Raw genomic sequence first — 125,348 nt, 5'->3', positions numbered from 1 at the left:
GGCATGGAGAGAGGGAGGGAAGAAATGAATGGAAGTAATAGCTAATATAACCAAGCATAAGGATATTTATTTTAGATTCCCATCAAACTCCCATTCAATAGGAAAAAAACTGATTAAATACCCAAACTTCCTTTTCATTATCTATAGAATTGCACACCTTTTACGTTGTTTTGAATATTAAGAAAATATTGTAGGAAAGCTCTTACCATCAAAACTCCTGTGATGGAAATTAATTGGGGATCAATGTAGTTAAAAATTGAAATATCTCTACTTTTATCAGAAAATCTTATAAGGTAAAAAGAAAAAAAACCCACTAGTTTGGTTGCCAAGCCATCAGCTGGAGCCATGTAACATCAGGATTGTGGTAGAGAAACTGCCCACTGCCATTATGGAGAAATGCCACCAGGGGATGGTTCTCACCATAAGTTTAGTGCTTTTACTAAGGAACAAGCAAGTAGCCAATGATTTGAAAGCCTTAAGGAAAGCCTTCAAAATGGAATAGCTTGGGAAACATTCACACAAAGCATAACTTGGAATAAAAATGTAAATAAAATATTTTAAAAATCTACTGAGATTATAATTAATATTCTCAAAATGATATCACCATAAAGCAACAAAATGGAATAAAATAATGTGCATGCAAATATATTTGTATTAATTAAGAACAACACAGGTAAAATATCTAAAATATATACTATAGAAAGACAAATGTATGGCAGAAAATAAAAATATCTACAAATAATCCACAAAACATAAAAATGTTTAAAATAGTCTAGAAATAAAAGAATTTATAAACTAGTGGAAAAGCATACTGTGGTTTTAGAAGTATAAACATAGGAGACTATCAGCAAATAATGGAGTGTGAGAAAGAGGAAGCAGAATGGACATGATGAGGAAACAATTATAAGAAATGTTGAAGACTCAAGAACATGTTTCTTCAACATAAAAAGGTCAAGTAAATCATTTTAAAAATCAACATTAGATTATACTAAAGGGAATTTTTTAAACACTGGGGATTAGTATAGACTTAGATCATTGCAGAAAAAAATCTTTAAAATCTGCTCTCAAGGTTATGAAGCAATGCAAAGAATGCAATCAAGTTTTTGAGCAAAATATTTTCACCCTAAAATTCTACACTCAAGTTTTTTTCTGTCAAAAATAATAATGTAATAACCAATTTTAACGTAAATTCAGGTTTCCTGATTTATTTATAACTGTAATTGCATTTGTTCATCAGATTTCATTTAGTTATAGTTGTGATAGAATATAGTCTTGCTAGTTTACTGAAACTATTTGTCAGCAGCATTTGTCTTGAAACATGATAATATAAAACAAAACTGGTGATTCCAAAGTCTAGATATTTCTCAGAACCTCAGCTACTCTAAGACTCATCAAACACAAGCACGTGTGTGTGTGTGTGTGTGTGTGTGTGTGTGTGTGTGTGTGTATGATCCCAGTGTGAGAACCTGAGTTGTCAGAAACAATCTAGGAAAGATTATGGCAAACGAGTTTTCTGGAAATGGCCCATCATTTTACATGGATGTGATGGGTACACTCTAGAGGCAAAGTCCACAGAGACTTCATCCTAGAATTTCTTCTCCCAGCTGATATACCTTTGCTGTCACTATTATATAACCTAATGATTCTTGGGCATCAGTCTACCATATTGGGCAGATTTCCTGCAGAAATGCTATGACAATGTACTTTTATGTAGTAATGCTGTGTAGACAAATGAATGATTTTATGATTCTTGATAATGATTTTATAGAACTCCTAAATTGATACAAGTAATCTCATACCCCCTATATAATAAAAGCTGCAAATAGACCTCTGGAAACTTTTATGTCTTACAGGCTAATTGCTAAGAAAGAGAGAGAGAGAGAGAGAGAGAGAGAGAGAGAGAGAGAGAGAGAGAGAGAAAGAAAGAAAGAAAGAAAGAAAGAAAGAAAGAAAGAAAGAAAGAAAGAAAGAAAGAAAGAAAGAAAGAAAGAAAAGGGAGGAGATTTGGAATACTTTTACAATCTAGAAAAATATTCCTTCTAGGTTAGTAATGAGGCCACTATCTGGTAACTAAAGGTCATAAACTGGGAATGGGCAATTTATTGTAGATGCAAGGACAGAAAATGAAGGATGAACTAGTCTATCTATAAAAGATATCCATGTAATAAGACACAAGGCAGATATTTGGGTCTTGACAAAAAAAATGCTAACTTAGGAGAGAAAAACTATTGCTTTACACTTATAATGAACTTATGGAGTTAGAAAAAAAGATAATGAATTTTTGTCTGGTAATTGCTTTGCTGGAAAGACATGTAAGCAAGTCTGCTGTAAGCCTTATAGATCTATGACCTGAACTAGTAGTTTAAACTTCCTATGAATTACGGAATGTGAAATTGCTTAGAAAACCATGTGGCCAATTATCCTGAGAAGGTATAAAAACTAAGAACAACAATAAAGTTGCAGTGCAGCCCTTTTCTGCTTCAACCAGTATATATGTCCATGTGCTTGACTTTCTTACTTTTCTGTTCTCTCTGACTCACAAAGAGTTAATGAACTCTGATGTTCTCATCTGATCAGTCCTTATCAGCAAGGGACCCAAGAGTCAAAGAAAAAAGAGTCCACTTAACTAAGCATGCATATATCTATATCTATATCTATATCTATATCTATATCTATATCTATATCTATATCTATATCTATCTACATGTAGATGTAGATAGATATCCTATATAAACTATCTTTATTTTCATACTGCAGCTAGTTGTGATTTACATATATTCATGACAGTATTAGAGTATTCTGAGTTTGACTATATTCTTAAATGTATAGTGATATGTATATTTCTGTATGCTTTTGGTTGTTTTTTTTCATTTCTCTCCTGATTGCATATTTTATCCGCTCGTACACCAAATGCCAACCCCCCTTCCTGCCCTTCCCCTGCCCCGTGCAAACCCTCTACCCCGCCTCTACAAGGACACCCAAACAAACCTGCTCATTCCTGTCCCACTGCTCTAGCATCCCTCCACACTAGATCATCAAGCTATAGGACCAAGGACCTCCCCTCCCATCCCATCGATGCCAGACAAGGCTCTGTTAGCTCCTTCAGGCCTTCCCTCAACCCCTCCACTGGGGACCCTGTGCCCAGTCTGACTGCTGGTTTCAGTTGCTCAGTAGCCCTGTGTGCAGCATATCTTCCATGGTGCCTTCAAGCTGTGGTGTCAGTTGCCCTGTGTGCAGTGGATCTCCTGGGATGTTTCAGGCTGTGGTGTCAGATGCCCTGAGTGCAGCAGCTCTCTTAAGATGCATCAGCATATGGTGTCTTCAGGGGAGCAGACTAGCTAGAAATCTGCCCCAGAAGAAAGGGCAGGCCAGAAGGAGAGTGGAATTCTGTGGGAGAAGGTTTTGAGGGGTGATGGGTCCTGAGTTCACTGGCCTCCCAGCCGCAACTCTGGGACTTCAGGAGGGTTCTTAATAAATGGCCTGAGTGCAACGGATCTCCTGGGATGCCTCAGGATATGGTGTCTTCAGGGGAACAGATTACCTAGCAGTTCTAGAACTAGCACTAGCTAGAACAGTAAGACAACAAACAGAGATCAAGGGGATACAAATTGGCAAAGAAGAAATAAAGTATCAATATTTGCAGATGATATAATAGTATACATAGCCACCCCAGGAATTCTACCAGAGAACTTCTCTGGCTGATAAACAACTTCAGCAAAGTGGCTGCATATAAAATTAACTCAATTAAATCAGTGACTTTCCTTTATAAAAATGATAAACAGGTTGAGAAAGAAATTAGGGAAAAAATCCCTTCATAATAGCAACAAATAATATAAGATATCTTAAGGGTAACTCTAACCAAACAACTGAAAGATTTGTATGTCAATAACTTCCAGCCTCGCAAGAATGAAATCGAAGATCTCAGTAAAATGAAGAGATCTCTCATGCTCATGGATTGGCAGAACCAACATAGTAAAAGTGGCCATCCTGCCAAGGGCAATCTACAGATTCACTGCAGTACCCATCAAAATCCCAACACAGTTCTTCAGAGACATGGAAAGAGCAATTCTCAAATTCATCTGGAAAGGCAAAAAGCCCAGAATAGCTAAAAACAGTTCTTAACAATGCCAAGAATTTGGCATTTACTCATGAGATCTGGTACAACTGGATTGAAATTTGAGGAAAAAGTAGGTTACCACCTGTCATTTAAGCAGTGCTGCATTTTCTATATTTAGGTTTTAATATGTTTCATTTTGTTTTATCATTTATTTTTAGCACATTTGATGCTCCCAGTTCTCCCCTCGTTCTTTCTTTGAATCTTAGGTCTTCAATTTAGAAATTGCCATTAATGTACTGTTTTATAAATCGACTATGATGCATCCTGTTGAAACCTACTGCCATCTTTTCTTTACCAAGGATTTGAATACTCTAGTCATTTTTATTTTTCATTTTCAAAATTTTTATTATTGATTATTTTTTATTGACTAATCAAAAGTATATAGACCTATGGGTTTCAATGTGATGCTTTGATAGACACACGTATAAGTCCATACATACATATGTAGATTACATTTAGACAATAAAGGCAATTATCATCTCATTTAACTATTATATATTATGTTGAATTATTTGAAAGTTATAATCATAGTTTGAAATATGTGTTATGGCTGACTTTAATTATTATGTTTATTATGTTATACAAAACACCTCAAAGTCTATTCCTCCCATCTACTAGAAGATTTTAAATTATGTTCATTTTATTATTAAGATTTTGTCTTTTTAAAAATCATTTATTTATTTATTTATTTATTTACACTCCAGATTTTAGTCTTCTCCCTTTCCATCCTCAGACTGTTCCACATTCTATAACTCCTCCCTGCCCCCCTGTCTCCACGAGGATGTCCCCACCTCCCACCTCCATTCCACCAGACATTTTGGCTTTTCGAGACAGGGTTTCTCTGTATAGCCCTGGCTGTCCTGGAACTCACTTTGTAGACCAGGCTGGCCTTGAACTCAGAAATCTTCCTGCCTCTGCCTCCCGAGTGCTGGGATTAAAGGCGTGTGCCAGCACGCCCGGCTTCCCACCAGACTTTTAAACACCCTGGGGTTAGGTGCATCTCCTCCAACTGAAACCAGACCCAGAGTCATCTGCTATGTATGTGATGGGGGCCTCATATCAGCTGGTGTATGCTGCCTGGTTGGTGGTCCATTTTTAGAGATCTCAAGGGCCCTGGTTAATTGAGACTGCAGGTCCTGCTACAGGGTCACCTTCCTCCTCAGCTTCTAACAACTTTTTCCTAGTTCACCACAGGTTTCAGCAGCTTCTGACCATTGATTGGTTGGGTGCAAATATCTGCATCTGATTCTGTCAGCTCCTAGTCGGGTCTTTCAGAGGGCAGTCATGATAGGTCCCTTTTTTGTGAGCACCCCAAAGCCTCAGTAATAGTGTCAGGCCTTGGGGCCTCCCCTTGAGCTGGATCCCAATTTGGGCCTGCCACTGGATCTTCTTTTCCTCAGGCTCCTCTCCATTTCCATTCCTGCAGTTCTTTCAGACAGGAATAATTATGGGTTAGTTTTGACTGTGGGATGCCAACCTCATCCCTCACTTGATACCTTTCTGCTGGAGGTGGGCTCTATAAGTTCTCTCTCCCCACTCTAGGACATTTCATCTAAAGTCCCTCCCTTTGAGTCTCTCATCTCTCAGATCTCTGGTACATTGTGGAGGGGGCGGGAAACCTAATCTGGTATTGAGTGAGGGAAAGGACTAAAGTCCTGAGGGCCAGCATAAAGAATGTAAACAGGCAACCTCAGGAAATAGGAGGTTGGGGAGGGGAATCCCAGAATGCACCAGACACCTGGGAGGTGAGAAACTCCAAGGATTCAAAGGGAGGGAATTACTTGAAATGCCTGACAGTAGGGAGAGGGAACTTACAGAGCCCACCTCAAGCGGGAAGACAGGACATCAAGTGAGGGGTGGGGTTGCCACCCCACAGTCACATCTCTCACCCATAATTGTTCCTATCTGAAAGAATTACAGGGATAGAAATGGAGAGAAGAAAAGAAGGTCCAGCGATAGGCCCAAAGTGGGAGGGCCCAAAGTGGGAGGGCCCAAAGGAGAGGGCCCAAAGGGGAGGCCCCAAGGCCTGACACTATTACTGAGGCTTTGGAGTGCTCACAAAAAAAAAGGGACCTATCATGACTGCCCTCAGAAAGACCCAGCAAGCAGTTGAGTCAGATGCAGATATTTGCACCCAACCAATCAACAGAAGCAGCTGATACCTGTTGTTGAATTAGGGAAGGCTGAAAGAAGCTGAGGAGAGGGGTGTACTGTAGGTGGACCAAAGTCTCTATCTGGACCCCTGAGATCTCTCAAACACTGGACCATCAAACAGATAGCATACACCACTTGATATGAGGCCCCCAACACACATAAAGTAGAGGACTTCCAGGTCTTTGTTCATTCAGAGATGATCCACCTAACTCTCAAGAGACTGGAGGCCCCAGGGAGTTTAGAAGTCAGGTGTGGTGGGGAGTGAGAGGGGCTGGGGGTGGAGGCATGCACACAGAGACAGGGTAGGGTGGGGAGGAGTTGTGCAATGTGGAGCAGCCAGAGGGTGGATGGCGGGGGCAGAAAACAGAATATAGAGTGTAAAATTAAATTAAAATTAAAATTAAATTTTTAAAATTAGGTAATTAAAAAATTAGGTAATTAACCTATTAGATCCTTTCTGTAAAACATAAGTACAAACTCCTGGTTACATGCCTTCTTGACATATATGTATGCTGTGCCTACACAATAAATTTTGGTGATATTGGACTGACTTGAAGGTTATACATATGTGTAAGGGTATATAATTTACTACTAGGACATCTCAAATTAATACAAGACACCAAATACCTCTCTTCATTTTCCTCTTGGTTGTGGACAGATATATGTGCATGCTTGAGTGAGACATTGAAACCAATAAGCTCAAGTTTTTCTAAGTCAGGGGGAGAAACCTACCTATCTCAGGTAAACTTCAGTGATGTTAACTTCAAATTCAAATGATCAGTAAGACTATAAAATATTACATCATTATTTGGGTTATTCAAGAAAAAAGCAGGTAAATATTATCAGGGGAGTTTCCAAAAGATATGTATTTCTTCAACTTTTTCTCAAAGGACACTAGTGTAACAATGTAACAAGAGTTGTTGCTGTTGTTCTTACAATTCTGATGGTGTTTCAAATTTTTAGTAATTATTAAGTGTTTATCAGTATTTTTCTGTGTATTTATGTGCATAATCACAATATACAAAACAGGCTTATTTTCTAATTTCATTTATTTTACTGTTTATGGAGAATAAAGACAAAACTGTAACTGTAAAATAAGTTAAATAACAATGAATTGTATGAATAAACCTGATGAAAAAAGAGGAAAATAGGCAATTGGCAAGAGTAATCTTAAAACACATGGCTTGGATAGCTCTATTTAATGTATCACTTCTAAAACTGAGTTTCAATGAGAATTGGTGAAGAATAATACTGGCAGAGAAAAGAGCACATTTAGTGCTCAGGGGAGAACATTTATACTGTTGTTAACTTAAGGTGTGCTACAAATTGGGCAGATAAAACCAAGAAATTGCTACTGCTCCTTCAAATGCAAAGACTAAATGGAACCACCAACACTTTCGGAGAATTTCAATGGAAAGGCACAATTTGACATCCTTAACATTTTTGAGCATCCTTAACATCTTAAGATTTTTGATCAACTTTCTGATGATCTCCATTGTAAAGATATAAAAATATTGATGCTGTTAAACTAAGTTACATTGAAAATATCAAGGCCTAATTTATGTAAGGCCTTTTTGTGATATATAATCCTGGTTGTAAATTTGATTAGATTGAGAAATGGCTAAGAGATTAGAAAGCACTCCTTGTTCGGTATCTGTGAAAGTTTCCAGGGACAGATTAAATGATAGGGGAATACCTGATCTTAATGTTGGTGTCACATTCTATAGGCTGGGCGCCTGTGTGAAAAGGAAAAGCTGAGAAAGCCAGCTACTGACAGGCTTTCTCTGTTTCTGCTTACAAGCCACTGTGATGTGTGATGCTCTGCTCCACCAAGCTGCCTCTACCACAACAGACTGTAATATCTGAAACCATCAGCAAATATTTTCCCCTCTAATTTGTACTCTTCACATATTTATCCTGGTAAATACTAAGAGCCCTAGAGTCTACACCTTCATAATCAAGATTATTTAGACAGTGATGAAAAGGCTCAATCTTTCATTACACAGTAGACAATGTAAGTCTACAAAGGCCTTTTGCTCCAACATAGTTTTTCCTTTCAGACTTGTTTTGAGTTCCTGCCCTGAACTCCTTCAAATATAGACTATGATATGGAATCATAAGCTAAATCAACCCCTTTCTCTTCAATGCTTTTAGTCACAGTGTTTCATCACAGTAACTAACAGTAACTAAGACAGGAATTCTTACCAGGGAAGAGGGGTATTGTTGGGACAGCCCTGACTGTTTTGAGGATTGTGCACATACCTTGGAACTTTGGACTAGAAAAGCCATTGAGTGTTGAGAGCTCAGTTGAATGTTCTGTAGGAGCTTGAAAGATAAGAATGTTCAAAGCAATGGAGATGATAAAGGCCAGGCTTGTAAAATTTGAGAGGGCAGCAAAGACTCTACAGAGCCATTTGGTTGGCAAATCTGTGGTATCTTAATTAAGAGGACTTAAGAGGCAGCTGTGATTAGCAAGAGACCAGCACCATCAAAGTGAAACCTTTTGAAGTCAATGTTCTTTGAAGTGTAGTGAAGTTGCTCGGACAATTGATGGTGCCTGGCTGAAGCTGAGAAATTGGCAGTGATTAAGAAGAGACCAGCAGTTCCTTGGGTACTTTCTACAGCTCTGTGTTCCATTAACTAGATGACTGTGAGCATCCACTTCTGTATTTGCCAGGCATTGGCATACTCTCACAAGAGGGTTATATCAGGGTCATGTCAGCAAAATCTTGCTGGCATCTAAAATAGTGTCTATGTTTGGTGATTATTTATAGGATGTATCCCCAGGTGGGGCACTCTCTGAATTGTCATTCCTTTAGTCTCTGTTCCAAACTTTGTCTCTGTAACTCCTTCCATGCGTATTTTGTTCCCAGTTCTAAGGAGGAACGAAGTATCCACACTTTGGTCTTCCTTCTTCTTGAGTTTCAGGATTTTGCAAATTGTATCTTGGGTATTCTAAATTTCTGGGCTAATATCCACTTATCAGTGAGGGCATATCATGTGAATTCTTTTATTATTGGGCTACCTCACTCAGGATGATATCCTCCAGATACATCCATTTGCCTAAGTATTTCATAAATTTATTGTTTTTTAATAGCTGAGTAGTACTCCATTGTGTAAATGTACCACATTTTCTGTATCCATTTCTCTGTTGAGGGACATCTAGGGTTTTTCCAGCTTCTGGCTATTATAAATAAGGCTGCTATGAACATAGTGGAGCATGTGTCCTTATTACAAGTTGGAACATCTTCTGGGTATATGCCCAAGAGAGGTATTGCTGGATCCTCTGGTAGTACTATGTCCAATTTTCTGAGGAACCATCAGACTGATTTCCAGAGTGGTTGTACCAGCTTGCAGTCCCATCAGCAAGTACCCAAGGAGCTGAAGGGGTCTGCAACCCTATAGGGGGAACAACAATGTGAACTAACCAGTAACCCCAGAGCTCTTTTCTTTAGCTGCATATGTAGCAGAAGATGGCCGCTTCAGCCATTATTGGGAGGAAAGGCCCTTGGTCTTTCGAAGATTGTATGTCCCAGTACAAGGTGAGTGGGTGGGTTGGGGACCAGGGCAGGGGGAGGGTATAGGGGACTTTCGGGATAGCATTTGTAATGTAAATAAAGAAAATATCTAATGAAGAAGGAGAAGGAGAAGGAGGAGGAGGAGGAGAAGAAGGAGAAGGAGAAGGAGAAGGAGAAGGAGAAGGAGAAGGAGAAGGAGAAGGAGGAAGAAGAAGGAGGAGGAGAAGGAGGAAGAGGAGGAGGAGGAGGAGGAGGAGGAGGAGGAGGAGGAGGAGGAGGAGGAGGAGGAGGAGGAGACCAGCAGGCTTCTACCTTTATGTAAAGCCCACTCAGCAGCCCCAAACTGCAACCTTCCACTGGGCTCCATAAACTGGCCTAAAACTCTGATTCCTTTTCTGGAGGGCTGCCAGGAAAAACAACACACCTAAAAGCTTTAGTTTAAAAATGAGCAAACACACTATGTTTGGTGTGATTCTTTACAGAGGAGTAGATAGCAAGAAATACTCAAACTCAGAGCTGAAATAAATCAATTAGTAACAAAGAAAACAATACAAAGACTCAATGAAAGAGTTGGTTCTTTGAGATCATCAACAAGAAATCCTTATCCAATCAAACTAAAAGGCAGAGGCAATATCCAAATTGGCAAAATCGGAAATCAAAAGGGGGCTAAAAACAACAGACAATGAGGAAATCTAAAGATTCGTTAGGTCTTACTTCAAAAACCTGTACTCCACAAAATTGTAAATTCTAAATAAAATGGACAATTTTCTTGACAGATACCGTTTGCCAAAGATAAAGCAAGATTGAATAAACAATTTAAAGATGTATTCTTAGGATAAACAGAAAAGGAAAGACTATGTCTTAACAATGCTATGCTTGTGTGTCAATTTACATAGGGATCAATTATCCCAGCTAGTTTTACCTGAACTTGACAAAGGCTACATTCATCTGAAAGTTGGGAACGTCAATTAAGAAAATCTGTCTATAAGATAAAACTGCAGAGCATGTTCTTAACTAGGGATTGATGTGAGAAGGCCCATTCCATTGTGGACAGTGCTATTGAATGGCTGGTGGTACTCAGTTCTATAAGGAAGCAGGTTGCAGGCCATAAAGAACAAGAGGATAGGCAGCACTCCTCCGCGCATCTGCATTTTCTCCTGCCTCCAGGTAACTCCCCCGTTAGAATTCCTATCCTGATTACCTTCAGTAATATGGAAGTATAAGCCGAGTAAATCCTTTTTTTCTCCAATTTGTTTTTTATTGTAGTGTTTTATCGTAGCTATAGAAGCCCTACCTTAGACAAGGCCTCTACAGAGAGCCTCTTAGAGATTGCTCCTGACACAAGTGTGCATGCAAAATGACAGACTAAGAAGACAAAAGTATCATCTACAACAGTTGGTTCAAGTGTCTCATGTATTCTTCAATAAGACTGTGCCCATCCTAAGTTAAATACCAAACGAGGAAGAGAGAATGAACTCAAAACAGGACTCTAGTGCTTTCCTAAAAATGGCCTCATCACTGTGCATAAATGTAGAACAAATTATTTAGACTCTAATCATTGTTTCAATAAAGCAAGCATCTTTGGAGAGGAGAGGCTGCTCAGATTTACATTAAATGTGGTGCAGAAAGGAGAGAGTTAGGTTAAAATCAGGTGAGCTCATCTACAGTAGCAAGTTCTCTCTCTCTCTCTCTCTCTCTCTCTCTCTCTCTCTCTCTCTCTCTCTTTGCTTCATCTTCATTTTTCTCTTTTGACTAGTCAAAATGATTAAGTTTTAAGCCAGTGACATATAGTATAAATGACCCTAGATTATGATGAAAGTTTTAATTATTGCTTGCTAAGTTTTTTTTGTATAGACATAACTTCTTCCAAAATGACACGGCATTCCCTCTTATTGTTTATTCTGTAAAGAAGAAATGGATTAATAGGCCAGGTGTAGTAGTGTATAGATCAAACAAAATGTAAGATTTGTTGTTTTATTTTCCAAGTTCTTTCTAAACCAGAAACTTGTTTGCTGCCTTTTGAGAAGTATGTTCAAGTAGTCATTGAGACCTGTGCCAAGAACCAGCCCAAGCTGATGGCTGTGGTTAGTGGAAATCTTATTTGTTTTGTGAATCAGATCCAGTGGGGAGAAAAAAAAGGCAACTTTTGAACAAAATTGTAAAAAGAAACAGGTCTAAAAAAAATTGAAATATTTAATCCAAAGAAAATAATAATGATTAAGTGGAAAATAATGTTCATACCCTCTTATTTTGACTTCACACACTGGAAGCTTTTTTATGGTCCTATAGTGCTGCTGTCACTGTGGAGAGTTGTGCTCCATCAGCAGTAGTTTACTGATGATATTTCTCTCAGTCTTGGGTTAAATAGTGGCACGAAAAAGTAGTTGGTAAATTTCATTGATAACTATTTTGAGTGAAAATTTGTCAACTAATACAGGGCTTTATCTAGAAGAGCACTCCTAGTAAGTCTTTAGCTGGACAGCTCTAGCAGGGCATGGCTAGTTTCTAAGCATAGAGTTGAACTTGGCTCAAGAGGTCTCTCCTCCAGGTGCTGACATGACCTTCTTTCTGAATAAATTAGCTTCAGTTTTGGAGGAAATATCAGCATAGATACTTATCCAATCACAATCCATGTCCAAAAGTACCATATTAATTCCTACTTGGCAAATTAATGTAGAAAATAACCTAGAAAAAATAGTCTTTTTAACTAACTGCCCTTGGTGAGCACTGAGTTTATTGTTCTCCTACTTTAACAGCATCTTCTTTCCCCTAAAGGACAACCACTTCATTGTATATTTTTAAATTGAATTTCAACTTTTTATGTATAGTCCTCTCAGTGAAAACTTTTTAGAATTGTTTTATTTTCTGTCATGATAAAAAAACAATGTAGGCCATAAAAAAAGTTTCACCTGTTTGGCAAGGTTAATGGTAGTTTGCCATAGTTGGTATTAAAATGTTATGGTCATCAAGAGTCATCAAGCCTCTACAAGACCAAGCTTATCCCCTCCCATTGAGGGCAGACAAGGCCATGTATGCTCCTCAGTAGGTGGCTTAGTCTCTGGGAGCCCTGAGGGGTCTGATGAGTGGATATTGTTTATCTTCCTTTGGGGTTACAATCTTCTTCTGCTCCTTCAGTCCTTTCCCTAACTCTTCCAAAGGGGTCTCTGATCTCTGTCCAATGATTGTCTGTATCTGAATCTGTCTCAGTCAGTTGTCAGTAGAGCCTCTCAGAGGACAGCCATGTCAGACTCCTGTCTGCAAGCACAACATGGCATCAGCAATAATGTCGGAGTTTGGTGCCTGAGCATGGAATGGATCCCATGTTGGGCTGTCTTTAAATGGCCTTTTCTTCAGTCTCTGCTCCATTATTTTCTCTGCATTTCCTTTAGACAGGAACAATTCTGAGTCAAAATCTTTGAGATGAGTAGATGGCCCCAGTTATGATGAATGTTATTTAACTTCTGTTTAATGTTCTTTCAACTCGAGGTGTTCTTTGAATAATGTCAAGCATCCCATTAATATTTTGAAATAGTAAGATAGCACTTACCCACAATTCTATAGCCATCTAAATTTTACTCTAAATAGAATTAATGTGTACATAAATTACACATTAATTCTATTTTTATTTTCATGATAAAGTTTGGTTACTTTTTGCATCTAAAATTGTTATTGGGAAACTATGTTTTCCATCATAGAGCTTTAGAAACAAAAGGGATGTTTCAAACAGCTAAAACAAATATCTTGTCCTGTCTAAAAGAACTACAGAGATAAAAATGGAGCAGGGACTGAAGGAATGGCCAACGAACAACAAGCCCATCCCCTAGGCAAAGACCAGTTCCTGACACAATGATACTCTGTTCTTCTTGCAGATTGGAGCCTAGAATAGTTGTCTTCTGAGAGGCTCTACCCAGCAGCTGATGAAACCAAATGCTGATACCCACAGTCAAACATTAAAAGGAGGTCGGGGACTCTTGTGGAGGAGTTATGGGAAGGATTGAAGGCCTGAAGGAGATAGGAACTCTAAAAGTCCAACAGAGTCTAGACCTTTGGGACCTTTCAGAGATTGAGCCACCAACCAAAGAGCTAACAGGAACTGGACCTAGGCCCCTGGCACATATGTAGCAGATGTGCAACTTAGTCTCCATATGGGTCCCCCAAAACCTGGAGTGGGATCTGTCCATAAAGCTGTTGCCTGACTGTAGAATCTGTTTTCCCCAACAGGGCTGCCTTATCTGGCCTCAGTAGGAGAGAATTTGCCAAAGTCAGCAGAGACTTGATAGTACCATGGTTGGAGGATACCCAGGGAGGGTAGGTACCTTCTCAGAGGAAAAGGAAATCAATCAAGAAAGGGGGATGGACTCTGTCAAGGGGGGACCTGAAGGAGGAGTAGTTTGGGAAATGTAAGTAGAATATGAATGAATTAATAAATAGATAAATAGATAAATAAATATATCTTATACATTTTAGGACTTATCATAAAGATTTTTAAATGTATACATAAAGAGATGAATTCCCTTTATCACCTTAAAATGCATATTAGATCATTTCTCTCAAACATCTATCCACACGAGCTCAAACTACTTGACCTAAAATTCATTTATACTTTATGGGTAATGAAAATAATATTTTAAATATGATAAAATCTTTAAAACAAAATTTTTAGAGTTAATAACTACCATTTCAAGAAAGAATAGAGACAAACCAGTAAAATAAATTTAAGTTACAAATATAAATTTTGATTTAGAAAAGTCAAACTATAAGAAAACTTTATTATAACATTTATAAAATTGTTTCAGAAAACTGAATTACCCAGAACCAAACTCCAAATTTCAAGGAAGAATCAAGACCATACTCTTGCACTTGATGTCCAGGACAATTGGACAGACACACCTGCTGAGAGTCTAGAGGAGCCCATTCGTCTCAGGAACAATCAGCCTCCAACCCCTGCTACGTGAATTATACTCCCCTTCTGGTGGTGCCTTCTCCCATGGCAGAGTACCAGCTTGTCTGCTCCTCAGAACACACCACAGTCTCAAGGCCTCCCAGGAGATCTGTTGCATCCAGGGCCCCACTGCCTGAAGGCCTCATAGGAGGTGTGCTACAGCCAGGGCCACAGGCCTACCAGGAAACTAGCATAAACCCAAGGACATAAAATGTAGGAACCAGACAGAGACACCTAAACTAGCTAACACTAGGGGGAACCAGATTGCAAGAGGCAAGTACAAGATCATAAGCAACAGAAGCCAATATACTTTGGCATCATCAGAACCAGGTTCTCCCACCACAGCAAGCCCTAGATACACCAACACACCTGAAGATACAGAATATGACCGAAAATTCTATCTCTGAAGATAATAGGGTCCCTAAAAATAAAAGAATATTTTATTTACATTTCAAATGTTATCCCCTTTCTCTATTTCCACCCAGAAATCCCCTAGCCACCCCCCTCCTCCTGCTTCTATGAGGGTGTGCCCCAACCACCCAACAACTCCCACGTCCTTGCCCTCGAATTACTCTACATTGGAGCAGCAAGCCTTCACAGGTCCAAGGGCCTCTTCTCCCACTGATGCCTGACAAGGCCATCCTTTGCTACATATGCAGCTGGAGCCCTGGATGTGAACTCCTTGGTTGGTGGTTTAGATCCTGGGATCTCTGGTTGGTTGATATTGCTGTTCTTCCTCTGGGGTTGCAAACCCCTTAAGCTACTTCAGTCCTTTCTCTAATTCCTCCATTGGGGACCCCATGATCAGTCCAATGGTTGACTTCAAGCATCAGCCTCTGTATATGTCAGGCACTGGCAAAGCCTCTTCTGTCAGCATGCATTTCTTGGCATCCACAATACTGGCTGTGTTAATTGGTGACTGTATATGATAGATCCCAAGGTTGGACAGTCTGTGGATGGCCTTTCCTTCAGTCTCTACTCTACATTTTGTCTCCATATTTGCTCCAATGAGTATTTTGTTATCCCTTCTAAGAAGGACCAAAGCACATGCACTTTAGTCTTCCTACTTCTTGAGCTTCATGTGGTCTGTGAATTTTATCTTGGGTATTCCAAGCTTTTGGTCTAATATCCACTTACCAGAGGGTGCATACCATGTGTGTTCTTTTGTTATTGGGTTAACTCACTCATGATGATATTTTCTAGTTCCATTCATTTGCCTAAGAATTTCATGAATTCATTGTTTTTAAAAGCTGAGTAGTACTCCATTGTGTAAATTTATCACATTTTCTGATTCCATTCCTCTGTTGAGGGACATCTGGGTTCTTTCCACCTTCTGGCTATTATAAATAAGGCTACTATGAACACAGTGGAGCATGTATCCTTGTTATATGTTGGAGCATCTTTTGGGTATATGCCCAGGAGTGGTATAGCTGAGTCCTCAGGTGTGGGGAATTGCAGGCTAGTATCCAGTCGAGCTGAGGTCTGAACCCCGATGGTTATAATTCACCTACATGATATGGTAGGCATTCTCTCATGCTCCAGAAACTCTGGCCCCTGCCTAAGTTACCATCTCCCACAGCTCCCATAAGAAAAGCATGGTCAGTATTCAGGAAAGCAATGGCCCAAGCTTCTGACCTTCAGGCTAAACTTCCTCCCCAGTTACCTAGCAACAGTAAAGACCATAAAAGGGGCTGTTAAGCCCCCTCCTTGCTCTCTCACTCCTTTGTTCCTTTACCTCTCACTTCTCTCTTCTCTTTCCTTTCTCTTTGTCTTCTTCTTTCCTCTCCTCTCTCTCTCTTTCTCTTTAACCTTTCTCCTCTCTCTCTCTCTCTCTCTCTCTCTCTCTCTCTCTCTCTCTCTCTCTGTCTCTCTCTCTCTCTCTCTCTCCCTTTTCTCTTTCCCTGCCTTTCTATAATAAAGTTCTTAAACCATAGAGAGTCTTGGCTCCATCAAGTTCCGCTGCGCACTCTGGTCAGTGTCGGGAACACCTTCCCTTCTCCCTCTCTTCTATAACCCTGGTGGCTTTAGCAAAGTAGCTCTGGGGTCCCCTGTTTGAGGCTGCTCTTTCTCTACCCCCCACTGTGTGGATCAGAGGCTTAGATGTCCACCGGGGCCATGTGGAAAGCACCTGGCAGTCTCACCGAGTTGGCCTGCCCAGAGCAGAGGAACTCTGGTCGGTGGTGGCATATTTTTCCTCCCCACTTTTCCCCAGGGCTCCCAGGGCCCCGCTTTATTTTGTTCTCACACTGAGGTAATATTATGTCCAATTTTCTGAGTAACTGCCATACTGATTTCCAGAGTGGTTATACTAGCTTGCAATCCCACGGAGGAGTGTTCCTCTTTCTCCACATCCTCGCCAGCATCTGCTGTCACCTGAGTTCTTTATCCTAGCCATTCTGACTGGTATTAGGTGGAGTCTCATGGTTGTTTTGATTTGCATATCCCTAATGACTAAGGGTTTTAAACATTTCTTTAGGCTCTTCTCAACCATTCGAGTTTCCTCAATTGAGAATTATTTGTTTAGCTCTATACCCCATTTTTAATAGGGTTATTTGATTATCTGGAGCCTAATTTCTGAAGTTCTTTGTATATATTGGATATTACCCCTCTATCAGATGTAGGATATGTAAATGTATGAAAATCTAATAAAGCACCATTTTGTACAATTTCTATGGACTCATTTAAAAACAAGGCTAATCATGACAGTTTATCTGCTCATAACAAATCCATCAAGATAAATATGAATTAATTAAGTGTCCATGATAGCATAGCTGTTTTTACAAGTAGGATTAAGATTATTATCCTATTTTTATTATTTGAGAATGCCATACATGTATATAATGCATTTGATCAACTTCAACCTCAATTTCCTCCCCTCTAGTTTCTACCTATTCTACTATGACTTTTTCTCCAAAGCTCATATATTCTAAGAAATTAAATCCACTGAGTTTACTTAGTTCTGCCCATATGTGCATGCATCTATTGCAACATGGATATCCCATGTCTGAAGAAAATAATGACTATCCCTCTCCCAGAAGCCATCAGTTGCCAGTAGCTCCTCAGCTAACTCCATAGATGAAACTCATGCCTGGTACCATTAATTAGACCAAGAACCAACAGCAGGGCCTTCGGAGAATTTAGAACTATTATTCAGCTAAATGTACATGATATTAATCTTTCCCCAAGCACTTATTTTCATTCCTGTAGATTAGCACATCCCTATAAATACTTATCAGAGTCTTATGATGGTTGAAATTGACATTTATTTAATTATTCACCTACTTCATTGGAGCTGATTAGATTATTATTACTGTTTCAACACAATAATGTGTCAGAAAGTTGGTTGTCATGGGAAAGATAATATTTGTCTACTAGGTATTTTTAGTCTTAGCTTGTACCTTTGCTTGTAAATTATTTTACATTTTAGTTTTTAATCCTATGAATCACTAAGTACAGTTATGTGGGAAAATTCTAAAAGGGCACAGACTAGAGAGAGCAGCAGTCTTGGACCACTTACTGGTCCCCAGATGCTCCACCTCCAATTCCTGTATTGGTCATTTCACTTAAGGAGGAAATGAGAGTAACCACTGTCAATCAACTATTCTATATGTTTGTAATTTCATTAAGTACATTTAGATTACATCCATCCTCTGCTCCCAAGTTTCAACTCCTCCCAGCTTTCCTATTAGTCCCCCTTTTGCCTTGTGTGTTTATTTCTCATTAGTGCATTGTGGGGCTGTGAAAGGCAGTCTGGTTTCTGATTGAAACCCCAGTGACCCCGCAGATGACTCCACAAGTGATAACCCTGCAAGGGACAGTAGGTGTTTTGTCATGCTCTTGGACACCAGACTCCTTACAAGAGGCCTCAACTCTCCATAATTTTGTGGCCATCAGTCACATAAGGGCAATGCCCCAAGCCCCTCCATAGGTAGAAAACATGACCACAGGTCATGTAGCCTCAAGACAGAACTCTATTTTAATGAGGCATCTAAAGGTCTGAAGGGCTTAGCCAATAAACTCTCCTTCCTAGACACCCTTTTCTGCAAAAAGTATTTAACCTCAGGCTCACCCTGAGAAAGTGGGGTATGGTTTTACTCATCAAAACTCTCTGCCATGACAATAAATGTCTAAAAACCATGGACTGTCACTTTTCATCATCGGCATCCACCATGGGGAGCAATGGAGCAGGCCTTTGTCTAAAGAGTTGCTTTTAATCTTCTTCAGGAGGCCTCTGTGCTCCCAGTCATGGCCTCCATCAAGCCAAGTCACCCACTAAGAAATACAAGGACTCTCCTCCCTGCAGGACCCAGCTGGAGCTCCCCTCTTTTCCTCTACAGCCCTGATCTAGATCCAGCCCGTGAGGCCCCTGACTCTGTTCTCAGCACTTCTTCAGCTCCCAGCAGTACCCCTGTGCAGGCCCGGGGACCCCCAAGGCTTCAGCAATCCCCAGGAACCTCAGACTGCACTCCCCACACCCAAAGCAGGGTCTTGGGGCTTCCCATAGCCCAACACCCAGGAATTGCAGTCAAAACTTTCCATATCCCTCCTCCACAAGTGGCCCAATCCCTGGGGTGGATACAGGACCCCAATAACCCCACAGTGCATGTGGCAAGTCTCTCACTGTGTAGAAACAATTGAAAGCATTTATCACCCCCACACATAACAAATCTTCATTTCAGAAACTTTCTCCATCTACAAAACTAGAAGTATAACGTATTGTTTATATCAATTGGCCAAGTCTGTAAGGATAAGATTTGCAAACACAGAAACCAATCAATTAATTAATATATCAGTATTAATTAATTAAAAACAAATCAACTAACATATCCCTTTAGCCTGTGTTGGTGGAAAGAACTTCCCAGAGGTATTGGTTGGAGACTGGAGACTTGAAATAAGAGTAAGAGATGAGACAAAGGGTGCCTAGCAAGAGGAAGAGAGTTAAAAAATGAGCTATGGGGCTGGGTGGGAGACCCTCTCTGAAATGACTTAGGGAGGCTTTTTCATAAGCTAAAACACCAAGAATAAATTTAGCTAATTTCTGGGTTATTTTGTGTTTCGTTGGGATTGCCTATGAGATCTGTCAACTCCTCAGAGGTGTGACACCCTGATAATCCCAAGCCAGTGACTACCCAGAAGGTTCCTGTGCCCAGGATTGCCCGCGGCACGCTTTGGAGCCTCTGTAAGGCTAAACATAAAGATAGCTTAGGTATCTGTTATAATTTCTCACATACAGAAAATCTTGATACATCGTTCTAAAAATGTTATTTTCTATGTATGTTTTACTTTTCTGAAAATAAGGGGAAATTTTGAGAAAATAAGGGGAAGGCTAAGTAAGGAGATAAATGAGAACGAAGAAAACCAGTTACTGTAATTTACTGATGTGCTAACATTGCATTCGTTGATGCTTTAGAAATGGGAATAATTTCTTCTCAAAGTTATATCATCTGCTTCTTAGAATATCAGAAAAAACACTCAGATCTCAAAATCAAAATAATGAATAATATTTTATTGAAGGAAAAATAACACAGTCAGGTTTAAAAGCTACATTTGCTATGGTCTGCAAGTACAGAGGTTAAAAATCCATACATTCATAACACTGTATCACTACATAAAGGAGCACCTGTTCACCAATGCAACTCTACAGAATGAATTGCAGCCAGCCGTCATATTTATGCTTACAATTTCTGAAGTGATACATTCAATTTTAGGACTATATAAATACTTGAAAGATGAACATATTTTTAAAAAGCATACTCTTCATATATGCACCATACTTAATTCATTATCCAGCTTAAAAGTAAAATTAAAAAAAAAAAACACAAATGCTGTAATAAGCAGCCAGGGACAAAATGAGCCCAGTGTTTGATTCCCTTCAAAACTAGTAGATTGCCAGCACAGTCAGAGTGAAAGTAGTTATGTAAAAGAACTCCAGAAATACTTTAGGCTTTCAAATTTTGTTCTTTCTGTAACTGATTGTTTCAGGAAAAATCCGGGTAATTAACTAACTTAGCAGAATGTCGTTTAGTGTAATGAAATTCTACAGCCCAAAGAATAAAGTTTCCGGGCACTAGGTTTGAAAAGAATAGGTCCATATTTTGAAGCTTTGTGTGTGGTTTAGATCCTAGAAGAGCTTCCCATTCTTAAACAAGTTTGAAAATAACCTGAGGTTATCTGATGCTTTAAGACAGTTTATGAAATCTATCATCACATGAGTGTCATAAGTTAAACTGTTATTGGAATAATAGCAAGTTAGTGTTACTTCTGTAGTATGAAGCATAACACACAAATGATAGATATGCAATCAGCATAGATGGCTCCGTGGTATATGTAACTAGTTACTATTTTATATGGTCTCCTATTACGATATGTCCTGAGCTAAGTAAAACAACAACTCTTAAAAATGAGATGCAATGATAAATCATTTCCAATAAAATAAAATACAATAAAACTGAAACTAAGTACCTTAGAGTGGACATTACATTTTTTTTTTTAAAGTGAATGAAGTACTGTCTGGGTTCTTTACTCTTAAGAAGGCATGTCAATAGACTCAAGCTTGTCTTGTGGTTTTAATCCTGGGAGATCCAGGGTGAAAAATTCTGGGACAGTGCAAAACAAATTTTCACTAAGCACAAATAGCTTTTATCAAATATACAAATTTGTCTTTTGAAACACCAGAGGGCGCCACGGCCTGCAGCATGGTTAACACGGGTAATTTTACCTTTCAGGCCATACATCTCTCTCTCTCTCTCTCTCTCTCTCTCTCACACACACACACACACACACACACACACACACACACACACACACACACACACAAACACACACACACAAAGAAAAACCAATATCCACTTGAAGAATGGTCACTTCTAAAGAAATATATTTACATGTAATGATATTGTATTGTTAAATAAAGAGAAAGCAGATTCAACTGTCATATATTGGTAAAGATTAGAAAGTTTTGCTATTACTTCTGAATCAAGAATAGATTTTAAAAGGAAGTGATTTTAAAACTGTTGACACTAACAATTCATTTAGCACCATATATTTAGCAGCAGAATAGGCAACTATTGCTCATTCATATCTAATAGTAACAACTGTAGTTTCAAAAAAACCTCAAAAATTGTAACAATATGGTAATTGTATTTTTTTCAGCACCACTAACCATTGACTTGTTTAACTTTCTATTTTAATCAGCATTTTACAATTCCAAGTTGAGCCATGCCACAACTTTTAAAAGGCCTTGCCATAGGTTTGAATATCTTCACACACACACACACACACACACACACACACACACACACACAAATACAAAACCCCTGTAAAAAAAAAAAAAAACAATATTAACTACTACTAGAAATATAATTTTATCCCCTAAATACTTGAGTAGGTAAATCTTTCTATCTATAAGATTCACATTCCATGCATGATATTGTGAAATCTAAATACCAAGGGGAAAAATAGTACTGGTTTTAGTACTGCCTTCCTTTAGGAAAACTTTCATCTCATCCATTTATTTTTGCATTATTTACCAAGCAAGGAGTGAACCTTTAAGTGAAATACTTAAAGTAGTATAAATATGCACTGGATTCATAGTGTAAACTTTATGGGTTTGTTTAATTCAAAAATATGAGAAATATATTATTTTTGATTAAAATATTCAGAGTATACTGTATCAAGACTGTATAAAAATTAGAAATAAAATTTTCATGAACATCTCAAGTGCAGATAACAGCAGAGCTAGATAAAAGTTCTAGAGAAGCTTTGATGGGTTAAAAGCAAAAATAATAGTGCTAATCATCTTGGCTTCTGTGTTATTAAATCAAGCTTGTCTGTCATTACAAGAATGCTAAGACCACACCTGCACAGTTTACACACATTTCTAGTAAGTAGTGCAGCAATTTCATATTTATTTTTTCCCTTATGTGAAGGTTAAAAAATGATATTGTAGCAACATGTTACTTTTCCCCTAAATAAATATTATTGGGAGAAATCAATACTGTTAGTCATATTTTTGATGAAACCTTTCAAAATAATATCTTTAATGCTGATGACTTAAAGTTGCCTGTGTGACACAGTTTATAGCCAGGCCTGTTCCATCTCTGAGAATTACAGTGCAAATCCAAAAACCTAGCACCCCCATGCAAATGTAAGACACTATATTGATACAAGCAAAGTATCATTTGCAATGGCCCAGGAAAGAGAATATTTCACATGGCATTTTACATACCAATGTTAAAAAGTACAGACAGAATAACAAATATATCCGTTGTGGTTTTGGCTTACTTGTAAAGTTATAAATAAGCTACTGGTTCTAGCTGTAGTTTTGAAAGAGTTGTTTTGCATGCTTGAAGACCCCAAGTTCAGTACCATGCCATGCATGACGTTTTTTGGACATTTGTTATATTCAAACTTTTATGTTTTAGAGAATTTTTAGTCTTTAAACGTTTTGAAAAGGCAAGCTCACTTTAGCTTTTACAATTTTAGACTTTTAAACTAATTCTGAAAAATCTACTGAATTAAACATTTATTATAGTACATCCAGTAGGTAACATGCTGTAATATATGCAATTAATTACAAGAGTCCATGCCAAGAAGAAGCTCTATGAGTGATTGTTTTAATATTCATAAATTTCTGATAATATGGTAGATTGACTTTTCTGGGCAAGTCTGGGACCTACATAATAAATACCATTATTATTTCTTTGAACTGAGAAACCTTCCTACACATATAAACTGGAAAGTAACCTGGAAATGAGGATTGTAAACTACTGTTTATATGGCTCTACTTCAGTAACCTTAAGGAAAAAAATTCTTAAGTAAGTCAAGCAGATGTCATCAAAACAAAATTCCTACCTTTAGCTACGTGGTACAAATCTATAAAGCCAGCATTTAAGAGTTAGAGGCAAGAGAATCAGGAATCAGGTTATCCTTGACTATACAGTGAATTTAGGGTTAACCTGGATTATGTGAGACTGTCTCAAAGGAAATAAAAGAAGGAAAAGGAAATTAGATCAACTCTAAATTATGTAATATTTCTTTTCTCTATTGTATTTCTAAAATACTTAAATACTTATTTAAATAAGGTCCATATATGTTTCCACAAAGGCAGGGTCGCTTATTAACAAAACATTTAGTCCCAATATTCAGTGTTTAAAAGTTTTTAGACCATTTGTTTGTCTTTAAGAAGGCCCAGTATCCAGATTGTGGATATATCTCCTATTGAATTGAACGAAATTAACTGTCATCCTTCAATGTATCCACCTAAGGAACTGCAGCTGTGTATGGAGTTTAAATATGTAGCTTTCTTCTCCTGTTTGCCCTCTGAAAGGACCAGGCTTACTTACTTTCTAAGTCTATGCTTATGCTCACACATGAATGCACTCACATATGCACACGTATTTTAAATATAATTTGTTTTGTGTCTTGACCCAGGTGTTATATTGTCCTCTCTTAAAAATTTTTTTTTAAATTAAGACATATATTTCCAAATGGTTGATTTAAATGTTTTAAAAGCCAAGGACAAGCCCAGTCTCACTCACTCTGCCTCCTGCCTGTAAATAAGCTCTCAACTATGGCTCCAGTGCCTTGCTTCCTGCCTGAACAGCTCCAACTCTCCACCATGATGATCATGGACTAGCCTTCTGAAAGTGTAGGGAAGTCTCCAATTTTAAGTGTTTTTTTTTTAAAGCAACATTGGTCATGATATCACTTCACAAAAATATAATTAAGACACCTTACATCTCTCATTTGTATATTGAAGCTGGAGTCTCTTGGGAAACAGGCACTTTAATGTGAGACAGTAGAGTTTACCAATTATCCTATCTGTATGTGGTTACTATGTGTGTTCCCTCAAAACACATAAAAAATGATTTGCTAAAAATAATTTTACAACCCACTCACAAAAGAACACACATGGTATGCACTCACTGATAAGTGGATATTAGCCCAGAAGCTCAGTATACCCAAGATACAATTCACAGAACACATGAAGCTCAAGAAGAAGGGAGACCAAAGTGTGCATACTTTGGTCCTTCTTATAAGGGGAAACAAAATACCTATGGAAGGACAAAGTTTGGAGCAGAGACTGAAGAAACGGCCACTCAGAGACTTCCCCACTTGGGTATTCATCCCATATACAGTTACCAAACCCAGATACTATTGTGAATGCCAACAAGTGCTTGCTGACAGAAGCCTGATATAGCTATTTCCTGAGAGGCTCTGCCAGTGTCTGACAAATAGAGAGGTGGATGCTCTCAACCAACCATTGGACTGAGCACAGGGTCCCCAATGGAGGAGCTAGAGAAAGGACCCAGGAGCTGAGGGGTTTTCAGCCTCATAGGAGGAACAACAATATGAACCAACTAATACTTCCAGAGATCACAGGGACTAAATCACCAACCAAAGAGTACACATGGAGGGACCCATGGCTCCAGCTGCATATGTAGCAGAGGATGGCCTTGTCAGATATCAATGGGAGGAGAGGCCCTTGATCCTGTGAAGGCTCAATGCCCCAGTGTAGGGGAATGCCAGAACAGGGAACTGGGAGTGGGTAGGTTAGTGAGCAGGGGGAGGGAAGATGTTATACGGGGTTTTCAGGGGGGCAAACAAGAAAAGGGGATAACATTTGAAATGTGAAAAAAAGAAAATATCTAATAAAAATAATTTTATAGCAAAATTATTATTTTAGGGACATCTGATAGCTTCTCAAAGGCAAGAATTAAATGTAATTATCAGACCATAACCAGCAAAGTAAATTAGTCACAGTAAACACTAAACATGCTTACTAATTCAAAACCAAAATGAAACCAAGCAAAAGGTGTGTTATGGAAACTTACATAAATTGAACATTCACTTTGTAGACCCAAATAAAGTATCTCCAGAATGAATTCAACAATTGCTTAATTAAGTTATTTCCAAATATCACTGAGTTGCAAATTATACATTCATGGGAATTATAGAAGTTGTCCTGAAAATGTCTCATGACCTCAAGTATATTTTTAATTTTCCCCTGTTAACGACCACATCATATTATTACCTATGTGTCATATCACACATCATATATGTGAGCATATCTTTATATATGTATACATAGGAGTACACATATATTATAGCTTGAACATACATCCCACTCTTTAGGGTCATAATAACATAATTTCTCTGAATTGCAGGTCTTAGAATTGGATGCAACAACTGTGGGTACATAGCTACATATGTGTATGCTACAAATACAGTAATTTAAACTTAAGTTCAAAAGTAGAAAATGATGTTTTGTTTGTATCTAAGACTTAACACTCTAGATAAACACTAGTAAATTGGCAATTAAAATGAAAACAGGATTACAATAAAGTAAATATAAGATGTTCAAACTTCACAATATATATATATATATATATATATATATATATATATGCTTATTAGTCCAGAAACCATTGTATCCCCTTGAAAGGAAAAAGCTTATTTAAACCAGTACAGGTAGTTTGTGGTTACCCCTGGAAAGCACAGATTGTCAGTACAGGCTCCACCATAACTTGGAGGACACGATGAACATGGCACTCCAACTTTGTATGGTGCTTCTCCTATCCAGTTACCCCTAGGATGGAAAAGGCAAAGATGTATTAGTGCTACTCACTTACCTCAAGGACAGATTCCTTTTACATGTACACACTATTGACACAGGATGATATTTTTAAAGAACATACTTTTATAAGACACTGAAAATAGAATTTTTTTTCCCAAAGCAGCCTATTGCTATTAAAATCGCCACTCCCACTCTGACTAAGTTAACAGAAGCTTAACTGACAGGTAAGTAATGAAGTCCTATGTACAATGTCTGGTAGTATTATAAGTTGTGGACATTAGGCTTATTCTATAACATTTGTCTTCTGCTCTAGTAGTGTTCTAGAGCACAAGGTTAGGCCACAGTTATACACACATAATGCTTCTCATTTTGGGCTGACTGCTTCTCAGTGCTACTTTAAAATAGCTAGGGTTTTAACTAACTCACACAGAATCTGCACAAACCTAGATCTGCTCACATTCTGCCATAGATGGAAGAGGTGCCCTTGAGGCTCCATTCCTCCCTGAGAAGCTAATTGGTTGGTTACTGAAGGAGAAAAACATTTTCTTCAGTGCTGTAGAAAAAATATTTGGTTTCAAAAGCTCATAATGTTTATTTTTAAAGGCATGAAAATTTTAGTAGTCTAATATTTATAAAATAAGAATCAAGGGAAACTACTCTTATAGTGAGAGAACACTGGCTCAGAGGAGCTAAAGTGATTCACAAAGCTTTTTCCATATAGAAAGTCAAATCTACTTGGTTTTAGTTTTGCTTTTTCATGACCATAAGCAATGATACCACGATTTTAATAATGAAGCAAGTTCACTATTTACAATAGCTGAGCAAGTCTATGATGCTTCTGCAGTTTTGCTCTTTACATTATAATAAAAGATGACAATAAATTTACTTTCAGTATTAGACTATTAATACAGATAGCAAAGTAAAGGAAATTAAATGAAAAAAGAAGATCGGCTATGAGTGCTAAAGTCAGGGTTGAGCATAGGATCACAAAAGACCCTAATATGCATTCAACCTCAATAAGGCACAAAGCAGGCTATGAAGCACACATACAGGATATGAAATTATCTAGCAAACTCATCAGTTAAAACTCAGGCAATTTCAACTTGAGAAAGTGTACATATTAAACATTTATTAATTAACTATTCGTATTACAAACTGAAATGAAGTTTTAGGACTTCCTACTTCCACTTAATGAATTCTCCTGTTTGCCTAGAGGATAAGATTCCTAGAGGGTCATTTTGGTGGCATCACATGATAATCTAGAAGCACTCCAAGCCTGTTTCCTATCATGTGACCCATGTGTTCTCATCTTCTCTTGACTCCTCCTACCCTGTAATAAAAATATTATCTATTACTACATATTTATTCAAAGCTATATGAGAATAATGTGCAGAATCCGCCTATGTTATATAATTTCATATTTTCTACTTATTTTTAATTTTTTAAAACTATCAGGAACTTAGTTTGGGAAATAAAGCACAGAACTAGAGTTTATTACAAGTGGATGGGGGAGGGGCCATGGGGACGGACAGGGAAGATAGAGGGGGCTGTGATTGGGATGGAAAGTGGATAAGTAAATGAATGAATAACTAAGTAAATAAATAAATAAGTTTTAAAAGTTTATTATATGTAATATTATCTTATGCTACCAAATTTTATAAAAAAATCATACTCATTGAATAGATAATGTATAGAATACAGCAGTAAAGCAGTCATTTAATATATTATCCATTCCTTCATTTTTGTTCTAATTCATTTATTTATATGTTCTTTCTCTTTTCTCTGTTTATTTTCTCACTTTCTCTTTTTTCCCACTAAAAGCACTAGCCTAAAGAAAACTTCATGCTAAAGTTGGAAGAATAATATTTACCTCCCAGTCTATATTTTAAAAGTATTAGTCATCTATGATCCAAAGCATATATTTCTATCACTACATTAATGTTAATGTAATGACTTATTTGGGAAGCTTATAAATTGATCAATACTATTAAGAAATTCTATTATTTTCCCAAAAACCAAATACCCAAATGAATTTTTAAAATCTGTCTTTGATCATCTCATTGCAACCCAGCCAAGTTATGATGGATGAAGGGTAAAGTGCTTAAGAAGATAATACAAGGCATGAAAGTAAAAATATCAAGCAAATGCAGGGCTTAGATTAATTTTGAAAATTACATTTTTTCAGACTATTATCATTACAATAGTTCTGAATTTTACAATTTTTCAGGATTGGCCCAGTCATATCAATGGGTCATGATCACATTGGCACTCATAACATATTGTCCACTCCCTCCTTGTGCTGGACACGCTGGAGAAAATTTTTGTTTCAGTCTCACTTTAGAAGACACCAGGAGTGGCATAAATTTTTTGCAAATTTGGTACTTATTCTAAATGGGAAGATAACTCTGTGTAAATATTGGAGCACTTTATCTTCCTCAGTTACTATTATCAAGAAGGCATTTTATCATATATTAGCAAATGTTTATTGTTATTTATAAAGAATATTCAAACATGACTAGGTTTTTAATCTTTGATCAATTCATAATATATTTGTATAGGTTATAAGATGATGAGACTGAGTATATTTTTATTGAAAAAAAGTGTGTGCATATGGGGAGATTCTTTCCCAATATGATGTTTTCCTAATAAAACAAGTAGGACAGCATTCAATTACTGATAATTCAGAATAATAGGGTGCTGATTCCTTCTATAGAGGATGTCTTCTAATTCCATTGATACACTTTTTAGTGCTTGAGGATACTTTTGATGCCTTTGATACAGGTGCAACTGCTTATGAATCACAGAGCTTACGCATACCATGAACAAGCAGTGAAAGTAAGGAGAACTTAGCTAGTTCAGGTGTCATAACATGTGTTCCTTACTATTTAACCCAGAGACCTTCTACCCTCACTTTTTTTTTCCAGGACCATGGGCATAGTGATGAGGCTGGAGATGAAGAACAGGAGAGGATGAAGAAGTTCAGTAGAGTGCTTTGACTTCTACAACTATCAAAAATGCCCATCTGACTGTTTATCTCTCACTCCAGTTAATGACTCAGGAAATGGAACTCAACTTGGTACTTACTTTGGAGCATAGTTGCACACCAAGTACACTGCTCTTCGCCACACAGATCCCCAGACGTTCATGTTTTGGCAAGTGTGAATTGCACATCCTATTCGATTAGAAGTGGCCCAAACCATCTGTAAAAATAAACCAGTATCTTCTAATATTGCTTAAAAATTCCAACAGTCATCCAAATAAGAAAAGCATTTTTAAATATGCGAAACAAAATAAAGAGAGCAGTTGAAATGACCTGTGTATAATGAGTGCACATGGGCCCAAAGCATCGCATGGGACACCGAGGGTTGCAGTCCTGAGGGTAAGGAAAGGCATAATCTTTGACTTCATCATACCATGGCTTGACCAACTGGAGGATAGAGCGATATCTAGATGTCAAAAGAAAGAGCAAAAGAGAACTCAGTACTCAGAGTAGACTCGATTTACACCATAAATAAGTTTTGGAAGATTGTTCATTACAACTCAAGCTCATGTCCATGCCTGACAATTACAATCACACTCTATAAAGATCTTGATTTCTCTGGAAGAGAAAAGAAAAAAAAATGTCCAAGGAGCCTTCATTGTCCAAGTCCATGTCAGGATACCCCAAAATAGAAAAACGCAAATAATTTGGGAAAAATAAAATCCTACTTAATTTACACATAAAATTTACTCAATGGAAATTTATAATTGATTTAATTTGGCAAATAAAAATAGTTAAAATAATTTAACTCTAATTAAAGTACCAATAAAAGTGAGGTTAAATAATATTGGCCATGATGTTTTTCAGTAGAAAAAAAAAATCCTGTCAATGACAACAGCTATCTCATAGTTACATGTACATACATGCTTGTGTTCATACATATGTGAATGCAGATTTTTCTATCTTACCAATTTGACTGTTTACTAATTTCATTGTTATATGTACATGTACACAATAAGGAAAATTCTGTACACAAACATACATAGATGGCTTCTACAAGATCATAGACTTTGGGTGTGTGGGTTTGGAAAGCAGGACACAGCATACACAATCAATCCTAGGATTCGGTATGGTCAATGGCAAATACAGGTAAAGGTAGCATGTTTCAAAAGTAAATAAGAAAGAGAGATGGTCTTATTAGGTCTTATGAAATAGTTGTATGAGTGTTTTGAAAAAATATTGTTTATTCATAAGTCAAACATCTTTTGTCTTGCAGAAATCAGTAGAAGTTTTCTTTTTTTCTTTTTTAATATTTTAATTAGGTATTTTCCTCATTTACATTTCCAATGCTATCCCAAAAGTCCCCCATACCCTCCCCCCCACTCCTATACCCACCCACTCCCACTTTTTGGCCCTCACGTTCCCCTGTACTGAGGCATATAAAGTTTGCAAGACCAATGGGCCTCTCTTTCCAGTGATGGCAGACTAGGCCATCTTCTGATACATATGCAGCTAGAGACACGAGCTCTGGGGGGTACTGGGTAGTTCATATTGTTGTTCCACCTATAGGGTTGCAAATCCCTTTAGCTCCTTGGGTACTTTCTCTAGCTCCTCCATTGGGGGCCCTGTGATCCAGCAAATAGCTGACTGTGAGCATCCACTTCTGTATTTGCTAGGCCCCGGCATAGTCTCACAAGAGACAACTATATCAGGGTCCTTTCAGCAAAATCTTGCTAGTGTATGCAATGGTGTCAGCGTTTGGAGGCTGATTATGGGATGGATCCCTGGATATGGCAGTCTCTAGATGGTCCATCCTTTTGTCTCAGCTCCAAACTTAGTCTCAGTAACTCCTTCCATGGGTGTTTTGTTCCCAATTCTATGAAGGGGCATCTGATTCGACTTAAAATTGTTACCATTCTCTGTAGGGAGTATAATCACTGAGGCACATGGATAACTGCTTCCTACCTTCCAGTTCGTACAGACAAATTCTGACCCAAAAATCTCAGCAAATAAGAAGGTCCATGGTCCCAAATGCAAGTTGCTGCCCATGCCTCAGCCGATTTTGCAAGATTTTCATCCCAGACCTGTAGAAATAAAATAGTTCTTCAGTTTTGCTGAATTTGCTATGCTAAACAAAAACAAAAAAGGAAAGAAATGGTGCTCCTACTTCCAGTCTTTTCAACCCTGGGTCCTTAAATTATTTTATCTAAAACAAAGCAAATTCAGAACAATTCACTTGAAGTTAATGCAATAGGGATATCAGTTTTGGGGAAGGATAGAAAAAAATGACATCTAATTGTAACATGGGGGCATTACAAAATGACCTGTGAAATCAGAATGTATTAAAATAAATTGGTTTCACAAAATCCTTTTTACAGAAACAAGGAACTTTACCAACCATGTTTTCTCACATAATTAGAACAATTTTATTCAAACTAATTTGCCCAAATCAACAATGCCAATATACTGTAACTTTCAAAGGCCAGATTATGCATTTCAAAATCATGAAATCAACGAAATATGCTAGTACAGCATGGTACAAAGCACTGATCTGAAACAGAGTGATTTTATGTTCATCCTTAATTTTGGTACTGAGACCATCAATAACTGGGGCTTGTCCTTTATCTTATCATTTGCCTACTAGGTTACTAATCTATAAAACAAAAAGATAATTTGTAGCTTTCCTTTAGATTCACTGAATCATGAATTGGATATACTTGAGTAGCCCCAAAAATCAGGGCCACTGAAAACATGCACTCTATACAGAATAATTCAAAATATTTAACATGTGTTCTCTTCATCATATAAGTGTGTGTGTGTGTGTGTGTGTGTGTGTGTGTGTGTATGGGTGGGTGGGTGTGTGTTTGTGTGTGTGTATTACATATATGTTCATTTGTATATAGGGGTTGGGCATGCACATGTGGAGTCCAGAGATTCACATCAGTTGTCTTTCTTAGTTACGCTTTATTTATTTATTTAGTCATTCATTCATTCATTTATACAAGGTATCTCTCTAAACCTGGCCTATTAGCAAGAGTGGATGGCTAGCAAGCCCTAGGGATTCTCCTTTTCCACTTTCAGAGCTCTGAGTTACAAGCATGTATCAATACACCTGACATTTTTTATGGGAGTTCTGGGAGATTAACTAAGATTAAAATCTTCATGCTTGTATGTATCTCTCTAGATTATTTCCATCCTCTGGTTGAGAAAGAGAGAGAAAAAAGAGAGAGAATATGACATATCTTAAATATATTTTTAAAAATCTTTAGGAATTGAGCAATGTTAATAATATATAATACTGTCTTTATGCTCATAATGTGCATACCAAATATTGGATATAGCAATAACATAAACCAAGCAGTCCACATATACTTGAAAAAATATATTTTAAGCATATCCTTTGTTGACTATTATAAGGGATTTTAATATGAAGAAAGTGTATTTAGCATTACTGTGGACCAAACACTTATATATTTACATGTAAAATTATAATCAGCAGTAGTATAAAGAAGAAAATTACAGGTCAAGTGAGTATAACTGTTTTCTTTTTCTCTCAAAGTGTGATCTTAAAAAACTGATATGACAGATTCTTCCTTCTCCTTGTCCCTGAAAGAAGAGATTGGAAGGCAAATTTCCTCACACCCAGAGGAGATTTCCCTCCATGTAGGAGATATGATTGACTGTCCCTCTAATACCTTCTGGAGGGTGGAACAAATGGTTTGTGCTGTCTCCCTGTCTCCAAGCCTGTCCCACAACCATCTCTCGAAAAGGCAAAGGGTAACTTTGCATCAGGAGTTCTAAAATTAGAGACTATAACACATTCTGATAATGTTGATCTACATACTTGCTATCTCTCCATTGGCTACAATTCCTCCCAAGTGGATATATAATTGATGAATTTAATGTCTCCTAATAAATGTATGAATATTATGAGGTTTGTTGAACCTTAAAAAATTGTAACTTCATTTTTAAAAAATAATGAAATTTTAACAAAATTTTATTACCTTTAAGGCAATATATGATCTTTCTTCCAATATGGACATTCTGTGTTGGAATGAATGGTGCCAGGTTAACCTCAGGAAGAACTTAATAACTTACAGAAGTTCTAAGAAAAGGGTTGTAAATTGCATAGGCATGTGGTTTAAGATTGTGGACTGGCAATATAGTATTTCTGATATATATTTTAGTATATAATGCCAGAATTATATTTTGACCTGCTATATGATATAATATATATGAAATTATATATATATTTCAATATTGTGCCCCATTGATGTATCAACAGAAGAAACAAATGCAAGCACAGATGTGCCCTTGTTTCCACTACATGAGTATCAATATGCCAGATAGCATAATCTTTTATTAGAATAACTTTTTTCAAATATTCTGACAATCTGATAAGACACTGTGACAGTTAAGCTACTTCTGAACCCTTCAATATTTCTTAATGATTGAAATAAAAATTAAAGGCATTGTGAATGAATATGCGAAACAGTTATAGAAAACTAGAAATAGAAATTATGCTATTAATTAGATCATTTATAAACTTAAAGTAGATTACAATGGAGTAAAGTTGTATACTCTTGTAGGTCTGCCCTATGGTTACAAATGTTATTTTTTGTTTGTTTTTTGTTTTTGCTTTTTTTTTTCTAGTCTAGTTAAGAGCTACTGAGTTAACCATAAATAGACTAATTAGCTTCATTTTAAAATAGTTACCATGGATTTTCTCTTTATTAATAAATTTAGTGATAGCTTGAGCTAAGCAGAGTATTCACTGTAAATCACACGAAACTGAAACATTTAGCCTAAGACACACAACAGATTCAGACTGATGTCATCTTATCTGACCGTTGTGACCCTGAAAGATAAGAGGAAAATGAGAAGAATGCAGGATCCTCATCAAGTTCAGAAATCTTTTGAGTCTAACTCAGAGACAAAACTGAAGTCAAAAAATGTTGCTTCATGGGAGAAAATTTCCAGATAATATTAATGTAATACAAATAAGAATCTGTCATACCAAGGGTCCTGTTTTGAGATCTTCAGTGTGCTAACAGACATAATCATGGGAGATAATGGTACATATGACTGTCTACTTATGTCCCAGCCAGGGCTTCTGGCTAGTAAGAAACAATGGAATTTGGGAAGGTAACTCTAAACTTGAGATTATAATTACAGACTTATTTGAAAATATTTTCTTTAAAACTTCAAAGAATAAAGTATGGAAGTGTGCAAAAGGACGATTTTGAAGAATGAAAAAGTTCAGGTAAAAACCATGTGCTTACAGCCTTTTGCTATTGTTTGCAATAATTAGAAGATTGTGACTTCTCACAAGAGCACATGGTCTTATATTTCAATGTAAAACATGCAGATAAGGCATTACTGTCAATTGTAATTTTAAGTTGAAAATAATAAAAGTCTGGTAAATTTTAAAAAGTGATGTGAAATTTGGTTTTGTTTCTTTAACATTTGTTTCTTTTATTTTTATAGTATTGTAAGATTTAAGAGGATATTAAATCTGTACTTCTTGACTTATATGAGTTTCTTAAAAATATAGGAAGGATAATTATCAAGCCAAGTGAAACACTTAAACAAAAAATAAATGTATTACATTTAGAAATAGAGCTTAAACATTTAATTTTCAAGAGGAAGACATTAAATAAATATGCCCTTTCAAAATATGCTACTTTCATAAAAAGACCTCACTGTAAAAAAAAAGCAATAAATTAAAGTGAAAATTAAGGGAGAAATAAGAATAGTTTAGAACACCATAGTCAACTGTGGAAAAGCTCTATGTACATTGTGATCATCTTAAATGACCAAGTGCAGAAACAAACCTACCACATTAACATTTTAGAGGTAGATTTATGAGCTGGATATCGACATGTGTACCATCATAGCAATAATATGGAAGACAAGCATGGAATATTTTGTAGATCTTTATTTTCTTGGATATTTACATGGGCATTTCACACATATTCGGATTTTTTGACATTTCATACAGGAGATGTTTTACTAACTAGATGTTTTTAATAACTAGCGTGATGCTTTCTTTTACATTAGGGTAAGATGATTTTCAGAAGTCATAAACAAATTAAGGGATGACAAAATAACTGCCTTGGAGAGTAGCGAAAGCATCAACACACTTCATGGGCATTATCAAAGACATTTCTGTCTTAAAATTGTGTTAAAATAGGCATGGTTATGAAATGGTCATTGAAGGACACTGAAATAAACAAGTAAGAAGCATTGCTAAACTATCCAGGAGATCGGCAATGAGCCCTGGTTAGGCTGCGGAGGAGAGAGTAGAAGACAGGTCCGCAGAGGGATGATTCAGGTAATTCACTAGATGAATTCAATAATATTCAAATGATGCTATTTGTAAAAACAGAAGGAGGCAAGTAAAAGAAATGGACTGCAACAGCATCCCCAATCCTAACAAAAGCATCACCACACATTGTATGTAAAAATATTTAGGGAGACAAAACTGTAAGTACATGAAGACAATGGGAATTGGTGGACACTGACTTGTGTATATTGCTTTATTTCTTGAGGCAGGATCTCACTATGGATCTCAGGATGGACTTTTCTGCCACCACCTCCTGTGCACTGATTTACAAGTGTGCTCCATCACAACGGGATTTGCACTTAGAGGATGGGAACCTGACCAGTACCAGCATGCATGATTCACAAAATCCACTGTTATCATTTCTATTATGTTAACACAGATGTATTTTTCTTTATATTTATTTCAAATTCTTAAAGATAATAAATTTAAAATTTGTGAGAGTCTGTTTTCATCAACCATTTATTTAAAACACATAATTGATCTTCATTCAACTCCAATTAAGAAAATTTGAATCAAGCCGGGCAGTGGTGGCGTGCGCCTTTAATCCCAGCACTTGGGAGGCAGAGGCAGGCGGATTTCTGAGTTCAAGGCCAGCCTGGTCTACAAAGTGAGTTCCAGGACAGCCAGGGCTACACAGAGAAACCCTGTCTCAAAAAACCAAAAAAAAAAAAAAAAAATGTGAATCAGCAGAATCTGTCTATAAAATCTGCCAATCATACTAAGGGTCATGGACAGTGATATGACACCGTTATTTTTCATTAGTTAAGCAAGCATCTCACAACACAAGGCACCCTTTTGGAACCTAATCTAACAGAAGACAAACAAGAAGCAGCATTTTTTCTACACAGTTTCAAGTTCTCAAGATGACCCAATAACTCTACTCTTGTGGACACTTGTGTCTTGGCAAGGAGTGAACCTTGATTTTGAATTTCCTGAATAACATACTTGGTTTTCCAGGTTTTTAAAGAAACCAAATATCTTAGTGGAACCTTCTTTCACAGCCTGTGTTGGCAACTGTGGAATGGGGAACAAATTTATGCATCCATATATCATTTAAAGGACTCATAGTTAAGAAAGCTTGATATCTGGGAGTCCAAGATCAATGCCATAGTTATCTTAGCAGATATTCAAAGATGTTTAACAGTATCATAAGACATGTTGCATTATATTATTTTCCAAGCATCGAGAGTAAAATAATAATTTTATTGACAATTTTTAATTTTTTTATATTCTCTTATAGTCTCAGATGAAGAGCATGTAGAGAAATTTGCTCTGCAAATGAGCCCAGAAACAGTAGAGATGAACAAAGGGAAACATACCGTACCACACTGTAGTGTATTGTGCTGTACTGCACTGATGTTTGAAAGATATTTTTGCTGCCAAATAGATAATTTGGATCAACATATTCAAAGACTCAGAGAATTTATGCTTTTCATCCTTTAAGTTCCATCCTCTAATGAAGAAATCTGGCCCCATCTCCTAAGGCTATGATGAGTAAACACTGATGTGGAGACTGAAGGATATTTTCACAGTTTTAAGATGGCTAGAGTGCAGTAAATAACACCTGTTACTGTTGTATGGATTTTTAAAATGATAGTAAGTTTAGGGGTTTGGGGAGACACATGGAATGGGAATTAGTTTGAGAACCTTTCATGAATATATCAACTATTAATCTCTACTATACTGACAATCTGATAAGAAACAGATAAATCCTAAAGCCACTGAAAAATCAGGAATAGAAAAACAAGGCACTTCTCTGGGAAAATAACATTAGACAAAAGGAGATACCATTAAAGAATTTTAGAAGTTTTAGAAAAGTTTTTTTTCCTTCCTTCAAACATTGTTTTACATATGCTTTTTATGTTAAAGTTTGAAAATAATTGTTAGTGGATTCTAGCAATGATCCCCTTCTTCGGGGGTAGGGGGTGGACAACAGTTGCTATCTGACAGTGACATTTGGGTTGTCAAGGAATTTTCATGAATGGTCACTTTTCTTCACACTATATGTCACAATATACTAAAATGGATTTCTTGATTGTGAAGCTATTCTGAAATATGAATGCAAACCTACATCTTATATTGCCTACTCCTTAGAACATAGCTATCTATCTGTTTGGCTACCTGCTGCCTTCTGTAAATAGACTTCCAAAGGATGTACATAAACATAGTTGGTGAAATGTTCATGTTTAACTAAATTATGGAGTATGACTTTTTAGTGGAAAATACTGTGTTCTTAAGTAAAATCTTTGATGGCATTGATTATTATGGAATTTAAGAGGCTTTATGAAAAGCTATTTCTAAAATCAACATACTGGGCATTCTACTATATTTATGTTAAAATATTTATTATCTGATTTTAAATGCTATGAATAATATAACATGGTAGTACTCACAACTCACATTATCTCTACCAAACCTCAGTTCTGGATGCATTTGTGACATTTTCTTCTTTACTTTTTAAAACTTTAGTGTTATCTTCCTTGCCTGTCCTCTAATACCATCCTTCAAAGCTTCTCAAAGATAATCAAATACCTCAAGTTCATAAACATCAAATTCCCATGGACTATTTATGAGAGTCTTCATATATATTACATTCAAGAAAACAGACAGTCAGACTAGAGATTTCTAAATTTTCAGAAGACATCTGATTATTGTCCAGAAAATCCCTTATATCAAGAGAACCACAAAGCTTTGCCTAGGTCCTTGAATCAGACTTGGATTAAGGTAGCTGTCTTAGGGTTTTACTGCTGTGAACAGACACCATGACCAAGGCAAGTCTTATAAAAACAACATTTATTTGAGGATGGCTTACAGGTTCAGAGGTTCAGTCCATTATCATCAAGGTGGGAGCATAGCAGTATCCAGGCAGGCATGACACAAGCAGAGCTAAGAGTTCTATGTCTTCATCCAAAGGCTGCTAGTGGAAGACTGACTTCCAGGCAACTAGGGTGAGAGTCTTAAACCCACACCCACAGTGACACACCTATTCCTACCAGGCCACACCTCAAGATGGTGCCACTCCCTGGTCCAAGAATATACAAACCATCACATTCCACTCCCTGACCCTCATAGACTTATTAAAAAAACATGAGTCTATGGGGGCCATACTAAAACATAGCATAATGCAAATGTATTTAGTCCAACTTTCAAGTCCTCATAGTCTATAGCAGTCTCAACAGTGTTAAAAGTCCAAAGTTCAAGGTCTCTTCTGAGATTCATCCAACTAATTAACTCTAATCCCCAAAGCAAGGCAGGAAACCAGCTGGGAAAACTCCAAACTGCATTGCCATGGCTGATGTCAAAGTGGTTTTCAGATCTTCATTCCTTTTTCGTCTTTGTTGACTGCAACAAACTGCTTTCTCCTGGGCTGGTTCCACTCCCTGTTATGGCTCTGGCATCTTTAACATCTTTGAGTCTCCAAGGCAATTTCAATGTTACAGCTTCTTGTTTCAGTGTCTGGGAATCCACTTGATCTTTTGGGCTACTCCTGAGGGCTAGCATCACTTCTCCAGCTCTGCCTTCTGTAGCATTCTAAACTCAGGTTGATCCACTCCACTATGGCTGCTGTTCTTGATGATCATCCCATGGTACTGACATCTCCAATACACTTGGGTGTTCCACTCCAACTAGGCTTCACCAATAGCTTCTCATAGGCTCTCTTCATGGTGCCAAGCATCAAATCCTTTGCATGACCCCTCAGTACTGGGCCATCAACTACAGCTGAGGCTATACCTTCTCCAACAGCCTTCCGTGATCTCTCACAGTGCCAAGCCTCAGCTGTCCTTCATGACACCTTCATGCCTTCAAAACCAGTACCACCTGGGTGATTCTTACACATTACCAAGTCCAGCTACAGCACGAGGTACAACCTTGGCTATCTCTGGAACACAGCTTCTTTGTGCTCCCAGAAAACACTTCCCAGAAGATTTGACCTCAGTGATGCTGGTCTCTTCATAATCACTGCTAATTTCTTAGCTCCAGCTAAAAGGCATCAATTGTCCCAGTAGTTCCTTCTATTCTTAACTCTAGAGCCAGAGCCACATGGCTGAAGCTGCCGAGGAGTTCTGCTGCTGGCAGGAATTAGAACATGACCCACTTGTACTATTACATTGTCACTGGCTTTCTGTTTTCCAAATCCTTCACTGCCTAAGCTTGGCTATCCTGGTTCTTGCTCTGTAGATTGGCCTTGAATGCAGAGATCAGGATGCCCATCTCCTGGGATTAAAAGTGTCTACCACCATGCATGGATCTAAATTTAGCTGGGTAGGATTTTGCCCCAAGGTCCCTCTCCCTTAAGCTGTTATCTCCTAGAACACAGGATTTTGTTCCATTTCACTTCCTGGTACACCTTTAATACTCGAACCATACATTTTATATTTTTTCCTTTCTAAGCTTGCTATGCTTGTTCAAACTTCTCTTCATAAGACTTAACCAGAGAACAAAGTCTCTGCTAAGGTTTTTTGAAATTTCCTTTGTCAGTGCAATTAGCCTGAGTCTCTTCACCTTAGCCTCAGGCAGACTTTTCAGGTAAGGGCAAAAAGTAGCCACATTCTTCACCAAAATATCACAAAAACAGTCTTTATGCCACATTCTGAAATTCTTCTCCTTTGAAATCTCTTGGGCCAGGTCAACACAGTTCAAATTATTCCTAGCATCAAAGTCTTTCATATTCCTACTAGGATGACCTATTAAGCCCCATTTAAAGCATTCCACTGCTTTCCAAATCCAAAGTCCCCAAATCCACATTTTTTCAAATAAAAACATGGTCAGGCCTATCACAGCAATACCCCACTCCCAGTACCAACTTCTGTCTTAGTCAGGGTTTTACAGCTGTGAACAGACACCATGACCAAGGCAAGTCTCATAAAAACAACATTTACTTGGGGATGGCTTACAGGTTCAGAGGTTCAGTCCATTATCATCAAGGTGGGAGCATAGCAGTATCCAGGCAGGCATGGTGCAGGTAGAGCTGAGAGTTCTACATCTTCATCCAAAGGCTGCTAGTGGAAGACTGACTTCCAGGCAACTAGGGTGAGAGTCTTAAGCCCACACCTACAGTGACAGACCTATTACGACCAGGCCACACCTCAAGATGGTGCCACTCCCTGGTCCAAGAATATACAAACCATCACAGTAGCATACTCTTTTTAAAAATTATTTGTTTTTTAAACTTTATTTTTAATTTATTTTCTACACGCCATATTTCATTCCTCTCCCCCCATCCACCCTCTGAATGCTTCATATCCCACACCTTCCCACCCCACCCAGTCTCCACATGGATGCCCCCACCCTAAACCCAATCTGGTCTCTAAACTCCATGGGGCCTCCAGTCTCTTAAGTGCATCATCTCTGAACACAGACTCAGAAGTCCTCTACTGTATGTGTGTTGGGGGGCTCATATAAGCTTTTATATGCTGTCTGTTTGGTGGTCCACTGTTGGAGAGATCTTGGGGCATACGTTCCACTATATTCATAGTGGCATTATTTGTGATAACCAGAAGCTAGAAACAACCTAGATGTCCCAAGACAGAAGAATGGATACAGAAAATGTAGTTCATTTGGGATACTACTCAGCTATTAAGAACGAAGGCATCCTGACTTTTGTATGGAAATGGATGGAACTAGAAAATATCATCCTGAGTGAGGTAACTCAGACACAAAAGGACATGCATGGTATGTAATCACTAATTAGTGGATATTAAAAAAAATGTACAGAATACCCAAGACACAGTCTACAGAACACAAAAAGCTCAGCCAGCTGAAGTGCCCAAGTAAGGATGCCTCAGTCCCACTTGGGAGAGAGAAGAAAGCAATCACAAGTGAGGAGGGAGAGAGGGACCTGGGAGGGAAAGTGGACAGGATGGCTGGTAGTGGAGGGAGAGGGAAACCTGATCTGGTATTGGGTGAGGGAAAAGGACTGAAGCCATAAGGGCCAGCATAAAGAATGTAAACAGGCAACCTCAGGAAATAGGAGGTTGGGGGACTCCCCCCCCCCACACTACCCAGAATGCACCAGAGACCTGGGAGTAGAGAGACTTCCAGGACTCAGGGAGGAATGCCTGACAGTAGGGAGAGGGAACTTACAGAGCCCACCTCCAGCAGGAAGACAGGACATCAAATGAGGGATGAGGTTGCCAATTCACAGTCACATTCTGACCCATAATTGTTCCTGGTTGAACAAATTACAAGGATGGAAATGGAGAGGAACCTGAGGAAAAGAAGGTCCAGTGACAGCCCCAAAGTGGGATCCAGCTCAAGGGGAGGTCCCAAGGCCTGACACTATTATTGAGGATATAGAGCACTCACAAAAAGGTAGCTATCATGACTGCCCTCAGAGAGATCCAACAAGCAGCTGAAAGAGTCAGATGCAGATATTTGTACCCAACCAATGGACAGAAGCAGCTGACCCCTATTGTTGAATTAGGGAAGGCTGAAAGAAGTTGAGGGGAAGGGCAATCCTGTAGGAGGACCAGCAGTCTCAATTAATCTGGTGGTATATCCCAAGGTGGCATATTCTTGCAAACATTCTTGAGCAGTTTTCTATAGACAGGATCTTCAACTCAGTCTCCATAGCAGTGCTCCTCCTGCTTTTGGGAGAAGGTTCCCTTTTGACTGTCAAAACATATCTGTAACCCAACTTTTTTGCAGTGAAAAATGCACCTTCCAGCATTCTATTTCCTTTTCAACCTCTATAGCCATGTTCACAGTCCCTTCTTGACTCTCTAAAATTTGCTCTGCCTTGGAGTGACTCAGTGGTCCCCCTCAAAGACAGAGACAAAGTTCTGAATGCTCCATCCATTAAATCCTTCTCTGAAACTTCATATGAATCACTCTTCTCGACCTGATTTCCAAAATGTTTCACAGATTTTTTTTTCCTGAGGCAACCAGCTTACTCTGTTGTCTCACATATAGTGCAGATTTCCATTATCTCTTACACAGACTGTCATGACAGCCACTACTGACTGGGCATCCTGTTTCCACTCTTGCTTCATTATAGGCCCACCACATCCTGTGGGCAGAACGAAGTTTCTAAAATTAAAATATGATTGCATAATTTCCCAGCTAAAACTTTTAATACTTCTCATAATACAAAGTTCAATTGAGTCTTTTCCAATCAATTTCAACCTTGTAATATTTTATCTTTAAACATTAATTCTAATCATAGTTTCCATGTCTCCAACATGCCACCCTATATCTTATGGAACTCTTCTATACTGACCACATCATCCCCCTGTCCTTATATCTACAATGTATAGCATATATAGGCTAATATCTAGTATGATATCTTTTGGAAACTTGCACCATTCTATACTTCAGGCTATGTCTGGGGTAGACCTCCTGTGGTCTGAGAGTGTTCTATAGTCTCTCTGCTTTAGCATGTAGCACAGTGCCTGTCCACTTCCTTAATATACACACTACTTTCTGTTTATGTTCCTCATTGCCCTCCACTGTAGCAAAAAGATCAGCTAATGAATTTCTACTGTGCAGCGAGGGACTGAATATTAAATGACTTGTCCATCACTTCATCATAATCATATACTCTAGACAAAAAATCCACCTGTTTCTTAACTATTAATTGTAAGACAAGATGTGACAATAGGTTCTATAAACCTTCAACAGAAACACAAAATTACTTTACTTTCAAGGATGGGGCCAAATATAATTTGCCAGTAAGATTGTAGTACCCACTAGGTGACCTATATGTGACTCATAGGTATTCTTTCTGTTCCCCAATGATATTATTCTAAATCATATAACTTTGATATTTTAACATGAGTTGCTGGCAGTGGTGGCACTCAGGAGGCAGAAGCAGGTAGATCTTTGAGTTTGAGGCCAGCCTGGTCTACAGAGTCAGTTCCAGGGCAACTAGGGTTCCACAGAGAAATGCTGTTTCAAAAAGCCAGTATATGTTTGTATGTATATATGTGTGTGTTTGTGTGTACTTCTTATAACCTTTAACCTTATAATCTTTGCAAAGAAAGCACCTACAAAATCTGCCTGGTTTCCACTAGAAGCCAAAACACTCAAGTACCCATGCTGAAGAGCAGCACTGCCAAGTGCCTTTCTGTCAATCAGCTTGCTCAATCCACTGATTACTGGCGACAGTTCTTACAGGCCTTCTAGAAGTCATAAAAGCACATACTAAAGAGTTAGATTAGACACAGCAAATTTAACTTTGCTTTAAAAATCTAGTTCCGCTCCCCAGCAGTCAGAATAGGGGTGACCTCCTCATATGTGCTGAAGTCATCAGTCTAAGATCCCTTTCTGCCCTTGATCTCAAATGTCACAATCTTCCAGATTCCTTTTGTATCCAGTATTTTCTGCACCTTCTGGGAAGCCTGGCTGGAGAACAGTGTACGGGGGGAGAGGGGGGGAGTGAACAGCTCATTGTACGGGGCATCCATTGCTTTGCTTATGCACCTCTTGCAGAGTATCAGCGTCACATGCTCGTCCTCCACAGAGGTCTTCATCATGTCCCAGGACAATTGCCATTTCCATCTCCAACTGTTGCCTGTTTTGTATTTATTACATCAATCGCATACAGCAGAACATTACATTGAGTTATATTACTGGTTTTTCACCCTATTTATTCTGTTTTTACTGCACTGTTTATACTGTAAAGACAACAATTTCTGTCTTTGAAATCCTTACTCCCATGAAGAGGCTTCAATTCTTTTAAAATTAATTTATACAATTGCTCTGAAACAGAGAACATCCTGCAAACTTAACTTGGTTAAAGTTTTGCAAATTCATTCTTTGGGGATAATTTGTATTCTAAGACACAAATGTGGTTTGAGGTTTAGAGTCATGGTTTAAACTGCCCTGAGGAGGAATGAAATGCAGCTGGTGTCCAAAGCACCCTGGAAATTAACCAAGAATCTAATTGGAGAATGGGAGCCAGCAGTGGTTAGACCTCATCTGTACATCTTATACTCTATCTGTACTGTTTCTTATGTGAAGAGACTCTATTTAGGGAACTAAGTATTGCATGCAATGAGTGTTTTATTAAGGTCACATATACTATATAAAATACTATATAACCGTTTTATGAGCATAAAAAACATAGTGCTCAAAATTCTCTTGTTTTCTTTGATTGAACACTATCTAGAATAAGTACTTGAATAGCATAAGGTTCTAAAGAATATCTTAAATATTTGTTATTTCAAGTGAGTGGGATGAAGTATAATGCTATCAAAATCGGTGCTGTATAAAAACACAAGTCACTGGTGTTTCATCTAAATGCAAAAAGGAATGGGTGATCACTGTCTATACACAAAGACTTTCAAGCAACACAGAGACAAAGATGAATAATAATTACCTTAGCAGCCAGTAGCCCTAGAGTTAGAGAGTTAGCAATAAGTGCACAGATAACTATCTGTCAAGTTTGGTTATGATGAGGACAATACAATAGACGTGGAGGGAATGAGAGGGAATAGCAGTTCAAATGATGGGTGAGGTGCACATGGCTGTGCATATGAAAATCATTAAAGGAACTGCTATTCTAATACAAAAATCTTGAAGAATAGGATAAATGAACCTGAAGGAGAAGACCATGTACAAGGGGTTCAGTGGGGAGGGGGGCGCTATGCAAAAGGCTCAGAGCATTGTAGAATATTGGAACTACAGGCAGTCTAGAACAATTAGAGAAAGTCCTGGGTCTAAGTTCATGCGAAGCTCCCCAGAGTAACAGGACACTGGAGAGTATAATTTGAACATACAGCTGGTGACTCAGAGCCCAAATATTTGTTACATAGTGTAATGAGCATGCCCAGACTATCTGGGATGCACTGTACAGGTTAGGAACTGATCTAGCTTTTCAGTTGATGCCAATTCAAATAAGTGTTGTGTCAGTTACAGTAAAGGTAACAGTGTTCCACTGAGATCCATAATTTTCACAGAACTTCAAATGTTGAGTCACTCGGTGTACCTGCTCTAACATATAAGCTACTTGTTAATGTATGCCTGCCACTGAATGCCATCACAAGGAACCCACTCAAAGAAGTTCTAATGATGGATTGAACTATAGAATCAAAAAAGTGAGGCTATTTCTCTCTTAACGTGTCAGTTTTTTTCTTCCTCTGGTCCTTTGCCCTGCTCTTTTCAAGGGATTTCCCTCATTTTTGAGTAGGAATTCTCCTCCTCCTGTTCCCCAGACCAAACTCTCCAACAACCCCAGTGAGTGCTCAATGTTCACCTTAAGCATTTTATCTTCATGACCTCGCCAATTTCTAGTCTGCTTTAGTTGATATATTTATTTGGTTTGCTCTTTGATTACCACCCAGAGGTTGAGGTCTGTTGTTTTGTTCATGAATGTATCCTAGTTGCTCAGAATAGTCCCTGGATACAGTAGACACTAAGTAAGCAGTGAATGTGCTTCAGATTTTCAAATGCCCCTAGTTTGCTTTATAAAGTATATTGTTTTGGCTCTGGATTTTCATTACTTTTTTTGAACTAAAGATTTGCAAATATATACTATATAATTAACACTCTTCTGGGTTGTTACAGAAATAAATTACATGGAAGGATTTGATACCTGAACAGAAAACAACAATAGAATCATAAACAGAATGAGAGTAATTTATGATATCTTCTGGAATTTTTATGGAGTGAACAACGTATGCTGATATCCTCAAAATTTCCTTCAGAGGGCATGTGCTAGATATAAGAAATAAAGATACCCCCATTGTTAATCTGGACAATACAACTTGGAGGACACAGTGTTTGAGTTTAATTGTTAATACCTCTAGGTATATGTGATTTCATTTGGAAAATTTTGATCATAATCTCAACTTCAGATGGAGAATGTGGCCTATCAAATGAGGTCATCAGTGGAAACAATTAGCAATGCTCTGGCACATAGCAGCAATTAAATAAATGCAAATGGAGTGACTTAATCCTTGATAAGGGCTGATGTAATGAGAAAACATATTAATGTTTTCTACTGATTTCTACTGTGTTATACCCATTTACTCTTCCAATCCTGGTGGCCTCTTTGTCCTCAATATCATTATCATAGTGATTTACATTATTCCATTCTTTACTGATTGCTTATTGTGTACATTGTTATTCCTAAATAAGGAAAGAGAAGGCAAAGTTTGTCTTAGAGCTACCAAGCAATTTGTCTGAGTCCATAGTGAGTGGCACAGTCATGATCTGAAGCAAGAGGAGCTTGCTGCCAAAGCTGGCTCAGTGGTTTGGCCTTTGTATGAGATTTTGTGTTAGTGTGGTCATAGCCAGAAAGTCCTCCCTCACCTTGTAGTCTAGTTATTACACCTTTCTGAGCTCACACAGAACTCAGCACTTTCTTCTTTAGCAATCTATAGTAGATTTTAAAATATATTTGCCCCTCCATGTATAACTGTATCGCTCTTGAATGTAAGCAACTGTTTCTGTTTTTAGGTCTTGAATACGTTCTCACTGGGTCCTTTTCAAGGAAAGTTCAAAGAAATTCATTAAAGCTAACATTTAGTGAACAACTATATATCTGTGAGTTCCGAACTTATTTCTCTGTCCCTTAACTCATATATTTCTTACAACAGTCTCTCGTAACAGACACTAAATTTATCCTTATCATAGAGAGCATGAGAGTAGAGCACACTGGGTAAAGAGCTCATGCTACTTAAAAAGACAGACTAGAATTTGAGCACATTTAGGTTCCAATAGCCACAATTTTTATTTATGGCATTATAACACCCATGACTGATATTATGATCTCTTTAGATTAAGGTAATCAGTCTACCTCCCATGTGACTTTAACACCTGCAATTAGTCAAGCACAAAAAAGTAGATGATTCTAGAAGCTTATATATATATTGGTGATCTTCATCGCCTCAAACATTCTTGGCATTGTGATCTCAAAGTGTAGAACTTTAAATCATAACTTTGCGTGACTCAAAACCAAAAATAAAGATCAGCAAGACTCATTTCTTTTAATACCAACTTAATATTTTTGCTTTCTGAGTGAAATGATTTAAACATAGTCTATTTTTAAGGGCAAGCAAAGAATGTGTTCATGGCAACTTGGAACAGTATGTGAGTAAGTGCTCTGGCTTCACTCTTATCTGAATGACAGAGCCTTAAATCACAAGGAAGAAAGAGTCAGCTTGTCCTCTTAGGATACAAATAGATTAACATGGCTGAGAGCTTTGTCCAAGAAAGGGAAGAGTCACCTTGCCAGGAATAAATAATGCACATGAAAACTTTAATTTCAAAAAAATATTCTCAACAGCGATTTTAGTGGATAAATATGGCCTTTAGGTTCAGAAAACACAGAAAAACAAAAAACAAACAAACAAACAAACAAACAAACAAAAACCTCATGAATTATGCTCTGAAAAATGACTTTCCAAATGTGGGCAGTCAGTATACCCAATTGTTTTCCTCCTTATAGAAAATGTGTCTCATGTGGTTATGGAACTCACAGAAGAAAATCTATATAGATCCACCTGTCCTGTCTGTCTCACATACATTAATCCGTAAAAGAACACAATTTAACATTAGAAGATACATTAAAAAACATTCATAGGTTGTTCAAACATGTATACTGTATCCCTTGGCAAACATGCACTGTGGTCCATTTAGATCTTTTTAACACACAAAGGAAAGCTTTCTCAAGAAAGGACAAATTCCTCTTACCATATATTCCATGTTTGCTGCTGGTGGGAACACTTTGCCCCGGACTTGATTATGATAATCGAGAATGGCGATCATGTCATTCTGAGAAATGTAACGCTTCCGCCTGGCTTTGGGGATATCCGCAGACTCTAGTGGTGTGCTGAGGGCGGCTTCAGTATCAGTGAAGTTATTGGCTGGCAGAGATGAGTCAGTGGGATTTAGTAAAACGACAGTATGTGCTTCACAGAGAAGGGACAAAAGAATCACAAGGCTGACTGCAGAGTTCATTATCATTTTCAGGGATGGAGAAGTCCTCCAGCTTTGCATTGCTTTGAAGCAAAAACAGTGTAGAGTTAGAGCCTTTACAAAATCAATCAAACAACAAACAAGCAATCAGAAAAGAGCAATAGGGTATGAATTTACATTGTCATCTCTAGGGAGAATTGTGTGGATGGACATTCTCCCAAAATCCTCAAAATTGTTGCCTGAATCTAATGTAATTTCATTTGGGTATGCTATGCGTCATACCTCTTAAAAGGAACTTTCTAGAGTTAAAGAAAGAAACCATGAACATTCCGTTTAAAATGAATGGGAATACTTTGCCCAAATGCTTGAACTGCAAGACACATTACTACAATGCCTGTTTCCAGCCAGGAATCTTTAGCAACCCAAGCTGACCCTGAGAATGAAGAAGACAAATATAGGTAGCCACAGCAAATGTGCTGATAATTTGTCCCAGACATTCTGCATACCGAGTGACATAGGGTAGTACAGAAACCCAGTCTCACTGCTAAGGGGGAAAATGATGTAAACTGCTTTAAGATAATTCATGCAATAAAATCTAGTTAATCCAAGTAGCTTACCTCTGCACAATGCCAAAATGAATACACTGCTCCTCCAACAACGTAAGTTTCTTTGTTATGTTGTAGCATCAACTCTTGTAAGAGGAGTATGTCTTATTACAAGCTCTCAGAGTGCAAGAGTCTGCAAGATTTGAATGCTGCTGGCTACAGAAACAGCTAACAGCTTTTATATGTCAGTTTGCAAAGTCCAGAAAGGGCAGGCTCTCTTAGGGTCTCTCAGCCAAAATCCAAGGGGAGGGGCTTGGGACAGAAAAGAAAAAAAAAAAAAAACAACCAACAACAGAGATTGGGTGGCAACCTTTTTATGTGGCAGTGAGGAAATTGAGTCACACCCACAGCTTACAAAGCACAAATCATGAGACACCCCCCTTTTCTACCTTTTCAGTGAGTGGTTAATTTTTCTTTCTTAGTATGCTCTAGCTCCTGGCTCCCATACCAAAAAGACAAGGGAAAGGAAGAAGGGGGGGGGGGAGGAATTAAAAGACTGTGGGTTCTTGAAAACACAGATGCCTGAGTAACAAGCAGTACATTTTCTGTTTAGATGCCAGCAAATGACATAGGAGCTAAAAAATCATGCTGATATTAAATCAAGAGATCGACTCACACAGTTAGTCTGGGTGGCCACAAATATTATTCACGAGGATTCCAGGCAAGTCAGTAGTAACCAAACTATAGCTTATGATGTTAGGATAATACATGCTCTAGTGGCTGTGCTGTCCGTCTCCATGTGGTTTTATTCCTGCAATTTATATATTTATCTCTTCTCATTCCATCTTCACTCCTTTTTTTCTTTCTCCAAAACAGTACAGTTAGCTAATTACCTGCTTTCTATCTGCCTTGTGTAAAATGTGAAATAAAACTCACAGCAAATGACAGAAGCCAAGATAACATCTGTTCCAGGCTTAGTAACATATACCTGAAATTTCAAGCAAGGAAAAATTGAGCTTCCCCATCATATCATTATATAGTACAATGGAGACCATGAAGAATCATACAGCAGCAGCAGCAGCCAAAAAGGACTTACTGAGAAGATGCCACTGAAGCAAAATCCACATCTGGCAAAGGCAGAGAAAGAATGCAAATAATACTATTGTAATCTGTAATGAAAAGATCCCCTGAAATGTTATGTGCCATTTTCTCACTAACAAAATCTGGACCATTTACAACCAGTCAGAACAGGTATTCAGAAAAACACAAACATATTTGCTCAGCCTACTGATGGAACTGTCGTCAGCATGTTTTTGCAGGGTGAGCATCATGTGAATTCACAGCCATCAAACCAATGAGTATGTGGCAGACTGGACTGGAATCCAGGTCTCCTAGGATTTGCTCCCACTCAGATCACTCTCAATCTGTGTGACCCAATGCCTGCCTTTAACTCTTTGTGAGTAAATTTTAAAATGATAGAGAAAAGATATGCACCCTTTGGAGAGGGAGCCTTAAATAGATTTCTGAAGAAGGCAGTTAAGAATCTGAGTCAGAAGTGCCTCTGAGTGAGCTGTGATGAGGCAGCAAGCTTTCAGGCTTTGATGAGGGTTGAAGTCTTAACTAAAGTGAAGTCACTTTAGAAGAACCAAAACTGAAAAATCAATAACACATCAAGTGCTATTGACTTTTCAGTTTCAGTATCAAGGTGAGTGACTGGGAGCAGCAGGAACCAGAAGACAGAGAGCATGTATTGGATTAGTGGCTCACAGCTTCAAGATTTCAGCTGGAGCTATCCAGTGAGGCTCACATCCCTTCTGAAAGTCCTGATAGTACCTGAGTGGATCTGGAGTATGTGATAGCAAAGATTTCTGGATCTCTGTTTCCCAACCTTTTGGAGAAATTACTAACAACTGAGGTTTCTCTGGGTTGTCTACATATCTAAGCTTAGCTCAGCTAAGCCCTGGTGTGGAGAGGGAAAGAGATTGCAGTGCCTGCACAGCAAGCTTGAGCCTTTCTTTCTCCAGGATAGTTGGAGTCTTATTCTTAAAGCTTCATAATAACCAACCACCCATTGCACTCGCAATTACCTTAATTGCCATGTATACAAAGAGGTATTGTCCACATCTTGGAGTTTGGCTTGGGAAAGTTCCAGAGAGATGAAAATATGAACCCTGTGAAATGTGTCCAAACCATAAATGGATTTCCTCTAAGAAGGAACTGAAGAATGGATAAGGAGCAAAGAAAGGATTTTTTCCAATGAACCTAAATAGTGGAAGATTACTGATTAGAGCCCAGTTACACAAAGGCAATCCTGATAGTTGCTTCATCCTGAGACCCTGAGGAATGTCAATGATTTCAAGTGTCTTTCAACACACATGGATTTTACTGTAGAATTTTTGACTATTAAGGAACCCACAAGCCTACAGATTTATAAGAGAAAAGACCTGTGGGAGGAGAGTTGAGAATTCTGGTTCCAAGCAGACATTTTGCCAGAAGTATTTGAAATACTTTGGATGTTATTTTAATTTAAAAGTACTTACAAAATTAAGAGGCATGGATCCAAGTTGCCAGTAAGAGAACTATTAATGAACAGCTAACAATGAGGTGGTTCTTTATTGAGCTTTTCTTGAAAGGGACTGGTGATGTGTTTTGAAGCCTTAAGAAAACTGTTTGCCAATAGAGACAGAAGTGGAGTGAACTTATATACTGAAAAGAAATATGTAGACATTCAGAAGCATGTTGGAACTTGGAAGAAAATAGTTGGGATTCTAAAAGGGAAATTGATGGCCCTAAGTGGTACACCTGCTTGATAAAATGTATATATGAGTGTATCTGTGTACTCAGTACATGGCTTTATCCATTTTCTTTTCGTTTCCCTATTCAAAATCTGTTTTATAGTCTAGTGACATTGACCTTCCCCAGGGAACAAATTGGAAATGCAGAATTTAAAGCATCATATAAAATCTTTTAAATGTGAACCTTACAATTTCCAGGCTTCTCAGATGATTGACATGAACATGAATATATGGGAAGTACTAGCTAGATTCCTTTGTTTACAGAACTGTAAAGAGTCAGCCACATGCATACCCACTGAGCAAATGATGGAAAGGTCCATTTATCTGCTCATAGACAGATTATCAAAGACAATGTAAGTACACACCTAAGTTTTTGAAGATGATAACACAAATCAACTTCCATTATATATGAACTATCTGATGAATCAGGAAGTGTCTGCCTATAGCATGTTACATGGAAATCAGAAAGGATTGTAGGTACATACACCACTCCATAGAGTTGCTTGCTCAGTCTTATAACATTGAAACAGCCTTCCTCCAGAATAATGAGCAGAAGAAAACAACAGAGGAGATAAGTGTGTTGTGTACCCTAGGTGTAAGCATCCCCAAAACGTCCTATCAACTATACAAGTCACTGTTACGCAATCTGAGAGGAAATTGTATAAGGTTAACAAGGCATTGGGAATTACTCAGGGTATTTTAAAAGGTAGCCAATGCTATACAAAAGTTTACATAAAAATTCTCTTTTGTTTCTTATCCAATAAACACTAATCCTACCTGGAAATAGAGTGTTAACTAATAAGAAGAAACTTCCTTGCCGGCGGGGCAGAGGCAGGGTAAGAAGGGCGGGATGGGAATTATAGATGGGAGTAAATAGAACAGGATTGCTGAATTTTTAATCTTAACTTGACAGAATTATTGACCTTAAATTACATGCATTTCCAACTTACTCAAAAATAATCTGATACAAATTAAACTTTAATTAGTACAAGATGTGCTGTGTGCAATAAACCGAAATCATACGCTATACCTTAAGATGAGGATGAAACTAATGGCACATTGTTCTTCTTCAATGTGTTTGCTTATACCACAGGTTTCTAACTGAAACTTTCTTCATATATTTATTTACTTTTGTGTGTGTGTGTGTGTGTGTGTGTGTGTGTGTATTTATGAGCATATGATTACAGATGTCTGTAGAAGCCAAAAGGAGGCATAAGATAAACCAGTTGCAGCTGGTTATGAGCCCCCTTTTGTGGGTGCCCTAGCTGAACTAAGATCCTCTGAAGAGAATCAAGAGCTTTTATCCACTGAACCATCTCTCTGGTCCTCTGACTGAAGCCTTTAACTTTCAGCAGTCTTCTATCTAGAATAAACTTTATGTGTTTTAAAATTAATCTCATCTCTCTTCTTTGACCTGATGGTCTTGGAAATATTTTCATATTCCAGTTCAGTGGACTAAATGAGATGCTGAATGCACAGGTATGTGCCAGTTACATCAGATACTTTGAGGTCTATCACAAAGATGAGCTACTTTAACTCCGCAGTTTCCAATCTATCATTAGAGTGATCACACACTGTATATCCATTTACTGGACACAGTGCCTGAAAAAGAAACTAAATGCTTTTAAATAAATCCAAAACATTTATTGAATCAAGCTGAATCCCAAAGGAGAACTAGCTTTCTAGATCCATGGACTGTGCCAACCTTGAAGAAACACAAACACTGAGACTCTTCAAACAGCTAATACGTTGGTGATGCTACAAACAAGCAGCAATAAAACAGCTAGTTAGTGACCTGTGTTGGATTTTACTAGCAGAGCTGTGCATATAGTAGGTGTGTAAGGACCTGAAATAGTATATGACTTAATTTATTATCATCTGTTTCTGGGAAATATGCCTAATTGCACTAATAGTAGGAAATTTGGATTTATAGTACACTAGTTATAATTAATATAAATGATGTTGAAGCATAAACACTGTAAAATTAAAGAGTCCGTGAGAGGTGATGCTTTTTGGTTATACAATGTAGGAAAAAATAAACCTGCTGTCAGAACTACTTAGAAACATGGTAGCCCTATAGAGATAGTGTCTTAGTTGGCTTTTTACTGCTGTGATCAGACACCATGACCAAGGCAAGTCTTAAAAAAACAACATTTAATTGGGGCAGGCTTATAAGTCCAGAGGTTCAGTCCATTATCATCAAGGTGGGAGCATGGCAGTATCCAGGCAGGCATGGCACAGGCAGAGCTGAGAGTTCTACATCTTCATCCAAAGGCTTCTAGTGGAAGACTGACTTCCAGGCAACTGTGGTGAGAGTCTTAAGACCACACCCACAGTGACACACCTACTCCGACCAGGTCACACCTATTCTAACAAGGCCACACCTCCAAATGGTGCCACTCCCTGGTCCAAGAATATAGAAACCACATTCCACTCCCTGGCCCTCATAGACTTGTTCAAAAACATGAGTCTATGAGGGCCAAACTTAAACATTGCATAATGCAAATGCATTTAGTCCAACTTTCAAAGTCCTCATAGTCTATGGCAGTCTCAACAATGTTAAAAGTCCAAAGTTCAAGGTCTCTTCTGAGATTCATCCAACTAATTAACTGTAATCCCCAAAGCAAGGCAGGAAACCAGCTGGGCAAACTCCAAACTCTGCATCTCCATAGCTGATGTCAAAGCAGTCTTCAGATCTCCATTCCTTTTTCATCTTTGTTGACTGCAACAAACTGCTTTCTCCTGGGCTGGTTCCACTCCCTGTTATGAGCTTTCCTCAGCATGTATCCCTTGGCTCTGATATCTTTAACATCTTTGAGTCTCCAAGACAATTTCAATGTTACAGCTTCTTGTTTCAGTGTCTGGGATTCCACTTGATCTTTTGTACTCCTCCTGAGGGCTGGCATCACTTCTACAGCTCTGCCCTCTGTAGCACTCTAAGCTCAGGTTGATCCACTCCACTACGGCTGCTGTTCTTGGTGATCATCCCATGGTACTGACATCTCCAATACACTGGGGTGCTCCACTCCACCTAGGCTTCACCAATAGCCTCTCATAGGTTCTGTTCATGGTGCCAAGCATCAAATCCCCTTCAGTCCTGGGCCATCAACTACAGCTGAGGCTAGACCTTCTCCAATGGCCTTCCATGACCTCTGACAGTACCAAGCCTCAGCTGTTCTTCATGACACCTTCATGCCTTCAAAACCAGTACAACCTGGGTGACTCTTACAAATTACCAAGTACAGCTGCAGCATGAGGTACAACCTTGGCTATCTCTAGAACACAGCTTCTTTGTGCTCTCAGAAAACAACTCCCAGATTTCAACTCAGTGATGCTGGTCTCTTCTTTATCATTGCTAATGTCTTAGCTCCAGCTAACCAGCATCAATTGTCCCAGTAGTTACTTCCATTCTTAACTCTAGAGCCAGAGCCCCATGGCTGAAGCTGCCAAGTTCTGCTGCTTACAGGAACTAGAACAGGATCCACATGTACTATTACATTATCACTGGCGTTATGTTTTCTAAATCCTTCACTGCCTAAGATTGGCTATCCTGGTTCTTGCCCTGTAGATTGACCTTGAATGCAGAGATCAGCATGGGATTAAAGGTATGTACCACCATGCCTGGATCTAAATTCAGCTGGGTAGGATCTTGCCCCAAGGTCCCACTCCCTTAATCTGTTATTTCCTAGAACACAGGATTTTGCTCCATTTCACTTCCTGGTATGCCTTTAATACTTGAACCATATATTTTATAATTTGCCTTCCTAAGCTTGCTATCTTGTTCAAACTTCTCTTTGTGAGACTTAACCATAGAATAAAGTCTCTGCTGGGCTGTTTTGAAACTCCCTTTGTCAATGCAATTAATGCAATTAATCCAAGTCTCTTCACCTTAGCCTCAGGCAGACTTTTCAGGCAAGGGCAAAAAGTAGCCACATTCTTCACCAAAATACCAAAAAAACAGTCTTTATGCCACATTCTGAAATTCTTCTCCTTTGAAATCTCTTGGGCCAGGTCAACACAGTTCAAATTACTCCCAGCTACAAAGTCTTCCATATACCTACTAGGATGAACCATTAAGCCACATATAAAGCATTCCACTGAGTTCCAAATCCAAAGTCAAAAAATCCACATTCTTTCAAATAAAAGCATGGTCAGGCCTATCACAGCAATACCCCACTCCCAGTACCAACTTCTGTCTTAGTTAGCTTTTTACTGCTGTGAACAGACACCATGACCAAGGCAAGTTTTAAAAAAAACAACATTTAATTGGGGCAGGCTTATAAGTCCAGAGGTTCAGTCCAATATCATCAAGGTGGGAGCATGGCAGTATCCAGGCAGGCATGGCACAGGCAGAGCTGAGAGTTCTACATCTTCATCCAAAGGCTTCTAGTGGAAGACTGACTTCCAGGCAACTAGGGTGAGAGACTTAAGACCACACCCACAGTGACACACCTACTCCAACCAGGTCACACCTATTCTAACAAGGCCATACATCCAAATAGTGCCACTCCCTGGTCCAAGAATATACAAACCATCACAGATAGTGAACAGTAAAATTCTCCTAAGATAAAGTCAATACCAGAAAGGAATAATAACACAAAAGTGACAGGGTAGATTTGTTCTCTTTGTGCCAAGAACCTATCACAAAGACCTTAATAGGGACATTATCTATGCAGTGGTCAGGTAGAGAGATTGTTAACATACTAACTTGTGGAATTATTTTAGACTTTGTCTATACTAGGTATCCAAAATATGTTTGTTAAATTTGATAAGTAAACAAACATTATGTCAAGATAGCCCTTTTCTAATCTAGGACCTGGGCACACATCCAGAATAAACTTGGGCTTTCCAAAAGCCATCTGTACTCTGGCCAGAGTCATAAATTCTCTCAAGTCCTTTCTCTGTGAATAAGATCTGGACACACTTTGTGGGAAAGTCTGACTAGAAGCCCAAGGAAAACTTAGAATTGCATATATGCTATGGTGATTTCAGATGCACATTATGTAACACAAAATTCATCACCTATCACTCACAAATACAAGACTGGAGGTTTGCAACCTAGTGGTTGTGGTATAGTGATGAAAAACACTGAAATGCCAGTAAAGTATTTCAATTCATATATTTGATTGTAATATTTTTCTATTTACTGGCATATATGAAAAAGTCTACCAAAATAAAATTACACATAATGGGTTAATATTTTGAGACTAATAAGCTACAATGATGGTTATTTTCTTGCAAATCACTCTTCCACCAAGCCTTTCTGCCATAATAGCTACAAGAAAAACCATTGGCATTCTCATCTAATGATGCTAGATGTAGGAGGACAAAAGAGAAACTCCAGATAACTGAAGTGTTTAATCAAAAGAGATTGGATTAACCTGTGAAGACGTGAAGATATTCTATTTGTTCTTTTGGTAGAGTAAAACATTTGTTTTTCCCCAAATCTTCCTTGATAGGAATATGGGATATAGAAGAATATAGTATATAGGAGAAAGTTTACATATTGTCAGGTTTGTGAATAACTATAAGTTATACTGTAAACATTTTCAAATGTGTGACAGAGGTTTACATAAGAGTGTTTGTAAGATGTATAAAATGTTGAGGAATGTCCTCTAGATGTCAGAGAGCCCATTTTTGGAATTTGTCTTAGGCTTTTCAGATAATTATGTCAGTGACTTATGTTTAGTTCTATGCAGGGGGTGTAGGGTCATAAGTGATAAGGGAAAGGTGTCATTTTAATTGTTCTGAAGATATTACTAAAGGAGTGGTCAAGGATACTACTTGATATTTTCCACCAACTCTCTCAGCATGAAGAGTTTATTTCCTAAAGGATGTAGAAAGAACTTCCTTTCTCCTGCAAAATTAGTGGTTTTTTTTTTCTTATAACATTGCAAACACTGTAAATCTAAACACTTTTTTACTTCAGTCAGCAGAAACCTAGAGCCATGGCTAATGAAGCCATCTTTTCTTTAATATTTTATCTTAGACATCATACTTATATACCCTTAGTGTTCCATGTATTTTTATTATTTGTGGTTTGAGTGCCCAAGATTTTTTTAAACTATTGTTTTTTACAACTAGTACTTTTATTTATTTTTACATATTACCCAGTATTCTTAACATTAACAAATAGTGACAGAAATAATAGCTCCTGTGGCATATCAAGACTTCCTGTAATAAGAATTTGTTCTAAGATAAAATTTCATCATCATTTATACTATTATGACTTTTTATATGCCTACTGTATTGTTTTAAAAATCTTGAGACTTAGTAAAATGATTATATATATATATATATATATATATATATATATGTGTGTATATATATATATATATATATATATATATATATATATATATATATACAGATTTGCAAGCATAAAAAAAGTTCAGCCTAGAACTCATTGCTCTGTTTGTTAGGGGACAAAGTTTGACTTCCTCGTTTCACAGTATCCTGTCAAGTTGATTCAAAGTGGGGTTCTCGGGTAAATATCATTAGCTACTAAACAATTAGAATATGAAAACTTGGTTTTCAGTCCTTCTGTGAGTTCTAAAAATGATAACATTTAAAAAATATTGGATTATCTTCCTTTAAACTTTTGTTTACATTTTAATTTAGGGTATATATATATTGTCTCTGTGTGTGCGTACCAGGTTGATATCCAGAAGACATCCTGAGAGAATTGATTACATCCTTGTATCATGTGGGTCTTAGGAATTAAACACAAGGTATCAAGCTTGGCAGTAAAGACCTTTACACACTGAGCCAATTCACAGGCCTACAACCATCTTCTTAATTATTTATCTGCTATTTGTAGGAATAGGGAATAAAAAGTGAAAACTTGAAAAATTGAAGAAGAGAATTCACAAGTATGATATCACCAAGTACTATAAGAAATCATTTGTAATTGTTAAATAGAAGGAAATCAACAAATATTAAAAATTATTAGAAATTTTCTTCTCATGAAATAAAATCAAGCCTAATAAAAATAAAACTAAGTAGAGTTTCAAAATAGGAGCTCTCCATAAACCACATAGAAAATAAACAGAAACAAAATGAAAGCTAGAACTTTGTGGGACAGGAGAAGGTATGGCCAAGAAATGGAATTTAATATGAAGATTGAACATGAAAATTAAATGTCATTAAAGTAAGAAGCTCAATTTTTATGTGTTGAGTTTGAAATGATTTCTAATTGGAAGTGTCAAGTTGGAGAGTTGGAGGCATTGTTCTGGGAATTGAGTAATAGTCAGGATTTTTTTCATCAATACAGATGTGGAGATAATAGAGAATACACTGTAGGTTAAGTTCTATCCAACAATCAATCAACACCAGAGAATTAGTTAATATGAATAAGTTCATAATCTTCTTAAACTAAGCAAAGAAGCAAGCATGAAATTTAAGTATACACAGATGGAAGAAAATATTGAAGTAACTATGACAGGAGTGGCAAAACCAGACTGGACTCTCTCACTTGAAGTGGTTGTTGACAACTCTATATGAGAGGTTAGAGAAAAATATGTATAATTGGCAGTAAGCAAACATGACATCCTTTAGGATTTGGAATGCTGTGATTACTGCAAAGAATACCAAACTTTCAAACATATTCTTGGAAGACTATCAATAAATATAGATCTGTAAAATACAAGGGCTAGTAAAATCTTTGAAACTATAAAGGTCCAAAAGTGGCAGTGATAGAAAAAAGTACTATGCAGAAACAGTTCTTGATAAAGGGAAGTAGTCAGGAAGGAAAAGGAAGAAGATACAAGAAAACCCATGAATATTCATGTGAGAAGAAACAAGATGGCATTTATCTTGCTGAGTATGCACACTTCATTAAACTCCATCTTATTTGCACTTAAAGATCATATCAAGTACATCAATAGAACACAGTGATCTCTGTGTGACTGACCTATTTTAAAGACATGTCAGTCTGGTGTTTTAAGTCTTCAAGATCAACCTTGGGTCTTGAAAGAGCATCAAGACTGTATTCACTACTTGTCCTCCCCTTTTTACTATGTTATGGCTCCCCTTCCCTTTGCTGATGCAAATACTCAAAATTATTATACTAATAAAATAGAAAAGACATATAAGTCAAATACATACAAAGGTCCAATATTAAGACGTATTTATGATGTCTAAAACAGCGTCTGATTTCTTTTCACTAAAAACCTGACATCATAAGATAATTCTGTTTAGTCACATATTTCCTCCATATCATTATTATTGTTGTTATTATTATTATTGTTGTTGTTGTTGTTGTCATTGTTCTTAACTTATTTACAATCTGGCCATTGCCCCCCTTCCAGTCTCCCTCCCACAGTTTCTCATCCCATTCCTCCTCTGTCTCCAAGAGGATGTTCCCCAACCACAAGACATCCCTGCTTCCTTGGGTCTCAATTCTCTAAAGGACTAGGTGTGTCTTCTCTCACTGAGGCCAGACCAGGCAGTCATCCACTATACATAAGTAAGGGGCCTCAGACAAACTCTTGTATGTTTCTTGGTTGGTGGCTTAGTGTCTGGACACTCCCATGGGTCCTGGTTATTTGAGAGTGCTGGTCTTTCTATGGGGTCACCCTCCTCCCCAGCTTCTTCCATTCTTACCCTAATTTAACCACAGGGGTCCCCAACTTCAGTCCAATGGTTGGGTGTAAGTACCTGCATCTGTCTCAGTCAACTGCTGGTAAGGTCTCTCAGAGGACAGCCATCCTAGGCTCCTGTCTGACAGCATACCATAGCATCAGTGATAGTGTCAAGGTTTGGTGTCTCCCTATGAGATGGATACTCAGTTGGGCTGGTCACTGGACTGCCTTTCCCTCATCTCTTCTCCATTTTTGTCCCTGCAATTCCTTTAGACAGGAACACTACTGGGTCAGAAATTTTGACTGGATTGGTAACACCATTCCTCCTCTTGAGGCCCTGTCTATCTACTGGAGGTGGACTCTATGAGTTCCCTCTTCCCACTGTTGGGCATTTCATCTAATGTCACTCCCATTAAGTCCTGAAAGTCTCTCACCTCCCAGGTCTCTGGTACTTTTTCCCAACCATCAGCCTTCTGTGGCTGAATATTTCTATTTATTCTGATAGCCCTGTGTGCTTTTCTCCTGTCTACCCCCCATAATGAATACTGTTCTCCTTTTCCCCTCTTGTTTCCCTCTCCCACACAATCCATCTCCCACTTGGCCTCCCATGATTATTTTCTTTGCTCTTCTAAGTGGGATTGAGGCATCCTCACTTGGCATTTCTGCTTGCTAAACTCCTTAAATTCTTTGGGTTGTATCCTAGGTATTCTTTTACTTCATATTCAGCAAAGGAAATAGTCACCAAGATGGAATCTCAATTTTGAGCATCTATGCCCCAAATGCAAGGATACCCACGTTTAAAACAAACAAACAAACAAAAACAAAAACAAAAACAAAAAAAATTAAAGCTCAAAAGGCACATTGCAACTCACTCAATAATAGTGGGAAACTTCAACACCCCACTGTCACCAATGGACTGGTCATTGAAAGAGAAACTAAACAAAGACACAGAGAAACTATAGAGGTTATAAATGAATTAAATAGAACATGTCACCCTAAAATTAAAATAAAATAAAATAAAATAAAATAAGCCTTCTACTAAGCATCTCATGGTATCTTCTCCAAAACTGATCTTATAACTGGTCACAAAACAAGTCTCAACAGATACAAGAAGATTGAAATAATACCTTTCATTCTATCAGATCACCAAGAACTAAGGCTGGTCTTCAATAGCAACAAAAACAACAGAAAGCCCACAAAACCATGGAAACTGAACAACTCTCTACTCAATGATAACTTGGTCAGGGAAGAAATAAAGAAAGAAATTAGGACTTTATAGAATTCAGTTAAAACAAAGACACAGCATAACCAAACTTATGGGACACAATAAAAGCAGAGCTAAGAGGAAAATTCATACCACTAAGTTGCCTCATAAAGAAACTGGAGAGATCCCACACTAGCAACTTAACAGCACACCCAAAAACCCTAGAACAAAAAGAAGCAAACACACCAAAGAGGAGTGGACAGCAGGAAACAATCAAACTCAGGGAAGAAATCAATCAATTAGAAACAAAGAGAAAAAGACCCCCCCATGCTCATAGTTTGGCAGAATTGACTTAGTAAAAATGGCCATCCTATCAAAAGCAATCTACAGATTCGATGCAATCCCCATCAAAATCCCAACACAATTCTTCAAAGACATGGAAAAGGAAATTCTCGAATGCATCTGGAAAAGTAAAAAAAAAAAAAAAAAAAAAAAAAAAATCCAGAAAAACAATTCTTAACAATAAAAGAACTTCAGGGGGGAATCACTATCCCTGACTTCAAACTATATTACAGAGCAAAGGTGATTTAAAAACTACATGGTATTGCTACAGAGGTGAACATGCTGATTAATGGAATAGAATGAATTGAAGACCCAGAAATAAAACTACATACTTATGGACACTTGATCTTTGACAAAAAGTTCAAAAATATACAATGGAAAAAAAGAAAGCATCTTTAATAAATGGTGTATGTAGAAAAATGAAAATAGATCTATATTTGTCACCTTGCACAAAGATCAAGTCAAAGTGGATCAAGAACCTCAACATAAAACCAGGTACACTGAATCTAATAGAAGAGAAATTGGGAAAGATCTTTGAGCTCATTGGCACAGGGGGGTATTTCCTAAAAAGAATTCCAATGGCTCAAAGCTCTAAGATCAAGAATTGATAAATGGGACCTCATGAAGCTGGAAAGTTTCTGTAAGGCAAAGGACATAGTCAATAGAACCTACAGGATATATATTTTGGATATTAGCCTTCTATCAGATGTGAGGAAGTCTTCACTAACCCCACATCTGATAGAAGGCTAATATTAAAAATATATAAAGAACTCTCAAAGCTAACCACCAAGAAACCAAACAACCCAATCAAAAAGTGGGGTATAGAACTAAACAGAGAATTCACAACAGAGGAACCTCAAATATCTGAGAAGTGCTTAAAGAAATGTTCAAAGTCCTTAGTCATTGGGGAAACATAAATCAAAACAACCCTGAGATTCCACCTTACACCAATCAGAATGGCTAAGATCAAAAACTCAGGTGACAGCACTTGTTAGCAAGGATGTGGTGGGATTACAAACTGTTGAAACTGCTCTGGAAATCAATCTGGAGGTTCCTCAGAAAATTGGAAATAGATATACCTGAAGACCCAGCTATAGCACTCTTGGACATGTACCCTAAAGATGCCCCATCATGCCACAGGAGCACATATTCCACTTTGTTCATAGCAGCCTTCTTTGTAATAGCCAGAACCTGGAAACAACCCACATGTCCCACAACAGAAGAATGGATACAGAACAGAAAATGTGGTTCATTTACACAATGGAATACCACTCAGCTATTAGGAGCAAGGACATCATGAGTTTTGCAGGCAAATGGAACTAGAAAATATCACCCTGAATGAGGTAACTCAGACCCAAAAGGATATATGTATGGTATGTACTCACTAATAAGTGTATATTAGCCAAAAAAGAATAAAGTTCCGAAGGGCCCAAGTGAGGGTGCTTCATTCCCACTTGGGAAAGAGAAGAAATCAATCACAGAAGGGGGGAGGTTGGGAGAGACCCTGGTGGAAAAGGCAACAGGGGAAGAGGGGAACATAATCAGGTATTGGGGGGAACCGGACTGAAGCCCTGAGGGCCAGCAGAAAGAATTGAAACTGGCAACCTTGTGAGGTAGGAGGTTGAGCGACCCTCTAGAGTGTACCAGAGACCTGGGTAGTGAGACACTCTCAGGACTCAAAGGGAGGGACATTAGATGAAATGCCCTACAGTGGGGAGAAGGAATTTGTAGAGTCCACCTTCAGTAAAAAGACAGGGCATCAAGTGGAGGGACGGGGTTGCCATCCCACAGTAAAATTCTCTGACCCAGAATTGTTCCTATCTGAAAGGACTGCAGGAAGACAAATGCCTGAGGAAAAAGAGGTCCAGTGACAGGCCCAAATTGAGATCCAGCTCGTGGGGAGGCCCCAAGACCTGACACTATTACTAAGGCTATGGTGCTTAAAAACAGGGGCCTATTATGACTACCCTCTGAAAGACTCAACAAGCAGTTGAAAGAGTCAGATGAAGATATTTACACCCAACCAATAGACAGAAGCCAGTAAACCCTGTGGTTGAATTAGGGAAAAGTTGGAAGAAGCTGAGGAGGAGAGCAACCTTATGAAAAGACCGGCAGTCTCAAAGAACCTGGACCCCCAGGATCTCTTAGACACTGAGACACCAACCAGGCAGCTTACACCAGCTGATACGGCGCTTCCAACACATATACAAGCAGAGGACTGCTGGAACTGCACTCAGTCAGAGAAGATGCTCCCAACTCTCCAGAGACTTGGGGTCCCAGGGAGTGGGGTTAAGGTGGAGACAGTCTGGACTGTAAATAAAAAAAAAAAAAAAAAAAAAGATTAAAGAAGAAAAAGAAAAAGAAACACAGAGAATGATCTAAGGAATCAACAAAAACAAAAAGCTGGTTCTTTGATGAAATCAACAAGATAAATAATAAACCTTTAGCCAAACTAACTAAAGGACAAAAGACAGTATCCGAATTAACAAAATCAGAAATGACAAAGGAGATATAACCACAGAAACTGAAGAAATTCAAAAAGTCATCATATCTTACTACAAAAGCTCAACAAAATTGGAAATTCTAGATGAAATGGATGATTTTTTTTAAACAGATACTATGTAACAAAGTTAAATCAATAGCAAGTAAACTATCTAAACAGGCCCGTATCTCATAAAGAAATAGAAGCAGTCATTAAAATCCTCCCAACCAAAACAAGCCCAAGACCAGGTGGCTTTAGAGAATAATCCTACCAGACTTTCAAAGAACAGCTAATACCAACACTCCTCAGACTATTCTATAAAATGGAAACATAAGGAACACTACCTAATTCATTCTGTCAAGCCACAGTTTCTCTGATACCTAAACTACACAAAGATCCAGCAAAGAAAGAGAACTTCAGGCAATTTCGCTTATGAAGATCTTAAATGCTAAGATAATCTTCCATCCAGGGTCTCCAACTTTTTACCCTACCTTAGCTTGAGCTTACCTTCTCCCACAATTCCCTTTAAGCAGAGGAACTCAGGCATTAAGAACTTGCAGAATCATCAAGAAGAGTAATTTGTGTCCCAGGTCCCTTGGAGACCAGTCTGCTCTGGTCAGCTCACTGACTGCAGAGGGTAAGCAAGCAGACTGCAGAAGCAACATAGCTTCTGGGACAGACCCCGTTTTAGGCTCCAAATATCCAGACACCTTTTCCCACCAGAGGAGAAGTGGATGCCTGGGAGGGCTCTGACCACCAGTGCAGGTGAGAGAGCCATCTGGTATCCCAGGTCCATCAGAGACCAGTCTCTGCAGGTGAGCACAAAGACTGCAGACACAACGCATCTTCAGGACAGGCCATGTTTCAGGCCTTCATCTTCAACCAGGAGACAGGTCTGAACTCCAGACATCTGTGCACCTTCCCTGCAAGAGGAGAGCTTGCCTGCAGAGAGTACTCTGACCACTGAGACTCAGGAAGAGAGCTGCACTCCCAGGACTGGTGACAGAGGCAAACAGAATCATAGGAGTAACAAGCTCCAACCAGAGACAACTATAACAACTAACACCAGAGATTACCAGATGGCGAAAAGAAAACTTAAGAATCTTGCTAACAGAAACCAAGACCACTCACCATCATCAGAACCCAGCACTCCCACCTCAGCCAGTCCTGGATGCCCCAACACACCCGAAAAGCAAGACTCAGATTTAAAATCATATCTCAAGATGATGGTAGAGGACTTTAAGAAGGGCATTAATAACTCACTTAAAGAAATACAGGATAACACTGCTAAAGAGGTATAAACCCTTAAAGAATTACAGGAAAACACAAACAAACAGGTGATAGAATTTAACAAAATCATGGAAGACCTAAAAAGGGAAGTAGAAACAATAAAGAAAACCCAAAGTGAGACAACTCTGGAGATACAAAACTTAGGAAAGAATTCAGCAACCATAGATGAAAGCATCAGCAACAGAATACAAGAGATGGAAGAGAGAATCTCAGATGCAGAAGATTATATAGAGAACATATATACATTAATCAAAGAAAATGCAAAATGCAAAAAGACCCTAACTCAAAACATCCAGGAAATCCAGGACACAATGAGAAGACCAAACCTACAGATAATAGGAGTAGATGAGAATGAAGATTTTCAACTTAAAGGGCCAGCAAATACCTTCAACAAAATTATAGAATAAAATGTCCCAAACCTAAGAGATGCCCATGAACATACAAAAAGCCTACAGAATGCCAAATAGACTGGGCAAAAAGAAATTCCTCCCAACACATAATAATCAGAAGAAAACATGCACTAAATAAAGATAGATTATTAAAAGCAGTAAGAGAAAAAAAGCCAAGTAACATATAAAAGCAGGCCTATTAGAATTACACCAGACTTCTCACCAGAGCCTATGAAAGCCAGAAGATCCTGGACCATAAGAGAACACAAATGCCAGCCCAGGCTACTGTACCCAGCAAAATTTTTAATTACCATAATTGGAGAAACCAACGTATTCCATGATAAAACCAAATTCAAACAAAATCTTTCTACGAATCCAGCCCTTCAAAGGATAATAAAGGGAAAACACCAACACAAGGACAGAAACTACACCCTATAAAAAGCAAGAAAGTAATCCATCAACAAACCTAAAAGAAGAAAACCACAAGAACAGAATCCCAACTTTAACAACAAAAATAACAGGAACCAACAATTACTTTTCTTTAAATTCTAATAACATCAATGGACTCAATTCCTCAATAAAAAGACATAGACTAATAGAATGGCTACACAAACAGGACCCAACATTTTGCTGCTTACAGGAAACCCACCTAAGGGACAAAGATAGACACTACATCAAAGTGAAAGGCTGGAAAACAATTTTCCAAGCAAATGGTCCGAAAACAAGCTGGAGCAGCCATTCTACTATCGAATAAAATTGACTTCCAACCCAAAGTTAACAAAGAAGACGGGGGGGGGGGGCACTTCATACTCATCAATGGTACAGTCTATCAAAATAAGCACTCAATTCTAAATATCTATGCTCCAAATGCAAAGGCAGCCACATTCATTAAAGTAAAGCTCAAAGCACACATTGCACTTCACAAAATAATCATGGGAAACTTCAACACCCTACTCTCACCAATGGACAGATCCTGGAAACAGAAATTAAACAAAGACACATGGTCACTAAAAAAAATTGTGAAACAAATGGATTTAATAGATATCTACAGAACATTATATCCTAAAACAAAAGGATATACCTTCTTCTCAGCACCTCATGGTACCTCCTCCAAAACTGACCATATAATTGGTCAAAAAACAGGCAGCCACAGATACAAAAATATTGACATTATCCATGCATCCTATCTATTCACTGACTAAGGCAGATTTCAATAACAGCAAAAATAATAGGAAGCTGACATTAATATGGAAACTGAACAACACTCTGTTCAATGATTCCTTGATCAAGGATGAAATAAAGAAAGAAATTAAAGATGTTTTAGACTTTAATGAAAATGAAACCACAACATACCCATACTTATGGAACAAAATGAAGGCAGCCCAAAGATGAAAACTCATAGCCCTGAGTGCCTCCAAAAAGAACTAGAGAGCACACACTAGCAGCCTGACAGCACACATAGAAGATATATAGAAGGAAAGGAAGCAAATTCACCCAAGAGTAGTAGAGGGCAGGAAATAATCAAACTCAGGGCTGAAACCAACCTAGTGGAAACGAAAAGAGCTATTCAAAGAATCTACCTAACCAGAAGGTAGTTTTCTGAGAAAATGAACAAGAAAGATAAAACCTTAGCCACACTAACTAGAGGGCACAGGGACAGTATCCTAATTAACAAAATCAAAAATGAAAATTTAGACATAACAAGAGAACCTGAGGAAATGTAAAAGATCATCAGAACCTACTACAAAAGGCTATACTCAACAACACTAGAAAACCTGGATGAAATGGACAAATTCCTAGACAGATACCAGGTTAAATGAGGATCAGATTAATGATCTAAAATGTCCCATTTCCCCTAAAGAAATAGAAGCAGTCATCAAAAGTCTCAGAACCAAAAAGAGTCCAGGACCAGATGGGTTTAATAAAGAGTTCTATCAGACCTTCAAAGAAGACCTGATTCCAACTCTCCTCAAACATTTCCACAAAATAGAAACAGAAGGCACTCTTCCCAATTCATTCTATGAAGCCACAATTACTCTGTTACCTAAACCACACAAAGATCCAATAAAGAAAGAGAACTTCAGACCAATTTCCCTTATGAATATCGATGCAAAAATACTCAATGAAATCCTTGCAAACTGAACCCAAGAACACATCAAAATGATCATCCATCATGACCAAGCAGGTTTCATTCCAGGGATGCAGGGATGGTTAAATATATGGAAATCCATCAATGTAATCCTCTATATAAACAAACTCAAAGACAAAAATCACATGATCATCTCTTTAGATGCTGAGAAAGCATTTGACAAAATCCAACACAGCTTCATAATAAAAGTCTTGGAAAGATCAGGAATTCAAAGCCCATGCCTAAACATAATAAAAGGAATATAAAACAAACCAGTAGCCAACATCAAACTAAATGGAGAGAAACTCGAAGCAATCCCACCAAAATATGGGATTAGAAAAGGTTGCCCACTTCCTTACTACCTATTCAATATAGTACTCAAAGTCCTAGCCAGAGCAATTCAACAACAAAAGGACATCAGGTGGATACATATTGAAAAGGAAGAAGTAAAAATATCACTATTTGCAGATGATACGATAGTATATATTAGTGATCCTAAAAATCCCATCAGGAAACTCCTAAACCTGATAGACATCTTCAGTGCAGTAGTTGGATATAAAATTAACTCAAAAAAAAAATTAGTGGCCTTTCTCTACACAAAGGATAAACGAACTGAGAAAGAAATTAGGGAAGCAACACCCTTCAAAATAGTCACAAATAATATAAAATACATTGCTGTGACTCTAACTAAGGAAGTAAAAGATCTGTATGACAATGCCTTCAAGTCTCTGAAGAAAGAAATTGAAGAAGATCTCAGAAGATGGAAAGATCTCCCATACTCATGGATTGGCAGGATTAATATAGTCAAAATGGCTATTCTGCCGAACGCAGTCTACAAACTCAATGCAATCCCCATCAAAATACCAACTCAATTCTTCACTGAGTTAGAAAGGGCAATTTGCAAATTCATCTGGAATAACAAAAAACTAGGATAGCAAAAACTATTCTCAACAATATAAAAACCTCTGTTGGAATCACCATGCCTGACCTTAAGTTGTACTAGAGAGCAATTTTGATAAAAACTGCATGGTACTGGTACAACTCCAGACAGGTAAATCAATGGAATAGAATTAAAGACCCAGAAATGAACCCACACACCTATGGTCACTTGATCTTTGATAAGGGAGCTAAAACCATCAAGTGGAAAAATGACACCATTTTCAACAAATTGTACTGGAACAATGGGCTGTTATCATGTAGAAGAATGGCGAATTGATCCATTCTTATCTCCTTGTACAAAGCTCAAGTCTAAGTGGATCAAAGACCTCAACATAAAACCAGAGACACTGAAATTTATTGAGGAGAAAGTGCTGAAAAGCCTCGAAGATATGGGCACAGGAGAAAAATTCTTTTTTTTTAAAGATTTATTTATTATTTATTATATGTAAGTACAGTGTAGCTATCTTCAGACACTCCAGAAGAGGGAGTCAGATCTCATTACGGATGGTTGTGAGCCACCATGTGGTTGCTGGGATTTGAACTCTGGACCTTTAGAAGAGCAGTCGGGTGCTCTTACCTGCTGAGCCATCTCACCAGCCTAAGAGAAAAATTCTTAAACAAAACGGCTATGACTTCTACTGTAAGATCAAGAATTGACAAATGGGACCTCATAAAATTGCAAAGCTCCTGTAAGGCAAAAGCCACTGTCAATAAGACAAAAAGGGCACCAACAGATTGGGAAAGTATTTTTACCAATCCTAAAACTGATAGGGGAAAAATAGCCAATATATACAAAGAGCTTAAGAAGCTGGACTCCAGAAATACAAATAACCCCATAAAAATAGGGTACAGAGCTAAATAAAGAATTCTCAACTGAAGAATACCAAATGGCTGAGAAGCAACTGAAAAAAATGTTCAACATCCTTATTCATCAGGGAAATGCAATTCAAATCAACCTTGAGATTCCACCTAATACCAGTCAGATGTCTAAGATCAAAAATTCAGGTGACAGCAGATGTTGGCAAGGATGTGGAGAAAAGGAAAACTCCCCCATTCCTATTGGGATTGCAAGCTTGTACAACCACTCTGGAAGTCAGTCTGGCAGGTCCTCAGAAAATTGGACATAGTACTACCAGAGGATCCTGAAATACCTCTCCTGGGCATATACCCAGAAGATGTTCTAATTAGTAATAAGGACACAAGCATCACTATGTTCATAGCAATCCTATATATAATAGCCAGAAGCTCGCAAGAACCCAGAGAACCTTAACAGAGGAATGGATACAGAAAATGTGGTACATTTACACAATGAAGTACTACTAAGCAATTAAAAACAATGAATATATGAAATTCTTAGGCAAATGGATGTATCTGGAGGATATCATCCTAAATTAGATAACCTAATCACAAAAGAAGTCACTAGATATGCACTCACTAATAAGTGGATATTAGCCCAGGCACATAGAATACATATGATACAATTTGGAAAACACAATGATCTGATATCTAACAAAAAAAAGAGTAATTAACACATTACTGATCCAGACTTGGGCTTTGTTGTTATTGTTGTTGTTGTTGTTGTTGTTATTGTCGTCATTTGATTGCACTTGAGTAGATTCTGGGACTTCATTTTATTACTTTTCTTTTTAAATTTTTTTATTAGATGTTTTCTTCATTTACATTTCAAATGCTATACTGAAATTCCTCTATACACTCCCCTGGTCCTGCTCCCTTACCAACCCACTCCCACTTCTTGGCCCTGGCATTCCCCTGTACTGGGACAAATAAAGTTTGTAAGACCAAGGGGCCTCTCTTCCCAATGATGGCCGACTAAGCCATCTTCTGCTACATATGCAGCTAGAGACACAAGCTCTGGGGGTACTGGTTAGTTCATATTGTTGTTCCACCTATAGGGTTGCAGACCCCTTCAGCTCCTTGGGTAATTTCTCTAGCTCCCCCATTGGGGGCCCTATGTTTCATCCTATAGATGACTGTGAGAATCCACTTCTATATTTTCCAGGCACTGGCATAGCCTCATAAGGGACAGCTACATTAGTGTCCTTTGAGCATAATCTTGCTGACATATGCAATAGTGTCTGCGTTTGGTAGGCTAATTATGGGATGGATCCCCAGGTGGGGTAGTCTCTGGTTGGTCCATACTTTCATCTTCGCTCCAACCTTTGTCTCTGTAACTCCTTCCATGGGTATTTTGTTCCCTTTTCTAAGGAGGAATGAAGAATCACACATCGGGCTTCCTTCTTCATTTTCTTGTGTTTTACAAATTGTATCTTGAGTATTCTAGGTTTCTAGACTAATATCCACTTATCAGTGAGTGCATATAAAGTGACATCTTTTGTGATTGGGTTACCTCACTCAGTATGATATCCTCCAGATACATCCATTTGCCTAAGAATTTCATAAATTCATTGTTTTTTAATAGCCGAGTAGTACTCCATTGTGTAAATGTATCACATTTTCTGTATCAATTCCTCTGTTGAGGGACATCTGGGTTCTTTCCAGCTTCTGGCTATTATGAATAAGGCTGCTATGAACATAGTGGAGCATGTGTCCTTATTACAAGTTGAAACATCTTCTGGGTATATGTCCAGGAGAGCTATTTCTGGATCCTCTGGTAGTACTATGTCCAGTTTTCTGAGGAACCACCAGACTGATTTCCAGAGTAGTTGTACAATCTTGGAATCCCACCAGAAATGGAGGAGTGTTCCTCTTTCTATACATCCTCCAGCATCTGCTGTATCCTGAATTTTTGATCTTAGACATTCTGACTGGTGTGAAGTGGAATCTCAGGGTTGTTTTGATTTGCATTTCTCTGATGATTAAGGATTTTGAACATTTTTTCAAGTTCTTCTCAGCCCATCTGTATTCCTCAGTTGAGAATTCATGGTTTAGGTCTGTATCCAATTTTTTAGTGGGGTTATTTAAATTTCTGGAGTTCAGATTCTTGAGCTCTTCATATATTTTGGATATTAGTCCCCTACCAGATTTAGGATTGGTAAAAATCCTTTCTCAATCTGTTGTTGGCCTTTTTGTCTTATTGGCATTGTTTTGCCTTCAGAAGCTTTGCAATTTTATGACGTCCCGTTTGTTGTTTCTTAATCTTACAGCACAAGCCATTGCTGTTCTGTTTAGGAATTTTTCCCCTGTGCCAATATCTCCAATGCTTTCCCCTACTACTCCTCTACAAATTTCAGTATCTGTGGTTTTATGTGGAGTTCTTTGATCCACTTAGACTTGAGCTTTTTACAAGGAGATAAGAATGGATCAATTCGTCATTCTTCTACATGATAACCACCAGTTGATAATGCCAGCACCATTTGTTGAAAATGGTGTCATTTTTCCACTGGATGGTTTTAGCTCCCTTGTCAAGGATCAAGTAACCATAAGTGTGGGTTCATTTCTGGATCCATTGATCCATTTCTAGATTCATTGTTCTACCTTTCTGTTGTTATACCAGTACCATGCAGTTTTTATCACAATTGCTCTGTAATACAGCTTGAGGTCAGGCATGGTTATTCTACCAGAGTTTCTTTTATTGTTGAAAATAATTTTTGCTATCCTAGGTTTTTTGTTATTTTAGATGAATTTGCAAATTGCCCTTTCTAACTCAGTGAAGAATTGAGTTGGAATTTTCATAGGGATTGCATTGAATCTGTAGATTGTTTTCGACAGGATAGCCATTTTTACTATATTGATCCTGCCAATCCATGAGCATGGGAGATCTTTCCATCTTCTGAGATCTTCTTTAATTTCTTTCTTCAGAGACTTGAAGTTCTTGTCATCAGATCTTTCACTTCCTTAGTTAGAGTCACACCGATGTATTTTATATTATTTGTGACTATTGTGAAAGGTGTTATTTCCCTAATTTCTTTATCATCCTGTTTATGCTTTGTGTAGATAAATACTGATTTTTTTTTTTAGTTAATTTTATATCCAGCTACTGCACTGAAGCTGTTCATCAGGTTTAGGAGTTCTCTTGTGGAATTTTTAGTGTTACATTTATATATATATACTATCATATCATCTGCAAATAGTGATATATGACTTCCTCCTTGCAATTTCTAACCCCTTGACCAAGTTTTGTTGTGGAATTGCTCTGGCTAGGACTTCAAGTACTATATTGAATAGGTAGGGAGAAAGTGGGCAGCCTTGTCTAGTCCCATATTTTGGTGGGATTACTTCGAGTTTCTCTCCATTTAGTTTGATGTTGGCTTCTGGTTTGCTGAATATTGCTTTCATTGGTCTGAAGTGGTCTTTCTTTATTGGATCTTTGTGTGGTTTATTATCAGAGTAATTGTGGCTTCATAGGATGAATTGGGTAGAGTGTCTTCTGTTTCTATTTTGTGGAAAAGTTTGAGGAGAGTTGGAAGTAGGTTTTCGTTAAAGGTCTGATAAAACTCTGTACTAAATCCATCTGGTCCTGGGCTTTTTTGGTTGGGAGACTATTGGTGACTGCTTCTATTTCTATAGGGGAAATGGGACTGTTTAGTTTCTGTTTCCAGGATCTGTCCATTGGTGAGAGTAGGGTGTTGAAGTTTCCCACGATTATTGTGTGAGGTGCAATGTGTGCTTTGAGCTTTACTAAAGTTTCTTTAATGAATGTGACTGCATTTGCCTTTGGAGCATAGATATTTAGAATTGAGAGTTCATCTTGGTAGATTTTACCTTTGATGCGTCTGAAGTCCCCCCCCCCCTTCCCCCTTGTCTTGTTTGGTAACTTTGGGATGGAAGTCAATTTTATTCGATATTAGAATGGCTAATCCAGCTTGTTTTCGGACCATTTGCTTGGAAAATTGTTTTCCAGCCTTTCACTTTGATGTAGTGTCTGTCTTTGTCCCTTAGGTGGGTTGCCTGTAAGCAGCAAAATGTTGGGTCCTGTTTATGTAGCCATTCTATTAGTCTACGTCTTTTTATTGGGGAATTGAGTCCATTGATGTTATTAGAATTTAAAGAAAAGTAATTGTTGGTTCCTGTTATTTTCGTTGTTAAAGTTGGGATTCTGTTCCTGTGGTTTTCTTCTTTTAGGTTTGTTGATGGATTACTTTCGTGCTTTTTCTAGGGTGTAGTTTCTGTCCTTGTGTTGGTGTTTTCCCTTTACTGTCCTTTGAAGGGCTGGATTCGTGGATAGATATTGTGTGAATTTGGTTTTATCATGGACTACTTTGGTTTCTCCATCTATGGTAATTAAGAGTTTTGCTGTGATCATAGCATTTTGATTATGTCTTCTTCTTATAGATTGACTATGTGCATGCATGCACTGTGCACAGTTATAAACTTTTCCATACTCAATGTTATAAAATGTTGGGAAAGATTGGGAAGTTTGGGGCTATATTCTACTCTGACTCTTGCTTTGTAATTAGATCTTTTTCTTCAAAAAAATTAATCTGGCTCCATGCAACATCGGGTGTTCTTACCATAACATTAAAGACATCATCAGGTTCCAGTCAGTCATTGTCTATAAAGCCGCATTCTCTTTCTTTGACAAACTTATTGATATTCTTCTATACCTATTCCTGAATGTGTTGTTAACTGTTCACTGTTGATCAAAGCGATTAATAAATGACTATTAATAAATAAAAAAAAAGAGTTTTGCTGTGTATAATAGCTTGGGCTGGCATTTTTGTTCTCTTAGTGTCTGCATAACATCTATCCAGGATCTTCTGGCTTTCATAGGCTCTGGTGAGAAGTCTGGTGTAATTCTAATAGGCCTGCCTTTGCATGTTACTTGACGTTTTTCCCTTACTGCTTTTAATATTATATCTTTATTTGCATTTGTTGTTCTGATATTATGTTCGGGAGGAATTTCTTTTCTTACCCAGTCTATTTGGCGTTCTGTAGGCTTATTGTATGTTCATGGGCATCTCTTTCTATAGCTTTGGGAAGTTTTCTTCTATAATTTTGTTGAAGATATTTGCTGGTCCTTAAAGTTGAAAATCTTCATTCTCATCTACTGCTATTATCTGTAGGTTTGGTCTTCTCATTGTGTCCTGGATTTCCTGGATGTTTTGCGTTAGGGTCTTTTTGCATTTTGCATTTTCTTTGATTTTTTTTTTTTTTTTTTTTTTTTTTTTTTTTGTGTGCATGTTCTCTATGGAATCTTCTCTACCTGAGAGTCTCTCTTCCATCTCTTGTATTTGTTGCTGATGCTCTCATCTATGGTTCCTGATTTCTTTCCTACGGTTTCTATCTCCAGAGTTGTCTCCCTTTGTTTTGTTTGTTTGTTTGTTTATTTGTTTTGATTTTTGGTTTTTGGGTTTTTTTCTCCTTTTCTTTTTAGATCTTGGACGGTTTTGTTCCATCAAAAATCCCATCACCTGTTTGGTTGTGTTTTCCTGTAAGTCTTTAAAGGATTTTTGTCTTTCCTCTTTAAGGACTTCTACCTGTTTAGCAGTCTTTTCCTATAATTCTTTAAGACCTCCTACCTCTTCAGCATTGTTCTCCTGTATTTCTTTAAGTGAGTTATTAATGCCTGTCTTAAAATCTTCTACCACCATCATGAGATATGATTTTAAATCCGAGTCTTGCTTTTCGGGTGTATTAGGGTATCCAGGACTCACTGTGTTGGTCATACTGGGTTTTGATGATGCCCCGTGGTCTTGGTTTCTGTTAGTAAGATTCTTATATTTGCCTTTTGCCATCTGGTAATCTCTGGTGTTAATGTTCAAGCTGTCTCTGGCTGGAGCTTTTTCCTCCTGTGATTCTGTTAGCCTCTGTCAGCACTCCTGGGAGTCTAACTCTCACCTGAGTCCCAGTGGTCAGAGCACTCTCTGCAGGCAAGCTCTCCTCTTGCAGGGCAGGTTTCCAGAAGCCTGGAGCTCTGATCTACCTCCTCAGTCCCTGGGGTCAGAGCCATCCCTGTAGGCCAACTCTCCTCTGGCAAGGAACATGCCCAGGGGTCTGGGTCTCAGCTCTGCCTTCTGTCTGAGGATGAAGGCCCGAAGGGACCTTGTCCAAGAAGCTCTGTTGCTTCTGTCACCCATGTGCTCTCCAGTGATCACAAGGTCCTGCGTGTGCTAGAGGTCCTGAGGCGTGGAGAGTCCTCTGGGGCCCTTTATGCCCTCTGCCGTGTTCACATGGAAGATGCCATGGCTGGCCCTGACCGGAAAGAATCCCAGCTTCTGTTTGGGTGGGGTTCCTTTGTCCTTGTTCCTGCTGGCATAAGACCCTCCACAATTCTCTGGAGCTGATGTTGTGTTCCATTCGCCCTTGTTGGCCTCTGCCAAGTTCAGGAGGAAGATGGCGGGGCTGGCCCCAACTGGCTTTATTACTTTTCTAGATAGCAGTGATCCAATTTACATAGGGACTATGAGAACTACTATATTTTTAAAACCCACTGTTTATATAGTTACACCCATTAATTCCATGCTTGTTTTGTGCTCAGTAATAAGGCCAGGAGAGTCTTGTCCATCTCTCAATGAGAGGACACACTATTTGATACATTAATATAACTGGGTTGAATCAATGAACTAGTTACCTTCATTTTTTTCTCAAGACTGTTTTTATTTAACTATGTGGCTATGTGTGTATATGTGTCTATGTATGTGTGTATGTCTCTATGTGTGTGTTTCTGTGTCTGTCAGTATTTGTGTGTATGTTCATGCACGGGTGCACGTATAAATCTGTGTGGGCGTATATGTCAGTATGTGTGTGTGCTTGTGCATGTGTTTCAGTATATGTCTAAATATGTATGTATTTGTATGTCAGGGTGTGAATGTGCTTATATACGTGAATATATGACTTTGATGTGTGTGTGTGACAAAGAGGGAGAGAGAATTGGTATTTCTCCCTCTTTATGCTGGGAAGTGTTGCCTATTATTTTATTTAAAAACCTGTCTTCAAACTTACAATGTTGAATTTTGCAAAACTTGGAGACATTCTTGGAGATTTGTGACACTGAATTATTTCCACAAATGTATCTTCTTCTTCTTTTATGATTTTCATTCTCTCCTTTTTTAGTTTTCTAGAAACTAAAGTTTATACATTGCATGAGTTACTTTTCTATTACTGCAGTAAACGTTATTGCCAAACTGATAGAAGAAAGTGTTTATTTGTACTAATGGTTCTGGAGAAACAAGAGTTTACCACTGCAGGAAAGCATAACAACAGACAACAGGCTGAAGAGTTCACATTTTCAAATGCAAGAGGAAAGCATGAACAGGAAATGGGTTGTGACTATAAATACCAAAAGCCTATTCCCATTGAAATACTTTCCTCAGCAAGGATATACCACCAAGTACTCCCTAACTCTCCCAAATAACACCTGTAACTAGGGCCTGGTGTGTATCCCCACATACATGTCCTCTTGTTGGAAGAGTTTCCAAATACTCTTTCTTAAGACCTTATACTTTATGTATGCCTTAATTCTCTGCCCTTGAGTGTCTCAACATTGCCTTTAGTATGAATCTCTCACTCAGTTCACAAACTCATAACCCACACTGAAGGATATACTACTTGAATAACTAACTTCAAAAATAATACCATAGGAATTATCTGTTCTGTACTTTACAAAAATACTTTTTTCAACATCTGTATCTTTGTTGATTTCCTTTTCATTGTTGAACACTGCACATGCCAAACTTACCAACTTTTTCAATAAATAAATAAATGCTACTTATCCCTCAAACAGAATTTAGCACTTATGGGTATTTATATGGATGCTCATGTAAGTGCATAACAAACTATAGGACTTGAGTTTTTCTGATGCTTGTGTTACCAACAGACATGACCAGAATCTCTAAAATGCCCTTCTAGCTTCTTCTTCCTCTGAAATTTCAAGAGATTCCCACTCTATGGATGGAAATCCTTCTTTATCAATAATGCCATCAACTAGTTTTCACTGATATCAGGGCATTCACATCACTCACCTCAATATGAACTGATGTTCAGAATTCGCTGCCCCTCTCAATATGAACAGATGCTCAGATTTCACTGCCCCCTCAGCACCTCTGCTGGTGATGTAAGGTCAGCATGATCTCTCGACTCTGTGCTGATCCTGTTTTCAGACTTCTAAAACACTATGCTATATTGTCCCAGATACTTTAAGTAAAAAGATGATCAAGTGAACTCCTTTTTTTTTTCTTGGCAGTTTCTATTTGTGTGTGTGTGTGTGTGTGTGTGTGTGTGTGTGATTTTTTTATTGGATATTTTCTTAATTTACACTTGAAATGCTTCCCCTTTCTTGGTCCCCTTCCCCACAGAAAATGATTATCCCATCCCCTCTCTCCTTGCTTCTATGAGGGTGTTCCTCCACTCACACACCCACTCCTGCCTTCCTGCCATCAAATTCTCCTACACTGGGTTTTCAAGCCTTCACAGGATCAAGGGCCTCTCCTCCCATTGATGTCCACCAAGGCCATCCTCTGCTACATATGTGGCTGGAGTCATGGGTACCTTCATGTGTACTCCTTGGTTAGTGGTTTAGAACAGTGAATTCATGAAATTCTTAGGCAAATGGATGGAACTAGAAAATATCATCCTGAGTGAGGTAACCCAATCACAAAAGAACACACATGGTATGCACCCACTGATAAGTGGATATTATACCAAAAGTTCAGAATACCCAAGATATAATTCACAGACCACATGAAGCTCAAGGTGAAGGGAGACCAAAGTGTGGGCGCCTTGATCCTTCTTAGAAAGGGGAACAAAATACTCGTGGGAGCAAATATGGAGACAAAATGTAGAGCAGAGACTGAAAGAAAGACTATCCAGAGATTTCCTTGCCTGGGGATTCATTCCATAAACAGTCACCAAACATAGACACTCTTGAGGATGCCAGAAAGTGCTTGCTGGCAGGAGTCTGATATAGCTGTCTCTTGAGAAGCTCTGCCAGAGCCTGACAGAGGTCAATGCTCAAAGCCAACCATTGGACTGAGCATAGGGTCCCCAATAGAGGAGTTAGAGAAAGGACTGAACAAACTTAAGGGGTTTTCAACCCCACAGGATGAGCAATATCAACTAACCAGACTCCCCCTACCACCAGAGCTCCCAGGAACTAAACCACCAACCAAGGAGTGCACACACCTATATTTATCTAAGTTTTCTCATACCATTTTAATTTATATTTGGTTAAAAACTTTGTTCCCTGTGGAGAGCTTTTGGGGCTGCTTCTAGAAATTTCTAGAAATTTGTCACTGGGCTAAAGGAAGCAGGCTCAGATAAGAATATTCACATTTGGACTAATAGTAAGCACAGCCTAGAAACTGGCCTACTCAAACCAAGGTGGGAAATGTCTACTGTGGTTAAAACAAAGAGAACAATTTCTCAACATTGTAATGGAAAAGCCATCCAGTATTACTCTCTTTTCCTGTAAGTTTCAGCTTCTCATTAGGCACTGCTTTTTCAAATTTGATTTGTACATTCCCCCACTGCACTGTGATGTCAGCAATATAATCCTTTAACCCCTCCAAAGTTGTGTGCTTGGCTGTAGGCCATATCTTCAGGTCAACTTGTCAAGGATCTGAAAAATAATAATTGTGTAATGAAAAACTGAAAACAGTTATAACAAAAAGTTTTCCTTTCCAGAGGATAACAATAAATATTATTTAAGGCCAGTTGTAGCTCTTCTTTTTTTATTTCTGGCTATGAGATATCTTCATTTTGCTCAAGTATCAGGCTTGCATTTAGCATAATGTTCCCCACAGTCTTGGGAGGAATTGAGGGGAAGTATCCTGGAAATACACAGCCACACAATGGTGTGAGTCTGACTCATAGGCATCCCAGATCCAGCTACATCAGCGAATTACCTGCTTTCATTAAGCCAATTCTTCCATTCTGTTGAAACAAGGAATAGTAATATATTTCACATGATTATTGTGAGAATTAAATGAAGTAATCTTCTGAAAGCATTTACCAGTTATATATGGAGAAAGAGAGGGGGTATAGAACTGAAGAATACTCAAGTTTTTATAAAACAAAATGGATATGTATACTTAAATTTTTATAACTTAAAAACTGTACATTGTTGGGGAAATAATCATAAAGACAGTAATAGAAATGCATTTTTAAAAAGTATGGATGGCATGATGAAAGGGTGTTGAATGGGGGTCTAAAGGAAATAACTGTTTATGATTAGGAACATAGTCTTCTGTAGCTTCCATAAATGCTATTCTCAGACTGAATATGAAGGACTAGTCCAGCTTCCATTTTAAATATGGAAAACCTGAATAAAAGGTTCAGATTTATGAACTGAGAGGGAGGAAAGCGTAGGACAGTGTAAACAATTATAAATAATGGGTAATTATGTGATTCAATTGTAACATCTGTGAAGTCCCAGATGCAAGACCCATCAGTAAGGAGGTGACATCATACTGTCCCAGCACACTGAGTAACATTTGGAACTGGACAGTCCAAAATGTCCTTTGGTCTTTTCCTTGCTTTTTTCCCACCCATAGAAAGTTCTTGTGTGCTTCCAGAATATCTGTGCATCATCTGAGCTGCATTAGTGCCTCAAATGATGCATTTGTTCAGGAAGATACATGTGACTTTCGAAATGTTCCAGACAACATCAAAGAGCACCAAGCAAGATCCACTTCAACAGATCATAATTTATCTTGGCAGCTGGACAAACGAGCAGAATGACGCATGAACTAGCTTAAGGAAATTGCCAATCCTCACAGACTGCTTGTTATTCTTAAATGTTTCAAAATAGGTCAGTTAAAATAATATCATGGCCATCATGAGGCAGAAGAAAATAAATGTGTTTTTAGAAAGTTGAAATCTTCCTCTAAATGCCTTCACTTAGGTCCTCTTACTTAAATGAGGGTAAAACAAAACAAAACAAAACAAAATAAAACAAAACAAAATTGTCATGGTTTTGTAGTGGTCAGCAGTTTCAATGGTTTGCCTTTTGACCTGGCCCTGGGGCAACTGTGGGTCTTTTCCAGGTGGTTTTGGCACTATCTAGGTGGCTGCTCACATCATATATTTTGTCCTGGAGACTGGAAGAATAACAACAATGAAACCATCTCTAGGAGAACCACAACTTCACTCTTCCAGGGGGTTTCAGACAAATGCCCAGAAACTCTGAGCTTTAGGATGACGAGGAATTCCTGGGCCCAAGCTCATCCAGCATTTTCCTCCCACTATTCAAGATAATCCACACATTATCCAAAGCTGGGTCTGATACAAGAAATGATCTCAAATAATATTTTAACTATATATTGTTGTATAGATGGCTTTACTATCTGGAACCACATCTGGTTTGATGACAATACTACTGATACTGGTTGATAACAAGTGAATTTTTTGTGCTTATATATAATGCTCTACCTATGATATTTTCAAAAAAGGAATTTACTTGTTTCTATGTATGAGGTAAAGAAATTGAAAACCAACACAAAAGAACATTCTCTTTTGATATATCAAGGTATGCATAATAATTTCCTTCTTCCTCTGATATGGGAAAACATTTTAAAATATTAACAGTTAAGATATGATACAAGGAAGATGTTATATGAATGGCAAAATAAATACATGTTTTAAACAGAGAATGAATAGCAAATGGATAGAATTCATAGCAAAAGGTGAGAAAAATACTTGTGGAAGCTGATGATGAATTGTAAAGAAAGCAAAATGATATTATTAAAAGCTAATGTATACAGAGGGAGAAAGAGAGTTAAGGTTGAAAGGTAATATCAGGCCCAAATTACAGAAGGATGGTGTTGTCCTAAGAAGCCTGATCTTTATTTTCTACCACTGAGGAGGGAAAGAAGTTTTAATTAGGTAAAGTACACAGTATCCATGTTCTAGTACATAACTAGTGATGACAGGAGAAGAAAACCTTAAAGGGATGCTGCAATGATCCAGACTGAGAATTCATGAATAATAGAACCTGAATCAAGGAAAGGCAGACGGGTGCTATTATAATCAACAGCAAGGTTACCAAAGTTAATGTTTGTAGATAAGATGAAACAGGAAAGTTGTTCTGAATTTAACATGAATCATGTTGAAAGGTATTTGAAAAGGGACAACCATGCCTCTAAAAACAATTCCTTTTACAATATTCTGAAAACAGCATTAGTTAATTAGTGGAACCAAGTCCAGTTCCCAGAGTGCTGAAGGAATGAAGGATGTAAAAGCAGTAGTTGGAGGTTGATGGTGAGAGATTTATATCCTACTGAGCTAGTCATGAATTCTTGGGAGGTTAAATATACTTTTTTTTAAAATCTTCTATTACCTTAAAGAGAAACATTGTTATCATGAATGTTTATATTCAAAACATATTATAATAGTGTGTGAGGTTACACAGAGAAGTTAACTGGCAAAGTAAATGTAGATGACAGTGGGAGTAAGAAAGCTTTTAGAGCTGAACAGTAATAGTTAGCTGTCATTGTTGAGTCTTTCAGTTGCTAGCACCAAAAACATACTGTGTTTTCAGAGGGAATGAAGAGGCTACTTCCCATTCATCTTAAATAATTGTATGTTAGTAGTATGCTTATTATCTTTGTGTTTGCTTCTTATCTTAATTTTCTTGTGAATACTAAGGCAGACAAACATCATTACCAAATTCAGTTTGTGTCTCTTTGTGGTAGACTCCACTGACTATATACTTCACAAATATTAACAACTACAAAAAATAATGGCAAATGCTCCTGAGGCAGTTGTTTTTTATTTGTTTTGTATCTGTGGATGGCACACTAATGAGAAAAAGACAATCATACATAGCATATAAGAGGAGAATTTGAAATCTAGGACTCAGAGTCAAACCACTCCTTTCAAAGAGAGCAGCTTTAGGAAAAACAGAGGATCGTGAGAAAGGAGAGAATAGGGTGATAGGAAATCAGAATAAATTAAATAACAAAAAATTATTTTGCTATGATAGGATGCTAACATTAAATATAAAAATTTTGAAACAGTGTTAATTCACGCACTAAAGATCTGGGGTGGTGGGGACACATGCCTTAAATCCCAGCTCTTATGAGGCAGAGGCTGGCAGTTCTCTAAGTTCAAGGACAGTACAGTATACAGAATGAGTTCTAGGACAGCTAAGACTAAACAGAAATCCTGTCTCAAAAACCCAAATAGATGGATAGTTAAATGATAGGTAGGCAAGGGGGAATAAAATTAGAGAAGCAGTGAAGGTTGTGTGACAGGTTAAAAGGACACCACACACAGCGGTAGCATACATTTTACTCAAAAGGGTGGAAACCATTAAAAGTAAATAAATCACCAAAGTTTGTTCTACGTTAGAATGTATAATTAACATTTTGTTATATGAAAAGAGGTTATTGCTGTACAGCCTCAGCATACACAAGATACTATAGAGATTATGGGTTTAAATTATTAGAAATGTTACCACATATGTTTAGTAGCAACATGATGTCTTAGTTTCTCCTTTTGCTGTGATAAAATATCTTGAATTACTTGACAAAAGCAACTTCAAAGAAAAATGATTTATTTTATCTCATAGCTCCAGGATATTGTCTGTTTGAGAGGGAAGTCAAGGTGTTAGGGACTTGAAGCATTTGGTCACATTCCATCCACAGTAGAAGTGAGCACTAAGAGCCTGCATTCTGTGTTCAGCTCTCCACTTACACAGTCCAGATAACACTTAAAATTATGACATATCTTTCCATGTCAATTAACTCAATCAAGAAAATCTCCCACAAGCATTCCCAGAGGTTTATTTCTGAGGCAATTATAGATTTGTCAAGTTGACAGTTAATATTAAGCATAAGACATGTTATCTAATATAAACCAACTCTCATGTGTATGGATTTTAAAGAAAACCATCACACTAAAACCTAAATGGTCTATAGACGGAGACAAGTCCACTCAGAGAATCTCTCCCCTAAATTTTGAGTAATAAAATTATTAAAACTATTGATAACATTTATTTTATTTGAAAAAACAAGATTTTTTTTTACTTCTTCTTCCTACATATCTATAATGGTTTGATGTGACAAGTCACTGTAAACTACTGAGAAATTGAAATAGGATATAATGACTACTTACACTCAGGTCTCTGTAACTATTCTAATGAGAGCCTATCGTTGTATTAATGAAGATTATTTAAAAGAAAAAATGAATTCAAGTAATCTGTCAACATTTAATCAATCATCTATAAATATGTATTTTATCATTACAAAAGTGGTTCATTATAATGTGCTATATGAATGGAGGCTTCATAACAGGAACACGTCACAGGCTGCAGATCCAGGGCATACAGAAACTAGAACCTCATAACAAGCATGTCCAAGGCTGAAGGCCTGGATCAGCCTGCTTACTAGCTCTTTAAGTTCATATGGAAACCTGCAGAAGCTGATGTCTGAATTTCATGGTTATGTCAACAGCAGATTCACTCACTCAGAAAGGATAGAGATTATACACATTGGCCGACAACCTACTCTTTATTTTCATAACCTCCTAGTCCCCAACTTACTGTATAAAACCCACATTTAAGACGAATCTCCTTCCCCTCCTCCAGGTTCTGCCCTACATGCAGTTATCTCTGATATTAAGTCATAGCAAACATGGAAGCATATCTAGTTGAAACTTCTTGCTATTTCTCATTATAATCAGGATGATGACAGTCAAGACTGACCCTCATAGACACCATAATTATACCATAAGCTGACAAAAAAAGTTGAAATAGAGAAAGAAGTCTTCATCTCATCCAACCTAAAATTCTGCATCTCATAAAGTATGCTTTAAAAGTAAGGTGTCACTAGGCATGGTGGCTCATCCCTGTAACTCCAGCACTCTAGAAAAAAGAGTCAGAACGATTGCCATGAGTTCAAATCTTGACTGAAATACACTATGAGGATCAAACTAGAGAGAATGAAATTCTGTTTCAAAAAAAGTAAAGATGTGGAAATAAATATATTTCAGAGAGAAACAGAAATAAATATAGGAATAAAATCTAATTGTAGCATTACTTCTCTATAAGCAATACTAAAAGTAGATCATCAAAAAGAAAGAAAATATTTTCTGTATCCACTCCTCTGTTGAGGGACATCTGTGTTTTTTCCAACTCTGGCTACTATAAATATGGCTGCTGTGAACATATTGGAGCATGTGTCTTTATTACATGTTGGAGCATCTTCTGTGTATATGCCCAGGAGTGGTATAGCTGGGTCCTCAGGTATTACTATGTCCAATTTTCTGAGGAACTGATAGACTGATTTTCAGAGTGGTTGTACCAGCTTGCAATCCCACCAGCAATGGAGGAGTGTTCCTCTTTCTCCATATCTTCGCCAGCATCTGCTGATGTCCCTCAACAGAGGAATGGATACAGAAAATGTGATGCATTTGCATGGTGGAATGTTACTCAGCTATTAAAAACAATGTCTCAAGCTCCCCATGGAGGAGCTTGAGAAGGGACTAAAGGAGCTGAGGGGGGTTTCAGCCCCATGGAGGGAGCAACGGTGTCAACAGGCCAGACACCCCCAAGCAAATGGATGGAACTTGAGAATGTCATCCTTCGTAAGGTGACTCAGTCACAAAGACTATTAGCCCAAAAGTATGGAATACCCAAGATTCAATTCACAGTCCTAAGAAGAGGGAAGACCAAAATGTGGATGCTTCAGTGCTTTTTAGAAGGGTGAACAAAATACTCACAGGAGGAAATATGGAGACAAAGTGTGTAGCAGAAGCTGAAGGAAAGGACATCCAGAGACTGCCCCAACTGGGTAGCCACCAAACTCAGACATTATGATGGATGCCAGGAAGTGCTTGCTGATGGAAGCCTGATATGATTGTCTCCTGAGAGGTTCTACCAAAGCCTGACAAATGTACAGGGGGAAGCTCACAGCCAACCATTGGAATGAGCTCAGGGCTCCCCATGGAGGAGCTTGAGAAGGGACTAAAGGAGCTGAAGGGGGTTTCAGCCCCATGGAGGGAGCAACGGTGTCAACAGGCCAGACACCCCCCTCGCCCCCAGAGCTCCCGGTGACTGGACCACCAACCAAAGAATATACATGGAGTGACCCATGCTCCTGACCAAATATGTGGCCTTGTTGGACATCAGAGGGTGGAGAGGCCCTTGGGCCTGATGGTTTCAGTGATCCAGTGTAGAGGAATGCCAGGGCAGGAGGACAGGAGTTGGGGGGACACCCTCATAGAAACAGTGGGAGTGGAAGTGGGATAAGGGTTTTCCTAAGGGGAGACCTGGAAAGGGAAAAACATTTGAAATGTAAATAAAGAAAATATCCAATCAAAACAAAAAAAAAAAAAAAAAAGAAAGAAAGAAAAAGAAAACAGTGCCAAATGATGCTCAGACTTATAGGAAAGACAAACAATGGCTTCATCATAGCCCTGGAATCGAAGTTTGTGACGAATAATAGAAAAAAATATTTGAAGATCATTTTCCCTCAAGTTAGTGAAGCTAGGGACATTTATTTTAAAAATAGCAAGTAACTAATAAATTTGATATGCAACTGTTTTACAGAGTAAGTACAATAAATATAATAAAATTTTAATATAGAGATTGAATAGGGGGGCATATATATCTTTCCTTGGAGATTGGAGGAAAACCTGATCAAAATTGATTCTGAAGCTGAAAAAAACAAAACAAAACAAAAAACAAACAAACAAACAAAAAACCAAAACACTGCTGTTGAGAATCCAGATAATATTTTGTTAATTTTCAAGCAGATGAGACTTGAAGCTTCAAGAATGCAGGAAACCAGGAAAGAATACACAAGTTATATGGATGTGAAATATCTGAGACATTTTCCATTTCACATAATGGAATTGACTTGATTAATGATCAAGAGTACTTGGGGAAATCCCAGTTTTGTTGCAGAGATCACAAAAATTCTGTTTCCTTGAAATTGATACAGAAGATGCCAAGAATATTAGAACAGTCTTGCAAAAGTAATCCAAAGAGTTTTTATAATCAAAGTTGGTCTAAGTATACTTCCTTCCAGAAGACTTCTAATTTTACTAAATCTTAAAGCTGTTGTCAAGTACTAAAAAATGCCAGTATATCTTACCAAGCTCATACATGCACATAGAAGAGTCACAAAAGTAGGTTCAATGGACAGTTCAATAAAAGTGTTTCATTTATAATAAAATTTATCTCAATGGCTGCCATATTTGTGGGACAGAGGAAATCTGCTTACAGAATGATATACTTTCCTAACCACAGTTCAAATCTATGAATTTTAAAATGTTTAGCATAGTATTTCAAACAAGACAGCTAATAATAATAATCAATAACGATATTACAAAGATTTAATTGTTATTAAAGCATAGAATGCTCTAAAAAGAAAAAAAAAAAAGAGAACGCTCTGTTTTTTGTTTCAGTGTCATTATAAAAAGGTTATTGCTGGGAACCACAGGCTCAGCTTGGATTTAACAAGCCCATCAGCAAAGATGGTTTTTCATTATGTACTAATATCCAGAGCAGCCAACACTTCCCATGTTGTTTTTCTCTTTCTATTTAACTGGGAAATCTCTGTTTAGTGCCACATGTTTAACTAGTAAAGGATCTTATAAACTGTCTAAAAAGTCTTCTTTTTAGACATAGTTTATAATTTTGATTTTATCCACAAATCATTTAGAAATTCCTTAGAGGACAAAGCATAGAATGACTTCTTCAATGTGTTACATTGGTTGGGGTGTGCGGTAACTCTGTCTCATCTCTATCTAGCCAGAAACAATAGCACAAGGCATAATGATGCATCTTTTCTTTCACCACCTTCCTTCTCCCTCACATTTACTAAACTAAAGCTCAGATGTGGGTTCTCTGATGTTCCCCACAGTGGAAATTTAGTTTATGCCTCCCTTGACTCATGTGCTATATACACAGATACCAGAAATAAATTCCCACTTGATTACTGCATTTTTAGAGCAGAATTCTAAATGGTTTAAAACAACACAAATATTAGTCACGTGTCTCAAATTATGTTTGCCAAAGTCTTGTGGTAGTTAATATTGCAAAAAGAGAAAAAGTCCTTACAAGTTAATAGAACTTCTTCAAGTATTTACATATGTTATTTTGTATAACATATTTTGTAAATACATTTTTACATTGACAAGAAACAATGTTTTCAGTGGTAAAATAAAAGTGAATAGTGTATAGAAATATAATCTTGAGTGCTTAAATGGAAAAAGCTAAAAATGATTAAAAATTCAGATGACTGGGAAGATAAATGCTAATTTTTTATTGAGGCAGAGGGAAGTGGACGTCAATTAAAAGCTTATTTCAACTCATAAGTACTATTTGATTCAGGATCAGAGATAATAAACATAGATAGAGGAACTGGAGACATGGCTCACTGGTTAAGAGCACTGAATGCTTTTCCAGAGCTCCTGAGTTCAATTCCCAACAACTATGTGGTGGCTCACAACTATCTGTAATGGGATCCAATGCCCTCTTCTGGTGTGTCTGAAGACAACCACAGTACACTCATAATAAACAAACAAACAAATAAATAAATCTTTTTTTAAAAACATAGAAAGCAGCATGAGCAATGATATGGAAGTCACACAATAGGGGTAAAAAGATAATAAGAGAGTGGTAATCTCAAGAAAAATTTATTAAGAATATAGAAAACACTGATAAATAACTCATAAGAGTAATTTTGCTGTGTTTCTCTAAGCTATCAGAATCTGTTTTAGGAATTCAAGTCAAACATCCAGATGAACTGATAATTAGAATTGGGAATGTAAAGTTTCAGGTGGATTTCACTGCAGTGATCTATACTCAAAAGTACAAAATCACAGCCTCTGCATGATGAAAGAGGGGATTAACCTATGAAGTAGAAGTAGCACCTAATTCTTATAATATTGAGGATAGTGAGATTATTAATCCAAGATGTATCAGATTAGTTTATGATGGCAGAAAAAGAAGAGGATTAATAGAGCTACTGATCAAAATGACCGAGATTAGAAAGTAATTAAATATCTGTTTAAATATAAAAACAAAAAAGGATATACACATCAGTGAAATGCAAATAAAAATAACCCTGAGATCCCACCTCACACCAGTCAGAATGGGTAAGATCAAACCTCAGGTGACAGCAGATGCTGGCGAGGATGTGGAGAAAGAGGAACACTCCTCCTTTGCTGGTGGGATTGCAAGCTTGTACAACCACTCTGGAAATCAGTCTGGCAGTTCCTCAGAAAATTGGACATAGTACTACTGGAAGATCCAGCAATATATCTCCTGGGCATATACACAGAAGATGTTGCAACTGGTAATAAGGACACATCCTCCACAATGTTCATAGCAGCCCTCTTTATAATAGCCAGAAACTGGAAAGAACCCAGATGTCCCTCAACGGAGGAATGGATACAGAAAATGTGGTACATTTACACAATGGAGTACTACTTAGCTATTAAAAACAATGAATTTATGAAATTCTTAGGCAAATGGATGTATCTGGAGTATATCATCCTGAGTGAGGTAACCCAATCACAAAAGAAGTCACTTGATATGCACTCTCTGGTAAGTGGATATTAGCCCAGAAACCTAGAATACCCAAGATAACAATATGCAAAACACAAGAAAATCAAGAAGAAGGAAGAAACAACACGTGGATACTTCATTCCTCCCTAGAATAGGGAATACAATACCCATGGAAGGAGTTGCAGAGACAGAGTTTGGAGCTAAGATGAAAGGATGGACCAACCAGAGACTTCCCCACTAGGGGATCCATCCCATAATCAGCCACCAAACGCAGACACTATTGCATACACCAGCAAGATTTTGCTGGAAGGATCCTGATATAGCTGTCTTTGGTGAGGCTATGCCAGTGTCTGGCAAATATAGAAGTGGATGCTCACAGTCATCTATAGGATGGAACACAGGGCCCCCAATGGAGGAGCTAGAGAAATTACCCAGGGAGCTGAAGGGGTCTGCAACCCTATAGGTGGAACAACAATGTGAACTAGTCAGTACTCCCAGAGCTCATGTCTCTAGCTGCATACGTAGCAGAAGATGGCCCAGTTAGCCATCATTGGGAAGAGGCCCATTGGTCTTGCAAACTTTCTATGCCCCAGAACAAGGGAACAGCAGGGCCAAGAACTGGAAGTGGGTGGGTAAGAGAGCATGGTGGGGGAAGGGAATAGGGGACCTTTGGGATAGCATTTGAAAAGTAAATGAAAATATTTAATAAAATAAAAGGATATACACATAGACTTTTATAGGACATGATGGGTGGGGATAGTGAAGAGTAGAGCTGCTGATTTTGAATTAAGACTTGTTTACCCAGAGCTGCAAAGTGAATAACATTCCATAGGTCACCTCTGGTTTTACCTTATCATAATATTATAGTTGCTATGTTATATAACAATATATTAATTACAATATGATGTTATATACCAGCTTCTATCTAAGATCTCATTTGAAATGAGTAGTATGTCTACTCTTCTTTCACTGTAAATAGAATTTCCCCAGTATCATCTGGTATTAGCAGTATGACAAATCATGTTTTCTACTTTATATGATCCCATACAATTATCTCATTAATAACAACAGTCTGGTCTCTTTCCACTGATAGAATAGACATAGGTAACAAAAAACTACTTAAAACATGTCTAGAATCCTGAAGAAGACAATAAGAGATTGAAAACAATAATAGTACTTAGTCATATATCCATACCGAAAACACAGGCCTATTCTAGAGTCCAAATAAAATAGAAACAATCTAATTTGATAATTAGAATGATTTGGAGTATACTATGATAGTGAGATTTAATTTTTTGCTGTCTCAAAAATAAGGAATAATACACAAAATATGGTAGATTTTCCTTCTTCTTATTAGATATTTTCGTTGCCATTTTATCATTAGGCTAAGATTGAGATTCTATATATTAAATAGCAAACCTGTTCTTGGACCATTCTGAATGCCCTTTAAAGTAATATTGTTATTTTGTGTACAAAGTTTACAAAAGATAAACCAACTTATCAAAGACGCAATGTACAATACCAGAGGATAAAAGTAAACATGTATCTCATGTGTAATATTGTCATGAGTGATATGAGACTAACCAATCACGTGCTGCTCAGATTTAAGTCCTGTTCCATAGAACCCACTTCAATCAGTGTTAATAAAACCTAGAAATGGTGGCTAGATAGGCCCTGGAGGAGAAGTTACTATTATTTGTCTGACAAGTAGACATAGAATTACAATAAGTCCTAATGACTTATTAATAAATATACAGTTCACTGAATGGTTCATCTGTCATCAGAGGAGCTTCTTTATGCAGTTGATGGCACTTTAACACAGAACCAAACAACAGAAACAGGCAGATGATAAGACATTATGGAGATATTTATGTCACTCCTCTTCCTATCAAGACTCTAGAGTCTTTTAGGAAGAGATGATAAAAAGGTGAGAAGATCCAGAGGTGGTGAATGACCTCAAGAAAACAATGGTTTATGGACACAATAGAAGAGTGGAACACATGAACTCATATTGATTGTTTTACATGTACAATATTGCACAAACAGAAGCCAGTCAAAATCTAAAACATATTAGAGGAAGTGGACAGGTATCTCCTAGGTAAGGAGCAATTAGCACATAGTAGTAGCTGCTGCAAGAGGGAGACAGTTTTCCTGGATGCTATAATATATAGTATATCAACACTCAACCTCACACTCAAGAGTAGTTAGGTACTACCAATAGGATTCAACTGGGTTAGAAAGAAAGAGAGACGGGGGGGGGGAGGAGGGAGAGGAGAAAGACAGAGACAGAGAGAGACAGAAAGAGACAGAGACGGAGAGTGACAGAGAGACAATGAACATGAAGTTGAACTACAAGGAGATAGGAATGGATTTGGGAGTAGTAGGAGTGAATTCTATGAGATTCTCAAAGACTTGATGAAGTATTATTTTAAAATATGCTAACTAGTTCTTTAAATTTCTCTTCTTCCTCCAATTCTTCCTCATATACATCTCTCTGTCTCTCTATCCCTGTCTGATTCTGTGTCTCTCTCTGTCTCTCCTGCCCCTATTTTGTGCTGCTCCCTCCCTCATTCCTAAATGTTGTTTTTTTTTTAATTAGGTATTTTCTTCATTTACATCTCCAATGCTACCCCAAAAGTCCCCCATAACCTCCCCCCCACTCCCCTACCAACACACTCCCAATTCTTGGCACTGGTGTTCCCCTGTACTGAGGCATATAAGGTTTGCAGACCAATGGGCCTCTCTTTCCAATGATGGCCAAATAGGACATCTTTGGCTACATATGCAACTAGAGACATGAGCTCTGGGGGATACTGGTTAGTTCATATTGTTGTTCCACCTATAGGATTGCAGAAACCTTTAGCTCCTTGGGTACTTTCTCTAGCTCCTCCATTTGGGGCCCTGTGCTCCATCCAATAGCTGACTATGAGCATCCACTTCTGTGTTTGCTAGGCCTTGGCATAGCCTCACAAGAGGCAGCTATATCTGGGTCATTTCAGCAAAATCTTATTAGTGTATGCAATGGTGTCAGCGTTTGGAGGCTGATTATGAGGGATCCCCAGGTATGGTAGTCTCTAGATGGTCCATCATTTCGTCTCAGCTCCAAACTTTGTCTCTGTAACTCCTTCCATGGGTGTTTTGTTCCCAATTCTAAGAAGGGGCAAAGTGACCACACTTTGGTCTTTGTTCTTCTTGAGTTTCATGTGTTTTGCCAATTGTATGTTGTATCTTGGGTATTCTAAGTTTCGGGGCTAATATCCACTTATCAGTGAGTACATATCATGTGAGTTATTTTGTGATTGGGTTACCTCAATCAGGATGACGCCCTCCAGGTCCATCCATTTGCCTAGGAATTTCATAAATTCATTCTTTTTAATAGCTGAGTAGTACTCAATTGTGTAAATGTACCACGTTTTCTGTGTCCATTATTCTGTTGAGGAACATCTGGGTTATTTACAGCTCTGGCTATTATAAATAAGGCTGCTGTGAACATAGTGGAGCATGTGACCCCCTTACCAGTTGGAACATCATCTGGATATATGCCAAGGAGAGGTATTGCAGAATCCTCCAGCAGTACTATGTCCACTTTTCTGAGGAACAGCCAGACTGATTTCTAGAGTGGTTGTACAAGCTTGCAATCCCACCAACAATGGAATTGTGTTCCTCTTTATCCACATTCTCACCAACATTTCCTGTCACATGAATTTTTGATTTTAGTCATTCTGACTGGTGTGAGGTGGAATCTCAGGGTTGCTTTGATTTGCATTTACCTGATGATTAAGGATGCTGAACACTTTTTCAGGTGCTTCTCAGCCATTAGGTATTACTCAGGTGAGAATTCTTTGTTTAGCTCTGAGCCCCATTTTTTAATAAGGTTATTTGATTTTCAGGAGTCCACCTTCTTGAGTTCTTTATATATATTGGATATTAGTCCCTTATCTGATTTAGGATAGGTAAAGATCCTTTCCCAATCTATTGGTGTCATTTTTGTCTTATTGACAGTGTTTTTTGCCTTACAGAAGCTGTGCAATTTTATGATTAGTCATTCTTGATTAGTCAATTCTTGATCTTACAGCACAAGTCATTGCTGTTCTATTCAGGAATTTTTCCCCTGTGTCCATATCTTCGAGCCTTTTCCCCACTTTCTCCTCTATAAGTTTCACTGACTCTGGTTTTATGTGGAGTTCCTTGATTCACTTAGATTTGACCTTAGTACAAAGTGATAGGAATGGATCAATTCCCATTCTTCTACATGATAACTGCCAGTTGTGCAAACACCATTTTGTTGAAAATGCTGTCTTTTCCCCACTGGATGGTTTTAGCTCCCTTTTGAAAGATCAAGTGACCATAGGTGTGTGGGTTCATTTCTGGGTCTTCAATTCAATTCTGTTGGTCTACTTGTCTGTCGCTATACCAGTACCATGCAGATTTTATCACAATTGCTCTGTAGTACAGCTTTAGGTCAGGCTGGGTGATTCCACCAGAGGTTCTTTTATCCTTGAGAAGAGTTTTTCCTATCCTAGGTTTTTTATTATTCCAGATGAATTTTCAGATTGCCCTTTCTAATTCATTGAAGAATTGAATTGTAATTTTGATGTGGATTGCACTGAATCTGTAGATTGCTTTTGGCAAGATAGCCATTTTTACTCTATTGATCCTGCCTATCCATGAGCATGGGAGATCTTTCCATCATCTGAGACCTTCTGTAATTTCTTTCTTCAGATACTTGAAGTTCTTATCATTCAGATATTTCACTTCCTTAGTTAGAGTATGCCAAGGTATTTTATATTATTTGTGACTATTTTGAAGGGTGTTGTTTTCCTAATTACTTTCTCAACCTGTTTATCCTTTGTGTAGAGAAGAGCCATTGACTTGTTTGAGGTAATTTTATATCCAGCTACTTCACTGAAGCTGTTTATCAGGTTTAGAAGTTCTCTCGTGGAATTTTGGGGTCACTTATATATACTATCATATCATCTGCAAAAAGTGATATTTTGACTTCTTCCTTTCCAATTTGTATCCCCTTTATCTCCTTTGTTCATCTAATTGCTGTGTCTAGGACTTTGAGTACAATGTTGAATAGGTACAGGGAAAGTGGGCAGCCATGTCTAGTCCCTGATTTTATTAGGATTGCTTCCAGCTTCTCTCCATTAAGTTTTATATTGCCTATTGGTTTGCTGTAGATTGCTTTTATTATGTTTAGGTATTGGCCTTGAATTCCTTGTCTTTCCTAGACTTTTATCATGAAGGGGTGTTGGATTTGTCAAATGATTTCTCAGCATCTAACAAGATAATCATGTGGTTTGTGTCTTTGAGTTTGTTTATATAGTGGATTATGTTGATGGATTTACGTTGACTAAACCATCCCTGCATCCTTGTGATGAAGCCTACTTAATCATGATGGATGATTGTTTTGCTGTGTTCTTGGATTCGGTTACCAAACATTTTATTGAGTATTTTTGCATCGATATTCATAAGGGAAAATGGTCTGAAGTTCTCTATTTTCGTTGGGTCTTTCTGTGGTTTAGGTATCAGAGTAATTGTTGCTTCATAAAATGAATTGGGTAGAGTACCTTCTGCTTCTTTTTTGTGGAATAGTTTGTGAAGAACTGGAATTAGATCTTTGAAGGTCTGATAGAACTCTGCACTAAACCCATCTGGTCCTGGGCTTTTTTTGGTTGGGAGACTATTAATGACTGCTTTTATTTCATTAGGGGATATAGGATTATTTAGATCATTAACCTGATCCTGATTTAACTTTGGTACCTGGTATCTGTCTAGAAATTTGTCAATTTCATCCAGGTTTTCTAGTTTTGTTGAGTATAGCCTTTTGTAGAAGGATATGATGGTGTTTAGGGATTTTTCAGGATCTGTTGTTATGTCTCCCTTTTCATGTCTGATTTTGTTAATTAGGATGCTGCCCCTGTGCCCTCTAGTGAGTCAGGCTAAGGGTTTATCTATCTTGTTGATTTTCTCAAAGAACCAGCTCCCTCTTTGGTTGATTCTTTGAATAATTCTTATTTCCACTTGGTTGATTTCACCCCTGAGTTTGATTATTTCCTGCCATCTACTCCTCTTAGGTGAATTTGCTTCCTTTTGTTCTAGAGCTTTTAGGTGTGTTGTCAAGCTGCTAGTGTGTGTTCTCTCTAGTTTCTTTTTGGAGGCACTCAGAGTTATGAGTTTTCCTCTTAGAAATGCTTTCATTGTGTCCCATAAATTTGAGTATGTTGTGGCTTCATTTTCATTAAACTCTAAAAAGTCTAATTTCTTTCTTTATTCTTTCCTTGACCAAGGTATCATTGAGAAGAGGGTTGTTCAGTTTCCACGTGAATGTTGGCTTTCCATTATTTATGTTGTTATTGAAGATCAGTCTTAGTCCATGATGATCTGGTAGGATGCATGGGACAATTTCAATATTTTTGTATCTGTTGAGGCCTGATTTGTGACCAATTATATGGTCAGTTTTGAAGATCGTACCATGCGGTGCTGAGAAAAGGATATATCCTTTTGTTTTAGGGTAAATTATTTTGTAGATATCTGTTAAATCCATTTGTTTCATAACTTCTATTAGTTTCACTGTGTCCCCGTTAGTTTCTGTTTCCAGGATCTGTTCATTGATGAAAGTGGTGTGTTGAAGTCTCCCACTATTATTGTGTGAGGTACAATGTGTGCTTTGAGCTTTACTAAAGTTTCTTTAATGAATGTGGCTGCCCTTGCATTTGGAGCATAGATATTCAGAAATGAGAGTTCCTCTTGGAAGATTTTACCTTTGATGAGTATGAAGTGTTTGTCCCTCCTTGTCTTTTTTGATATCTTTGGATTGAAAGTGCATTTTCTTAGATATTAGAATGGCTACTCCAGCTTGTTTCTTCAGACCATTTGCTTGGAAAATTGTTTTCCAGCCTTTCATTCTGAGGTAGTGTCTGTCTTTTTCCCTGAGATGGGTTTCCTGTAAGCAGCAAAATGTTGGGTCCTGTTTGTGTAGCCAGTCTGTTAGTCTATGTCATTTTATTGGGGGAATTGAGTCCATTGATATTAAGACATATTAATACAAGTGATTGTTGGCATTCTGTTCTTCTGGCTGTCTTCTTTTAGGTTTGTTGAAGGATTACTTTCTTGCTTTTTCTACGGTGTGGTTTCCATCCTTGTATTGGTTTTTTTTTTTTTTTTTCTGTTATTATCCTTTGAAGGGCTGGATTCATGGAAAGATAATGTGTGAATTTGGTTTTGTCATGGAATACTTTGGTTTCTCCATCTATGGTAATAGAAAGTTTGGCTGGGTATAGTAGTCTGGGCTGGCATTTCTGTTCTTTTAGTGTCTGTATAACATCTTCCCAGGCTCTTCTGGCTTTCATAGTCTCTGGTGAAAAGTCTGGTGTAATTCTGATAGGCCTGCCTTTATATGTTACTTGACCTTTTTCCCTTATTGCTTTTAATATTCTATCTTTATTTAGTGATTTTGTTGTTCTGATTATCATGTGTTGGGAGGAATTTCTTTTCTGGTCCAGTCTATTTGGAGTTCTGTAGGCTTCTTGTATGTTCATGGGCATCTCTTTCTTTAGATTTGGGAAGTTTTCTTCTATAATTTTGTTGAAGATATTTGCTGACCCTTTAAGTTGAAATCTTTATTCTCATGTACTCCTATTATCCGTAGGTTTGCTCTTCTAATTGTGTGCTTGATTTCCTGGATGTTTTGAGTTAGGATCTTTTTGCCTTTTGCATTTTCTTTGATTGTTGTGCTAATGTTCTCTATGGAATCTTACGCAACTGAGATTCTCTCTTCCATCTCTTGTATTCTGTTGCTGATGCTCACATCTATGTTTCCAGATTTCTTTCCTAGGGTTTCTATCTCCAGTGTTGCCTCACTTTGGGTCTTCTTTATTGTGTCTACTTCCCTTTTTAGGTCTAGTATAGTTTTGTTCATTTCTATCACCTGTTTGGATGTGTTTTCCTGTTTTTCTTTAAGGACTTCTACCTGTTTGGTTGTGTATTCCTATCTTTCATTAAGGACTTGTAACTCTTTAGCAGTGTTCTCCTGTATTTATTTAAGTGAGTTATTAAAGTCCTTCTTGATGTCCTCTACCATCATCATGAGATATGCTTTTAAATCCAGGTCTAGCTTTTCGGGTATGTTGGGGTGCCCAGGACTGGGTGAGGTGGGAGTGCTGTTTTCTGATGATGGTGAGTGGTCTTGGTTTCTGTTAATAAGATTCTTACGTTTGCCTTTCTCCATCTGGTAATCTCTGGAGTTAGTTGTTATCGTTATCTCTGGTTAGAGCTTGTTTCTCTCCTGACTCTGTTAGCCTCTATCAGCAGACCTGGGAGACGAACTCTCTCCTGAGTTTCAGTGATCAGAGCACTCCCTGCAGGTATGCTCTCCTCTTGCAGGGAAGGTGCACAGATATCTGGAGTTCAGACCTGCCTCCTGGCAGAATATGAAAGCCCAAAACAGGTCCTGTCCCAGAAACTGTTAGCTTCTGTAGTCCACACTCTCACCTGTGCCAACTAGTCTCAGAGGGACCTGGGAACCAAGATGGCTCCCTCAGGTGCTCAGCCAAAGCCCTCCAGGGCAGGAGGGACACTTCTTCTCTTGCAGGGAAGGTTCCCAGATGTCTGGAGCCTGAAACAGGGTCTGCCTCAGAAGCTGTCCTCTAGGGACCTTAGGGGTGTCCACCAATTCTGCGCCCAAGTTGACCCAGTGCTGGCGCTGACCGGGAGGGACTTGTGACCCTGGTTAGGTTGGGTTTTCTGATTCCCTAATGATGTCTCAAGTCCCGTGCAATTGGATTGGAACAAAAGTTGTGTTCCACTCACCAGAGGTCCTAAGATCTCTTGGAGAGTCCTCTAGGGACCTTGGGGGTGTCCACCAACTCCTTGCCCAGTAGACCTGGTGCTGGCGCTGACTGGAAGGGATTTGTGACCCTGGTCAGGCTGGGTTTTTTGCTTCCCTAATGCTGTCTCAGGTCCTGTGCAATTGGAATGGAGCAGAAGTTCTGTTCCACTCACCAGAGGTCCTAAGATCGCATGAAGAGTCCTCTAGGGACCTTGTGGGTGTCCTCCTACTCAGCGCCCAGGTGACCCAGTGCTGGCGCCAATGGAAAGGAACCCCTAAATGTTCTAAATGGACTTAATTTCTTCTTTACACTCTATGCTGAAACTACACTGAATATGCCTGAGTAAGGGCATATATCCCTATATTCCACAGCATTAGATATATACTTACAACTAAGTAATACTTTGCAAAGATATATGTTACTTAATAAAAAATGTGAAATGAATAACAATAACTTTATATATCATTAATTTAAAGATAAAGCAGAAATTCAAGAAAAATATTTAATTATGAAATATTTCCATCATGAAAATGAGATTTAACATAGTTAAATGTAATGCTATAGTGGTTGTAGAACCTCTCAAAGAGTGAGTGCTGACATCAGAAACAGCATTTCCAAGAGAAACACAAAGAAAAAGTATTCCTTAGAAAGCCTGTATAACAAAATTCAGAATCTCAGGAGGTTGCGTAGAACATCGGAAAATAAGTAAAAGAGAGAACTCATGAGAAAAAAATTGAGTGCTTCGATATTTTCGAATGTAGCTTTGTTCAACTTATGAAAGTGATGGCAAATGCACAAAAGATTTATCAAGAAAGCCTGATGACTCATTGTTTTAACTCGGCTGCTTATCAATATGGGGATCAGCCATAAACATGGGAAAATTTGAGAGCAGATTTGGAAGTTCAGAACCAGCATGTTGGAACATTCACACATGATGACAAGATGGGAAAGTTCTTCTGGACCTTAGCATTGTTTCCCTGTGACTTTACAATGCTGCTTAGAGCTAGAAAGTTACACCAGATTTCTACTTGTTACTGAACCTTGGCTTGTAGTCAGAGTTAAGGGCAATGTTAGGTATAAATCATTAGTCTTTCATCCAACAAAAATATTCCTTTTGAATTGGGTTTTAGACTATAAACTTGCATATATCAGCTGTTCCCAGGCAGAGTAGTATAGAACATCTGTTCAGAAAAACACTATTTTATTCTATCTTCTAATTTTGTACCTAAAAATGAACATGACAATACTGAGTAACAGTATGGGTTTTTCACCTTTGTACTTGAGGGAAGGAATGCTTTGCTTGAATAAGCAAGAGACTAAAATCATTGGATGCTGTGGAATCACAACATGTGAACATTTAGTTTTAAGTGAAAAAAGTTGCTGATGGATGTGTTCCTATATCTTGGAGCTTCCTATGACTCTTTCTCCAATGTCTCTTCTCTTTCTCCCTTGCTCTCTGTTTTTGTCCAGACACATGCCTTTTTAGGATCACATGACTTTTTAGGATCATCGTTTCTGTGGTACCTATGAGATATGGTTCTTTGCACACATGAGTGTTAAATACACCAAAACCTCACATTCTTTATTAAATAGGTTGCCATGATGGTAAATCCCAGTTACCAGCTTTGTCCTTCTGTATCAAGGTTTCAGATGATGTGCCTGCTCCTTTGGAACACAGAGAATAGTCCCTGCCTCATACTCCTACCTGAGAAGCTCATTTCCCTTAAGGAATGAAGAACTTTGTCTCTGTAACTCCTTCCATGGGTATTTTGTTCCCCCTTCTAAGAAGGACTGAAGTATACACACTTTGGTGTTCCTTCTTCTTGAATTTCATGTGTTTTTTGAACTGTATCTTTGGTATTCCTAGCTTCTGGGCTAATGCCCACTTATCAGTGAGTGCATATCATGTGTGTTCTTTTGTGATTGGGTTACCTGAATCAGGATGATGCCCTCCAGGTCCATCCACTTGCCTAAGAATTTCATGAATTCATCGTTTTTAATAGCTGAGTAGCTCCATTGTAAAAATGTACTACATTTTCTGTATCCATTCCTCTGTTGAGGGACATCTGGGTTCTTTCCAGCTTCTGTCTATTATAATAAGGCTGCTATGAACATACTGGAGCATGTGTCCTTATTACCAGTTGCAACATCTTCTGGGTATATGCCCAGGGGAGGTATTGCTGGATCTTCAGGTAGTACTATGTCCAATTTTCTGAGGAACTGCCAGACTAATTTCCAGAGTGGTTGTACCAGCTAACAATCCCACTGGCAATGGAGGAGTATTCCTCTTCCTCCACATCCTCACCTGAATCTGCTGTCACCCATGTTTTTTATTTTAGCCATTCTGACCGGTGTGAGGTGGCAGAGACTGAAGGAATAACCATCTAGAGACTACCCCACCTGGGGATCCATCCCATAGACAACCAACAAAACCAGACACTATTGTGGATGCCAAAAAGAGTTTGCTGACAGGAGCCTGTCTCCTGAGAGGCTCTGCCAGTGCCTGCCAAATATAGAAGTGGATGCTCACAGTCATCCATTAAATGGAACACAGAGTCCCCAATGAAGGAGCTAGAGAAAGTACTCAAGGAGTTGAAGGGGTTTGAAGCCCCATAGGAGGGACAACAATATGAACTAAACAGTATTTCCAGAGCTCCCTGGGACTGAATCACCAACCAAAGAAAATGCATGGTGGGACTCATGGCTCTAGCTGCATATGTAGCAGAGGATGTTCTAGTCAGTCATCAGTGGGAGGAGAAGGTTATATGCCCCAGTATATATGCCAGGGCCAGGAAGAGAGAATGGATGGGTTGGTGAGCAGGGGGAGGAGGAAAGAGATAGGGGGTTTTTGGAGGGGAAACTAGGAAAAGGGATAACATTTGATATGTAAATAAAGAAAATATCTAATAAAAATTCAAAATAAAATAAGAATAAAAAGGAATGAAGAATTAATTTGAGCCCAGATTGCTTTTATTTCTACTTACTGCTTCTCAGCAGACTGGTCTATCCCTGATTACTTTTCTGGTTTCTTTTCTGATTTCATTTAGTAGCACCAGAATTACCAGTATTCTGTCCTGCATATGAATTCTGTCATGTAAACTGCATGTTTCCTCTTATCAGTGTTTTAACCTTATATTCTCAGAAGCTTGACATACTCACTGTGAACTCTATAGAGATGGAAAGTCTTACCTCTTTCATGGGTGTCAGATGCTTAAATCAGTCAGTTTGTCAGCCTTCCCATGAATCTAACTTCTTTCCATCCTTTCAACTCTGCTGAGGTCTTGAGACAACCTATCTGTATGTGACCCTGTTAATACATCTTCTATCTGGCCCCTTGATGATACTGTATTAAATTCATATTTTACATCTGTGTACATGTATATGTGTATATACACATGTGTTCATATATTCATGTGGGGATATTCACATGTATATTCATGTTCATGCATATGGAAGCCAGAAGTCAACCCAAGATACCATCTTTAGTTCCTTGGTACATTGTCCACCTTGGGTTTTGTTTGGTTTAGTGTGACTTTATTCTAAATTGAGGCAGGATCTCTCACTGGCCTATAACTCACCCATTTGGTAGACTATGTAGTTAGTGGGCATTAGAATTCTGCCTGTCTCTGCCTCCCTATTTTTTAGATTACATATATGTACTATCATGCCAGGTTTTTTCCTGTGGGTTTTGGGGAACAGGAATTAAGTTTTTATGCTTTAACAGTAACCATTTTACTGAACAAGCCACATCCCCAGCACAGCATGAATTTTCATAAAGGAACACTAGTAACTAGCTTTCTATTTCAGTCTCAATAGTCAATATCATTGTCTGCAAGACCACTGAAGAGTAAGTCATGTTTGTCCTCGTGCTGTTTCTCCATTGCCCATGACAATGGGTGGAGCAGAGATAGAAGTAAAGGTAGCCTAGATATGCAGTCATCAAATAGCATAAACTTTGCACACCGCAGAAAGAGAACAGGCTGTGTGTGCCTTCTCATCCAAGAAGAGCCTATGCAGACTGCAAGGTTGCCATAAGTAGTGTAAATTAACCCAATATTGAATGCACCATCTGTTGATAGATAGAAAATTTTGCATATGGTCAACTATAAACAAAGAACACCAGGAAATACACTGATGACTTTCAGAATCCTTGTGCAAGTTTTGACCTTCATTTCAAAAATTTATCTCTGAGGAAGGCTCCAGACTACAACACAACTGCAACCTATATCTCCAAAGTTTATTCGTACTGTGGCAGGTCTCCTGATAGTTACCATTGCTGTCAAAGTGTCTGTTTTACATATGCACTTATAACTACTAATACCCAAACGTAAAGTTGATGCAGGCAATTTGATTTCTTTCCATCTGCAAGAAAATTAACCTAAATTGAAAGTATTTGAAGAAGGTAGAGTTAGAAATAGTGAAAAAAATCTTAAAATCAATACTTCATATTTCCTGGGAAAATGTGTTTTTGAAAAGAAATTTTATTTTCCTAATTTTAAAACAAATATTTTAAAGCATTTATAAAATAAAGATGATTTAAAAAGTAAACTAAAAGCAAGAGGATAATGATAAATACTTTCTGTTCATTTTATTCAAAATTTCTCCCTTTTTTACTCCATCCCTTCTCATTCTCATGTGCTTCCCATTCCTCTCTCTCTTCTCAGAACACATCTATCTCTATCTCACTGGTCCCATTTTTACATTACATCACATTCTCATATCACTAAATTATCTTTGTAAACATTATTTTAGTTTCTGGCTAATATGTTATCATATAGAGATATTATATCTTAATAAATTCTCAATTGTGTATTTTGATAACAACTTTGGCAAAAATGTATTCATATTACAGAGCATTTCTCTAGAACTGGAATTACACTATGTAGTGAAAATTTTAGTTTCTTTTAAAATCCAGTAATGTTAGGGGAATATGTTTTTGTTTTAATTTCAGGTGTGGGATATGGTCTACTTCAGATTAGCAGCTACCTATGATTTATGTTGTGCTCTGGCAGGGATTTGAGCCTACTAACTGAAGATAGCTTATATTTGGAATTCTGGGGATTTTTCAGATTGTATAATAATGCCAGAACCCTGAGAGAGGTATCAGCTACTTCTGGTTCTTGCTGCTTCTGCTGTTTGCTGGATTGTTGATTACTAGTTCAAGTTATCCTGATAGTGAAGATTGCACTTGCCCCAAGGAACTTGTTACCCCTAAAAACCAGAAAATAGTCTAAAGTTTTTTATCCCTAAATTTCTTTTGTATCTACCTGGTGTTGGAAGGGATTGAGGTGGGAAAGGATGGTAGATAAAAGAACTCAGTAAAGGAGCCAAAATGTATGGTTACAACCCTATATATAGATAAAGCCATTTAAACTTCTTACAGCATATTGACAAACTGCTTTCTAGAAAGTTTAGAATATTCTACTATCACATTGGCATTGTGTGAAACAGCCCAGGTCACCTGTAATTAGAAAGAATGCTCAATCATCAATCTATGAAGTTTACCATGATTATCATGGTGCTGCAGTTCATAATTTGTGTATGGCTATTTGGACAATAGAATTTTTTCAAGTACATAAACTTCATTTAATCAATAAGTTCAGGTAGTATACATACATGGCTTTAATTATCAGCAAAGCCTATAACTTTTAGTTTTTATAATCTGATTCTTTTGTGTGTATTGTTAAATTCATATTTCTTCTGTCATTTGTATTATTAACTCTTTCTCAATGTTTTCTTTTTCTTCATGTTTTAGAATTGTGTATGTGTTTACATTGCTGCACATTTTAAGTCTGGTTTTCAAAAACAGTATTCAAACTCTATATAACAGTTGATGAAAAAAAGAGGCCACAAATTTGAAGATGAGTAGGGAGGGGTATGTGGATGGGTTTGGAAAGAAGAATGGAAAGGAAGAAATGTCGATTAAATACCTATTTGCTAAAATTAGAAATCAAGTTCTTTGGATGCTATATGAGCATCCCTCCAACAAAGTTGCAGCCTGCAGTTCTTACTCTCACTCTGTCCCTTCCCCACTGCAGCTCCTTTTGTCAAAAATGACAGTGTGAGTTCTTGACTTCCCACACGGATCACATGAGCTAATTCTGATATCAAATTTTTCTTTCTCTCTATGAGTATACCTAGATAAGATACAGGGATTGATAAATAATAAATAGATGAGAGATAGATGGATAGATAGATAGTGATAGATGATATAGATAGATGATAGATAGATGACATGCACATATATGAACACATATGAACACTTGCATATATCCCCACATTCATATATATCACTGTGACACCTAACTTCCCTATTTTCTTCTGTATAAAAAGTAGACACTATTGCATACGCCAGCAAGATTTTGCTGAAAGAACCCTGATATAGCTGTCTCCGGTGAGGCTATGCCAGTGCCTGACAAATACGGAAATGGATATTCACAGTCATCAATAAGATGGAACACAGGGCCCACAATGGAGTAGCTAGAGAAAGTATTCAAGGAACTGAAGGGGTCTGCAACCCTATAGGTGGAAGAACAATATGAACTAACCTGAACCCCCAGAGCTCATATCTCTAGCTGCATATGTAGCAGAAGATGGCCCAGTCGGCCATCATTGGGAAGAGAGGCCTCTTGGTCTTGCAAACTTTATATGCCCCAGAATGGGGGAATGCCAGGGCCAAGAAGTGGGAGTGGGTAGGTAGGGGAGTGTGGGGGGGGGGAGGGTATGGGGGACTTTTGGGATAGCATTTGAAATATAAATGAAGAAAATATCTAATAAAAATTTAAAATAAATAAATAAATAACTTTTTAAAAAGTAAAAAAAAATATACAAATGTCACAAGAGATATCATCTCAAAGCCTCACTCTTGGTCTTGGAAAACAGGAATTTTCTTCCTCTTTTTCTTCTTCTTCTTCTTCTTCTTCTTCTTCTTCTTCTTCTTCTTCTCCTCCTCCTCCTCCTCCTCGTCCTCCTCCTCCTCCTCCTCCTCGTCCTCCTCGTCCTCCTCGTCCTCCTCCTCCTCCTCCTCCTCGTCCTCCTCGTCCTCCTCGTCCTCCTCCTCCTCCTCCTCCTCCTCCTCCTCCTCCTCCTCCTCCTCCTCCTCTTCACAGGCCATTTACCAGTATTCTCCAGAGGTCTAGGTTTGAGATTCTCACAAAGTTGGCTTTTGCTCTGTTTGCTTTTTTGGATGCCATGATAAACAACATTTTCCTGGCACTTCTGTTGAAAATACTTTTGGCTCAGACTCTGTGTCCTTCTAGCCAAATAGCGTATACACAGAACTAGGAGGAAGGGGGAGCAAAGAGAAACTGCAGGCTGGTAGCTGAATCCCAAACTCCAGTAATTGGGATTAATCTGAGTCAAAGGAAGTGACACAAATAACTGTCACTGCTTGATTCCAGGAAATAATGCCTTCATGCTCTCTGTGTTACATTCTCACCACTGCTCTAGAAAAGCATTATGGTCTTCCTTGTGTTTAATTAGCAACAAGGCCATTTATTTTCAAATAGACCCTTTGAATTTTACTTATCACTTTCAAAGTTTTTAGTGCTCTGAAAAGTTTGGTAGAGAAAAGGAAGAAGGATGGATAACAAGATTTGTCACCAGACACTGTTTATGTATAATATAAAAACCAAAACTATGTGAAGCTCAAAAAAAAGGAAGACCAAAGTGTGGATGTTTCAGTCCTTCTTAGAAAGGGGTACAAATTGCTCATGGGAAGAAATACTGAGACAAAGTGTGGAGCAGAAACTGAAGGAAAGGCCATCCAGAGACTGCCCCACCTGGGGATCCACCCTATATGTAGACACCAAACCCAGACACTATTGTGGATGCCAAGAAGTGCTTGCTAGCAGGTGTCTATATATATATAGCTCTGTCCTGAGAGGCACTTTCAGAGCCTGGCAAATACAGAGGCAGATGCTTGCAGCTAATCATTGGACTGACTATGGGGTCACCAGTGGAAGAGTTAGAGAAAAGACTGAAGGAGCTGAGGGAGTTTGCAACCCCATAGGAAGAATAGCGATATCAACCATCCAGACCCTCCCCTCCAGAGCTCCCAGGAACTAAACCAAAGAGTACACATGGAGGGACCCGTGGCTCCAGCCACATAGATAGCAGAGGATGGCCTTGTCAGACATCAGTGGGAGGAGAGGCCCTTGGTCCTGGAAAAGCTCGATGCCTCAGTGTAGGGGAATGAAAGTGCGAGGAGGCTGGAGTGGGTGGACAAGTGGGTGAGCACCCTTACAGAAGCAGGAGGAGGGAGGATGGGATAGGGCTGTTCTGGAGGTGAAACCCGGAAAGGGGGTAACATTTGAAGTGTAAATAAAGAAAATATCCAATTAAAAAAATTAAACAATAAAAAGAAATAAATAAGTAAAACATATGAATCACACATGCCCTTTCCTTGCTATCAAAAATAATGCAATGCCTGTGGAGCCAGACACAACTTCCTGGACCCCTTTGCTCAACTTTTGGAAAAGGTTCTCTCCTGGAGTGTGTTTTTCATTGCCTTTGCCTTGTTTGGTAACTTGACAGCTACTCTAAGCCAACAATCCCAAATAGTTTTAAACATTATTTGGTGACAAGTTGTTCCAATTTTGAAAACATGAAGAAAATAAATGCCAAAGATATAAAAAGATTGTGTGGACAATTAATATTACAGTTACAATGGCCATCCTTCTTGGATAGAATCAAAGCATTCATCATAGCAAAATATATAAGGATAAATATGTACATATATTCATGCATATATATAAATATTAAGAATATATATATATACATGTAGATACCAATATAACTACTTATATGTCTATGTAGATACAAAGAATATAATAACCTTACCTAATATCTAAACTCTGTTATTTACTAGTTGTTATATGTTGCCTGTAGATTTAACCTTTTAACCATTAACTTTGTTATCTTTAAAATTTGGAGAATATTAATAACTAAGCTGTGATTAATAGCTTACTTGTGAGGGTAAAGTTTACTAACACCCACAAACCACCTAGCAGGGAACTTAGCTCAACATCAGTGTTGATGTTAGTTTTGATAAAGCTCTCAGACTTACCTGATCAGATGCATGCAACACAGCAGTATGAAGGAGCTCTCCTCTACCCCTATGACTTAACTAATGTGTTTATAAAAAGACAAAAAGAGAGAGAGGTGTTTTACGGAGGTGTGGTGAGGTATGGGGGAAGAGGGTGCCTCAGCGGGCCCATGCTGAGGCATCCTTTCCTCCTGAGAGACCAGCCAGACAATGGTGTAGTATAGAATAGAGTTTATTCAGGGCATGGAGAGGAGAGTCAAGAGCATAGTAGAGGCAGAGAGAGAGAGAGAGAGAGAGAGAGAGAGAGAGAGAGAGAGAGGAGACAAGACGAGATGAGACGAGACAAGACAAGACAAGACAAGACAAGACTAGACAAGACGCTGGCCATGAACATGTGGATTGGGGGGCGGGGGGGCGGACAGAGCAGAAGCATAAAGGCAAGAACAAGAGAGAGAAGAGGGGGCAAGTAGCCCCTTTTATAGTGAGTCAGGCATATCTGGCTATTGCCAGGTAACTTTGGTGGAGCTTAGACAAAATGCTAACATTAACTGTCCTCCAAGTATTGTTCCAAGGCAAAGGATGGTCATTTTGCTGAATTCCGAAAGTACAAATGCTATATCTACTCCAGTAGTGACCTGCTTGACAAGTTTAGGAACTTGGAAGCAATCCCGAGGCAAAGAGTTTCACGGAAATTTGGTCTCCTGGAACTTTGGCATCCCATAGCACCAATTTTGTCCTTGTGAATGGATCTGTGTGCTTCCTTTCAGTATTGTTTTGTTATAGGTGCCTCCAAGCAATAACTTGCCAAATACCTAAGCAAAATCGAACTTTGCTTCCTGGCCTTCACCAATACCCTAGGTAGCCCTTGAGCCAACCCTGGGCTTGGAATTCAGTAAGAATGTTACCTATTCAGTGACATTCAGAATTGCCTCTAGTATTGTAAGAGAGATAGTGAAAGAAATCAGGCTTTACTACCTACTACATAGAGTTAGAAATCTCAGGGCAAGCTTAGCAACATAAGTTTAGAATTCTTAATATTCTAGTTATGTATGGCAGACTTCATTACTTATTAGTAGAAAAGCCCCCCCCCCACTATCACTCAGGATGAAAGCCAAGTTGCTTCCATATACAGGTATTTATAATGGTTTAAGAAGTAGATCCGGCTGTGGTTTAGAGTATTGCATTATTCATGAGAAGGTTAGCTAGAGTGGAACTCCCTGTTTAGAACCATGATTTGGGCATGAAAGCTCTTGCCCCAGGAGTATAAAGACCTCACACCTGGCTTCTAAGGCTATAGCTGACCTTAGATAGAGTTGACTTTGTCTCAGTTGTTTTATTGCCCAGTTCCTGCCGGTCTTTGTGTTTGCATTCCTCTGTTTTGTGTTAGAGTCATTAAGCATCCAGTAACCTCATTGTACCTTGCCGAGATGTGTCACCTAACTTCCCTATTTTCTTCTGTGTAAAAAGTTTGATGCTCAATTTGACATTACATTCAGATTCAACACACTCCCTTGTGTCCTGTATGTTTGTCGCCCCATGCTCTCCGACTCTATGTCCACTTGACGGAACCCCTGATTCCCACGGATTGAGGGGGATTGAGGGGGGCTGACTGGGCCCGATCCATGGCAGATAAATGCCAATCCATCACTTAACTCATACTTCTCCTTTATGCTACATCTTGTGTCTCCCTTGAACATTGTTTTCAATTTTGCAAACCATTCACACAATGGAAAACATGTGCAAGTCCATTCAATTTTTATAATCAGTAGTTCAATTGCTTTATAGAATTAGCTTCTTCCTCAAATTAGACCAATCAATTATGTTAGAATAATTCTGTTAGACTCAATTATAATGAATGTCTGTGCTATTCACTATCAAAACAGAGTTTTTTATTTATGAGTATGAAAAGCTGTTTCCTCCAGTTTTTCAGTTTTTCTACAACATAGAATCATAATTTAGATGTCCACAATATAACATTGATTTCAGAAATAACTGTCTTGTGACACCACCTATGCATGAGTCCTAGACAACTCACCATTGCCTCCAGTAGCAATGCAAATAATAATTAGGCATTATCCTTAAAAAAACTTGATTGGAACATTTTCAACTAAAGAATTTATTACAAAGACTAGGCAGTATAAAAGCAAATATTTTCTGTGAGAATGAGTTGAAATTGTTCAACTTTTCACATTTGAGAACTCACTGGTATAATTGTTTTCTAGACTTATGGAGCAATTTGATAAGGACTAGCCCATTATCAAAGTGAAATATTTGCCAAGGCAATGGATTTCCCCCATGTATGCCTTGTACTCTAGACTTAGTTATAAATTTCCCTGACACCTCGTGTTTCATCTATTTGTTAGAGACCCAAAACTGTCATTGCTTTCAATGTAACTGATTTTGTTCTCTAATATCTCCATCTGAAATTCAGAGTATAAGCTCAGAATTAGTAACTAGAAATCAAGTGCATTTTAGTTTGTTATTCTATGACCAATGAACACACAAATTAAAGCATTTTTATGAACTAACATTTTTCCCTTAGCATAACTTAATACAATCTGATGGTGTCACTAAACTTCCTACCTTACTAACTTTTTCTTGGAGTAATAAATTTATTCAATGTATTAGGCATAATTAAGCAAGATGCCAACATTTTTGCTTTTGTAATTTTAGTAAGAAAATGCTGCAGCTGGAGGAAAATTCTTCCAGGAAGGTTAAAATAATATAAGAAAATTTTAAATGCTCATAAGTTTTAGTTTTTTTAACTGCGAAATACTTTTAACTTTTCTTTTTTTCTTCTGTTGTATACAAACCAATTCACTTCTATGATAAGTTAATATATCAATATCTATTTAACATAATATGGCTAAATGATTCTCAACCTATAATAAGCATTATATTTTATATTGTTTGGTTGTGTCATAGTTGTGACAAAATACTTGACTGAGAAAATTTCAAGAAGGAAATATCTGTTCTGGGAAGGACTGGGTAGGGTTCAGGGATAACCACTTAGTCACATTGTATCTGCCCTCAGGTAACAGAGTCAACAGGAACAGGAAGTGGGCCAGAGTGTAAAGTATTACCATCCCTAGTGACACACCTCCTCCATTATGATTCCCCTTCTTAATGGTTCTACAACCTTGACAAATAGCCAGTAGGGGCCAAGTGTTTAAGCATACGGAGGACATTTCACATTCAAATCACAACATTCCTCATAATAAAGCCTGTGGCTATTGCCAAGTATCATTTAAAATAGTGGGCATGCTCTGAATGCTGGTCTCCTACCCTTATTATTGTCTTTCAAATGTGCACTACGTCCATGTCTAGGCCTACAGAGGAACCAGATGGATCTGGGAAATAAATGTGTGTGAAATTGCAGAATAAAATTGTGAGAAGACTCAGTAGAAGAAGCTCACTGTTTAAGAGAAAGATATATTGGGGGCTACTGCTTTCCTAAAACCCACGAGACTCACATAAGAGGTTGGTGAACAACTTGGGAACTGTATCAGATCTGCAATGTCTCATATGTGAAACACAGGGAAAGGGCAAATCAGCCCCAGAGAAAGCTGAAAAACAAATGCAAACAAGTGTATTCCTTGTGAGCCATGTTATGAACTGTACACTTTAGTGTGATAGCTGTTAATGTTGTAAGATGATTTGGAAAAAGTGTCAATGAAAGACCCACAACGTGAGGACTCCCCCACGTTCTGACTCAGGAGAGGCGACACCCCAAAATCACCAACGAGAAACGGTCTTGCTGCAAATTGCAAGAGGATTTTTATTCAAGAGCGCTCTCGGGCCCACGGTCATACACCACGCAGGGGTAGAGGACCGTGGCACCCCGAGTAGCTGAGTAAGGGGGTATTTAAAGGAAAAAACCACAACTCAAGGAGGTGGGAAGGGCGTTGTTGGAAAATACCAAAAATACCAGTTAAGAGTCACAAGGAAGTACAAAGTCACAGGTGTCACAAGGAATACCTGGTAATTGTTAACTCTCAAGACAGTTTCTAAGAGCCCCTAACAATCTAAGAGCCCCTAGCAATAGCACCTTTGCGTAGTGGGTTCCAGCAATGGTCAGGGTGGGTCAGGGTGACTTTCTTTGAATGAACACTCTTTGAACCCAGGAAGCTGGTGGGTGGAGGAAGGAATGTTGCTATCTGTTTTATGATTAGCATACCTTGGAGCACTGAGTTTACTACTCTTTCATCAACTTTGAAGGATATAGAATGTCACAGTTCTTTAATGCAGTTATTTTCTAGTTAATAATTGACCACTAACTTAGATAAAAAAAAATAAAGGCAATCCCAGGCCAAGTAACATCTCTGTACTGTAACATCACAGTACTGGAAATCACAGAAAATATAAAAATTAAAATCCAAAGTTGTTGCAAAAAGTCAGATTGCTGACCTAAAATTAAACAGCAAATACTGGAGTTCTAAATGTAGTTTCAAATCAATAAATAATTAAGTTTTAAGGCCTAGTGGGAAGGCTGGCTTTTTGGCAATCCTAAATATTTTGATTTGTGCAAGTAACAGTATGATATGGTGTCATGAGAGAGGCAAATTAATCTCAGGATTAGCTAATATAATAAATAGGTGGATGAGCCTGGCAGTCCTTGTTGGGCATTGAACTTGGACATTTTTTTTATTAGATATTTTCTTCATTTACATTCCAAATGCTATCCCGAAAGTCCCCTATACCCTCCCCTGCCCTGCTACCCAACCCACCCACTCCTGCTTCCTGGTCCTGGCATTCCCTTGTACTGGGACATATGATCTCCTCCAAGGGCCTCTACTCCCATTGATGGCCAACTAGACATTTATATGCTATGATGCCTCTAGATAAAGACAAACTGTAGTGAAGGAAACCAAAATGAGATGATCCCACTAACTAGAAATAATAAAATCTGTCAGACAAATTAAAGAAGATTAGGCACTGGTATCTTCTGATGGGAAAAGTTTTTCCTCTTTTGAAAATTCAAGGACAGGTAATGAGGAAAAGTTTCAAGGTTCTCTGCAGGGGCCTTTTTCAATGGACAGAAAGTACAACCTAAGGAGGTGATTTTGGTACTCTCTACCAATCCTAAATAAGCAACAATCTTCTGTATCCTTTATTTTTCTGTCTGCTAAATATCTACACTTTCTTATACATGTGGTATATTTCTCACTTTATGAGTCTTGGTGAGACAGGCCCTTCCTCTGAGTACAGAGAGTAAAACTACCCAGTGCTTGTTTTTATAGCCTCCATTTGCAAAGTACACAAAATTTATTTCAGTCACCAGGAGGTACCTGCTCTGGAATTTGTCTAGTAACCTAATGAGGCAGAAGGAGAATCCCTTTGGTGAGCACATGGCTCTATGTGACTTGGGTGCATTAAACTGTGGACCTTGGCAGGAATGATTTAGAGCCCCTTTCAAACTGTGTCACTGGCTGCAGTCCAGTCTCCTTTGCCACTTTTTTTAATCCAGGCCCTATGTCTTTCCAGGGTTCTGTTTTTCACAATGTTCTTCCAATAATCCATCTTTACCTTAAGTTATCTAGATGTTGTTTCTGGTTTATGTAGTAGCATAACCTAACTGATACACTTTCAATTGTGCTTTCAACTGAATTGTAAACATCCAAATTTCTATGAAACAGTGAAGAACAACATTATCCAGACCCTAGGATGAAGCTCCTAATAGTCATGTTCAGTTTTGCCAAGGGAGTGGCTCCAAAACCTCATGCCTGACTTCTTGGAATGTCAGCCAGACCAAGAACATAAATTTGAAACAAAGCAAGGTATTATACAAGTTGAGAATATCATTTAAAATATTTTTAGTTCATCTTCATATCATGGGTTCCAAATTCAGAGAATTCTTCACTCACAAAAATGTATTTCCAATTCCCAAATCAGTACTATTTGCCTTTGTTGATTCTATTGCACATGTGCAGGTCAGTGAGAAAATCTGAATCACAATCTGTACACTGTCAGCTGAGGCAACAGCTGTGTGGCTCCCAGCCTTTTCAGTCTTTCACAAGAAGGTCCTCTTAACAGCAGGTTTGATGTTAGGCACTTTTCTGTGTCTGTGCTTTTTGCTGATGACTTTTCTTATTTTGTAAAGCTGATTTTGTAGCAAACTGTGATATTGAGCTGTCTGACATGATAAATGCCAGAAGACTCACCACCTTCCAGAAAAATCACTGCCTGTGGGTGTGCTGCATTCAGGCATGAGTTACTATTTCATTGGCAGTGAATTCAATGTCAATGAATCAACAAACTCTGTATTTTCTCTGAGAAACAGTGACTTAGTGGTCACTAACTCAGTACGCACTGATATTTTAGAGCATGCCATTCACAACCAACTTCACTCTAGAAGGAGAATCCAGTCAATGGCTGTGTAAAAGTAAAGAAGAAATAAATCCTAATCTTCTCATCCCAAATATAGGGTAGGTTTTCATAGGGAAATATGAGTTTTAAAAAGTCAGGGACGTGACAAAATGTTGTGGGATTCCAGGATAAATTACAGAAATTGATAAAACTGGCATTGACAATGGTCATACTCAACTACTGTTTCTCAGGGAATGATCTCCACACCCAACTGCAAAGCATAGGATGAATGACTATTCTTCCATGGGCAGTTGAAAGAAAACTTCAGGAGAAAAGATGTTAGAGCACAGCTGATTGAGGAGAATTGTGAGAAAGGGCACTGGACAAAGGCCTCTGCAACACTATATACACACTTCAGACAGACCAGGAGCTATGGAGCTGTTCACAAAAGAAAATAGACTGGGAAGTGTAGAGAAATTTTAATCCAGCAACATAGCTACTCTAGCTCAAATACAGCCATGCTCTTGGTATATACCTTTAATTCTAAACAATGTAGGTAAGGTTAGTTTATAAAAAGAAGATGCTATGTTTGAAAGTGACATTTAATTAAGGGGCAGACAAGGTGATGAATCAGAGAAAGATTTCATACAATGAGTCAGCTATAGGAGATGCCCAACTCTCACAAGAACTGACAGGAGGAGGCAGTTCAGGTGAGTTTAGACAATACAATTCAATTTAGTTGAGTTCAGTAGCTGAGTTAGGTTGAATTCAGTTCAAGGGTAGTTTTTACTTGGACAGCATTACAGAGACAGATTTCAAAAAGAATAAGCTAGACACTGGTGAAGACATAATAAGCCAGAGAATGAGATGGAGTCAGAAAATTCTAATAGATTGCTAGAGTTAGTTTGAGGCAAAACAGAGCAATTCAGTCAGAAGCTTAGAAAAGCCAGTTTTGATCAGTCAGTTTTGAGAAGAGATTAAGACACAGCAACTGATTTGAACCAGCCAGCCAGAATTCAGAAAGAGCTAGAAAAGTTGAGCTTATTTAGCAAAAAGCCTCTATGACAATTACATTTGGAGAAAAAAATGTTACATTTACAAGAAAAACCCCATAGTGTGTCCTAGAGCAGGTATAATCGGCTTTCTAAATCTTAGTAGCAAAGCTCTGTTTTTGCTGTAGCAGTAAAATCCATACAATCTCTTGCCATTTCCATCCTCTTCTCTTTACCATTAAACATAGCAGGGGTTAAAACATGTAATTAATGGAGCCACAGAGTCCAAGTAAAGGCATAAAGGATTCAATATAGTCATATACTAAAATCTCCTGCTAAAGCAAAAATTAATATCAAGTTTCTGGTTCCATTGGCTATTGTAGAACATAAGTAAAAGCATATTTCTTGCACCTGTTATTTTAGTTTCTGAATTAAGACTCGTCTAGAGAATCGTCTGTTCCTTAAGTCATGAAGACTTGAATGTGGGGAGCTTTGAAGAAGAATCTTCTCATTGAGCTCATTTCTTATAGAAGTGCACCAGCAACCTCAGTGAAAATGCCGCTAACTACTATAGATGCCCATGATAAACCAGGGTTTGAGAAGAAAATAACGCTATTTTTCCAAATTCAATGGAGCCAGACTTGTGTTAAAATCTTAAATTTGTTTTTTAATATTCTTTGCAAATATGATTATATTTTTTAAAAAATCAAAATCTGGCCACAAATTGTGTAGCAGACTTGGTCACAATTATAAGTACAGAATGCTGCCAAAATCAGCTGTCTACTATCTTGGTTTTCTTTACTCATTCCTCACATCAATATGTTAAACAGACAAGTAATCATGTATTGGTGAAGAGAGTACTATTTTCATGCTTTTTCTCACAAAAGTTCTTGAGAATGCCCCTAGTTGACTCATTGTGTACTTATTCTAACATCTGATTCCTCTGCTTTCCTATTTGTCCCTCTCCTTCCAATATTTTTGTTGTTGTTGTTGTTGGAGAAATTATATCTCTTTTCAACTCGGGTATTTCTTCTTCGTACCTTAAAATTTTTATTTTACATTTCAATTTCATAGTTCCTTTGTGACTCACCTTTTAAGATCAGTCCTACTTTTTAAAATCTGTCTCTCTTTGTCTGGCCTTGGCTATGCTTCTCGTTGGATCCTAACACTATGTTTAAAAAAAAAAAACATGGAAATCTTTTCTACCTTGTCCTTTAGCCTATAAATAAATATGGATTTCAAGCATGAAGGGCTAAGCTTCTGTGTAGAGAGATCTACCCCCGACAACAAATGATGAAAACAAAAAACAATAAAAAGGAGCAGAGAGGGATTTGGCACCTATGACAGGCCCGAATTTCATAAAGATAGCTCCACTTTCTTTTATGCTTTATATACTTTGGCCAGCAATTACTTGGTGTAGGTTCTTAAAGTTCAACACAGAGTACTCAATACCCAGATATCCATTTCTAATACTTACTTTAATAAAAAGAAACAGAGATTCTTAGAGTAATAAGCAATTCAAGGTCTATAGTAGGAAATATAAAAGATTGTCCTTACAACTGTGTAGTACCAGATGGTTAGAAAAATGCTTTCTTAAGTTCCTTATCATTCTATGGGAGTATCAGATATATCGACTGAAAGACTCCAATAGCCAAAGCTGCAGTAATCTGATCAGCAAAATGGAGGAAATATTACTGAGATACAGCCCAAGTAAGTATCCATTAATCTATACTGTTACAAGTAAATGATATATTAATAAATTTGGAAGAATTAATACTTTATGTGGATAAATCTGCCACAACAAAAGGAGAAACTATTATGTCACCAATTAGGACATCATGTACTGGTGTCCTTCCAAAGAGAATGCATAGTAATGAAGAAAAAGCATCTTATTATATCTACTGAAATAAGAAAAAAATGACAATAGGCAGATTCCAGGTTATTATCACTAGTGACATCATATTGAGGTTCAGCATGTCATCTTGATAAGATGTGATGAAATTTTATATCTTTGGCCTTTGTCTTCAAACAGTTAACTCTACTGCAACCTTGAAAAAAATACAAAGTCTAGTGCAGTGTTTCTCAACCTTCCTAATGTAATGCTTCAACCTTTTAATATTATTCCTCATTTGTCATGGCCCCCAACCATGAAATTAATTTTTGCCATTTCAGAACTATAATTTTGCAGCTGTTATGAACAATAACGTGAATACCTGATAAGCAAGATTCCAACACAGAGGTGGAGAAATACTCATCTAAATGAAAGACATTTTCAAAATACTTAGTGAATATTTCTAAAGGTACTATTTCTTCCATATTGAAACATTTGCTACTTAAGGCAGATGGAAACATCCTTATGATGCTTATACTTAGTCTTATACTCTAAAATACGTGGAAACACACAAGTCTCAGTAAGTTACAAGATCTGGCTATAATAGCAACCAATAATTTTGGAAGAGAGACTAGGAGATTCTCTTCAGTGAAGCTGACCCAAATCAGGGAGACAATATCAAAGAATCTGCTTTCCTCAGTTGTCTGTCACACAAGCTGATATAGGTTTTTCAGTAATATAATCCCTGTGAGTCACTTGTGTTCCAACAAGTAAGCCCCCATCATGCTTTTGTAAGTAACCCCTAACCCATTGGTTTAACAACCTGGATTTTGACCATGCCCTATATAGGGTGAATATGTGTTCTTTCATGTCACCCCAGGGGGGGAAAAAACGCTCAACAATATAAACTTTAAGGTCATCAAAACAAAGGAATGCCTAAGACACTACCATAGCTATGAGAAGCCTAAACAAGACCAAATATAATGCTGGATCTTTAAACAACAGCAACAGCAAAGCAGGCATTCAAAGTGGGTAACAAGAACATCAGAATAGTGAATAGATTTTGGCTAGCAATATAAGGTGATATAAGGTTAGTGATAAAATGTATTCTATATATTTCTACAAATTTTAAGTTTACATGTAAAAGTAATTTCATTAAAAATTCAGTGAATATGAGTGCCTCCAAAAAGAAATAGAGAGGATATATACTAGCAGCTTGACAGCACACCTAAAAGCTCTAGAACAAAAGGAAGCAAAATCACCTAAGAGGAGTAGAAGGCAGGGAATATTCAAACTCAGAGCTGAAAACAACCAAGTGGAAACAAAAAGAACTATTCAAAGAATGAACCAAAACAGGACCTGGTTCTTTGAGAAAATGAACATAATAGATAAACCCTTAAACAGACTAACTTGAGGGCCCAGTGACAGTATCCTAATTAACAAAATCAAATGAAAAGGGAGACATAACAACAGAACCTGGGGAAATCCAAAACATCATCAGATCGTACTACAAAAGGCTATACTCAACAACACAGGAAAACCTGGATAAAATGAACAACTTCCTAGACAGATACCAGGTACCAAAGTTAAATCAGGATCAGATTAATGACCTAAAAAGTCTCATATCCTCTAAATCTAAAGAAATAGAAGTAGTCATTAATAGTCTCAAAAAAAAAAAAAAAAAAAAAAAAAAGCCCAGGATCAGTGCAGAGTTCTATCAGACCTTCAAAGAAGACCTAATTCAAATTCTCCTCAAACTATTCCACAAAATAGAAACAGAAAATACTCTACCCAATTCATTCTATGAAGCCACAATTACTCTAATACCTAAAACACATAAAGCCCCAACAAAAAAAGAGAACTTCAGACCAATTTCCCTTATGAATATCGATGCAAAAATATTCAATTATATTCTTGCAAACCAAATCCAAGAACACATCAAAACAATCATCCATCATGATCAAGTAGGCTTTATCCCAAGGATGCAGGGATGGTTTAATATATGGAAATCTATCAACATAATCCAATATATAAACAAATTCAAAGACAAAAACCACATGATTATCTCCTTAGATGCTGAAAAAGCATTTGACAAAATCCAACACCCCTTCATGATAAAAGTCTTGGAAAGATAAAACTTAAACCTAATAAAAGCAATATACAGCAAACCAGTACCCAACATCAAAATAAATAGAGAGAAGCTAGAAGCAATCCCTCTAAAATCAGGGAGAGGACAAGGCTGCCCACTTTCTCCCTATATATTAAATGTAGTACTCAAAGTCATAGCCAGAGCAATTAGACAACAAAAGGAGGTCAAGGGGATACAAATTAGAAAGGAAGAAGTCAAAATATCACTATTTCCAGATGACATAGTAGTATATATAAGTGGCCCTAAAAATTACACCAGAGAACTCCTAAACCTGATAAACAGCTTCAGTGCAGGAGCTGGATATAAAATTAACTCAAACAAATCAGTGGCCTTTCTCTACACAAAGGATATACAGGCTGAGAAAGAAATTAGGAAAACAACACCCTTCACAATAGTCACAAATAATAAAAATAACTTGGTGTGACTCTAACTAAGGAAGTAAAATATCTGAATGATAAGAACTTCAAGTCTCTGAAGAAAGAAATCAAAGAAGATCTCAGAAGACGGAAAGATCTCCCAGGCTCATGGATTGGCAAGATCAACATAGTTAAAATGGCTATCCTGCTGAAAGCAATCTACAGATTCAATGTAACCCCCATCAAAATTCCAACTCAATTCTTCACCAAGTAAGAAAGGGCAATTTGCAAATACATCTGGAATAACAAAAAACCTAGGATCACAAAAATTCTTCTAAATGATAAAAGAACCTCTGGTCAAGATGCCTGACCTCAAGCTGTACTACAGAGCAATTGTGATAAAAACTACATGGTACTGGTACAGTGAAAGGCAGGTAGATCAATGGAATAGAATTGAAGACTCAGAAATGAACCCACACACCTATGGTCACTTGATCTTTGACAAGGGACCTTAAACCATCCACTGGAGGGAAAAAAAAAGCATTTTCAACAACTGGTGCTGGCACAATGGGCAGTTATCATGTAAAAGAATGCAAATTGATCCATTCTTATGCTTTTGCTAAAGTCAAGTCTAAGTGGATCAAGGAACTCAACATAAAACCAGAGACACTGAAACTTATAGAGGTGAAAATGAGGAAAAGCCTCAAAAATATGGCCACAGGGGAAAAACTCCTGACAGAACAGCAGTGGCCTGTGCTGTATGATCTAGGATCAACAAAGAGGACCTCATAAAATTGCAAATCTTCTGTAAGGCAAAAGACACTGTCAATAAGACAAAAAGACAACCAAAAGATTGGGAAAGGATCTTTACCAATCCTAAATCAGATAGGGGACTAATATCCAATATATATAGAGAGAACTCAAAAAGATGGACTCCAGAAAATCAAATTACCCTATTTTAAAAATGGGGTACAGAGCTAAACAAAGAATTCTCAATGGAGGAATGCCAAATGGCTGAGAAGGACCTGAAAATATGTCCAACATCCTTAATCATCAGAGTAATGCAAATCAAAACAAACCTGAGATTTCACTTCACACCAGTCAGAATGTCTAAGATCAAAACTTCAGGTGACAGGATATGCTGGGGAGGATGTGGAGAAAGAGGAATACTCCTCCAATGCTCCTGGAATTGCAAGCTGGTAAAACCACTCTGGAAATCAGTGTGGTAGTTCCTCAAAAATTAGACATAGTACTACCGGAAGATTAAGCAATTCTTCTCCTGGGCATATACCCAGAAGATGTTCCAACTGGTAATAAGGAAACATGCTCCACTATGTTCATAGCAGACTTATTTATAATAGCCAGAAGCTGGAAAGAACCCAGATGTCCCTCAACAGAGGAATGGATATAGGAAATGTAGTACTTTTACACAATGGAGTACTACTCCGCTATTGAAAACAATGAATTCATGAAATTCTTGGGCAAATGGAGGCATCTGGAGGATATCATTCTGAGTGAGGTAACCCAATCAGAAAAGAACACACATGATATGCACTCACTGATAAACGGATATTAGTCCAGAAACTTAGAGTATTCAAGATACAATTTGCAAAACACATGAAACTCAAGAAGAAGGAAGATCAAAGGGTGGATACTTCTCTCCTTCTTAGAATGGGGAACAAAATACCCATGGAAGGAGTTACAGAGACAAAGTTCAGAACTGAGACAGAAGAAAAGACCATCCAGAGACTGCCCCACCTGGGCTTCCATTACATATACAACCACCAAACCCAGACACTATTGCATGTGCCAGCAAGATTTTGCTCTCAGAACCCTGATAGAGCACTCTCTTATGAGGCTATGCCAATGCCTAGAAAATACAGAAGTGGATGCTTACAGTCATCTATTGGATAGAACACGGGGCCCCTAATGAAAGAGCTAGAGAAAGTACCCAAGGAGCTAAAGGGGTCTGCAACCCTATAGGAGGAACAAATATCTGAAATAACCAGTCCCCCCAGAGCTGTGTCTCTAGTTGCATATGTAGCAGATCATGGCTAGTCGGCTATAAATGGGAGGAATGGCCCTTGGTATTGTGAAGATCATATGCCCCAGTACAGGGGAATTTCAGGGTGAGGAATTGGGAGTCTGTGTGTTGGGCAGCAGGGCGTACGGAATGTATCAGGGCTTTGGGAATAACATTTGAAATGCAAATGAAGAAAATATCTAATAAAATATTATACTTGAAAAAATTCAGTGAAATGAAAATAGAACAAATGTTTTAGAACTTGTCTCTGAGATTGAATTTGAAGTACAAAGGAGGCAACACCACGAGAATAGGACCTCAGAATGCTAGTCCTGAAGTCTGTTAGCTCTGGATAGGGCACACCTCTGTTGACTCCCAAACTGATGTGCTACACTCATTCTCCTTTCTTTCTGGAGAATCCTTACGTGTCTCATTCTCACCATTCAATATGAACTTCATTTCACATCCTCTCCCAACTCTTCAGATGAGTTTAGTTCTCCTAATTTTGTTCCCCATTATTTAAATGACTTTCCAATGATTGCACCTTCTTAGTGACTGCTATTTGTTTGATATAAGAAAGAATGTTATGACATAATGTTTCATGATACAGTACCTGTTACAAAAGCAAAATATTGACAAAGGATCCTTATCACATAAGTGTTCATAGATAATTTATTAAGGTGAAGTCTTGGGTAAGAAAAAGACTGCCACAACTGTGTAGAAGGCAAATGAGAAAGGGCTGTGTATGTGAGAGGTATGGACATCATATTATTAGCAATGTCATACTTGAATTGACCACATTTGTGTTTTGTTTTTTAGCTAAGACATTCGAAATAAAAAGTATTTGTAATACAATTGTTTAATCTACTCTTAGTCATAAAACATTCTAACTTTAATTAAAGCCCCATTTAAATCGATTTATGAAATGAAGGTGGTGGTAGAGGTCGTGCTGTTGGTGATGGAGGTCATGGTGAGGGGAAGATGGCATGGTGGTGGTGGTGGTGGTGGTGGTGGTAGATGTGGTGCTGCTGTAATGGTGCTGGTGATACAGCCATATTTTTAATTAATACTCTGTTCCTGGCAACACAATAAGCTATGTGAAAATAATTTGCTTACAATCAACTTCACAGCAACATTATAGATATCTCTAGCTAATTGAGCACTTTTCTGTTGTAAGCACATTACAAACTTTAGCTCATTTCACATAATCAAGCCCCAAATTTTATGTGGTCAACACAGCTATGATTACTGCTCAAGAGTAGGTGATATTGAAATACAATAACATATAACAGCATGCCCCAAGTAACACCACCAACCTGGAATTTAAATGAAGACCTGAAAGGGAGCAAGGAAGGGGATTCTTCTTGATACAGATTCCCAATTGGACCTACCACCAATTCTCAGTCATTTTGTACTTTCTGAAAATTTCAGTATACAAGAAATATATTCTAGAGCCTTCCTTAGAACCCTTCTTTTTTCCAAGCACTATCTGACTTATATTCTTTTTCCTTTTACATAAAATAGCCTTTGTCCTTATATAATATATCCTGATTTTGATTTGTCTTCTTAAAGTCTCCTCCCAACCTTCCTTCCATCAAAATTCATACTATTGCAGTCACTCAGTAGAAAACAAGAAAGCTTCTAAGGTGTAGTAATAAGATAAAACAGAAACTATTCATCAATACAAACAGAAGAAAAAGAGACCAAGAAAAGGCACAAAACAACAACAATAAAACTGATGTAATGGGAGGGGAGACCCTTGGTCCTGTGAAGGCTTGATGCTCTAGTATATGGTAATGCTAGGGCATGGAGGTGGGAGAGGATAGGTGGGTGGAGGAGCAGCCTCATAGAAGCAGGGTAAGGGGGGATTGGATAGGGGTGTGCAGAGAGAAAACAAGGAAAGGGGATAACATTTGAAATGTAAATAAATAAAATATCCAACTTTTTTTTTTTAAAGAAACAGATATAGAAGCTAAAACTCACTTGTTCACACACTCAGGGATCCAAAAACACTAAACTGGAAGCCATTATATATATACACAGGACCTATAGGGTAAAAAAAAAAAAAGATAGATGATAGATAGATACATAGATAGATACATAGATAGATACATAGATAGATACATAGATATATACATAGATAGAAAGAAAGATATGGATATGGATATAGATACAGATATTGCATGTGATATGTATACACATGTGTGTGAATGTATGTAGGTGTGAGTATGTGTATGTGTATGTCTATATCTAAGTGTACATGTGTGTATAAGTGTCTGTGTACAAATGTGAGTGTGTAAATATCCATGTGTGAGTATGAATGTGTGTAATGTGTGTGTGTGTGTGTGTGTGTGTGTGTGTGTGTGTGTGTGTGTATGTGTGTGCATGAGAGTGTATGAGTGTGGAGGTTAGAGGACAATCACAGGTACTCACTTTCTGTTTGAAACAGGATCTCTGTTTTGATTTGTTTTCTAACTTTGTATTAATTCCTTGTGAATTTTATAACACATATCCCTTTCCTACTCATCCCTTTGAACCAACCCTCTGCCTTTGCAACACCCTCCCAGGAAACTCCCCTTTTTGGGAACTGCAGTATATTAGTGTGTCATGGTATGCCCTTTTGTCCACACTACTTGCAAATGTTCATTGCAATGAGTCATTTGTCTGGTTCAAGGACTCTGGCTTCAGCTATATCATCAATACTAGAGCCTCACAGGGACTCTTCTCAGATATTCTGTTGTTGCCTGTGGGGAGCCGCCCTCACATTCGCTGTTAAAAGATGGCGCTGACATCCTGTGTTCTAAGTGGTAAACAAATAATCTGCACATGTGCCAAGGGTAGTTTTCCACTACATGTGCTCTGCCTTCCCCGTGACGACAACTCGGCCGATGGGCTGCAGCCAATCAAGGAGTAATACGTCCTAGGCGGAGAATAATTCTCCTTAAAAAGGGACGGGGTTTCGCCATTCTCTCTCTTGCTCTGGCTCTTGCTCCTGAAGATGTAAGCAATAAGGCTTTTGCACTCTTGCGCTCTTGCGCTCTGGCTCCTAAAGATGTAAGCAATAGAGCTCTTGCTCTCTTGCGCTCTTGCACTCTGGCTCCAAAAGATGTAAGCAATAGAGCTCTTGCTCTCTTGCACTCTTGCTCCTGAAGATGTAAGCAATAAAGCTTTTGCCGCAGAAGATTCCGGTTTGCTGCGTTCTTCCTGGCCGGTCGCGAGAACGCGGGTAAGAGTTGGTGCCGAAACCCGGGATGAGAAAACCCGGGACGGTTACCATCACCGGCGCAAGGAAGATCCCTCATTCCAGAACCAGAACTGCGGGTCATGGTAATGAAGTGTTCCCGTAAAACAGACTGTTGAGAAGGATCCAGCCTGGATTCAGAACTCCTCAGCTGGGGAACGGTGGTAATGAAGTGTTCCCGTAAAACAGACTGTTGAGAAGGATTCAACTGCGTGAATTCAGAACTCTTCAGCTGGGGAACAGGGTACCCGTAAGTATAGCTTTACAAGGTAAGTCTGGTCTTGAACTTTCTAACGAAATTCAAGACAGTCTATCAGAAGTAAAGTGGGAAATAGCTTTACAAGGTATGTTTGGCCTTGAACTTTCTTTAGTGTTAGGAGCCTTTTTGTTCCTTTTCACATGTTATCAAGCGGTTAAGGCAGGGCTGAAAATTCTGGATGAAATTCAGGGCAATCTATCAGAAGTAAAGTGGGGAGAGAGAGTAGGAGCAAAGAGGAAATATGGTACACAAAGTAAGTATACAGGCCTTTCCAAGGGTCTTGAACCCGAGGAAAAGTTTAGGTCAGGTAAGAATACCTGGGGAGAGATTAGAAGGAAGGAGAAGGAAAAAGAAAAGAAAAAAAATCAATTAGCGGAGGTCTCTAGGAGAAGGAGCCTATACTCATCACTAGATGAGCTCAAGGAGCCAGTTCTTAGTAGTTCTGAATCAGACGAAAAGGCTATTAGGGCCTGGAAGGCGCTCTCCCGAGCAGGTGAAGCCACTGGACAACTAACAAAGATCGTCCAGGGACCTCAGGAGTCCTTCTCAGATTTTGTGGCCAGAATGACAGAGGCAGCAGAGCGTATTTTTGGAGATTCAGAGCAAGCCACACCTCTGGTAGAACAGTTCATTTATGAGCAAGCCACACAGGAGTGCCGAGTGGCCATAGCCCCAAGAAAGAACAAAGGTTTACAAGACTGGCTCAGGGTTTGTCGGGAGCTCGGGGGACCTCTCACCAATGCAG

General features: G+C 38.0%; 1 protein-coding gene and 1 long non-coding RNA gene across 10 annotated transcripts; one reads left to right on the top strand and one right to left on the bottom strand.

Moving 5' to 3' along the window:
• Positions 1-9,773: 9,773 nt before the first annotated feature.
• Gm28154 lies at positions 9,774-36,073 on the top strand. Of its 9 annotated transcripts, XR_003947754.1 has the most exons (6): positions 10,058-13,749; positions 14,011-14,097; positions 14,586-14,882; positions 26,470-26,533; positions 29,234-29,385; positions 35,845-36,073. It is a non-coding gene; the product is annotated as a predicted gene 28154 (long non-coding RNA). The 9 variants fall into 9 exon arrangements; XR_003947753.1 differs by lacking the exon at positions 35,845-36,073 and having other exon boundaries at positions 26,473-26,533; positions 29,234-29,536; XR_003947752.1 differs by lacking the exon at positions 35,845-36,073 and having other exon boundaries at positions 29,234-29,536.
• Positions 20,217-49,255, bottom strand: Pi15 (peptidase inhibitor 15). The gene is made up of 6 exons (NM_053191.2): positions 49,114-49,255; positions 48,272-48,579; positions 31,255-31,373; positions 29,623-29,755; positions 29,394-29,509; positions 20,217-26,321 (listed from the first exon to the last, which is right to left on the bottom strand). Exons 2-6 carry the CDS (start codon positions 48,575-48,577, stop codon positions 26,186-26,188), a joined length of 810 nt encoding a protein of 269 aa, NP_444421.2. The 5' UTR covers positions 48,578-48,579; positions 49,114-49,255; the 3' UTR covers positions 20,217-26,185.
• Positions 49,256-125,348: the final 76,093 nt, after the last annotated feature.

Source organism: Mus musculus, chromosome 1, assembly GCF_000001635.26.
Source record: "Mus musculus strain C57BL/6J chromosome 1, GRCm38.p6 C57BL/6J".
Classification (NCBI taxonomy): domain Eukaryota; kingdom Metazoa; phylum Chordata; class Mammalia; order Rodentia; family Muridae; genus Mus; species Mus musculus.
Note: the sequence above shows the minus strand (reverse complement) of the source record. Positions and strands in the feature narration are given on the sequence as shown.

What these genes read in the sequence shown, in the direction of transcription:
- Pi15 (NM_053191.2), bottom strand. Translation starts at nt 48,577, where the DNA reads ATGCAAAGCTGGAGGACTTCTCCATCCCTGAAAATGATAATGAACTCT. An exon ending in CAGCAAACATGGAATATATG is followed by an intron (nt 31,374 to 48,271) that starts GTAAGAGGAATT and finishes TTATTTCTACAG; the next exon opens with GTCTGGGATGAAAATCTTGC. An exon ending in TTGTCTGTACGAACTGGAAG is followed by an intron (nt 29,756 to 31,254) that starts GTAGGAAGCAGT and finishes TTTGACATCTAG; the next exon opens with ATATCGCTCTATCCTCCAGT.